This window comes from Sitodiplosis mosellana, unplaced genomic scaffold (genome assembly GCF_009176505.1).
Source record: "Sitodiplosis mosellana isolate CC-2019 unplaced genomic scaffold, AAFC_SMos_1.0 Smas_scaffold_1, whole genome shotgun sequence".
In the NCBI taxonomy this organism is placed as follows: Eukaryota; Metazoa; Arthropoda; class Insecta; order Diptera; family Cecidomyiidae; genus Sitodiplosis; species Sitodiplosis mosellana.
This window is the reverse complement of record NW_022595244.1, coordinates 6,033,546-6,172,727: the sequence shown is the minus strand read 5'-3', so window position 1 is coordinate 6,172,727 and position 139,182 is coordinate 6,033,546. Positions and strand designations below refer to the sequence as shown.

General features: G+C 36.7%; 18 protein-coding genes across 38 annotated transcripts; 7 read left to right on the top strand and 11 right to left on the bottom strand.

Moving 5' to 3' along the window:
* Positions 1–509: 509 nt before the first annotated feature.
* On the bottom strand, positions 510–2,550 carry LOC129575146 (zinc finger protein 317-like). Its single transcript, XM_055458095.1, has 3 exons — positions 1,584–2,550; positions 1,062–1,464; positions 510–964 (listed from the first exon to the last, which is right to left on the bottom strand). The coding sequence occupies exons 1-3, from the start codon at positions 2,363–2,365 to the stop codon at positions 803–805; spliced, it is 1,347 nt and encodes a 448-aa protein (XP_055314070.1). The 5' UTR covers positions 2,366–2,550; the 3' UTR covers positions 510–802.
* A 2,370-nt stretch (positions 2,551–4,920) lies between these two features.
* LOC129575078 (uncharacterized) lies at positions 4,921–9,315 on the bottom strand. Of its 3 annotated transcripts, none has more exons than XM_055457964.1 (11): positions 9,029–9,315; positions 7,889–8,969; positions 7,404–7,812; positions 6,788–6,859; positions 6,571–6,678; positions 6,357–6,466; positions 6,140–6,230; positions 5,827–6,049; positions 5,511–5,721; positions 5,406–5,445; positions 4,921–5,341 (listed from the first exon to the last, which is right to left on the bottom strand). In XM_055457964.1, exons 2-11 carry the CDS (start codon positions 8,956–8,958, stop codon positions 5,042–5,044), a joined length of 2,634 nt encoding a protein of 877 aa, XP_055313939.1. In that variant the 5' UTR covers positions 8,959–8,969; positions 9,029–9,315; the 3' UTR covers positions 4,921–5,041. The 3 variants fall into 3 exon arrangements, with proteins under 3 accessions (XP_055313939.1, XP_055313920.1, XP_055313930.1); XM_055457955.1 differs by having other exon boundaries at positions 4,975–5,341; positions 7,889–8,943; XM_055457945.1 differs by having other exon boundaries at positions 7,889–9,315.
* Positions 9,316–9,565: 250 nt separating this feature from the next.
* LOC129575153 (uncharacterized) lies at positions 9,566–13,136 on the top strand. Of its 4 annotated transcripts, XR_008688758.1 has the most exons (6): positions 9,568–9,796; positions 10,031–10,183; positions 10,304–12,096; positions 12,190–12,347; positions 12,426–12,552; positions 12,664–13,136. XR_008688758.1 is itself a non-coding variant. In XM_055458124.1 (3 exons), the coding sequence occupies exons 1-3, from the start codon at positions 9,745–9,747 to the stop codon at positions 10,483–10,485; spliced, it is 387 nt and encodes a 128-aa protein (XP_055314099.1). In that variant the 5' UTR covers positions 9,607–9,744; the 3' UTR covers positions 10,486–10,591. The 4 variants fall into 4 exon arrangements, 1 of the variants encoding a protein (XP_055314099.1); XR_008688757.1 differs by having other exon boundaries at positions 9,566–9,796; positions 12,190–12,552; XR_008688756.1 differs by having other exon boundaries at positions 9,572–9,796; positions 12,190–13,136.
* Positions 13,137–17,895: 4,759 nt separating this feature from the next.
* On the top strand, positions 17,896–18,654 carry LOC129575163 (uncharacterized). The gene is made up of 3 exons (XM_055458151.1): positions 17,896–18,049; positions 18,117–18,269; positions 18,339–18,654. The coding sequence occupies exons 1-3, from the start codon at positions 17,998–18,000 to the stop codon at positions 18,518–18,520; spliced, it is 387 nt and encodes a 128-aa protein (XP_055314126.1). The 5' UTR covers positions 17,896–17,997; the 3' UTR covers positions 18,521–18,654.
* On the bottom strand, positions 18,584–24,200 carry LOC129575028 (dihydropyrimidine dehydrogenase [NADP(+)]). The gene is made up of 11 exons (XM_055457822.1): positions 23,602–24,200; positions 22,522–22,632; positions 21,337–22,383; positions 21,133–21,265; positions 20,858–21,042; positions 20,150–20,795; positions 19,780–20,042; positions 19,493–19,681; positions 19,143–19,409; positions 18,909–19,066; positions 18,584–18,825 (listed from the first exon to the last, which is right to left on the bottom strand). Exons 1-11 carry the CDS (start codon positions 23,644–23,646, stop codon positions 18,741–18,743), a joined length of 3,129 nt encoding a protein of 1,042 aa, XP_055313797.1. The 5' UTR covers positions 23,647–24,200; the 3' UTR covers positions 18,584–18,740.
* Positions 24,201–24,814: 614 nt separating this feature from the next.
* On the bottom strand, positions 24,815–34,587 carry LOC129575004 (rapamycin-insensitive companion of mTOR). 2 transcript variants are annotated; one of them, XM_055457758.1, is made up of 13 exons: positions 33,594–34,587; positions 32,447–32,639; positions 32,155–32,341; positions 31,508–32,020; positions 31,124–31,433; positions 30,820–31,023; positions 30,410–30,705; positions 30,165–30,341; positions 29,584–29,792; positions 29,201–29,495; positions 28,696–29,022; positions 28,307–28,604; positions 24,815–28,234 (listed from the first exon to the last, which is right to left on the bottom strand). In XM_055457758.1, exons 1-13 carry the CDS (start codon positions 33,631–33,633, stop codon positions 25,839–25,841), a joined length of 5,445 nt encoding a protein of 1,814 aa, XP_055313733.1. In that variant the 5' UTR covers positions 33,634–34,587; the 3' UTR covers positions 24,815–25,838. The 2 variants fall into 2 exon arrangements, with proteins under 2 accessions (XP_055313733.1, XP_055313742.1); XM_055457767.1 differs by having other exon boundaries at positions 32,719–33,614.
* Positions 34,588–35,977: 1,390 nt separating this feature from the next.
* On the top strand, positions 35,978–43,866 carry LOC129575040 (NPC intracellular cholesterol transporter 1 homolog 1b-like). Of its 4 annotated transcripts, none has more exons than XM_055457876.1 (11): positions 36,217–36,265; positions 36,479–36,740; positions 36,861–37,227; positions 39,853–39,983; positions 40,059–40,174; positions 40,288–40,949; positions 41,015–41,444; positions 41,506–42,369; positions 42,446–42,571; positions 42,664–42,933; positions 43,054–43,866. In XM_055457876.1, exons 3-11 carry the CDS (start codon positions 37,076–37,078, stop codon positions 43,309–43,311), a joined length of 3,009 nt encoding a protein of 1,002 aa, XP_055313851.1. In that variant the 5' UTR covers positions 36,217–36,265; positions 36,479–36,740; positions 36,861–37,075; the 3' UTR covers positions 43,312–43,866. The 4 variants fall into 4 exon arrangements, with proteins under 4 accessions (XP_055313825.1, XP_055313833.1, XP_055313851.1 ...); XM_055457868.1 differs by having other exon boundaries at positions 36,217–36,408; XM_055457850.1 differs by having other exon boundaries at positions 35,978–36,408; positions 36,479–37,227.
* LOC129575012 (uncharacterized) lies at positions 43,603–49,202 on the bottom strand. Of its 4 annotated transcripts, none has more exons than XM_055457782.1 (6): positions 48,549–49,202; positions 48,366–48,461; positions 47,592–48,241; positions 45,397–47,503; positions 45,126–45,296; positions 43,603–45,037 (listed from the first exon to the last, which is right to left on the bottom strand). In XM_055457782.1, the coding sequence occupies exons 2-6, from the start codon at positions 48,420–48,422 to the stop codon at positions 43,931–43,933; spliced, it is 4,092 nt and encodes a 1,363-aa protein (XP_055313757.1). In that variant the 5' UTR covers positions 48,423–48,461; positions 48,549–49,202; the 3' UTR covers positions 43,603–43,930. The 4 variants fall into 4 exon arrangements, with proteins under 4 accessions (XP_055313757.1, XP_055313784.1, XP_055313776.1 ...); XM_055457809.1 differs by having other exon boundaries at positions 45,129–45,296; positions 48,705–49,107; XM_055457801.1 differs by having other exon boundaries at positions 45,129–45,296; positions 48,549–49,106.
* Positions 49,203–49,294: 92 nt separating this feature from the next.
* LOC129575149 (eukaryotic translation initiation factor 6) lies at positions 49,295–50,763 on the top strand. The gene is made up of 5 exons (XM_055458108.1): positions 49,295–49,429; positions 49,574–49,835; positions 49,953–50,129; positions 50,279–50,460; positions 50,545–50,763. Exons 1-5 carry the CDS (start codon positions 49,323–49,325, stop codon positions 50,552–50,554), a joined length of 738 nt encoding a protein of 245 aa, XP_055314083.1. The 5' UTR covers positions 49,295–49,322; the 3' UTR covers positions 50,555–50,763.
* Positions 50,764–50,950: 187 nt separating this feature from the next.
* Positions 50,951–54,053, bottom strand: LOC129575138 (serine protease inhibitor-like). Its single transcript, XM_055458080.1, has 5 exons — positions 53,123–54,053; positions 52,489–52,892; positions 52,191–52,426; positions 51,529–52,093; positions 50,951–51,422 (listed from the first exon to the last, which is right to left on the bottom strand). The coding sequence occupies exons 1-5, from the start codon at positions 53,145–53,147 to the stop codon at positions 51,144–51,146; spliced, it is 1,509 nt and encodes a 502-aa protein (XP_055314055.1). The 5' UTR covers positions 53,148–54,053; the 3' UTR covers positions 50,951–51,143.
* A 658-nt stretch (positions 54,054–54,711) lies between these two features.
* On the bottom strand, positions 54,712–72,079 carry LOC129575103 (calcium uptake protein 3, mitochondrial). Of its 6 annotated transcripts, XM_055458039.1 has the most exons (11): positions 71,815–72,078; positions 58,634–58,769; positions 58,412–58,570; positions 58,254–58,336; positions 57,986–58,048; positions 57,337–57,426; positions 56,822–56,878; positions 56,494–56,730; positions 56,252–56,420; positions 55,943–56,100; positions 54,712–55,310 (listed from the first exon to the last, which is right to left on the bottom strand). In XM_055458039.1, exons 1-11 carry the CDS (start codon positions 72,034–72,036, stop codon positions 55,239–55,241), a joined length of 1,446 nt encoding a protein of 481 aa, XP_055314014.1. In that variant the 5' UTR covers positions 72,037–72,078; the 3' UTR covers positions 54,712–55,238. The 6 variants fall into 6 exon arrangements, with proteins under 6 accessions (XP_055314014.1, XP_055314038.1, XP_055314046.1 ...); XM_055458063.1 differs by lacking the exon at positions 57,337–57,426; XM_055458032.1 differs by lacking the exon at positions 54,712–55,310 and having other exon boundaries at positions 55,516–56,100; positions 71,815–72,079.
* Positions 72,080–72,192: 113 nt separating this feature from the next.
* Positions 72,193–107,700, top strand: LOC129575033 (uncharacterized). The gene is made up of 9 exons (XM_055457836.1): positions 72,193–72,203; positions 102,740–102,844; positions 102,954–104,372; positions 104,494–104,674; positions 104,749–104,823; positions 104,893–104,955; positions 105,019–105,156; positions 105,243–105,622; positions 105,757–107,700. Exons 3-9 carry the CDS (start codon positions 103,044–103,046, stop codon positions 107,098–107,100), a joined length of 3,510 nt encoding a protein of 1,169 aa, XP_055313811.1. The 5' UTR covers positions 72,193–72,203; positions 102,740–102,844; positions 102,954–103,043; the 3' UTR covers positions 107,101–107,700.
* LOC129575087 (ras guanine nucleotide exchange factor Q) lies at positions 73,607–100,448 on the bottom strand. The gene is made up of 3 exons (XM_055457980.1): positions 97,388–100,448; positions 79,622–79,725; positions 73,607–75,581 (listed from the first exon to the last, which is right to left on the bottom strand). The coding sequence occupies exons 1-3, from the start codon at positions 98,481–98,483 to the stop codon at positions 74,691–74,693; spliced, it is 2,091 nt and encodes a 696-aa protein (XP_055313955.1). The 5' UTR covers positions 98,484–100,448; the 3' UTR covers positions 73,607–74,690.
* A 302-nt stretch (positions 107,701–108,002) lies between the features above and the next one.
* On the bottom strand, positions 108,003–114,112 carry LOC129575088 (5-aminolevulinate synthase, erythroid-specific, mitochondrial). 4 transcript variants are annotated; one of them, XM_055458017.1, is made up of 5 exons: positions 113,954–114,100; positions 113,794–113,866; positions 109,694–110,199; positions 108,538–109,615; positions 108,003–108,436 (listed from the first exon to the last, which is right to left on the bottom strand). In XM_055458017.1, exons 3-5 carry the CDS (start codon positions 110,146–110,148, stop codon positions 108,308–108,310), a joined length of 1,662 nt encoding a protein of 553 aa, XP_055313992.1. In that variant the 5' UTR covers positions 110,149–110,199; positions 113,794–113,866; positions 113,954–114,100; the 3' UTR covers positions 108,003–108,307. The 4 variants fall into 4 exon arrangements, with proteins under 4 accessions (XP_055313992.1, XP_055313971.1, XP_055313982.1 ...); XM_055457996.1 differs by lacking the exon at positions 113,794–113,866 and having other exon boundaries at positions 113,954–114,112; XM_055458007.1 differs by lacking the exons at positions 113,794–113,866; positions 113,954–114,100 and adding an exon at positions 112,193–112,403.
* Positions 114,113–114,965: 853 nt separating this feature from the next.
* LOC129574991 (chaoptin-like) lies at positions 114,966–117,034 on the bottom strand. Its single transcript, XM_055457732.1, has 2 exons — positions 116,883–117,034; positions 114,966–116,798 (listed from the first exon to the last, which is right to left on the bottom strand). Coding segments are annotated over exons 1-2 (1,719 nt in total). The 5' UTR covers positions 116,885–117,034; the 3' UTR covers positions 114,966–115,081.
* Positions 117,035–117,884: 850 nt separating this feature from the next.
* Positions 117,885–120,213, bottom strand: LOC129574997 (leucine-rich repeat-containing G-protein coupled receptor 4-like). Its single transcript, XM_055457745.1, has 2 exons — positions 119,993–120,213; positions 117,885–119,914 (listed from the first exon to the last, which is right to left on the bottom strand). Coding segments are annotated over exons 1-2 (1,668 nt in total). The 5' UTR covers positions 119,995–120,213; the 3' UTR covers positions 117,885–118,248.
* A 1,193-nt stretch (positions 120,214–121,406) lies between these two features.
* LOC129574983 (60S ribosome subunit biogenesis protein NIP7 homolog) lies at positions 121,407–122,400 on the top strand. The gene is made up of 3 exons (XM_055457721.1): positions 121,407–121,590; positions 121,654–121,878; positions 122,058–122,400. Exons 1-3 carry the CDS (start codon positions 121,535–121,537, stop codon positions 122,317–122,319), a joined length of 543 nt encoding a protein of 180 aa, XP_055313696.1. The 5' UTR covers positions 121,407–121,534; the 3' UTR covers positions 122,320–122,400.
* Positions 122,401–123,431: 1,031 nt separating this feature from the next.
* LOC129577975 (zinc finger protein GLI4-like) lies at positions 123,432–127,836 on the top strand. The gene is made up of 3 exons (XM_055465919.1): positions 123,432–124,551; positions 126,921–127,082; positions 127,176–127,836. The coding sequence occupies exons 1-3, from the start codon at positions 123,466–123,468 to the stop codon at positions 127,704–127,706; spliced, it is 1,779 nt and encodes a 592-aa protein (XP_055321894.1). The 5' UTR covers positions 123,432–123,465; the 3' UTR covers positions 127,707–127,836.
* Positions 127,837–139,182: the final 11,346 nt, after the last annotated feature.

Sequence of the window (139,182 nt, the reverse complement as noted above, 5' to 3'; positions counted from 1 at the left end):
GTGTGCGTTCTTTCGTGTTTCTAAAAAAACATGTTGAAACTATTTGTGAAACCAAAATTCAATACAATTTCCAATGTGAACATTGTACTCATAATCCAAAGTATTTTTAAAGATTTTCACATCGTCTTTGAATTCATCTTGTGTATGATTTTCGATTGAATCACATGACTGGAAATGAATTTCTGACTTGACTTCGACAATTTGAGCCAATAGCTGTTGTTGAGCCACAGCTACACGTTCAGCGAACGCCCAACATTTTTCCAACTGCGCCAAACAGGTACTACAGATCTTTTGTGGTAAATTTCCACATTTAATACCACCGATTAAATTCCATCGACAGCAGTCAATCAATTTCTGTACGATTCTTCAATGTTCCATCTTCAATGCTGCACATCAACTCTCTGGCTGATTTTACATTGGCACATAATCTGCAGACGTTCTCCATGATGGTTGATTTTCATTTGCCAATTTTCCTCAACGAAATAACGTTTTCAATGAAGACACCGAAGTTTTTGTTTACATTCATTTGTTTTATTTTTGTGATAACTAGACGAACTGACAGATGTCAAAACTAAGCCTATCAGGAGCGCGTTCACAGAATCACATCCAAGTCATTTATGCTTTTATCTCATTAACATCGATTTCAATATATTTGTTTTATCTTAGGTTGATTTTAAAAACCTTGAATTAATTTCAATAGCAATTTTTTGTTAACAAAATTTTTCAGATAAATATTAAGCTTGATAAATATCAAATTGAAAAAATTTTGTTGGTTCAGTCTGTGTGATAAATGCCCAAGAACTTAATGTACACTTTTTACTTGTGCAAATATCGAATGTTGCATCTCCATCTGATTCTTGTGTCTTTGCTTGATATGCTTCCCCAAGTTGGGCCCATCAGCAGAACGATATTCACAAAATGAACATGCGTAGGGGCGTTCACCTGTGTGAATTCGTTCGTGCACCTGTTCCGGCCCAAACGAAAAGGAAAAGTTATGATCAAAAAGATTGAATTATTGGAATAAGTTATTCCGAATAATCGTTTATGCACTCAAATTGTACCTTCAAGTTGAACTTGGTTCGAAATCCCTTTCCACAGTATTGACACTCGTGTGGCAATTTACCGAGATGAATGAGCGAATGTCGTTTTAATGCGTCGGTTCGAGAGAATTTCGATAAACAAACATCGCATTGATATTGTATCTTTTGTCCCCAATGAATCGGCATGTGGTGTACTAAGCTTTTTTTGTATGCAAAGTGCGATTTACAGACATAGCACTCGAAGGACCGTCGTTGTTCAATCGGCAAATGCAAACGTGTATGATGTTGTAATTTCGATTCACTCGTAAAACTTTTTCCGCATATTTCACACAGTTGGCCGAGTTGCTCTGGCTTGGCATGCGATATGGATATATGGCTCTTGAGTGCATTTTGATTCCAAAAGAATGTGCCACATTTTTTGCAACTGAAAGTGAACAAAAAAAAAATAGGTCAAACCACCTACAGTTAGTTACTTTTCATGAAAAATGACAGATTAAAAACCTCTTGTTCTAACAGAGAATGAATACACAATTCAATACATACCTTAATTTCAGATATGGCCTATGTTTCCGTACAATATGCCGTAAAACCGATCGTCTTTTGCCAAACGATGTATTACAAAATGAACACAGAATCTTTAGTGTATCCTCCGTATGTTTTTGATCGAAATGTGCTTTCAATTGACGATGATTTTCGAAAATGCCTTTGCAAACACAACATCGCCACTTAACCATTGTCCAATCATCCAAATCCAATTCTAACACTTTATCTTTATTGATTGTTCCGTCGGAATTCTTATCATTTTCAGACAAAAGGGTTAGAACATTTATATCGATTCGATCCTTTTGCTTTGCTTCAACGGCATTTAAATTCCATTTGTTATCGTCAGAAGTCGTATCTTCATAGTTACACGCTACCGGTACTGTTTCGTCAACAGTAAAATCGTGTTCATAGCTGAATGCATCACGTGGACTCAACGATACTTTAATCTCTTCAATATACTCTTCGCTCGGTACATTTTTATTGTCTACCGTGTCAACGCTTTCAATTTCCAACAATACTGTTGGTTTTGTTTCGGCCATTTGTGCAAGCAATTCCTGTTGAGCTTGAGCCACGCTTTCGGCAAACGCCCAACTTTTTTCTAAATTTTTTAAGCAGCTATTACAAATCAGTCGGGGCAAATTATAAGTTTCATATGGGTCAAACGATTTCCAGCGACAGCAGTCGATTAGCTTCTGTTCAATATTCAACGACTGGTCTTCGATACTAGATTTCAATTGCTTTGGTGTTTTTACACCCGCACACAAGCGACACACGTTCTCCATGGTCGTAATTTATTTTTCTTGATATTTTAAACGAAAAATTCGGTCGGAACACTGATTATTGTTTACATTCATATGACTTCAAAACACATGACAGATGTCAAACAAAGGCCTATATTAATTGAGAGCGTGATTTTCGGGTGCGTTCACATTTTCGTTCGGTATTTCTTCGCTTCCAGATAAATACACAAGTAAATAAATGAATCAATTTATTATGGGAGAAACATAGATGAAAATAAGATCAAATCGATTGTATTTCGTTGGAAAACAGAAAATGATGATTAGGATTGAGATTATTTCTTCACATCAAGCCAATTGAGAGGAGATGATCAACTTTTCTTTATTTTTTCTTCAATGTATGACATCAAATTGAACGGCTACATTTGAAATTCAAATTTCGAATTGAAAAATACGTTTTTTCCCTCTTTTATTATGCTTAAGATATTGTTGATAGTGTCAAAATTTTGCTCGAAATCTCAGCAGTCTTGAAGCTTTCAAACCGAAGGGCAACGTGCGGCGTGATACGTACATATTTTGAATTTTTACAAAAATTTATCGTAATTTAAATAATTCCACACATAATTATCCTCGGGATTGATTGTTGATTTCGTTCGAAAGTTAACTTGGTGTTTAATTGACGTGACCGATTGTCTGTTGCCAATGACCTTTGTGTTTCAACTTGATGTGTTTTCCTAAATTTGGTCCCTGGCCTGAGCGATAGCTACAATAGGTGCATGCATACGGTCGATCCCCTGTGTGCGTTCTTTCGTGTGTCTAAAGCCGTGCTCAAAAAAACATGTTGAAACTATTTGTGAAACCAAAATTCAATACAATTTCCATTGTGTTATTACCTTCAAGTTGAATTTGGTTCGAAATCCTTTACCGCATGTTGCACATAAATGCGGTTGTTTCCCTAGATGAATGAGCGAATGTCGTTTTAATGCATCGCCACGCGAGAACTGCAATTGGCACACATTGCATTGATGTTGAATCTTTTGTCCCCAGTGTGTCGGAATATGCTGAGTCAGGCTCTTTTTGTACGAAAAAGTCGTTTTGCAAATGTAGCACTCGTAATGCTTTCTACTTGCCAATGGCAAATGCAGTTTTGTGTGTGTGTTTAGATTTGATTTACTGTTGAAGTTTTTACCACATGTTTCGCACAGATAGCTAATCGACTTCGGCGTCGTTTCATTCTCGCCAATTAGCTGGTCACTTGGCATTTCGGTTATGGTTGGATCTAAGTCATCAAGTTTGAGGTTTTCCTTTGATTCTTCTCCAAACAACGACGAAGGAACATTGTACTCATAATCCAAAGGATTTTCAAAGATTTTTACATCGTCTTTGAATTCATCTTGTGTGTGATTTTCGATTGAATCACATGACTGGAAATGAATTTCTGACTTGACTTCGTCAATTTGAGCCAATAGCTGTTGTTGAGCCACTGCCACACGTTCAGCGAACGCCCAACAATTTTCCAACTGCGTCAAACAGGTACTACAGATCTTTTGTGGTAAATTTTCACATGAACCACCGATTAAATTCCATCGACAGCAGTCAATCAATTTCTGTACGATGTTCAATGTTTCATCTTCAATGCTGCACGTCAACTCTCTGGCTGATTTTACATTGGCACATAATCTGCAGACGTTCTCCATGATGGTTGATTTTCATTTGCCAATTTTCCTGAACGAAATAATGTTTTCAATGAAGACACCGAACTTTTTGTTTACATTCATTTGTTTTATTTTTGTGATAACTAGACAAACTGACAGATGTCAAACAAAGCATTATATTGTGAGACAGCGATTTTCGGGTGCGTTCATTTTTCGTTCGGTATTTTTTCTCCTTTAAATGAACATAGTGTAATTGTAAATCCCAATCCAAATGCCATTAGATTAGGATAAATTGTGTAAACAGCAATAAAGATTCAAAAAATCTTTGGTTTTATGATGAAGTGAAGTCTCGTATTGGTACCCAGAATGCCTGAAATTGATGAAAATAGTTGATATTTGATTATTTTCATCGGATAAGGTACCATTTCCTAGCGGCCGATTTTTGTCGCTGATTCAAGAGGGCTATTCGGAATTTTGGGTATTTCTTCTGGGTTGTCGAACCACTTGATGAATTTTAAAATAATATACATTTTTAGAAAATTGATGATTACACCATTCAGAAAATATAAAAAAAATTGAAATCGGTTCAGTGGTCCAGAAGTACCCAAAATTCCGAATAGCCCTTTTGAATCGGCGACAAAAATCGGCTGCTAGGAAATGGTACCTATAGACTCTCATTATGCTACTTTTGAATATTGAAAAAATTGTCATAAAACCTACGATGTTTCTGTTTGATATGCTTATAAATGTTCCTCATGTCCGCGGTATCGTATGTGCACAGCGAACATTGAAATGGACGCTCACCCGTATGAATTCGATGGTGTTCCTGATCCGGCCCAAACGGACTTTTAACGGTTTTTTAAAAGTTTTAAAACTTAAAACTTCAATTTTAAAATGGCACTCTCTTTTCACTTTAATCATTTTGTTGATATTATTTCAATTGCATTTTTTTTCGCAATTCTCATGGTCATGGTTTTTTATTTCAATCAATGAAAGGTTCTTAAGAAAATACATGAAAGAAATACTTCTAGTTCAGCGTGACAATTCTTTTAAAAAAAAAAACCAATCAATCGTCCGCCGGTTGTAAAATGTCCGTCAGGAGATCAATTTGTGCCTGATTTCTGACCCTTTTCTCCTGAATCCGCAGCTTTTCCCCCTGCAGGCCCTTGAGTTTCGCGAGCAAGGCATCAGCACAAGTTTGTTGTTGTCGTAAAATGTCCATCAGGAGATCAATTTGTGCCTGATTCCTGATACTTTCCTCTTGAATTCGATGCTTCTCTGCCTGTAGGCCCAGGAGTTTGGTGAACAAAGAATCAGCACCATTCCCACTTGAGCTGTTCGCCCGTTCAGTTGAAGCGGTGTCAGCCTGAAAGGTGTGCACATAAAAATATTGAACAAATCTTTGATTAATTGCAAATCATTCTGTATACTTTATTTACGCGCAACAATGACACTGGCGCCGCGACAAGTCTGAAAAAAATATGCAATGTGATTATGGATTTGATATTGTTTTCAGATTGCAAATTGTTCGTTACTTTGGCATTTTTTGACGGAACGGAAGTCGATTCGTTGAAGGATGCGAGTCAACACCTCGAACGATGATCGTTGTCGGCTCCAAAGCAAACGATTCGAGTACGTCAGATGTATCGTCGTTGCTCATCGCACACCGTTTAGGCACGCCGTTGCGTCTCTCAACTTCTGGTCGGTTGGCAGACGAAGTCGAGGGCTTCGGTTCATTCGATACCACTGCAATGAAGTCAAAAGAAAAATTCGTCAAATCAATATGAGCCAATCAGAGTGTTATTGAAGTCAATGTCATGTAAATCGAATTTTATCTGTCAAATTGCTCACGGTTTGACTGTATGAAAGAGGTCAAATTTTCATTAAAAGTCCGTTCGATGGCTTTGTCTCTATACTCGCACAGCATGTCAGAAATGATATCGGAATCGGTGCATAACATCATGTCGTATCCATTCTTATCAACGACACTTGAATCAGCGCCCTTATCCAGCAACAGCTTGACAAGATTCGCATGACCTTCAGCGACCGCGTTAAAAAGTGGCGTTCTTTTCATCTAAAACGAAAAACATCACTTATTTGTTTAGATAAAGTCCGTTATCATTTATGTATCAAGCGAAAGAATCGACGAATAACATTCAATTACGATATCCAGGTTTTCCAGCGATGCGCCACGATCAATCAGAAATTTAACAATTTCCTCGGAATTGTTCGCCACTGCCATGTGCAACGCTGACCTGCGTTTAATACACAAATTGAAAAAAAGTTAATAAAACAGAACAATGTCACGCAGAATGTAGCTCTTCAAGCGACACTATACTCCACAAAAAAACCAAAATAAAGTGAAAAAAGAACAAAATTACCGATATGCTTTTGTTCTGTTGTTGATAATCATTGGGCAAACAGTAAGCAAGCACTTGACCATCTCCAAATCGTTTTTCTTGACGGCAATGTGCAAAGGAGACTCGCCTAGCTGAAATATAGAACAAAAACCCACAAAAGAATCCGTAAATCCAATCCGTTTGGAAGAGCATGAAAATCTGGAGTCAAAAAAAACTTCGAAAAATTAAAACGTACCTCATTCACTTTGTCGGCCAAACAAACTTCACCTAGCATCGCCTTTACCGCATCAATATCGCCACTTTCAACCATTCGCATGAACGTTTTGAAGCGGCCCAGCTTCGCCTGTAAAACAGAAGCAAATCCGTAGATTTCATCATTGATTCGATTGTAAATGCATTTGTTTCCTCTTTTCAAAAGCCGACCACTGATTACATCTTGGAAAAATGTTTACCTTTTTTGATTGATTCAAAGCAAAACCACGATTCTCTTCACTAGCCATTTTTTGATTGATATTTATATTAGTCTGAAAATAGTTCTTGTGTGAATCAATTGTACACTTTCCGGAAACACGTTGTTTGTCAAAACAAAATGTATACGTCAAAATCAAACATCAATCAATCATTTGAAAACGGACATGCAAACCAATCTGACAAAATACGTAAGGGTTCAAATTCTGCATACCAACTTAACGAGAAAAAAAAATTACATTCCATTTTCGACGAAGTTCGTGTTCAAAGCGAAATGTTATTCTTTCGAAAATGATTTTTTTTATAGGCACTCGTGGTTTCAAATGCAATAAAATGAAACGGCACAAAAAATGTGAATTACACACAGAGAGAAGAAAATGAGATATTTTGTTAGTTTTTTTTCTTGTTGTTTTTTTTAAATCGTTTGATTGGCAATGTATTGTCACCAAAAAAACCTCTCCTACAATCTATGAAATATGTTGGATGAATGTTTGTGATTGTGATGTATGCAATTGTTTGATAAACACAAATTGATAATAATAATAATAAAATACATTCAACTCAAACACTTGCAAGACATTTTCAATCCACTTTACTTACATCGACTGATTTTTTGGTTTTGAACCTTTTGTCGCAATCAAGACAAGGGAATGGAAAATCCTTTGAATGTATCCGAATATGTCGTTTGAGTGCATCTTTTCGCTTAAATTCCAAGTGGCACGTTTCGCATTTGTGCTTCTCACCGCCAAAATGATCGAACATATGATAGTCCAGAGCGAGTTTCGAGGTGTATCTTTTCCCACACATGTAGCATTCGAATGACGGTTTTGCCGGGCCTGGTATATGCGAAAATGAGTGCTGTCGGAAGTGTGAGTCATCCCGACATGTTTTTCCACATTGATGACAAAGTACACCAACCAATTCCTTTAAATTTGGTAAATGTTTGTGGCCAGAAACATGCTCACGCAACTTTTTAATATCCCAGTAAAATTTATTGCATTTCCAGCAACTGTAACAGGGGAGCAGTGTCATGAGCAAAAACTTCGAAGATTTTAAAATAATTTTCTTTTCAAAAATTGTCTCACCAATATTTCAAGTGCGGGAAATGGAAAATCTTCGTGTGATCGATCATTGCTTGTTTCCGTGTCAACGTTCTCGGTTCCTTTTTCTTGCAAAATGAACATAACAATTTAAATGGACTGCCCGGATGTTCCTCCGAGACATGGTGTCTCAATGTGTAGTATTCACCTGAACAAGTTCCACAAAGATAGCATTGATATTGTAACATCAACCAGCTGCTCAATTTCAATTGCCCAATTCGATCGGGTTCGATTGTTCCATCGTCATTACGGTCTTCGTTGCGGATGAGTGCGAGAAACGTGTCATCCGGTTTTGTGGACTTTGATTGTCTTTCCGGCAATGGAAACTCCTTATACTTTAACGCCGTATATTCTTTTGGTTCTTTTTGTGCAAATTTTTTCAATTTTTGGTGCATGGTTTGTTTTGCGGTTTCTTTGGCGTTTTTCTTTATTTGCCTTTTTGAGTTGACTTTTTTAATTTTTGGACCTTTTCCCTTTCGTTGCTCTGACTTTGGAATCAAAGGAATTGCATGACATTCAATGTCTTCATTGACATTTTTCGATGGATCTCTATTTATTCTTAGAGAGAATTTGTCTTTGTTGTATGTCTGTATTGCTAGGTGTTTTATTGTTGGTTCTTCAGCGACTGAAGCATTCCCATTTACGCTTGGTAACTCAATTGTGCAAATTTCCTTTTCATAGTGTATATGTTCTAAACTTGGGTCTAACTTAATATCACATTCAAACATATCATCATCACAGTGTATGGTGTCTATTTTCATTGACAAATCGCCTTCAAATGAATCCAATTTGATATCGTCAACCATTCTCAATAGTTCCTGTTGGGCAGCAGAAACACTTTCAGCAAATTCCCAACATTGTTCAAGCTTTTGAACACATGAAATGCAGACATTCTGTGGAAGATGTTCATTGTTGCAATTTTCCAGGTCACGCCAACGACAGCAGTCAATTAGTTTTGGCTGAATTCCCAATACCAGATCATTTATTCCACCCATCATTTCGGCAGACGACTTACTTTGCGCACACAAAAGACACAGGTGCTTTAAAGCATTCATTCTAATTTGTACTGAATGTGAACACGGAAAATCAAGAAAGGCGACTTTGCATTGATAAATGCTTACTTACTTTATTGAGTGTCAGACATGGAAGAACGTATCATTGTGTTGAAATTTAATTGGTTTAGTCGATAAAAAATTGTTTCGTTTTTTTGTTTTCATTTACTCGAACTTTTACTTCAGAATTGCCGACTGACGCTTTTGGGTTTCACATCAAATTCGTAAACAAACAAATGTCATACTGAGATGTCAAATGGTGCATTTATGCTGGAGTACGTTCAACGACTAAGCGATAGTCGTTGTGGAAGAAAAAAAAATGTGGAGGGAGTATTCAAATGTATTGGAATATGGATTGGCTGGAATGTGGAAGGTGTGTTTTCTGCGCGCTTCTGTAGCTACTTTTGTTTTATTACACAAACAAAACAAATCGTTCTTGGTTCAGCGATTCTCGCGCGCGGTGATGTCATTGTAATAAAATATTTATTTTTTGGTGTTTATACTTTCAGGATGATTATCGCAGATCGCACATTTTGTCTTTTATTTTAGCGAACAAACCGGCCGATCGATGCGAAAAAAAGTCATATTTTTTGTTTGGATCTTTCCATTCGTTCCTCAGAACGTAAACAACTGTTCATTAACATACGAAACCAAATTGAGCAATACGTTGGTTTGGCGTTGTGGCGGATTATATACCAACTGGAAAGTTGAATCTAATGCTCAGTCGAAAACGAGTATTTGCGTTGGACAGACACGCGTTAAACATTTGTTTTGAAATATTTTGCAACTATGATTCGAGAGACAGTAATTGTATTGGGCATTTTGGTGCTATTGCAACCGAGTAAGTTGAATTTATGAACCGCAAATGCGGTTTTTGATGAGATTAAGAAAACGTGATATAAAATTTTGTTCTTTAATAATTAAATTAGGAGTGTTAGCAATAATGAATGCAACAAGTATTGTAACCATAGTAATATGGACAAATAAAGTATGTTGAAAAATGGAAGAAAAACAAACAAAACCGATAATAAAACAAAAATACCACTTGTGGTGCTAATTTGAATGTTATTTTCAGGTGATGCTATTAGATGCTATGAATGTTCCTCATTGATCAGCCCAAGTTGTTCTGATGGATTCAGCAACAGTTCCACCCGCTCGATCGATTGTGCGCAACAACAAGTATACGATATAACGCCCATCGAATACTGTCGAAAGATTAAATACAAAGGTAAACAAAATTACATATTTCCTGACAGCAATTACCAAGCTAAAAATAGAAACAAAAAAATGCAAACGAAAGAAAGATTAAAATAGAATAAATTCAAATAAATGATTTATTCCATTTCAGATGGTGATCGATGGGTGTACCTTCGTGGTTGTAACATCAAAGATAATTTGCAAATAAAGAATGCGCAATACCATTTCTGCAACACAAACCTGTGCAATTCGGCCGACAGTCATCGACCAGCAGCCATGCTTGTCATGCTATTGTTTACATCGTTTTTATTCATTAAATTATTGCGTTTATAAAGTTGTGCGCAACTGTGAATCAGAATATAATTTTAGTTGATAGCGTTTTGTGTTGTTACCAGGAACAAAAAAAAAAGAATCAAAAGAATTAAAGACGAAAATCAAACTTGGGCGTATTAATTTGCATAAATCCATTCTATTCGACAAACATCTCGCTCTTGTCGGACAGACCAATGCAAGTTAGCTTGATTTGATCGTGTGCGTTGACGTAATTTTGTATTCTTATGCGATCGTGCTGGTTCGCACAACACTTACGTAACATCATCTCGGTTCTCTTTCTCATTCATAACTTTGGTCTGCGTATAATTTGTTTACACGCTGCTGGAAATGTACTCTGCTGTAGCTGGACGGACAGTTCTTCAAGGTTAAAGAGAGCATTTGAACACACACACAAAAAAATACACAAAAAAAGAGAAACACAGAACCGGTCGGTAACATTTAATCGTATAGATATCTATTATACGCCGCTTTGAGATCGTTGGAAGTGTGATTTAAGAACAAGTTTCAACTTTTTTCTTTCGTAAAGTGTATTTTTTTTGCGATTCAGATTGTGGTTGTTTAAAAAGCCGAATAAGATTAATGGGTTGTTAGCATCATACTTTATTTGGAAAATATTCTGTCCGTCTTTTTAAAGTAAAGAACAGAATAATGAATGGTAGAAAATCGGTTGTGGTCGATTTTCGGTGATATTCCAAAAATTATAATGAAACAACAATAGGCGTGTGGCTAATGGATTCAAGTCGAATTCGGTGGATTATATCACTTTAGATGACATTCGATTTGGTTCGACGCGACAAATGATTTTCAGCAATTTATACACAAAGTAATAAATCAACTCACAGAACGTGATCAAACTGATTCCGAGCGTCAAATTCAAAATGCCACCAAGATTTGCTGGAACAAATCGAACAATAGCTGTCATTCATTCGTCACAAAATGAAACATAGCCAACAATTAAGATATGTATTTTGTTTCTCATCGACGCATACTTACACAGCAAATCGATCCAATTGTATCGAGCATGTCGTTCATATACCATCACCGTTTGTGAATATAATTGCTGTAAATGGGCGCTCGCTTTCGTTTATGTTCTTGCTGTAAACGAAACAACCGATAGTTTAATTGAATGATTTTTGTTTCCTAATTAACCTCTGACTAACTAAATGTCTAGAGTGCCTTTCGATGACTTGTACTCGAAAACGCTCGTAGAGCTTGTGATGCGAAACTTCAACCAATCACACATTGGCAAACAGTGATCACATGAAACATCCCATATGCCTAAATTTGGATAAATCACATTAGCATAATGATGATTTCCGTTGCTATATTTCATTTTACCTGCTTTGTATCGGATACACAAAAAATCCGTTACGGTAAAACTTCGAATTGATTTATGTTCTGGTTTGATGGTCGGTAGGTGATATGGATGGCAATTGCATTTTTCGTGCACATTTTTTGCAGCACACACAAGCAAGCAACGTGTTCGAAAGACCAGAGATGACTCACCATCGGAGACTAAAAAACAACGGCGAAGATGTACCGGGAGATTAACATAATGGGATGAGTAAATGTTATGGGTAACATAAAAACGAAAATAGTTCTCGAATCCAGGTATTAACGTAAATAGTTCAGCCAAATGAGTTATAAATGATCCAGGTTGTGTAATAATCAAAGTGACACCCCCATCTGCGGCCTCTTTTCCAGAGAAGAAAATATTCATACCACCGAATTTGCCCGCTTGATTCAACACACTGGCATTTACTTTAGCAAATGGATGATAGTTAAAGGTACAACACATCCCATGGATCGTCGCTAATCTCTCCCAACCAGGACAATTTCCAGGGCGACAATCATACATCTCTGTACCATAACGATATTTTTGCATAAAATCAGCACAATCCTAAGAAGAAAAAAAATCATTGATTTCGGTTTTTTTACAGATGTACATCTGAAATGATTTAAAGTTTCATCATTCACCATGCCTACGTGGTTTAAGATATCTGACAACGAGAAATTATTGATCTCTGAAAATTGTTCTAAGACTTGGACATTTTCAGCAGATACCGAGTAAGTGTTTCGCGTAAATCCAGTTAGCGACTTCAGTGCATCTTCGGTGTTTATTCGAGTGAATTTTGATGGAATTTTTCTAAAAAAAAATCTTATTAAATTTTAAAATAGGAAACTTATTCTGAGGAATGAATGAAAATTATGAAAATTTTATGAACAAAAACGAAATGGAAACTCTTTTGCTATGGATTGCTTACGATTTTCCAACCAGACGTGTAATTTTTGAATGAAGAACTGGATCTTTTGGACATATAGTAACCGATGGAAAGTTAGTTTGCGTTGTAAAAATTTGCTTTCCCCGTGTAATTAGTGTTGAATTATCAAAATACACGTCAGCGAGCAGAAATGGATCAATACACCAGCAAAGGCCAACAATACCAACGGAACAAAAATCCAAAACACTCTGCAATTTTAAGAAGTTCAACTAATTTTTCTTAAGAAATGTTTCAAATAGTAAATTTGTTCGCCAAAAAAACGGTAGTTATCGTTTACCTTATTTTGCCGAATGTTTTATGCTTTCGTAAGTAGTAGAATCCATTCAATTTCGTTGCTTCACAAAATGAATAAAAAAGCCGTAAGATTTTCGCCTTTTTGTTGTTTGGTTTGAATATCAAATTGGCTCGACTCATGTAAGTAATTCGCTTGTGTTTTCGACATCTTTTTCCTCGGAAATGCTTCAATGACATCATTTTATTACAAATGATATTTGAATTAAACGTGGAGAAATTATTTGACCTCGCTGAGAGAGAATCAGCACGCGAATAAGCACAATGAATTATTATTATATTCAGATATGAATTCTAGCTCATAATTCCGATAAAACGCTGTAGGCCCAATATTTTACTGCGCCTTTTGAATAACAACACATTTAGTCGTATTGATTTCAGATTAATTTAATGCAAAACCATTTTCTATTCAACTTTCCGTGTTGTAGTGCAATTTATTTTAATAATTCACCACACATTAAGCAAACAAGAGCGACTAATTAAAAATGATAGTTTCCGGAATATCCTAAATTCTTTATATGGATTTCAATTCAAATATCTTTTGTTCCATTGTAAACGTCCTATGTATTTCGATACAAGTTTTCGTTATATGTTGTAAAAATTCAAAATAATACCTACCAACACCAGCCGAAAATTGTTCTTATACACACATGAAAAATATTGTTAAAATTTTCAAATAATGATTTTCGAATTGAATTTTCAAGAGATTTTAAATATCCAATCCGTACGTTGACCTGATTACTTGAAAGTATATATTTAGTGCAAAAAAGACTGCACCTTTGTAGTAGATAATCGCTTCCCCTTTCCAATGGCCATCGAATGGCAGAGATGCTGGAAGTTTGTTTGGATCCATTGTGTAGTTTTTCAACCAATATCGACCCTGATTTTCATTGAAATTTATTACCATGTAGTATGTTGAATGTCTGAAGAAAATAAATACCTTTTTAATAGGACAAACAGGTTCAGTTGATTTATATTGTGGAAAATTGGAGATGGTCTCTATGTCTTTCATCATGTAAGGCTTATAAAATTTCTCAAAAAGTTGACATATCGTCATTTTCGGTAATTGGAACGGCATTTTAGTATACTGATTGTTTGACAAGCGGTTGTAATGATAGCTCAATAGAAAATAATAATCGTTATTCAAATCCACCATCAGTTCGAATTCTGTCTCAAATACGTATGTTGTCCGATTGAACCTAGTTATTCTGCAACGTGAAACATTGTAGCGGCCTTCAATGTAGGTTGAGTTTACAATTTCAGCTCTCTCCAGTATTATCTCTATTGTTGAAACGATGGCACAATTAGTTAGCAAACAAATCGACAGGAGGACAGATATTGGTCCCATGTTGAATTTGGTATTTGAACTCTTGACTGGAATATTTGATTTGGTTCTTTTATAGTTACATACTACCCATAAAAAACAATTTTATCGATCAAAATAACCTTCGTTTGATCCTAGTTTATGGTATAAAATAAGTGCGATATAAATGCAACTCTAATTTATTAAATTGGTTCACAAGTCCACATCCGTGAATGTTTTTATCTCATTGCTCAATTATTCATCATATAGTATTTTAGATTGTTGAAAATAGATTTTCGGTCATTTTGTTGTAAATCTCGAACTACAGATGTTGAGATAATAATTTTTCTGTTTATGATTGATTGATTGTGAGAGATTCATTGATATTGAATTATCTAAGTTGTGCATGTACTGTACATTGTACAGCGTACACTGTACACGTTCATATGTATATGCCAGAATGCTCAAAATAAACCTGAAGCATGATTGTTGTGTTGTACTTTCGGCCACATTTAAAATCAAAGCCAAATTTTGAGGAAATCGATTGAAGAGACTGAACTTTCATGATAGATAAATGCCCTTTATGCTTTCCAATGCCGAAAGTTAATTGCCATCAACTGCCATATTTTTCAACCAATATCGACCCCGACATTTTCTCAAAATCTAAATTCCAGTATATTTGAAAAACCAGTTTAATTAATTGTAAAAGAATGAAAATCGCCTTATTTATTGGCCAAAATAACCTTTATTGGCTCCTGCTTCATGATATAAAATCCAAATTAAATAATAATTGCATTTTCTACTTCAAATTGGTATATAAACCAATTTCCGTTGAATGTTTTTCAATGTCGTAGCAATGACAAACAATATCAATTATAACTATGTAGCTGAATATCTATAGTTGTATGGGATTGCGTTGAAAAGAAATTTAATTATTTTAACATCTACGACCTTCTACGGAATTCATTTTAAAATCCAAATGAAAATCCATTTTACATGAAAAAAAGGCTTTTTTACAAAGAAATATTAATATTAATATGCATATGCTTTCTAGACTTAATTGCTGATAAAATAGTTTTATTGACATTTTAGGTACTTTTTAGGGCATACAATGAACAGAAAGAGACGGTTTGACCTTCAGCACACAATTTTCAATATTTATTTCAATTAAGTAATTTTTCAAAAAGTAAAATTTAAAAAATAGTAAAACCTTTTCAAACAAAAACAAATACAATTTCTAGTGATAAAAATATGCGTGTGTGTGTGTGTGTGAATATATCAAACAAGCCCTACACCAAATTCCAGAAAAAATTCTTCTATCAAAGTTCCCCATTGAAAAATAGTTGGATCAAATTGATTGTAAGTGAAAACTTCCAGCGAAAATGATGTCGCGATTGTAATAGATATTGGCTTGTGCCTTCCAATAACCATCTGGTAGAACGACAGGAGATTTATTTGGTTCAATTGCGTAGTTTTTCAGCCAATATCGACCCTATAGATTTTATTTCATCGGAATTGAATCTATTTTTAGAGTAAATTTTTGTCGAATAATTTGAAATGGTTACCTTTTTGAGCGGGCATAACGATTCCACAGTTTCATATTGTGGTATGTTTGAGTTAGATTCAATTTCTTTCAATACGGAATTTTTAAAATATTTATCAAGAAATTCACATAATGAAATAGTTGGTAGAAATAACGGCATTCGTCTATACTGGGTATTTTTGAAGCGACTATAGTAGAGTGAAAGCTGCACATGGTAGTCATTCGTCACATCTACCATTGATTCAAATATGACTTCGACTACATAAGTTGTTCGATTGAACCTAGTTATTCTGCTTCGTGAAATATTATAGAGGCCTTCAACGTAAGTTGAGTTCAAAATTTCAACTCTTTCGGGTATTATCTCCGTTTTGGAAACGATTACATTGTTGTAAACTAAAAAACAAACGGCTAAGATGATGGAAAACGAGCTCATCTTCTTTGGGATTTCGTAATTGAACGACTGGTTAAAAAGTTCTATTTGCAGCCCCTTTTATAGTTGCTGATGTTTTTTTGGATCATGTTGATAAAGCTCCATGTGGAATGTGTTTCTATTTGAAATGAATTTACAAACCAATTTCCGTTTCGTGCTTGTCAATTTTCCTCAAATTTAATAACGTTTCAATTATTATATCGCATGCATACGAAATAAAACCAGAATATTATTCGAGATTTCATGCAACTGCAATCGAGGTTTTGGATTTTGACTGGTTTATACAGGAAATAATAAATATTCTCGCATATATTGAGATAAAAAACTAACTCCTGGGAATTCTGTTTGTGATGTGAATATCGGAATACCACGATTGATAATGAATAGAAGCATTATCTTCATACACTTCAATGAGTAAATGAATCAATATGCCAGCAAATGCCATTATCATCAATACAATTACGATTCAGAAGTTTCTACAAAAACAAAAATCGAACCGAATTTTTGGAAACAGACAATTGATAACAAATACCGTACTGTCCGGGAAGTTCCTTTTTCGCAAGTAGTAGAATCTATTTGATTTTGTGCTTTCACAAAATGCAAAGAGATATTCTTTTGAATTTAGTCAATTTTTTACAATGAACTACTCTTAATGGCGTTTTTTTCGCAAAATTTTCAAAAAGAAGGGTTAATTTTCCACAGGAACCATGGTATGACTGATTGGAATAACTAATTCGTCAATAAATGATTTTTATTTCACTTAATATGACTCCATTCATTTGAAGCAATGGCTCTGCCACAGGCTGATTCATTTTACTGTTTATACGTCGGATTTAATCTGAATATTGTTTCGCTTTAGTACGTCACAAATAATCGACTGGAGTGAACTTTTATTTCATGAAAATTATTTCGATAAAGTACATGATTGACAGTATTTTATATCCGTGTATGTGATCGTTTCAATTCAATTGACACAATTATATCAGCCAAGATTTGCTTTTTCAGCTGAAAAATATTTTCAATAAAGAAGACACCGAGCAAGCTATGATTTGAATTCGGAGATTTTATTCAATAAATACGGGTTTTCTAATTCTTTCTATAGAACAAATGACAAGAGCGAAACAATGAAAATCCAAGACACTCAAGTGAAATGTATCAATTTACCATCCCAAATTAGCCAATTGAGCGAAATGTCCGTGAGAGGCGTATGAGCTGGTATAAGCTGAGGCAGCGTATGAGTGGGACAAAGCTGGGAAACTATGCAGTGCATAGTATGAACGAGGCCATTAGAATCTCGAGAGTGTATTTTTTTGATATCACAAAATGGGCTGAAAGAAGCAATTTGCCTGAATTGTTATCGGTCAGAGTTGTGATTATTTATTCAAAGTGCACTGATGATTTATAAAACATGATCGCGACCAAATTGCACAAAAAATCCCATTCGTTACTGTCAACCAATACAATATGATTGCACTAATCGCTTCATGTGACGCACTTTCCGCCAGATAACTCCGTGATAATCTGAATACATTGCAGAATACAGCTGTAAAAATACTGCTTTCGATTAAAAATCAATTGATGTCGAATGACCGTCCCGAAAAGAACACACATTGGAGTGAAATTGTGAATAAATTATTGAAAGCGTAGTTAGAAAAAATTCCATATGATTCGTCTGCTCTTTGTTGCATTGGCCATCTTTCTCTTCATAGACGAAGGTATGCATCCAAATAAGGTAAATTAAATCAATTCAGCCATTATTTATTCAAATTTTCACGTGATTAGGAATCGCTATTAAATGTTACGTCTGCACATCAGAACATGACAAGAGATGTGAGGATAAAAATTTCAATGGGGACCCAGCATTTATGTATGATTGTTCAATGGATCCCAATCGCATCATTCCAATTTTACACTGCCGAAAAGCCAAATATCTGAGCAAGTTCACAGAAATCACTCTAATTCTATCCAATTCCAAGTGTTAATGTTTTATTGGTACATTTTTAGTAAATGACAAATGGATCTATGTTCGTAGCTGCAACAAACGGGACAACCTAACAGAAGCTAAAGATGCCGAAGCTTATCTATGCCATGCTGACTACTGTAATTCCGGAGTCAAGTACAATACGGGCACTGAGATTATGATATTTTCAGTGCTTGCTGCAGTCATGAACTTTTTGCGTGCTTGAAAACAGCTGATTACAGTTCCAAAATACAGCGATATTCCAGACACAAATGAATACAACTCAAAATTGGTGACATCATGGCCCATTTATTTGTGCAATAAATCAAAGTGTTTCGAATAAACAATTTTACAGTTTTACGCTTAAAGTGTTTAATTTTTGTTGTTGATGTCCAGTCCAGCATTTATCTCGATATGTGTGATTCCCTTTATAAAATGTGTATTTCCTACTGACTTGGAAGCAAAGCGTGAACCAGAACCGTGTCGGGTTTACCACGTTTGATGACATGTGGAATAGTCTTCGGTACCATACTGTCGAAATAGATAGAAAAAATTCGTTTGAGAAATATTGAAAAATTTGTTTTTTTTTTGTCAAATTGAGATTATGTCATTACTCAATACAGTCGATGATTGGGCAAACTGACAAACACAATGTGCAACCAGTACAGTCGTCGGTGACGTGAGCACGATGTGTTTTCGCATCAAATTCAATGGCTTGATAACCTGAGTCAGCACATGCCATGTAACATTTGCCACAGTTGATACATAAATCCTTCGGAACAAAGAAAATGCACATAAAATTAGATTAAAATGTCAAAGCAAGTGATTGGAATTAGATAAATAATTACATCATCTATCAGTGCAACGACTTGTTTTTTGTTATCAAGTTTTTTGTAGGGACCGACGTAACGTAGAGATGCTCCAATCACATCTTTCAAGGCTGGCGCTGGATTGTAGCCATTTCTCGCACCGTTCGTGCCATTCACACTGTTTGAGTCGTTTGCGGGAAGATCATCGTCATTTGCGTTCAGTTTCCAAATTGGTCCCTTTTCCTTCATCAATTGCGATATTTTCTCTTCGCGTTCTTTCTTTTGCAATCCAAAGTTAACCAAGGGCTGAAATCACGAATGAAAAAAACCTCAAATAAACGTCTGCTATTTGTCGAAATGATTTCAATTGAGAATTTGAAGATAGTTACCAGTCCATCTTCTCCAACGAGTGGAACAACCGGTTTTCCTTTTTGGTGTTTGAAAGGTGGTGGTGATTGTCCACTCCACAAATGTGGTTGATTTGGTGGTGGGTTTGATTTCAAGTATAACAATGCCTTCAAGCCAGTGATGTAATCTTGAACAACGGTAAAATCTTGATTTTGAACAGCCGAACAAACCTAAGAGGAACGATAATTAAACACAATTTTTGTTTTGTTGATTTGAATGATCGTGATTTTAGTTCAATATGGATAAATTATTATTAGCAAATACTCACTTGTAGTACAGATGCTCCTCCTTGTAAAAATTGCAGTGCAACATCAGCTGAGTCAACACCACCAATACCTAGAATGGGGAATCCTGGAAGTTGATTTCCAATGGCTGTAATGGCTTTGAGCGCCATTGGTCGTGTGGCATTTCCTGAGACTCCTCCGTAAGTTGTTCGTTTCTCATCACCGATTGCTGGCCAAGGTGTGCCATTTGCGTTCAATGACATTAAACCGCTAACAGTGTTGATAGCGGAGACTCCATCGGCTTTACCTATTTAATATACGATTTTTTTTTATCATTTATAATACGTTATCCTTTGATATTGCCAGAATATTCTATTGGTTTTTGGAATTTGTCTATTTTCAAACATTTCATACCTTTATGAGCTGCTTTGGCAATCGATACAATGTCGGTGATGTTTGGTGTGAGTTTGACGAAGAATGGAATTTTGACGGCGGCACGAACCCAAAGTGAGATGTTGTAAACGAGTTCAGGATCTTGACCGCAAGCGAGACCCATGCCCGATTCTCCCATTCCATGCGGACACGACAGATTCAATTCCAACGCATGAGCACCGGCCCGTTCGGCTTTCTGTGCCAATTCCGTCCAGTCGTCCTTGTTATACGTGCACATGATACTGGCAATGAGGATTTTCGTTGGGAAATCACGACGCAATTCAGCAATGCTTGTGAGCCAATAATCACAGCACTTTTCGGAAATCAATTCAATGTTAAGGAAAGCGCCTTGTTGTGGACCGTACAAGTGACCCGATGTAGTACCTCGAATAATTCGTGGCGATACATTTGTAACCATATCTTTGTCAAGAGCAAATGTTTTTGTGACAGCAAATCCCCAGCCTTGTTCGAACGAACGGCGAATCATAGCTGAAGCAGTTGTTGGTGGAGCGGAAGCCAAACCGTATGGATTTTCAAACTTCAAGCCACACATTTCAACTGAAATATCAACATCATCGATTGGACTGTGGAACAATGGCAACTCGACTGGTGTGTCGAATGGCAAATTCTGTGTAACAAAAGACAGTTTTAATACTCAATCAATTTCAAGAAATTAATGCTCTTGCATACCTGAAGATAGCAGTGCATATACCAAGCAGCAGTTTTACCATCGTTAACGGATTCAACGGTTGTGTTTGCAACACCAGCCAAATCTCCACCACAAAATACCTGCGGCAACGATGTTTGATACGTTGTTAAGTTAACTTTGGGCAAATTCCATTCATTCAGTTGGATTGGTGACAAAGCATCTAGAACTAAATTTTGAAAGAGGAGATTTTTCTTAGCGTCTCGTTAGCTCAAATGTTCTCTATTTTGACTTGAATTTTTCTATGGGAAATATTTACCATCTTTTTGACTCAAAACCGAACCGAAAGCAGAAATGATAAAGTTGGCTTTAAGTTTGGTGATTTGGTCGTGATCTTCAACCCATTGACCATTTTCATTTTGTTCGTTACGGCAGAGCTCGATGGACTCAATCTACATGCATAGAAAACAATAAGTTGAAGAATAGTTCGGAATTCAATTGAATCTTCAATAAAGCTACTCACGCGATCGTTTGAAACATTGACTTTGGTTGGCGTCATAAATGGAATGAATTCACATTTCTCCTCTCTGGCCAGTTCGACTTCTTCGGGAACGGCACGAATATTGGTGGTACCTCTGCGGAAAACCACAAACACTTTACGTGCTCCACAACGCAACGCTGACGTTGCACAATCGAATGCTGTATCACCAGCGCCCAGTACAATAACATTTCCGTGCAATTGTGGCAACTTGTTTACTTTACATGCGCACAATCCTGGTTTGCTGCCTTCCGAAACGATGGGCAAAAAGTCTTTGGATGTATAGAAACCGTGATCGGGTGTGAGTCCCTTGAAAATTGGGTTCACAATTGGTTGTGGCAAACCAATGCCCAAGAAAACCGCATCAGCACCATCCTTGATCAAACCGTTCAGTGTAATATCAGATGTAGACAATGCGCGTCCAGTTTCGAAGCGAACCCCAAGATCTTTCACCAAATTGATTTCAAAGTCAACGACATCCATTGGCAAACGGTATTGTGGGATTTCGAAAGAACTCAATCCACCCAAAGCGTTTCGCTTCTCGTAAACAGTGATGTTTTTGTATCCCAAACGGCCCAAGAAAGTAGCGCATGACAATGAAGCCGGTCCGCCGCCAAGGAGCACAATTTTCTTTTGATCATCCTTAAGCGGTGGTTGATTGGGTGAAACCGTTTGGCGAATGCCCATCTGCTTGAACACATCCGTGGCATATTGCTGGAGCCCACCAATATTAATAGCACCCTCTTCCGTAGCTGCTAGATTACAGCCACCAACGCACAAGTCTGAAGTCGGGCAAACCATACCGCAAGTCAAACCCAATGGATTGTCCGAAAAAATGGCCTTAGCAGCGCCATAGTAATTTTTATTGGCAATGCTGGTGATGAAACTCTTAATGTCTAATTGCGTTGGACAGGATTTTTGGCATGGTGCATCGGCACATTTCAAACAACGAGCGGCTTCACGAAGAGCGGCACGTTCCGAGAGAGTTGTATGTTTGATATCGGAAAAATCGTTTTGGAGGCTTGAGCAAGACTATTCAAGAGAAGAAAATAAGATTTTTGTCATTGTTGTTATCATTGTTGTTGTTGTTGTTGTTTCTTTTTTCAAAAGAATTTTGATGAGTTTCAACAAAGTTAAAATATTTCCGGCGTTTAAAACCGGTTTACTTACACCGCAACTACGGTCCGCGTTACGTTTCCATAGTTTTTTCTCTTTTTTCGTCACCGATGTTGGTACCAGCGATCCTTTGGTCTGAACACGCGGATTCAATGACAGAAGATTCTATGCATGGAAAGATAATCGATAAAATATGATTAACAAATTTGTTCAATACTGAATTGAATGAAGCAGTAAAACAGTCACAGTATTATGATTAAAATGTCATAATCGATTATTTTTATCTAAGCCACTTTCAATCATTTTTTAGAAAAAAAAATAATTATGGAGATATGGCTTGTGTTTTTCAAGTGTTGTTTTTTTCATCGCGATCAATGCGTTTGTAAATCATTTAATTTTGGGGTCGAAAATAATACACACATGTTATCAACACTCGAATTGATTATCTTATTATCGCTATAAGAAAACGAAAGTTGAGAAATGTTCAAGAAAACAGGCTGTCCGTGTCAATCCCTTCGTTACTAATGAGAAAATTTGATGAGATAGTCATCGAATTGATAACCGTCCATAAAAATCCAGGCTGGTGACCATCGGTGCATTAAGTCGTACGTTAAGTTCAAGTTAACTCAACGAATGTTTTTTCAATTATTTTTTAATCATTAAAATTGGCAAATGCGCTTGTGTTTCGTACGTATGGAAAGTTTCTTTCAGCTAATTGCGCATGACAGCTGATTGAAAACTGCGCACATATTCAAGTAAGCAATAGTTTGGTCAGTCATTCAAATATTCACTTTGAACAAATATAATACGTGGAACGAAACTTTTGAAGCGCTTTTGAAAGAGTTTTTTTTGTTCAAAAATCGAAACATAAACCTTGAATAAGAACTATGACCAAATAAAACATGAATGAAACCGAAAATAAACGCGGAAATGTGTTGTGCTACCGCTGTTTGGACTTGTCCCATTCGAACTTTCACTTTTGTAAACAACATTCAACGAAACCAACAAACATTTCGACGATTATCATATACGAGGTCAAAAAGTTCATCAATTTTCAAAAACTAATTGACAATCAGAGGACTTTTATTGACACAACTTGAACGATAACAAAGTATGTTGATAAAAGTGTCTTACTTCAATGTCTGGAATTTCTTTGCTGACAATCGCTGGAGGGCTCATTTTTTCTACTTCTTTGTTTCTTTCACTTGAATTGGTGTTCGATCGAAAATTCTAGTCAACACTCTCGATATATGGTGTTTATTCACGGACAAAATGCTGTACTCGCCTTGAAATGTATCTTTGAGCTCACACTGGAAACGTCAAAGACCATTCAATTGGTTTCTTCTCTTTTTTTCTGAGTTGGTTAATTTGTGTATTCACTTTACACAACCATCAACGATATTTTACGTAATTTTTGTCAAAAGAATTTATTCGTAATATTAATTCAACATTGAAATTAATTCAACTGTGGACGATTCAAGTGCGTGTAGCACGGAACGTAGTTCATCAGTTGATTGTCACTATGCAACTAACTAGGCAACAAGTGTGAACGAATCGACTACGAGTGCACGGAGATGGCGTCGGACACACGATAACATGACTTCAAACGTAACTAATTGATACACATTTAATTTTTTTTGGAGGGGGTTATCGTTCAATGAACGAGTATTGGTAGAACCGATGGTAAAATATTCTATAAATGTGTGAAAACATGATGGACGGTTCGGTTCGACTGTTTCAACTTTTTAGCAATAACACTTTATCAATATACACTCAGTGAGTACGTCGCTCACAATGTGTTGTGATAAGCTGTTTGCCCATTTAATCAAATGCGATTCATCTTTGCTTAGGATTGATTCCATTTGTTCGTTTTAATGAAAAAAAAACTATCTTGTATTCAAATACAAATCGTACTTAACCCTCCTTAATCGAATGCGAAGAAAACGCCATTTTTGTGTGGAAATGGGTCATACAGCTGAATCAATAACAGTGTTACAATACTAAATTCTTGTGAAATGAACAAGAAAATCAACTAATTGACGTCGATTTGATTTAACTGAACATTTAATCATGTTCAGAAGAACTTCGCCATTGTCTGTTGGGATTTAGATTTAAATATATATATTTATTTTCTATATACAAACGCAGAACAACAAAAGAAGAGATAGGGCATCATGAAACAAGAAAATAAGAGAAATTGAATTCCAGGGCAATTAAAAATCAGCAAAAAGTATTTTGCGGTTGATGCACTACCATCAATCAATTGTTCACATTAAAATCCTGAATTTTTTTAAAATCTGAATGATATTTTGTCGAAAAGAAGTTCATACATGCAAGAAAAGACCACTTTTAAATAATAATATGCTTTATTTACAATGTACAATTTCCATTATTTTTTTTCTCCAAACGAATTGTTTTGAACAATTGTTCCAATGAATTTTAAATTTATACCCAGAGAAAATAGGTTTTTTTTTGTTTGATTTCCCATTGAAGTTGAATTTGAAAGAAAAAACTTTACACGTTTAAAAAAATTCCTTTCTTTTTCTTTCTCAACAAAGCAAAGCACTATGAAATTCTGAAACAGAATTTACTGTTCCATTTGATGTGTGCTGATAATAATTTATTTTTCGGGACAGAGGAAGAAAAAAAAATGAAGAAATGTTGGCCCATTTAAATACTAGATTATTCCGTTGATTCGTTTAAAAAGTAATTTGTTTGATTAAATTTCACTTTATACACAACTGTCAACTCTATTCATAAATAAATCTGAAAATTCATTTTCAGTTTGCCCATTATAATTAAAATTCATACATTAAAAAACTAAAATGTTTAGAATTTAAGGAGCTAGTTTAAAAAAGAAGAGTAAAGAATAAGAAGAAAAACAGTTTTGGTTATCTATTCTGTACAAATCTTAATCGTTTTGAGCTAATTGCATTGAAAATTTTGGAATTATTTTATAGTTAACATTGGTTTCCTGTAAAAAAAATGGTTTTTGTGTAAGAACAAATCGATTTTTTTTTGCTTGGCAGTGGTGTTTTTTTTTTGCAAGAAAAATAAAAAAAAGGAAAATGCTCACGAAACTGTGTGTCACACAGTCTGCATTCATCATATAACGAATTAGGATTTGTTGGTTTTTTGTTTCATATATGTGTTAACGTGTTTTTTTCTCTCATTCTTACATATTAAAAGTCGTGTTTAAAATCATTTCTATATATATTACAAAATTACAGTCGAACATATAGAAAAAAAGGAACCCTATTTCAATGTTGTTTGTTTGTTGCTTGTTTGTTTGGTTGGTTGGTTTTCTCTTCTTCTTCATTTTTTTCTTAATTGAGGAAAATTGGGAGCGTGATTAAAAATAGGAATATATATTATTTGGCCAGATGATTGTTTTTGCTATGCGCTTCAGTTGTTGTGGTGTTGTTATGATTGTTGAAATTTAGTGAATTTCGCATGAAATTATTGTTGTTGGTTAGAATAGCCTCTGATTTAGATGTTTGTAGCCGCTTTTCGCAGTATAAGCTCATGCTGGGCGCGGATGTGATTGATGCAGACAATGATTTGGTGATGCTAGTTGGTTGCGAGTATAGGGCACTATTTGATATTGAACTGGACAAATCGAATGTTTTTCGTCGATCGGTTATTGGGAATTTGTTCTTTGTACAGCTTAAATCTATTGAATGAATTGTATTGAATCGTGGACGTGAATGGGTTGCCAATGCACGATTATCATTTCGATACAAGGTATTCCGTGCACTAAGATCGTTGCCAATGTGGAGCGAATGATCGCTATCATCGTCACCGATTGAATTCATTTTATTGTTCGATGAATATGGTATGATTTCAATATCGACTTCGGTTTGCAGGCGACTCTCTGCGATGTCATTGCCAATTGGGGTGCTATTCAATATCGATTTGGTGTGAGTGCCAAGTGAATCACTTAAATTTTCACGACTTGTTTCATAAACACTTGCTAGCGGCGGTGAACGCAGGATGTGTGTTTTTATTGGATGTGTCGTAATGTTCAGGATTTGTGGTGGATTTCGGACTTTTTCGACCAGAGCTGTTGGCGACGATGTTGCATTTTGATTAGATTCACTCGTTGGCATCACACCATCAACGGTGTCTGTATCTGTATCATTATGGTTGTTCATTTCCACGGATTTTAATTCTAAAAGTGCCTTCTTTTTCGCGATGACTTCAAAGGCGTCCGCATAGAATGTGCTGTAATCAACATCGACGAAAATCTCTTGCAAAAACTTGCGCGATGAAAAACGATAAGTGTTCTGGCTCAGTGTAACACATATGTCTGAATACAGGCACATATTTCGAAAGAAATGCGGATGCTTTTGTTTGATCTTGAACAAAGCCAATTTCGATTGTTTGCTCCACACCGGATTCGCCATGCGCTGGACGTGTCGCAAAATTGTCTCTTGGATTTTATCATTGTAATTTTCATCGCTCAAATGACTTTCGGACGAATTGTACGTTGTATCCAAGTTTCCGTTTTCAGGGAATTTTTTATTTGGTGTTGCCGTCAGGGCGCTCGAGCTCCCGGTCAAATCAATATCCGAGGAATTTGGTGCTCCACCGATGCTTGGCACAGCATTCGTCGAATTGAAACGATTGATGCCCTGGGCTGTTCGACAACACAATAAGCAAGCAGTTCGGTTATGCTTTGTTCCATTGATTTTTGATCGTTTGCTAGTCGTCGAAGAAATATCCGACAAACTGCTCACCGAATATTCATCACATTCGCTTATGAAATCGGCTATCACACCGTGCTTCAGAACCATTTCCATTGAGTCGGCATCCTTTATGCAACGTGTGACATACGTGCCATTCGATCGTGCACTCGGGAATAAATCCATAACATTTTTCGGCAAACAAATTCCAGTGTAACACGGTCCGCGTGTATAGGGCCCAGTCAGGCAATACGATCCAATATCAGACACTCTGGACACATCATGTGATCCTTCCGAATCGATCATATCGAAGCAACTATGACGATCCAAACTGCGCACTTTTAATCGTCGATGCGAGTTCTGTGGAATTGTCAATCGATTCGAATAAACTTGATTGATATCGATAATTTCGGCCAGTTCATCGGCAGCTGATTCCGATAGCTGTGGCCGTGTATATCGTCGAATTGATCGGAGTTTAGCATAACCCTGTGCATCTTGCGGGCTTATGGTTGTTTCACGGAAATGTGCACCGGTCAATGAAATCCGACGAAAATGTTCGTTTGGCTTTTTCACTTCGAGCAAATTGGATGAGCTCGGAATGGGGCTCAATGTTTTGTTACACAAATCACCCATTACAATTCCAAACACTGATTCATAACTGCTCACACCGGACGTATTCGAATCGGATGTTCCAGAATTGAAGCGTGTTCGACTAACATAATGATTCGCATTCGAAGCTAAACTAATTCCGTCGGTTGTTTTCGATTCCGATAGCGATCGTTTGTGTTTGATCATTGCATATTTGCATGCATATTCTGGAAGTGTTTTCGATTTGGCTGCAATCGGGACGGCACCATCCACTTCGCTGGTTGTATCGGTTTTGCCGACATCGACCGATTCAGGGAGAAATGAACTGGCCGACTCATCGAAGATTCCACTGATTTTTTCATCAATTCCTGTATAATTGTACGGAGGCACACTATCCAAATGATGTCGAATCGGTGTCAAATGTTTCGATAGCCAGTCCTCAGTTTCACACACCGGCCACAATGTGTCGCGATTATGTCGTACACAGAGCCAATCTAAAGCCGAAAATACAGAAAATTGTAAACAGATCTTACTTAAGAGAAATTCAATTGTGTGCTTCTATTTACCATATTTGAATAGAGTATCAGCGCCGGCTTTGGTAGTTCCAACCAATCCCAGTGCATGTAAGGCAACAGCTCGTACCGAATACACTTCACAGTGTTTCACTAGAAAGATAAACTTCTCATATACTTGTGGTGCCGTTTCGATTAGGTATTCAATTCCATCGGTGCTGGTTGATGTATGGCCCAAAGCCCAAACGGCTGCTTTTAGCAACAATATTTCCGTTTCATTGCTGCATTTTCCCTGGATCAGTGTGTCCACCAATTGTGGCAATTGTCCGTACTTCAGAAGGTTTTCTAATCCCTATTTTTTGTGTTGGAAAAGCAAACATTTCGTTAAACCAAAAACGTTTTCATTCAAAAACTTTTCAATAATAAAAAAATGATCGGCTCACCTGAGTTGTTTGAACTAACTGCCCGTATAAATGCGGTAGAATATTTGGCGGTGCTATGTATACTTCACGCGATGAACACGCTCGACGACTATACGTTCCGTCTTCGCTGCGTGTGTGCAATGTTAAATGGGCATGTGCATCGGCCTCAACCAGCAGAACATACCGTTTGTTATAAACATTGAGCCAAATTTCGATTTCCTGTTGGATTCGTGCTTTCATGTGATTCAAACCGCGTGGTATTGAATAATATCGTGACATAAGGAGTTTTCCGTTATCTCCTCTGGAAGCAAAGTCAGGCCACAAACTAACCAGCTCTTCTAAATACGTCTGTAATGAAAGGAACACGGTTAAGTCAACCCTTTGTAAATCATTCAAAATTATGTGCGAGATTAAATTTTCAATTTCTGATTACGTCATAATCACAATTGCGAATATCAGCGTTTTTGCACACAGTGTTGAGTATTAAAAATATTCATAAAACAAACGAGAAAAACAAATGACTCACTCTATCATGACACGCTTCGTCGAGAATTTCCAATGCGGCCAAAACGACTTTGCGCTCCTTATCTCTGGTTTGTTTGACCAACAATGGCAAGCCCCACACTTCGAAATTGGGAATTTTCGCACGAAGCAATACCAACAAAAATTGCGTTGCATACAAACGACCGGCACTACGTTCCGATGCGGTTAAAGCTTTTTCCAATACTTGACGTGGCAATGCGTCCACTGTATAGTCCAAACCAGACACAATCAACTTAATGTAACACGGATGATTCGTCGTGGTTACGATTTGAATTAAACTGCAACGAAATCAACGATTCATTTGGGTTAAATCCAATTTGATTTGAAGTTCTTTTGTTCTACCTAAAATTTAAAAATACAACTTACTGCTTAAAGATATGTGTGTTGATTAGAATTTGGATTCCAACTTTTGATCGGCACATTCGGCCGATGTACAAGAAATACAGTTGGCACATTGTACTGGTCATATGCTGTGGACTGAATAGGCAATCGTGAGCACTTTTTGCCGTGCAAATTGCCAGCAATTGTGCATCGATATCCGAAAAGTAATCGGTCAACAGGCGAATGGATTCCATCTGAAACGAGAGAAATGTGTCAATTACCCATGTGAACCATTTGCGGAGAAATTGAGTGCACAGCGGAGCTGTGCGGAGTTCGGCGGAGATGCCATACATACACTATATCTAAAGCAGTGCGCTCATGGCTACTTAGATGTGTATTGAACAATAGAAATGTAAATACAGCAAAGAGTGCTGTTTCGCTCACACGTATAGCGTATGTACGGTATCTCCGCCGAACTCCGCACAGCTCCACTGTACACTGGATATCTCCGCAAATGGTTCATTTGGGTGGGTAGTCAGACAGATATTGAGTGGGCTTAAGTTTGTTTTCAAAACAAGAACGCCACTGATTTGTTGCAAATACTAAAATACTACTAAAATACTCACTTCGGCATTCTTTAAAAGCCAATCAATCATTTTAATCCCGGCTGTAACGTAAGATGGTATGTATCTGTTGAGGCCAATGTCTTGATGGGAAAATCGATTACTGCTTGGTTTATAGAAATGCATCAAACGTCGTAAAAATCGAGTGAATTTAATATCCAGTTTATTGCTTGTATTGGTCTAAAGAAAAGAAAAAAACAAAGAATTAGCATACGGTGCATTTCCAATTTTAAATAATCAAAACAAACCTTTGTGAAAATAGTCGTAATAATATCCCAATCCCATGTCATTCCATCATCGTTGGCAAACACATTAGATTCTTTCATTAAATTCTCACTTTGACGCAGACCATCGATGAATTGAAGGAACTTTTTCTTTTTCATACTGCCTCGTCGATTCAGTGTCTGTGTACTGGGCTCTTCACCGCTCGTCGACGAACCAACCGAATCATATCGCGAACGCTCTAATATACCGTACATTGGCGGGTTAATGTTGATCTCAGTGGACTCAATTTCCCTTTTGAATACCGGTGAATTTATTATCGCTGCAATGTAAACAGTTTGGATTAATAAAAATTCGATTGATCGAACCAACGACTTTGTTTATCTGCTTTTTTTTTCTTTTTTCTTTGTGAAAATAAAATGTATAGAAAAATTACCTCCGCTTTGGATAATTGCATCTAAAAATAAACTACACGATGCTGGTCGATTTTGTAACACTTTGTGTAAATGTTGTAGCGCTGATACGGCAGCCGTTGCTTGTGGATTCCCTTGGGATGCGTACGTTATTAAGGCAGGCAATGCTGACGATGCATTACATATGTCGGCAGGAAGGTGTGTATGCATTAATTGAAGTAGTTTGCCTGCGGATGAAATGGATGAAAAATCAAATTAGCTTTGAATGATGACTGATTGCACGGGGAGAGATTTGGTTGGAAATTGAGTGAGTTGCGTTGACTATACCAATTAGAATTGTCGCTCGAACTGATATAAAAGCCGCACTGGACACAATTACACCGATAAGCGCGTTCAATAGACCAGTTTCAAGGAAACAGTACAGTAGCACGGATGTATGAATCTCCGAAATATTTGACACACGATTTGCAAGGCTTGGTAAAATATGTCGTCCTTCCATTGCCACAAAACCCTCACCCAGACGCCATGCATCTTGATAATCAGCTGGATCAATGGCAGCTATAGCCACCGAATATTCATCGGTCCAAACTGGTTGCGGAAGCCACAATAATTCATATAACAAGTCTAAAATTGCTTTCTGTTTGCACCGAAAAAAGAAACAAAATTAGCAATTGCATTCGTTTGCAAGGGTGGTTTCCAAGCAATACTCACTCTAACTTCTAACTGATTTAAATACAAAACATCGACGATTGCTTTTAAGCCCGATGGTTTATTTGGATCGCAAAATTCTAATGTTCCCGGCCAACTACGCAGCACGGACAACAAAGCCAAACGGCTGCAAGTGAATCGTAGATCACGTGCATGCTTATTTTTATCCATGATGCCTAGTCGATAGGTGAAATCACAGTATGGAGCTGCTAAACAGTCTAAGCGTACACCGGCGATATTCCGTGTGTGTGGCCATTCTAATAAATGCAACAGAACACCGCACAAACTTTCAGCAATGCGTGGACTGTGACATTCTAGAACGGTTCGTGTTATTGCATTTACTCCGCCGCACAAAATCATCAAAACGGGATTTAGAACGCCTATTTCGCACAGTATCGCCAAACAGGCACGCAACATACGATCACCATCTTCAATCCCACATTCGCTTGACGATACCAATGACCTTGTTATCAGCGGGCTCATTATATCTGGCGCTATTGACAGAATTTTTCGTATCTAGTAACAACGGAAAGAAAATCGGACATCATTAGTCAAATAATCCAAATTTTATTTACGATGCAAAATCGCTAATCTTCGCTCAGAAGAAGAAGGGAAGATAAACCGATTTCGCAACACAAAAATAAACCAACCAATTTGAATGCCTGAACACGTTCCTCCTCATTATCCACACCAATCTCTATGCTACGGCACAGCAATTGCGGTAGCTGCAATTCGTTGAATATTTGAATATCACGTGATGTTTTCAATGTGTAACGCAATGTACGCAATACGCCCGCCCTCACTTGTGTGAATTCGTGAATCATCGATGTCCTTAAACTGTTTTTTTTTTCAACGAAATTCAAACAAACAACTGGTTATTTTCCGCTATTCAAAATTGAAATCGCAATGTGATGTGATGAAATTCACTATCAGTAGGCTTACCTTATCAGTATATCCTCGGTGGTGTATGCACTGAACACATCGCCATCCTTGGATGGTGTATTGATCGTTTTTACGAAACCATTCAGAAGCACCAAACGTCTAGCTGCACTTGTTGGCTTTGAATTTAATTCTGTGAAGATTTCCTCAGCAGTCTCTTGTTTTTTTGGCACCAACGCCTCATTTTTGCTATGGCCTAAAAAAACAAAACATCAAACCAACCCATTTACTATTTTGTTCGAGCAACAACTACAAAAATGCAACGCAATATTCACTTTTGTGCATGCCTTCCTCGAACAGCACAAAATATTTACTATTATTATTATCTGTCACAGTGTCTCTCGCGTGTGTGAACACTGGCTGAATATTTTTATGAATGGAACCGCACTGACAATACACGAACTGTGTTGCAATTGACCTTTTTGATACGAGCAAAACAGACAGCGACGACAACGACAACGACAACGACAACGACGACGACAAGAAGAAATAATAAAAGGGTCAATTTCGATGAAACAGCTAATGTTTGAGAAACAACGCAATTTTTTTTCTTCTGCTTCTTCGTTCTTTGCGCAAGTAAAAATGATTGAAAGTAGTTTTATGTCGTTTATTTTTGCCATCCACTCAATTCAAACACAACAGCATATGGCAAAATGGTTTGAATCACAAGTTTATACGTTAATGTTTTTGTTTTCGATTTTAGCCCATCGTCCATAAGGTGTTGTGTGTGTGTGCGCGAAACAGTGTAAAAAATGTTTTGTTGTTGTTATTGCTCGCACAGTGGATCGCTCCTTCTCTCCCCCTCTCTCTCTTACCCCCTCGATCTCTCTATGTCGCGCTGTATGTTATTCAAAAATAGTTCAATGTTTTTCGATGAGCGAGCTGCTGGTGCTGCTGCTGCTGTTGTTTGTTGTTTTTAATTCGTTGTCGTTTTATCGATTAATTGTAAGACTGAAGGGAATATCGTATTGACCACGCAAATCAAGCGACCGAATAAGAAGAGAATAATATTTTGCATCGTGCCTCGCCAGCCAAGTGTGTGCGGAGACACAGAGGCACAGTGACAGAGAAAAAGATACAAAAAGTGTGAAGAGCTCAACAAAAAACTAACGAAGGAAATGCATTTTATAAGAAAATCGTCTGTGTTTACCTTTTCGCCAACTACGACTCCGCATCATTCGCGATGCCATTATTTTTCATGTGCTGTATTTTTCGTTCATCAATTCAATGTGTATATTGTACATTCGGTCCGCTCATACATACACACACGCATACACACACATAGAAACACGTTCACACTCGATACGAATCAATGGGTCGTCGGTGTATGTGTACCCAGCACATAAAACGCATACCAACAAACACATTCACAACACCGATACACACACGCACTCCACATAAATAGGCTAGTGGCTATACTTTTTTTTTTCTATCTCGTTTCTCTCAAATGAACAAATTCAAAACAAAACACACCAAAGGAATCGAACAAAAAAAAAGTTTGCGATTTTATTTTATTTCTTCTACCGAGAATTTATTTCGAAAACAAATGCAAAACAAAATGACGATGATAAATTACACGCATCCCAAATGAATTGAAAATGAATAAGAATTTTGGTATATTTTGCTGAAAATGCGTGTGACGACCGAAACCAAATGTTTTTTTTCTCCTTTTCTTCTATTCCTTCACCACACTAACTCACAACTATGTGTGTTTGCACAATTTCAATTCAATTTCCAAATATTTTTCTCGCTTTATCTCACTCTTTATGCACATGTTGGCCGAATAAAATTTTCACTTGCATTCAATCACAAACGTACTGTTCTCCAATCGTAGTTACAATTCAATCGAAAGTTATGCATAATATTTTCGTTTTTTTATCACTTATTTGTAGTTTTCGTTTGCTTTTCGCTTTGCGTTTGCTGAACACACACCAAAATTTTTTTCTTACTACTACCCTGCTTCTTCTTCTTCGCTCTCTTGCGTTTTTTTTTATTATTTTTCCTAGAATTTTGACGTTTGGCTTTTTATTTTGTGAGGTTTTTCATTTTGTTAGGTTTTTTTCACTCGGATGACGCTGCGGTAAAATTCCGAACGATAGCGATACGAAGCGCTTGCGATAGTTAGCGACAACAATAAACGACCCGTCGCTACACCGATGCGCTTCAGTTGGAATACGCTTGGAATTCTGGTTACGTCGATGTGGTTATGTGTGTGATTCGGCTGTCGCTTCGATTGTGTTGCATGCGTTATTGTTTATTTTTCAGCGGACATCCGACGCGCGTGTACGAACCAAGCGCCTTAAAATCCAAAACATCGTGCACGATGGTGACATTTCAGCCATTTTAATACTCAGGCATGCGCTAGCTTGGCTTTTCAAATCGCATGGGTAGAGCTCACAAATTACCGAAAACATTACAATTGTTGCACGAAACACGCGCACCATTCGAATGCCTCAAATGAAAACAATATCATTTTTGTTTTGCAAATAATTTCGATTTTTAAACGGTAAACACATTTGTATTTTTTTTCTTGTTTTTAAATTGAAAATTTTCTATTTTTCAAGTAAAAAAATCGATTAGCTCAAATAAATCAGTGCCAAGACACTAAATTTTCCATAGGATTTACATTGAACCAGTGTTCTAATTGGATTGTATGCTTGAGTATGCGCTTGTGATATTGACAATTTTGTATGTGTAAGTAAAAACTAAAAACAAAGTGTTTTTACTTCACCATTCTGAGATTGCATGCTCACGCTCAGGCTAAGGTCGAATAATTTTCAGTTATTTGTTTATCTGATGTATTTCAAAAAGTACACACAGCAATCATGGCAGCATTTTATCGGGTGTTCATATCTCTATCGTATAATTGAAATGTTCGTAAAATGAAATTGAGACTGAACTATTCCACAAAGAATGAAAATATTTGTTGATTGTATGGCCGAACGGAAAATATTCACTTATTTTCAGAGGAAAAAGTTTGCAGTATTGTAAGGAAGAGTGTATAAGATAGCTTTATTGAGTGAGAATTCACAGTTGAGATACTCAATATGTTTCTGCTCGGAAAAAGAATGTTTGGAATGTTAATATCGAGATGGTAGGAATGAGAGAATTTTTATACTGTCCACTGCTCCAATGTATTGCCCATTCACTGTGTTCAAATGCGACATGTACCATCACAAACTCCTGAAGGAATACTATTCGCTGCGTCGCCGAAACGTAGGTACGATATTTCAAATCGCCAAAGACTCAATAGATAAGAGCAGAAAAAAAAACTTTGTCGGCCAATTTCAATGGACAAGGAAAACTGGTTCTATGAATTACGTTTGCATCATCAGGTTAATCACATCTATGGCTATTAGTTCAGGTCCAAAAGTCGACGCCGTCACGATACATCCATCGATTTGTGTTATCGAACCTAGCGATGCCGTTAAATGTATGTAAATAGCGTGGAACAAATCCGTATGCGACCCGCTCAATAGTCAACATTTAACGTAGCGTTATAGTAATGGTGTGAGACGTGTACGCTAACATACCAGTTTGATGGTGTGTATATACTATACATATATATGGAGACGGCATATGCGACCACAACACAAGGCATATATACAAAATACTGCATTTTACTATCGGATACGATGAAAAACATAACAGATGTGTGCTTCGAGTTATGTGTGAGTATGAGTTTGGCTGTGTATAAAAAAAATTAAGTGTATGTATGGAAAAACAAAGCCGAATGACAATATGTGTCATTGGGAGACAGTAACTCATTCGTCAGTTGAGTTTAGAATTTTCGTTAAGGTAGACGTGAAAGCCTCGCTAAAGGTGCATATAATTGTCAAACTATGTTTATATCACAGCAAACGCGTTCGAAAACCACACAGAAATCGAACGATTCTATTGTTTCAACAACTTTGTTTGAATGAAATTACTCAGAAAATACATTCACCAAGCAATTTAATTGAAATGTAAATAAAATTGAGTAACTACGATTCAAAAAAGAAATTATAATACAAAGTTTCATATATTGCATTGCAGTGGCCAGTCACGAGATCAATAGAATTGCAGAGATTTCGCACAAAAATGCAACTAACCAGAATCTAATGAGTTGATTTAGTTGAATCAATCAGTGATATTCAATTGAAGGAGCTAAGAATAACAAAAAAAAATAAAATATAATCATCATCATCATCAAATGACGTGATTGTGACAACCGTTCAACCGAACATACTTGACATCGACCAGTTATTTGTGTTGTTTTCCTTTGTAATGAAATGAATAGTGCGAAACACTTTTGACAGTAAATACATTTGATTCTTGTCTACGTTGAAACATATCTGGTTAAACGTTGAATTTTGGCAACAATCATATTACCGTTTTGTTTTTATTGTGCAAGTTCATGTCATTTGTTGTCGTTTAGTTGTGTTGTTCATCGTAAAATGTCCAATTGATTGCATTGTCAATTATTATAGTTTGAACAATTTTTTGGTTTGTTGTTGTTCGAGAAATGAGAAAAGTGTATCGTCAATTAGCCCCAACAAATTGACCGATAAAAGAAGATTTGCGTGTCAATTCAAGTGCAACGTTGATTGGGATTCATTTGTTGTTTGCATTAGATAAAACTAGGAAGAGAAAATGAGTGCAAAAGCCGCAAATGAAAAGAACATAACAATAGAGAATGACGATGACACAGACAAATCGCAAAAATCCGATTCGATTGGCTTATTGAAAACGTGCAGTAATATCTCATCGAAATTCTCACATGGAATCGACCGTATGTTTTATCGGTAAGTAACGAACGACTTTCTGTCTTTTTTTTCTATTTTTCATCGCTTCCATGGGGCCTCAATTCGAGACGAACGTCATTTATAGTTGGCATATATATTTTGGTGACACTCAACGCTGAAAAGATGTGGCAATTTCTCTGTTATCTATCGAGTATCGTTTGGAATCGTTCCATAAACGAACAATAAGCCACTTCAGACAAATCATGGACACTATTCATGGTGTGAACCTTGAACAAATGGACTCCTGGCCACTGGCCAACTGAACAAAGTTTCGAGAACAGTTGCTATCGATTGTGAAATAGCATTTTTCTCAAAAAAAATTCGCAATCCTCCAATTAGAGTAATAAATTTTCGTAGAATCAGTGAACCAGTTTTGTGTGACGTGCAGCAAAAATATATCAGGTTTATTTACGGCTAGCGGTACAGAATGATGGCAACAACGATGAATTATTATTATCTACAATGAGTCTAACTTGCCTCAGCAAAAAAAATAGAAAATAAACATGCTAATTATAATTTAATATTAATAATGAACAATACAGAGGTCCAAGAGGTTATTTGAAAGCATTGAATTTCTATCTATTCCGTTTGTACAACAAAACAGAATAAAAGTGACATGTTTGAATTATTCGCAATGAAAAACAAGACCACAGATCGTCGCTTCGCTCCGCTCTGCGTTCTTGAAGCTTGTAAATTTAAGGAGTTTAATTAATTTGATGTTTCTCATCAAATTATTATCGTGGAATGTAGTTTTAGTCGTAGTATACTTTTTGTATCCAAATCATTTTAATATTGTCAAAAATAATTGAATAAATTTATATGATGATATTGTATTCTTCACTTATGTGATTTATGTATGTACATTCAATGTGAATGATCATCGTACATCATTTCACATTGGTAACGAAAAAAGTGTAATTTTTTTTGTTGAGTTATCTCAAAAGTGAACTACAAGAACATGATTTTATTTCATTTTTGAAATTAGGCGTAATTGCTTCATTTCAAATAAAAAAATATGGACATTAAAATGAATTAATTTACGGTCCAAAAAAATGGCCTAAAGACTCTTAAAATTTTCTTGGGAAAAAAATAACAACTACACCATGTAGTGCTAAAAATATTCCACCAAAGAATGATAGGACAGTTACGATGAAAACTGTTGATAAAATTGCAATCATCTAACGTTATCGTTGTCATTATCACTGGCAGGCGATAATTTCATTATATCGCTGTCAATGTCCGAAATTGTCTGAAATTAGCAATTTTATCAAAGCTCGCATTATGTTTGCATAACCTCATATATATTTATATCACCAAATTAAATAATGAGATAAGAAAATGTAGAAAAAAATATAATTTCAAACCGTTTTTGAGATCTGCGTGCAACCAATCAACGTTTGTCACCAATCAGTGTCAGTCAAAGGCCACAAATCATCAAAATGAGAATCTAGAATCGTATTAACTTCAAACTATTTTAGCATTTGCTGATTTACTTATTTGTTTACTTGAGGAGTGGGTGCAAACTCCGTCTTCTGCTAGTCAATCCAAACGATTAAGTAATTTTTTTGCTCAAGTTTCTTTGGCTTAGACGCATTTCGTTGTTTTGTTTATTGTTATTTCCCTTTCTCAATTTCATTATTCGTTATCGTACTTCAGCTGAGCTGAAATCGGAAATGGAACGTCGACCAAAGTGATTGTACTCAAATAAACTATGGAGCTATCATGGAAAATGTAAACAAATTAGTATATGCGTTGTTTTGCACTAACAAACTACATTAAATTTGGTTGCCATTTTTATCTCTCCATCGCAAATGCACTTTTTTCCATTGTTCTAGCCAATATGAATATTCATCGAGTGGTGTAGAAGAAGAACTGGGTTATGCAAGTAATCTCAGAGTTTGGAAACTAATGAATGCCATGAATAGTAACTTATGTTCAATAATCCGATGATTCAGGATTTTTTTGTTCACATTCACAAAGCGGGTTTCATTTGATAATAATTGAAATTTACACCGTTTTGTAAAAAAAAAGTAGCTGTTGCGCGTATCGTATACAAAAAGTCGATCATATGTCGACGACTCAATTGCATGAGATAATAAACTTATCGTTCGTTTAACCCTCTACTGCACCATTTTTCTACAGAGCTGGGGAGCTCACTTTAAACTGATTTTGGGGCGTAGATTACGAAAAAAATAATTAAAATGCCAAATTCCCCATAGTTTACTAGAAAAATGCTATTGACAAATAGCCGAGAACAATCGAATCCATTGTTTAGGTAAAAGTGTCAAAAATGTGTCTAATTTTGAAATAAAAAATAATCAATTCTGTCAATTTTGTTTTCCGCGTAAATTCTTGTTGATAACTAATGAACCGCTTGACGTAGACTAAAAGTGTAAGTGACAAAAATGAAGAAGACAGGTTTACGGATAAAAAAGTAGCTGTGAACATTTTGATCTGACGTATCGTTTACTGTATATAGCGTTTTTTTTGTTGTCCGCCTAAAGGCGGTCTTACGAACTAGAGGGTTAATAGCACAAAGAATAATGACAAATTATATTGACTTTTGAATTGAATGCATTTTTCATCACAAATCTAAAAGAAATCTTTTTCGATAATTCATTTCAGACTGGGTTATACCGTTGCAACGCATCCTGTGAAAACAATTCTTCTGTCATTTCTTCTAACTCTCATATGTAGCTCGGGTTATTTTAAATTTCATAGTGAAAAGAATCCACTCAAATTATGGATCCCTCCAGGTATTGATGAATATAATGATTTCTAATCGAAATCACTCAAACAGATTTACTTACATTTTTCTGGGCTCATTTCAGAATCAAAATTTCTCAGGGATACAGAATGGCTGATGAAGTCATTCGAAGAAGGTTTTCGGTTACAAAGTGTACTAATCACAGCACCAGATGTACTTCAACCGCATGTTCTGAAAAAGGTACCAATGTCTGGTCAAAATTGAACTTTTTTATGAGCAAAACTCTTTTCAATTCATCATTGTCTATCAGTATAAATCAAATTTTAATCACAAATTACATTTCCCTCTTGCAGCTCTTGGAAATCAGTAAAGAAGTCATGAATTTTAATGCGAACCTAGAGAATGGAACGTCAATCGGATGGAATGATGTGTGTTTTCATATTCCAAATATAGCGGATTTCAATGAAAATGATCAGAAACGTCGTAGAAAACGAAGCACACGAGATTCGAATTTGATCTTATCAAGCTTTGCCCAACAATTGCACCGAATGACGCGAAGTGAACGCCCATTCGATCCAAGCGTGGATTTGGCGCCAATAATTTTCTGCAGCATTGTAGAATCATTGCCCATTGGTTGTATGCTACAGAACTTTTTGGAAATGTGGAATTTCACTGATGTAAATCACATGACCAAACAAGATATTTTGAATGCACTGCACACGACCAGTACCAGCCAAACAACGGGTCATGAAGCGAATTTTGAGCGCTTGTTGGGAGGTGTTACGCGTAATGAAACTGGTCATATCGTTGCCGCAACGGGATTGATGACGAATTGGATGGTTTATGTTAACTTTTTGAAAGTGAATCATGACAAAGTTGGAAACTCGGCTGGTACAGAGGATTGGGCTTCGGAAGAAGCACTTGCATGGGAACAAGAATTTTTGAATACAATGAAAATAATGAAGGAGGATCTGGAAGATGATGAAACAAAAATCTATTACTCAGCTGGCAGAAGGTGAGAGAAATGCAACAAATAAAAAGTAAAACTGATTTTAAAATGGAAAAATTGTACATTTTTAGTTACGGTGACATCAGTTCGGCAACCATGTTCCAAGACATGAATAAAATAGTGTTCGGTAGCGCGATGATGTTTATGTTCATGATTATGGTTCTGTCCAAATTCGGATGGGTTGAATTGAGAGTGTTACTCTGCAGCATGGGTTTGATGAGTGTCGGAATGGCATTTGCATCAGCCATTGGCTTGTGTTCGTATCTCGGCATTTCGTATGGTCCTGTGCATACATCGTTACCCTTCCTACTGATGGGTCTGGGTATTGATGATATGTTTGTAATAATGGCGTGTTGGCAGAAGGTGCAAAGAGAGCACATATCGCCTCGAGATCCATCAACGCTTCCCGAACGCATCGGAATGATGCTTCAAATGGCCGGCAGCTCCATTACAATCACATCATTCACTGATGTCGTTGCATTCGTCATCGGATCTATTACTGTAAGTATCAGCAGTTTTCCCATTTCTTAAAGTCTCAACCCAAAATTATATTCGTTTACAGATTCTTCCTTCCTTGGAATCATTCTGCTTATACGCTGGCATGGGTGTCGTTCTGATATTCATCTATGTCAACACATTTGTGGTGGCAATTTTTGTAATTGACGAAAAACGTATTTTGGGCAATCGCAACGCATTCGCGCCGTGTATCACACATAAATCTAACACACTATGGTGTGATGCACATTTGATGGATCGAATCGTGAAATACATGTACACCAATTTCATTATGACAAAATCGGGAAAAATTATTGTCCTGATGACAACAGTGGCTGTGACGTCGTACTCTTTCACCGGTCTATTGCGGCTCGAGCAAAAATTCGATCCAAATTGGTTTATCCCACAACGTACTTATCTCAGTAAATTTACGGCTGTTAAAAACGATCTCTTCCCCGACCAAGGCTACGAAGCGATGATTTTGATGGGAAGCCTCAATTACACTGAAGAACTAAATCATATTGCAAATATGGTTGAAACGATTGAAAATCGAACCGATTTAGTACACGAAATAACGTCATGGGTAAATCCATTCCATCAGTTTGTTCAAACTTATTATGAGGTTGATTTCTTCAATCAGACAATGAGCGATTACGATTTTCGGTTTTACCTTTCGAAATTCTTGCACACTCGTAAAGGTGGCAAATATCGAGCAAATTTCCGATTCAAATCACTGCTTGTTTGTGGTGAACCAGTGCCAGAAATCACCGTTTCCACCATCAATTTCAGTTACAAACGATTTGATGGACGCAATAACTATCTGCCCGCTATGCACGCAATTGAAAAAATCGTAGAAGAAGCGGAACTACATAGTGGAGATGCATTTGCAACCGTATGGGGGAGAATATATGGGAACTGGGTGACAGATGAGGTAAGTGAATATTGACTCGAAGAACGATTCCATGACGGAGATATTGAAAGCAATTCTGACTCATTTCTGTTCCTAGGTAATCGATGAGGAGGTCAGCAGAAACATTATGTTGGCATTGGGTTGTGTTATGTTCTGTACAACAATTTTAATATTAAATCCGAATATTTGCTTTTGGATATTTATGTGCGTCGTGTTGACACTGGTGAGTTTTTTTTTTGAAAATATTATGCTTGCAGTCGAAATGAATTTCGAATTTTCAACCTTTCATCATTCATTCCCTCTTATTAACTTCAGATAAATGTATGCGGCCTAATGGAAGCGTGGGGATTGACAATTGATTTGGTGTCGTGCATTGGACTGGAATTGGCGGTTGGTTTGTGCGTTGACTATGCGGCTCATATAGGCCATACATTTTTAGTTACCGGACCTGGAACAAAACATGAACGAGCTTTGCATACAGTTACGCATATTGTGCCGGCTGTTTTTTATGGTGGTCTGTCCACTTTGCTTGCCGTTTCAATGTTGGCTAATTCCGAAGCGTACACCTTCCAAGCCTTTTTCAAGGTACCTTTGATTTTGTGGTTTTTCAACAAATATATGAATGATCATTGATCCTCGTAGACTTGATATGATTCAACATTTTCAAATTTGAGATTTTAACCTCATTTGAAATTTTGATTGCAGATTTTCCTTCTAGTGATCATATTCGGATTGTTCTTCGGCCTTATATTTTTGCCTGTGATTCTGAGTTTCTTTGGACCGGCCGAATTCCATTCCCATTCAGCAAATGAATACCAAGCTACACCGACCAATGACAACGACAGACGAAAACGCCGTCTCAATCATCCGGACGGTTCAAACAACAGAGAAATGGTATCGTTCATTCAGCCAAATGAAAATGTTGATGTGGACGAAAAAACTCAAAAGGATATTGCACAATAGGATACGGGAAAATACTTCAAGCGAATGACTTGACTTCACACATGTTACCATTTTAAGTGATGGTTAATTCTAAGGAGTGCCAATAAGTTATTCAAACCATTGTGTCTGCACAAATTTGTGGAAATTGATTTTATCATGATGTTAAATGGTTATAGATCGACGTCAGCATTAATTACAACACCTTTCTAGATAGTAGAATGTATTATTAGGAATAACATCGATTCATTTTTGATACGTATATTTTTTGCTGAAATGCCAAAATCTAGCCTTAGAGTAAAGAACGAAAGAATGTTTTGGTTCAAGTGTCACACTTTGCACTGTATCGTGACAACATTTATTGATTCATTTTGGAAGAAAAAAATTAGATAATTAAAATTTAGTTAAACAAACAGTCTATTTGGAATGCCATTTGTACATATTGTATTAGTCAGATCAAATAGAAATGTTTTGTTATGCGAACACCAATTCCATTCGAAATGTACACAGGTCTGATAAAACATGTTGGAATTATGGACATTTTATATTAAAAACTAAATGAAAGAAAAAATCATGGAATCGCTTTTGTTTTCATTTTCACTTTTGGTTTAATCTAATTTGGCTTCTCGAACTCTCCAACTGTTCATTGTTTCGGTAGATAGGTTTCATTGACCACCACTTTACGTGCATCCTTTTTTGGTGGACATTTTGGTTTTTTGGGTCCGCTTATTTGTGGCGGTTTTGACGTGATTGGTGTTTCCGGTGTTGACTTCTCATTGTTTTCAGCATTCTTTTCTGGTGGTGAAGTTAAGTCTATGTGAATGGTTGGCAGATTACGTTTGAAATTTATTTTCGGCGGTGGTAAGTCGGATGCTAAATCAATATAATCGGTTGGTGCTGCATTTGATTTTGGAACACGTTTCGGTCGTTCAGAGGTTTTGGCAACGTTATTTTCGTCATCATCCAAAATCTCCCAAACCGATGCCTTACGAACCGGTGTCTCGTCCACTTTTTTTCTCTGACTTCGCGTTGATCGCTTCAAGCTGGGTGTGATTTCTGCACCTCCTACAGCCCCGTCGTCGTGTATCTGGAAATTGGCGAATTTCGGTGTTGGCTCTTTGTTTATCATGTCAAGTAGGTTGACTCGTGGTTTTGGTGTACTGACTACAAGGGCAGGCGTTCGTGATTTTGCCGCAGTCTTCGTAGCTGGTTGCGCTTTTTTCTTTGGTTGAGCTTCCACTTGATCAACGAACCCTTTGTTACGAATGATATAGTTTGGGCCCGCATATCTTTCCTCTCTGGTCATCTCTTTGGAACGGATTGTTTCATTCATTCGATCAACCTGGTGTTGGAGGTCGTATTTTAGTGTATTTGCACCATTTTTAACTCTTTCCAATCCTTTCAAACCTCGAAGTAATTGATCTACAGCGTTTGAATAGTCTTTTTCAAATTTCCATTTGAAATGAGCATCATATGATAGCATACGAGCACTAACAATATAATACCAATCATTTTTGGGCAGCGTTTTCTCTTTTCGACACTTCTCCCAGTACTTGAGCAGCTCGGTGAATACAGCACGTTTCGTTCTTGCATCGAATTCTTCATCGTTCACATAGACGTAACGAGCGTAGGCCACAGCCACACAAAAGATGAAAAATTTGTTCTGCGGACTGAAACAAATCCCACACTCACAGCCATTCGCGTGATTCGGCAAATATCTAATCGATTGAGTTGTTAGGCTACCGACACTCTGTGAATGAAATGAATTTTAAACATGAATTTAGGAGGAAAATAATTGTTTTCAATTGAATAATGATTTATATGACCAATTTACTAACAACCTGTTTCGGTGATAGGCACTTCATTGGACTGGTAGCGGTAGCTTGCTTTCGAATTGGTTCACACAGTTTATTGTTATCTATTGCGTACACAGGACTCTCCGATTTTTTATATTCGGTTGATGTTGGGGCTTCTGACAGCATCACATATTCCAATGCCTTCAATTTGGTCTGTTAAGAGAATGAAATCGTTGTTTAAATGAACTCGAATCCTTTTTTTTCGTTCACTCTTAGAATTCAGATGAATTTTCACTTTTTTGGCGATAATTACCTTGCACGGTGTCAATTTCTCTCCTAATAAATCCATTTGCAGCAGAACGATCATCAAATTAACCGAACGGTTTGCATAGCCCGATTTCAATGATAATTTTAGCAACGTTAGCACAAGCGCCGGAATATCGACATTCAATTGATAGTGGCCTTCAAGCCACATCACCATTTCCGGTATCACATTGTACAGTAATATCGGAACTGCGGCTGTGTTGTCGTAATACACACTCAAATACGTTTTAATGTGATTCATGACGAACTGAATAAATTTGGTCGGATGAAAAGCGCTCGGTGCTCCGTATTTTGTGATTATGGTGAACAATACCGAATAGAATTTGATGCGAATCGCTTCCGAGAAACTTTTCCTTATTTCGTTATTCGTTTTGGCTTTTTCTATGGACCCAATCAAAGCTTCCATTGTCTTTTCCATCTTTTCATCGCCAGTGCCGCCGATGGTTTTAAAAATAAACGCCAAAATCAAATGGATTTCTTTTTCATATTTACCGCTGTCCTCGTAGTAGTATAATACTAGATTCAAAATGCAGAAGCATACTTGAGTTTGCTTGCGAGTCGACAAATGGTTTAAATACTTGAGTTTTTCTACACAGGCAGCAAAGCATTCTTCGATGATTGACTGTAGGTTTTCTTTTGAGAATTTTTGCTTGAAATCTGACGAGTTTTCAGCAAAGAATGAGCATGCATCGATCAGTCCAAATTCATCCTGAATTTCTTTTGACAGCTTAAACAGCGCCATGTACAATTCAAACCCATCTTCCATATAACCACGAACAACAAACTGATTTGCAACTACCTTGAGCTCCCGCAATAATAGTTCCTTTTCATCATTGAATTTCTGTCGTTCTTCATCCGTTTTACTTAGATAAAATTGCACAAATCCAATGAATTTATCTTTCACGTAGCGCAACGTTTCGATTTGAGTTTTCTCTTGATCGAACGTAATATCACGAAAAATGCTGGTCTGCGATGCAATTTGCGCTTCTGATAGTGCTTCTGAGATGCTTAGATTGGAATATTTGTCTTGTATTTGTGTGCCTTCAAAATTCAATCTCAGGTATTTGATGGCGGCAAGCTGCAGTGCAATTGACAAATCCTTTTTACTTTTGGCATGGAACAAACTCACCAGCTTATCCACTCGTTCACTGGTCTCTTTGTCGAATTTCATTGATTGGACGGACAATGCGAATCGTAATGAATCGGAATTCTTCATTGATGCCTCCAGTAGCTGATTTATAACTCGGTTACTCAGGTCAGGTGTTAGAATACCGTATTTGAAACCAACTCTCAACAAATCGAGTGAAAGTTTATTAATATTCAAATTATCGGGTAGCTTAAGTCCGTACAATGATTCCTCTGTGGGCTTGCTGAAGTTGTCGTACGGGGTTTTCGTTGCTTTGTTATCTTTTTGCTTTTTGGCCAATGTCCAAACAATGTGCTCGAAATTTCCTGACGGATGATTCGGAACCGACGAATGGAACGCCATGTACAAATAGCCGACATCGACCACTTCCTCCCATCGATCCGTTGCATTGAGAATAGTGAATAAATGGTTAAGCATATACACCACATCGAAGCTATTCACCAACAGTTGTTCTTCCATCAGTTTGAATTTATTGTAGCGCTTCAAGAGCGACTTTATGACTGGTATCATGAATTTGGCGTTTTCTTTTGATTCGCATTTTCTTGCCAAATTTCGAACCTTGGAAACGGCATCGCGTTGTGTATCCAGCATTTTGGCGCACTTTAGCTTACAAACGGCATCAAAATCGTACTGGATAATATTGGCAAATTCTTCAATCGGCTCACCGGTCTCTTTTTCAATCAACGTTGAATACATTTCCGATGCTAAAACCGCCAGTTCGTGTGTGCAATGTTCGCCGATGCTATTGCAGTCCGTGCAAAATGGTTTGGTTGATTTCACTTGTTTCACCACGCGACCAACGTATTCAATGACTTTGAAGCAGCCAGCCACGTTCTTTGGGTCTACAGTTTGGACAAACTGCGGTGTGTACGCTTTCAAAATTTTGGCCAATGTCACGTAATTGTCTTGAGTGAGTGTTGCACGTACCTCATTTGACTTTGTCAACGATCTGAAAGGAAGAGCATTGAATTATAATAGCATCCAAGTTGCGAAATTTGATGTGAATCGAAAATTTGTTAATAAAATCGATATCTTACTTTAAATGTTTCAAAAATGTCTCAATGGCTTGTCCCAATTTCCCATTGCCAGCTTCTGAACTGAGAGCAACAAGAAACTTGTCCAACATTTCGAAGCATAAACTGTATTGCCGGATGCTTTCCCCTTCTTGGAACAAATTGAACTGTTGACAACTACTCAAGAAGCTCCGGCTTTCATCGAATTTCCAACTGCTCTTTGACAAACTAGCCTGTTTTACTTCGGCGTACACAAATATCAACAACGCTTGTGTGAGTTGTAAATAGATTTCCTTACGCTTGATATGAGCCACATCGTCGACAATATTTGCATTCTTGAGCACTTGAAATATGTATTTGTTCGTTGCTCGCAGCCAATCACTCGTTGCCGATGATGACAATCCCGAGATCAACGCAAGGTATCGATCCGAATTGGTCAGGAAATAACTCAATATCGATAAGAATTTTTCATAATCAGAACCATTTGCTGCTTCGGACAGAACGTTTTTATAACCATTTGCAATCGAAACGTTGTACCTTTCGTTTGGATTTTTTAATGAGAACAAACAGTAGCATGCTGATCGTAGCAGAAAATTCACTTGTTCACTGTAGTTGGCGTAGCTGCTCTTCAAATCGAATCGAGCGAAAACTTCCAGGCATTGGGCATGATTTTTCTGAAAGAAACAATAATACATTGAAATTGCCATCATGAATCGAATGTTTGTCAATTTGTAAAAATATATGAAAATGCATTTACAACCAATGAAAGCATAACCTAAAGACATTTTTTTTGCATACCTCGCCATAGAACTTCGTATATTCTGAATAAATGCTGGAAAATGACTTTTTGCTCATCTTGAGATTCTGTTGAAATTTTCCGAATTGCTTGAAAATCTGAAATTCAATAGATACGCAATCAATATCTCTGATTTTAAAAGGAGATTCGATCCAAATTCAATGAAAAAATTGAGCGCACATCACCTAAATTGATGTGTGCGCGCGCCAATCTAACTGTTAAACTGCATTTGATGTGCTGATCATATCAGTAGCAGCCGACCAAAATCGTTTTGATGAATTTCCCTTTCAATATTTCTAAAAAATCTTTTTTATTCTACAATCACAAGAACATTTACATACACTTTTCTTAAAATTTAACTACACTTTTTACTCAAACAATTACAAAAACTGGAATATATGGTGTTCTGTTTTTTTCTTTTAAACCATTAAAAAATTGTTGTTGAACAGATGAATGCGTCGTTGCGCTGGTTGTTGTTCAAATTTTCAAGTGAATTGACAGTTCGACACGAACCGAATTCTCTTCACACAATTGATGCTGCATACAGCGCCACAGCAAGGGAGGGTGTCGGACAAATGAAATTCAAAATTCTCCACACCATCGTTATTGTTGCAATTCAATTTGAGTGAAAATAATACTAATTTCCAGAAGATTTTTCTTTATTATTTTTTCATCATTTTTTTCATAATATTTTAAAAGAAAAATTCAACTTCTTCGCAACGAAAAACAATTCGAAATTGCAACATTGAACAATGCATAATGTTATGAAATTCAATTGGTCATACAACAAGGTACCGTCGAACCAACTTCACTCCAATGTCATTGATTAGAAATTCTATTAAAAGCGTGTGACTGAAACCGAGTTAAACATTATTTTTTGACAAGTACCCAAAGAGTCAAGTCAGAGGATATTTGATATCAAGTAAAACGGAATAAGTGATATTTGTGCGAGAAGAAAAATGGCATTGCGTGTACAGTTTGAAAACAATGATGACATCGGTGTCTTCACAAAATTAACAAATTCATATTGCCTGGTGGCTATCGGTGGTGCTGAGACATTTTACAGGTAAAATTTCGAGTTTTTCGTACAAAGGTTATGTTACAATGTTGTTTCCTTGTCAACACACCATCTGCTCAATTCACACGTGGATGCCGTGGTGTATCAGGATAATGATTTTGCTAATAAAAATTTCGTTTCGCATGATTTCAGTGTGTTTGAAGCCGAATTAGCCGAAACAATACCAGTTATTCACACAAGCATTAATGGTTGTCGAATCATCGGACGATTAACGGTCGGCAACAAGAATGGTTTGCTTGTACCAAGCGGCACCAGTGACGTCGAATTGCAACACATACGAAATAGCTTGCCAGACAATGTAAAGATACAGCGCGTTGAAGAACGGCTATCTGCTCTTGGGAATGTTATTGCTTGCAATGACTACGTCGCATTGGTTCATCCAGACTTAGATAAGGTGCACTTTTTTTAGTGATGATATATTTGTTTCATACGCTTTTTTAGAGTCAATATCAATGAGTCACTTCAATGGCTTGATATTCGAAATTACTAACCGAATGTCTTTCAATCGTAGGAAACAGAAGAAATCATCGGAGATGTATTGAATGTGGAAGTTTTCCGTCAAACTGTAGCTAATAACGTTTTAGTTGGTTCATACACAGTGCTCAGCAATCAAGGTGGCCTCGTTCATCCAAAAACTTCAATAGAAGATCAAGACGAATTGTCGTCATTGCTTCAAGTTCCGCTTGTTGTAAGTTATCGAGTTTTCATGCTGACATTTGTCATTTTAAAAGATTCAAATTGGCATTCTTAAGGGTGACAGAAAAATTCCTTTATGAATATTACAAAATGTTTCGAAATATTCATCATTTTATTGATTGTAAATCACCTCTTGGCCAGGCGGGTACAGTGAACCGTGGTAGCGAAGTGCTTGGAGCCGGTTGCGTTGTCAACGACTGGAGTGCATTTGTTGGAATGAGCTCAACATCCACAGAAATTTCCGTAATCGAAAGTGTATTCAAACTCAATGATGCACATCCGACGAGCGTGTCGAGCTCATTGCGAGCATCGCTTATTGAAGCGTAAGTAACAATTTCGCAACGTTGCTTTGATACTCAAAACGAATTTGCTCTAATTGATCATACTTTTGTTGTTTTTCCTCACAGGATGTCATAAACAAATTACGAGTTTACACGAATTGGTTCAAAAATCCGGTCAATTTCTTCTATTTTACAAATATCGAACATCGAGGAATGTTCAATGGGAAATTCAACTATTTTATATGCACACATTTGAAAAATATACAAGAGATTGTTTTCAAATCGTTATTGTTTAACAGAAAAAAAAATATCTAATTACAAAAGAATGTGTAAACAAACATGCAATCCGAGTGTTTTAAATAGTGTTTCACTGATTGAGTGTGGGTGAGTCATCGATGGTGTGATTAACTTCGACACCTTTACTGATGTACGATATGCGATTTGCTATTCCAATTCATTTGTATCAGTAAACTTGAATACGCAAAACAACATTGCGGTTTTGATTGAAAAGACCTCGGCTCGCGATTATAAATGCTGAGTATTTCGAATAAATGTTTTATTTCATTATAAAAAAAATGTCAATCAAGTTCATGATTTCGTCATAAGATTGTTGGTTCTCTCTCTCTCTCTCTCTTCCACACAAAGATATTTTACATTATTCGAAGGGATTTCCATGGATTAGTCTGGCTATTTATTTGTCAAACGTCATAGCGTTTGGTTATTATTTATGGATCGAATATTTTTGAAATGAAAACTGGAACTTGGTTGCGTTTATCGACGATAATTGACAAGAATGGTTGATCAACGTTGAAGAACACTTCTTCGGGGGCGCTATTCAGACTCAATGTGACCACATGCGAAATGGTTGCGACAGCAGCAATCGTTCCTTTTTCATCGACACAGAGAAAACCATTTTGTATTATGTCCTGCACACGCAATGGACTACCGTTGTCGGTTACGTATGGCAAACGGCTGGTTTGAGCGAATAAATCCACCACTCCCATCTGGAAAAAGAGATATTTCATTTTTTTTTAGGTCACAATATTCAAATATTTACTCTAATAGTCGCAAAAAAAACCTCATGAAATAGTCAACCCATGGAAATTTTACCTTCAACAAAACGTTGACCAATGAGAATGATGAGGTGACGGTGAATTTTGGCATCGATAAATGCACCAACTTCTTGAAACCGTTTGACAGTTGCTTTATTATGTCGCTGAAATCATTTGTACGCATTGATCGGATGAATTCATCCAAATAGTGTCTCTGTGTCGGAACGATAATAACCATTGAAAATTCATCGCCACGATAAGGCAATTCGACCCATTGGCCGGAGAATCCGTTTCGAAGTGTGATGTGACCGGTTCGCAATGACACAAGATTCTTCATCATTTGAACATTCTTTGACAGTTTTTCAGTGGTATAAAATGGTTCCGATTTTACTTCGTTAAATCCATACTTCCATTCACCGTTGAAATAGATTGAATTGGTTAGAATCACTTGTGCGCCCGAGTTGATTGCATCGCCAGGCTTGAAGAAGTCTCTGATACGGTTATTTGTAGCATTGGCCACCCAATTGTTGATGATATATTTGGTTTCTTCTTGTGACTCAAAATTAACCGGCACAATGTTCACATCACGATCGTGAGCTGCTTGGATGAATGAATTGTTCAATCTACAAATTGAATGAATGAAAAGGCGATTCCAATTAATAAAATCAATAAACTTCAAATAAAAAGTTCATTTCGAAATGCGAAAAAAACGTAACATACTTGAGACTGTTCTTAGTAAACATAGCGCTGGCGACACCCAAATTCGTAGAAACACTGTTTACCAGTTTCAATTGGCCAATTAAATCTCTGGTCACGCCGGGATTCACTTCACGAATGGCATGAGCAATCTCTTCCTGCGTAAGGTCAGCCGCACCCGTTCTGAGTAGCGATAACTGTAATTGTGGCTGGATTGGAGACAACACCAGATTTCCAATTGATGATGGCAACTTTGAACCCTGAAAAACCGATTAATTTTCATATGTTCTTCAATATAATTTTGCAATGCCAAATTGCCTACCTGGAACATTGTCCATGCAAAATCTCGCACATAATCCAACTGATCAACGGTGTACCGATTTGTGATGGCCGCCGAACTGGTAGCCGCAACGGCCACCCTGGTTGGCCGTGTCAGTTTGACAAGTGGACCATGCGCTGGCAAATTCTGTTCAACATTTTGCTGTATTAAATTGGCATTTTGATTGGCTGGGATGGCATTCACAGCCTGTGCCGACGGTGGTGGAAATTTGGGACCATCTTCATCGCTGGTCGGAAATGTGATCGGATCACTGGGTTTGATTTCTTGCGGCTCTACTTGCACATTTGCATCTTTGTTCGATTTGTTTGGTGTGTACAATTCATTTAATTTCTTCTGCAGGTTTTGTTGTTGTTGTTGACCTTTGCTAATTACTGCAATCGTTAAAACTAGTTTCATCGGCACCGAGTTGAAAATTATCATTAATTTTCCATGCCACCACGTTCGATGTGCATATGTATAGACGAGCAAATGGACGATGAAGTAAAATACATGCAAAACAGGAGGTAAAAAAGAGTATAAAACAAAAATTAAAAACAACATTAAACATTCTCACAAAGATTCACTGATAAGAGCTTGACCTCTGGAAACATTTTTATTTCTAGAATAAAGTACTTACGCAAAATTATGGACGTTTTAATCATTTTTCTTCTTTTTTGAACACAGTCTTTGTTGGAAAGATTTCTTTTTCAATATTCACTAGTTTTGCGTTGAAATATCCAATTTGTTGAACATTTGTTCGACAGCAGAGGAAACAAAAACGTCGTCGTGATAATAAATTATCACTGGTTCCAAATTACAATTGATTTGACTGAACAAACTAACACTCTTGGACTTTATTTGCGACTTGATGCGACGCAAACTAAATTTTATGTGTGCTTCACCTCTCAATCACAAAAATTGTCGTTGAGTGAGTAAGTGACAAGACAGCTTATCGGTTTGTGTTCTCGATGTTGACTGACCGCTTCAACTTGAAGTCAACCGAAGTGGAAAAAAAACAACAGAGAAAAAAAACAAGTATACGTCTTTCTCACACACGACAGTGATACGAGAGAGGTAAATACGTTGTTAGTGTTAAACACACAACGCCGTACACGCTCACACTCGAAAACAAAAATCAAGAAACACATAATTCGAACAGTGGAAGAAGAAGAAAAAAAAATCCCATCAGCTAGAGCACCAGCCACAGACAAGATCAATAAAATAGCTTTTCGAGAAGAAGAAGTAAAACCGCAGTTAAATACGGACGTGTGTATTGATTAATGATTTTGTTTGTGTGTGGGAATTTTTGAGACGCAATGCAATCGGTGTGTGAATTAAGCGTAGATCAATATCCGTTGTCCGGTGATTTGACGAATAAAAACAAAATTCCACCCTGATTCACAGCATTACAACGAACTTGACCTGATCCTGAGAATTTGCATGTCAATGCAATTTGATCGCATTTCCATTGACTGATAACAAAGCGTGCGACGGGATTTCCTTAACTTCACATCTTTTCGTACAGAAACTACTGCACTGCACGTACACAAACAATAAATGTAGAACCAATTCTAATACAAGCGCATGCTAATTAGCCATTTGGAGATTCCGATTTTCGTCACAAACCGGTTGCTAGTGTCTCTCTATTATCGCACACACAATGCTACTTTTCAACCGTGTAGTTTCTTTTGTCTCGTTGCAATGGGGTCTGTTAATGCGGCATTGTCAATTGAAACACATCTTTAGCACTGACGACGTCAAACCGTCCATTATATTTGCATAGTCATATGAAATATCACTGTGTAAATATCGCACATGATGCGGAAAGACTATTTTTAAATGAGTACAAACCAAAAATACTGGAATCTTGATAATGATCATAAAAAATGTGCAGCGAATTTCCTGTGCTTTTTTAAGAAATAGAACTATGAAACAGGTCAATCGTTGTTTACATTTCAACCACAATTTTAAATTAGACTTTTTGTGATTCACCTATCACAGGAGGTATGGCATTGAGTAGAGAACAAACGTGTGTCAAATTTATTGACTACTCTCTATCCACCGACGTTCACACGTATCTCGTTTGTGTGTGTGTGTGATTGAATAGAGCAAAACCTGAAATAAAAAACTACAAAAAATCTCGTTTTCGTTTGCTAATTCTTTGATCACAGTTTTTATTAGCCACTGCTGAAAATAACCGACGTAATCAATAGAATCCCAAACACATTTATGAGAGAGATTTTTTTTATTATTTCATTCGCATTTTTACTACATTTCGATTATTTAGTTTTTAACCGAGATAAAATTCTTTCATTTTCAAGGCAAGCGCTTTCTAGACTGAATAAATTAACTATGATATACGTAAATAGAATAAAATATTATTCCTCAGGGGTATTCCTCAGTTTTATGGTAATTCAAAGTAGATAACATGATATAACAATCTCATTTGTAGCGAAAAATTGGGTTAAAGCGTAAAAGAGTAGAAAAGTGTTTTGCGCGAAATGAGGTGATTTTTTTTCTTTCCAAAGGTGATTTTTTTAAAAACTACGATACAACTTTGTGCTAATAATTTAAAATCGTGAATCGTACGAACTCTTCATTTGATTGCACCGACTCTTCTTTCAAATTATAAAATAAGACTTCGATTCCACGTTTTTTCTTTAAATAACTTGTTAATTGAACGCCTTTTAATTAAAATGAGTAAAAAAGTGGCTTGCAATTGCTGATAGATAAAGTGATTTGAGAAAATTCGTTTAAAATTTTGCTTTCATTTCTTGTTTAAGACAATGCTTAAAGGCCTCCCATCCTTCGGATTTGGCGACAGACTAAAAAGAAAAAGATTCAGATTGAATGGTCATGATTAACATTAGCTCATTTTACCAGGTTTTTTGGTCAATTAGTCAAATTATCACACAAACACAGCAACAAATCAAACCAAAAAAAAATGAAGAAAAAAAGATCTGGCAAAACTTACCATAAACCAGAAAAGTGCACACTAACTTAACAAAAAAATAAAGAACTAAAAAAAACTAGAAATTATAATCGATTTTATTTTCTTCAAAAATTTCGTCCAAAAATATCTGGCTTCAGTTGAACTGAGAACCAAGTCAGTTTTTTAATGTAAAAAATTGACCACGATTTCTATCACAAAATTTGTGACCATGCAAATTGTGTGTTAAAACACACCAAAAAAAAATCATATATAAAAATTTATATAAAATGACTTAAAATGCAAGAGTATTAAAATAAACAGAAGCAACAACAACAAAATTGTATCATACAATTGAACACGGTAAATAAAAATGTTTTTAAAAAACGACTAAAGCTGTAAAATTCTAAATTGGCGTCTTAGTTTTCGGCAGGCTCTACTGCGCATGAAGGTGGGGAAAGCAAGAACACCGTCCTCATATTCATCGGTTAGCTCTTCGTTGTACTCGATACTGCCATCGTTACTTACTTTGAAGCCACGATGCAAACGATCCTTCATTATGGCAATGAACTCTTTGTAAGATAACATGCCGTCACCGTCTTCGTCAAAAATAGCAAAAACGGTGTCAACCAAATGCTCCGATAAGGTCAGTCCAGTGCATATCTTCACTGCTCGAGCAAATTCTCCTGGAATAAAAAATAACAAATCAATGAAACAATGAAATGAAAAAAATCAAACAAATTTAGAATTAAAATGAACGGAAATCAATGGACACCGATTTTTCTATGAGAAATTAAAAAAAAAAATCTCAAAAAAAAAACGGTGATGATACCCAACCTTTTGAAATAGCTTGATCGCTGAGTGTATACATTCGCATAGCAATGCTAAAATCTTCGAGATTGTTCAAAAATTGGCAAAAGTCTTTGAATTCCTTGAAAGTCACTCCTTTTTCGTGTTTAACACGGTCCAATAAACGGTCCAAATACATGTCGTATTCGTCAGTATCCTATAAAATGGCGAGTATATCGTTTTATTATGACGTTTCACACATTCACTCAACATGATTATCGAAAACAAACCAAATAAGTGTATCTGAGAAGGATTTTTGCGAAATCGACTTCGGTAATTGCAATGTTTCCCTTTGAGAATTCATAAAACTCCAGCTCAAGCACCTCCGTTTGCAAATTGTCCATGAACTTATAAAATCCTTCGTAGTGTAAGTCTTGATTTCCTTTCTTGCCAAAGAAGTGCACTTGCAATGTCGTGTCAACTTTGTGGCGTCGTTGTAATCCTTCTTCATCTTCAACATACGTATCCTGGCGGGATAATATATTGCAAAGTAATATTAATGAATGAATCCATCATTCCAGTTTGATAGTGTGAAAGAATTCATTGTCCAAAACTTACATCATTGGCCGCAATGCCACGTTTATCTCTCCAAGCACCAATGAAGATGTTTTCCATCTGAAAATATTGCAATGATTCGAAAAAATGATTCAGCCGCAACAAAGACGTTCGCCACATTCTATGCAGTGTCACAAGTGTTGCTATTGATAATCTGTTCTACACGAGTTGCATTTCATTTAAATGTTTAAATCCAGAGATTGCATATTTGCTGCTGAGTAGGCCTTAGCTGAGCTGAATTTGCTAACTCAGGCGCCTGAAGCGGTATTTTAGCGCACTTGCGGTGCAAAATTTTTGTGGATCGCTGGTATCCACGCAAATATAGTTGATAAACAGCGTGAATTCCAGCGATTCACAACAATTTTGCACCGTAAGTGCGCTAAAATACCGCTTCAGGCGCCTGAGTTAGCAAATTCAGCTCAGCTAAGGCCTACTCAGCAGCAAATATGCAATCTCTGTTTAAATCACAATATGTTTTTAGGTTCAATTTTCCATCGAATACTGTCTATCGAACTTACAAAACCTTGTCTATTTTCATCATTCTCTTTATCACGCGAACGGAGTCTGAGCAACGCAGTTGCTTCTTCCGTCGGTAACAGCGATATAACCTACAGGTTTACAAAAGAAAATCCGCATCATTTTTGAAATCATTCAATAATTGTTTGTCTCTCAATCGGACGCCAAAGCGTAGGAAGCTGAATCTATTCGTATCCTCTTCTAGGCCCAAGCGAATCAAACCAACGACGATCGAGGAAATTAATCAATGATCGACACACTTTCGTTTGGTTATTCTTAAAACACGTCGATACAAAATGACAAGGGCAATGCGAATTTGGGCATTTTTTTGGGTCGAAAGTAAACGCTTGGTTTTGTTCTATTCAATCGCTAAATATGTGGGGTTGCCTAGCTAATATGACCACTTTGTTTGTGGAAACATAACTTAACACGATCTAAATGGTCACAGCTATATATGAAACTACAAACCACAACATCGAATGGCGAATTCTGATTTGTTTTTAGATTGGTCAGTTGCATTGCACACGTGAACTACATCTAATAACACGGATTAGTGGAAGCTATTGGATTTGTTATTGGTTGATTGATTTCAAAGGCATTTATATCCACATTCTAACACGGACAACAAACAGTCATGCGGAAACTTCTCACGATTCGCTGCGTTTTTCTATCCAAATGCTGCTGACGAAGTGATCCACCGAGGATGCGCGTTATCTATTTGTTTCAAATGCCAATAAAATTAACCATTTTTTTGTGTGCCAATTACTCGAGGGACAAAAATCGTTCATTTCTCAAGAAGAAGTTCAAAAACAAATTTTATTCTTATTGTTCCAAAATCGAGTATTTGTTGAGATTTCAACGATGTTGAAAAAAAACCCATTGATGATGGAAATGAATTTCTTTGTCTTGGTATACTTACGACTAGAAACTCATTTTTATCGACACGCTGATTGCCATCAGTATCAAACATGTTGAATGCAATTTTGAAACCGGATTTTGGCTCTGAAAAAGATTTTTTTTGGAAATTTCATCAAAAAGTTGCTAAATTTTTTTTTTCAAATAAATACATTCACTCACTGGTTAAAATCGAGAGCAAAAACAGATATTCGGTGTAGGAAATGATGCCTTTGTCGCGTAGAGTGCGAAACATTTGTGTGGATCCCTTTTTAAGCGGTGGCGTTGCGTCTTTCATTTTATTTATATCATCTAATGTGAGTGTGCGCCTCTTGAGCCGAGCTGAAAAATATGAAATTCAAATGAGTTGATACATTCCAAAAGCAAAGATGTGTAAAAACGTACGTCTTGCCTCCTGTTCAACCACCGAATCCAAGAAGTCTTGCGGTGTCATATACAATTGACCGTCAAATTCAACCGAAGCGAATTTTATGAACCGTCTCTCACGTGACGTTAATTTAACTCCCTTATCCGTGTCATCCTGGAATAGAAAGGGAGCGAAAGAGGAAAAAATGTGAAAACGTGAGAAAAAGACACACGTTAATGTGCTTATCGATGGAATATAAAAGGTTTGGAAAGATTTATAACTTATTTTATGAATACAGAGAGGATCCTGCGACAAGGATCTGTCTTCTGGCATGGCACCACTACTACCTGCTGTTTGTTTACACCATAAAATAACCGCTAACTGCGCACGATTCCCATTCGCTCAAGTAGAAAAGCATCAGATAATTTGCTGCAATGTTTGTGTTTCTTTTTTTTCATTTTCGAGCGGAAAGTCATTAAAAATTTGTAGGACGAGGTAGAAGAAAGTCACCGAAACTAATGCTCGAATTTTATTTTTCGGTGATCGGCAAGGTATCGGATGCATCTTGTGCAGGTATTCTAAATAATGTTATAAATCTTTCCGTTTACTGATGTGACATCCATTCCACGCAATATTGATTTCGATCGCAAAGAAGGCGGTTCCCAATTTTATTTATTGCCCCCAAAACTCAACTTTCTACACAAACACACGAAATTTGCCGATTGAAGTACGGTATTTTGTTAGAACAAATGTTATTTTAATGTGTTTCTTTGCCTCTCTTCTCTCGGCAATAAAACAAAATACTGACAAAATAGATGAAATAAAACAAAATAGACATTAAATCTATCACAATTGTGGAGATTTATGGAAAACGGATTGAACGACATTTCAGTGTGTTACGGGCCGTAATCGGTCAACTCTCCCATCCAAATCAAGTGTGATCAATGATAAACGTACGAAGCAACCTTTGCATCGCGTACAAACCGAATGTGTGTCGAAAATTAATTGGTCGAGTGATGTATGGCTTCTGCACAAACACCGAACACGAACCGATAAAAGAACAAACGTTTTACATAGAATTATTGTTGGGCTGTTTGTTGTTTGTATATTGAAAACACGATTTGGTGATGTTTCGTTTGAATTTGATCTTCGCTCCGGAATGCGAATCATTCGTCTCGAAATTCATGTTTAGCACCTTTTCTATGGAACGTGTTTTTGATTCTTGGCCAATTCTACTTTTTTTGCGAGTAAAATGACTATTTTTGATTCAAAAATTCCCTGTATTAAAATGTGAAGTGTGTTCATGTTCAACCACATTCGTTTCAAGTCAATTTGCTAGTTTGGTTTGTTCGTATAGAAACCGTTTGAAATTTTAATGAATTGATTGTATTCGTAATGGCGAAGGTCAATAGAGTTTGTTGGCCAAAAGGCGATAAAAACCGAAAATGGTCGATCAGTAATGCTGGTGACAGTTGTCTATCATCCAGTTTCGAAAATAGAGAAAGCGCACCAATGTCAAGCGAACCGATACATCATTCATTATGAATCGTATGATACCAAAAATAAAGACATACAAATCGATATAAACAGCTGCTGCTGCTACTACTGCTTTTGAAAAGTTCGCATAATATATCACCGAAAATCAAAAGGTCGCAAAACATCGAAGTGAAACATTGTTAACTTCTGGTTGTGAAATTGCCACAGCATGAATTGCCATTAAAAGCGGACACAAAAAATACACACACACTCGAACAATTGAATAAAAATCAGAATTCGAACATTCCGACGATAATGTGCAAAAAAATGTACGGTTTTTGTTCATGTTCATGGTTCCTTCTACTTGTACTGAGTCATGATTGCGTTCCGGAAAGTGTACGCGAAAGCGGGTGAAGAGGAGCGTGAGTTAATTTAGTGCAAGCACGTCAGGCGGTTTGCAATTTTATTTAAAGTTGGGGCGAAAAAAAGAGGCACAATATCTGTCAAATTTACGTCGATTGAAATATCCAATGGATTTTCAATCTGGAACCAAAAAAAAAATGTGAAAGAATGCTTTGTCCGTACCCTTTCGCTGTCGACGGTTGCACACAAACACAGAATAACACATAAATGAATTATTTGATTTGAGAATGCAGCGCATGACGAAAATAATGATGTAATTGATTTCGTGCAGTTTGACAGGTGGTTCTCCGATCAAGGTCTACAGCAGACGCAAAAATACACACCGAATCGAAAAACGAAACGAAATGAAGAGAGAGAGAGAGATAGAGAAAAAATCACGCAGCAATACAACAGTCCTTGAATTCCGACGATGCAACTCTTACGTGCGCCCAGTGTATGAATTTGCAAATACTCTGCTGTGGCTTGCGTGTAGAGTTAATTCATCTTTTAAACGATGATACCAAAGTGCAACAACATACACGAGAGAAGATGTACAAAATTCTTTGTTGAAAAAAAGCAAGACGCGAAAACCGAAAACTTTCTTCGATTTGCTCGGCCAATTCACCGTAGTTTTGTTATTGTTGCTATCCCGCCGAGCGAAACCCGTTCACGGAAACGAGGTGAAAAGTAATTGTGATTTTTGATTCGGTAATGATAATGCAACCCAATCGAAAATCCTTATTATCGCAGGTTATTATAATTGAATCTCGTTTCGGGATTCGAAACGGTACATTCGATTATACTGTGAACCAAATTTCGAACATTGGCCAAAAATTGTTCGGAGGCGATAAACAAAACGAGTAATTTTCTGGTGATGGATTGGCAGTTGTATTTCGTAACAAAGTTTGAAAAATGTTTTGCATCAAAATGGATTGTCGGTGAATTGATTCTTTTTCTTTGAACAAAAAACCGTTAGTGTAGAATATTTCATTAGAAGAAAGAAAAACTTATGATAATTTACGGCCGAAGTAGAGCAATAACATGTAATCGGAATCGAAGCCGTGATTTATTTTTAGACTCTGCGAGCGAATGTGTCAACACATGCGACCGTTGACATTATCCATTTGGGTCTTGTTCTTAATGTATTCAACCTGTAAAAAGGCAAATTTATTATACGTACACGGCACAACATTTTAGCGCTATTGATAACGCGAAAATGTTCATGAAATGACTATGAAAAATAAAAACTTTAAAAGATGTGTATATTCTTTTTGTTATCAACATGAAGTATGACTAACATGCAAAATTGCGATAAAAGCGATGTACGTATGCGGAATCGCGATCGATTGCTATCTGTGTGCATTTCAAAACGAAGTGTGTATGTTATTTATTAGAGAGAAGCTGCTCTCACGTGCGAGCGAACAACAGCGGGCAAGTAAGAGTTTACTATCTGCCGCGCGCCACTGGATTAAATATGAAGAAAAGAAAATTCGTTAAGTAAATAAGACGAAGTAACAATGAGTTGTGGCGCCAAAACGATGCGTTTTCAAAATGTGCCCATGGCGATATTTATCTTTGCATCTGCATTCATTGATACCTTTGTGTTAACATTTCACTCGCCGCGCGACATTAACTAGGAAATCTAATTAGCCAAGTCGAAATCTGACTCCATGATAAGCGAGCTAAGATCAACCTAGTTGCTGGAGTAGCTGCTGTTTAGAATAGAAAATAAAAACAGTTGCACATACACACGATATGATATTTCAATTGAATACCAAGACAAAAAAAGAGACCGGCACACACAAAACAGAACACTAGATTATGCTGGCACTATGGTGATAGAGCAAATAAAATAAACAACAACAAAATATACCAGACATATATATCGTGTGCGCATAAATCGAAAAAAATAAAGATGAAATGAAATAATATCGGCGGTGTGTGTTTGCTGGCGGGAGTGCAGTTGGTGTTTATCCAATGAATTTATGTTGCAATATTTATACTAAACAAACGACTTAATTCGAATTTTATCAGCTCGCTTCTCTCGGCTGAAAAAAAAACGCTCGGCCTGATAGCATAGCATAGTTCAAGCGATGAGCCGCTTTTGTAATCAAAACTCACGTTGTTTGGCTCCCAGCAGACTCCAACTTCGGCAGGAATTGAACATGGTATGAAGAACGTTCTTTTTTCTCCTCTTCGGGAAGAATTATTGTTCGAACGCATATTTTATGATGCAACGGATTTTATTTATGTTTTAGAAAAATATATACGAATATCCTATTCTATTCTATGGTCGATCATGAACCAATGGTCACATCTCATGTTTGTGTGACCAAACAAAACCTTCTATTGAATGCAAGCAAATTCAATAATAAAATTATTTCGAAACTGTGCGATACATGAATTTAATCATATAGAGAATTCAACGAAATTTATTATTGTGAAGGTTAGTGTTTTGGTTGTAAGTGAGATCGCTGTAGGTGTTTTATTTCGGTTACACATCGAACGTGTGCATTGAATTGCCTTCCATTTCCTTCTAAGGGAACGACTAGAAGAACAACAAAAAATCAAACGAAACAAATAAAAAAGCAGCGTCAATTTCCACTAAACAAAGTCATGTGAACGTGCCATTGCGCATCATGTGTACGTGCCATTGGGAATCTATCCCAATTTCATCTGTTAATAATTTTTATGACGCACAGCGATTTTTATAGCTTTTTAAAAGAATTCATCAAGAACACTTAAACAAATCGGAGAGTCAATGAACTCATCTACGCATGTGTGTGCTACACAAAACCGACTTATAGTGATCATGAACTTCAAATACGCAACACATTTTCACTCAAATCAATAAACAAAGGACAATTTTGCAAAGATCAGAATAATAGAAATTTTATGGCCTAAAATTGAAAAATTATTCCAATTCAAAATGTTACTGTGTTCGCCACGAGAATAGATTCATCGAGAAATAGACTCATCAACTTCATTTTTTTGTTCATCCATTTAACTGATATTAGCTTCTTAATTAAAGTAAAAACAAAGACTTCTTCAAAAGTGTTGCTTCTTTGAACTGAATGATAATTTGTTTTATAGGCGTTATGATTTATGGCCGTTAAATAAGGGTGATTTAGAATTGGTTTTTTTATTGGTCCTTTGGTGTATGTGTTAATTATGTAACCATTTATTAAACGTTTTTTTTTCTTCTTGTTAGTGCGATGAAGCGAAAAAGCGGCATTTCACCAAAGGAACCGATCGGCTCTGCGATGTGCGCTACTAAAATGATCGCCTCTAGTTGAATAGTGGCGATTATAACGAAGTGGATTTGTTGTAGTAGAGAGTGTTAGACACCCCAAAGCATGATCAAAATTAATTTGCCCAATTTATTTGGTGCATTTCGATTAATTTGTTACAATAAATTGGTGTGGAATTTGATTCACGCCATTGAGCATGATAGTTAGTACCATACTATGGTACAAGCAAAGTTCCACCATGCTACATTGAAAGGAGTGCACATGAAAAACGAAATGAATTTCCGTTGGACGACAAACGAGTATGGGATCAACAAACTCCGTTGAAAATACGGCCCGAAACATTCCGACCGTTGTTCCTGGTCCAAAATGATCAATTGGTCCAAAATGTGCGAACATTAAAATCTAATTTGAAAATTGTGGCCAAAGCACCAAACAAACTCTGTGTTTGAATGTGTAATACAATTTGAAAGTGGACTCACACAGCTCACGGGCAGAATTGCTTGGTGTGCAAACACAAGTGACGATAATAAGACCATTTGATTTAAAATTCCTAAATTGTTTCGCTTTTTTCCTCTGTTCCTCGTTGTTTTGTTGCTGAATCGTTTAATGGTTGACGGTTCGTGCGAAAAAGCGCGCTCACTGCACAGTGCGATAATGCGTATATGTTTCCGTGCGCGCGAAGATTCAATAAACCGAAAATAAAACCTGTACCATATCATTATGGGCAACCGTTTTATCGACATTTCAATTCGTTGCACTTCGAATGTGCGCCCATTTCTGTGAGCATTTTTTTTGTTCTCTCTCTCGCCTCGGCGTAATTTGCCGGTGACCATCTTAACTACTTTACGCACGGCATAAAACAGCACATCAAATATGGAAAATTCCCGTCGGTGAAGAGAGGAGAAAAAATCATTCTGTGAGCTCTGCACGCTCAGAAATTATCGGTAATTACACAGTGCGTTTATAGTTGCCCGGTCGAAAATTGAATATTTGCATTGCGATGGTCACTCTTTTTTCCCGCCTGCTTATATTGATGTTTTTCTTCGCAGCCAATAATTTCAATTCGCAATTTTATTCACTTTGTTTGGTCCTTCGCAGTGAGCATCGTATGAGTTTTACATTGGAGAAGTGAACAGATACTAGAAATAGTTTGAAAATGAATTTCTCGTCGAGATTTCAGTTTTTTTTTCTTTCAAAGGATTCCATGTGGAATGTGTTGGTCGAGTCATGCGGCCTGTTTATGCTCATGCAGGCGCTTGAAATCGGACTTCAAACAATTTGTCGGCACTTAATTAATGAAAACCATGCAGGAATTTTAGGAAAAGACAACAAAAATCGATGCTTATGATCACAATTAGTGTCGATTGCGGGGAACGAACACGAAGGCATCCGAATTCGAGTCGGTTATGGGTAAAAGTCTCATTTGCATTTTTCATTTGTTATTCTTGGGCCGTGTCTTCGACTCGTTCACTCGATTTTGGTTTGTGTCAATCGATATTCCAGAGAAAATGAAACGCGATGGTCCCAAGACAAATGAATTGAACGACTAATTTGGTTACCGAATCGATGATTCCATGCTGCCCACGAAACGCGGTCACAGGGGGTAACAAACAAACTAACAATACAAATGGCACGATAAACAGGATTCTTGTTGATGCTTTTTCTCTAATCTATTCGTTAATTCGTTTGCATGTAATCTATTGTTTGGTTTAGAACTTTGAATGAAAGAGAAATGAAAATGAACTCATAACAATTCATTGGCAATGCATTGTTTTCTTTTTCTGTAGCGCCCATCAGAAAAGTCGAATGTGTATTTAAGAGACGAATGGGAAAAAATGAAAAGAAACCAAATGTATACCGACAACCAAATGACCCAAACACCACGTACTCAAATCAAATAAATTTAACGCTGTTGGTGTGTCTAGTGATAACCAATGGTCTAATCCCTTTGACCTTCTTCCACGCGGACTGAATCGATTCAAAATCGATATACACAACAACCGATCGATGACGAAAATGATAGTGAGTGAATGTGTCGTCTGCAACTCTGCTCGGCCGCTGCTCTTTAATGAAAAACGAAGCCCACAGAAACAACTACGACATTCTTGATACGAGAAGAGGAAAAAAGCACATGTAATTTTTGAACGCAGCACAGATAAAGCCTCAAACCATAAGAGGGAAAAAACCGTCCGAAGACGATTTTAAGATGATGTAAATTGCTGATAAATAAACAACAGCACAAGGTGATTGTTTTCATTGTTTTTTTTTCCTCTTGCTCACACATTCGCCTCCTTCTTTTAAGGTTTTATTTCTGTGAACGAGAGAGTTGTGTTTTGGTTTGCATCAAGTAACAAAAGTGCCCCGAACCAGAGTAGCCTTCTCGGTGAAATGGACGTAACAAGCAGCCGAGTGACTCGATCTCAAACACTTTCGGTGATGAAAAAGGTATATTTTCACATTGCATTTGATCAGCACGATACTCGACGAGAAAACAAAAACCGAACCATAAGATAATTCATTTTTAAAGTGACGCTCATCGACCAAAAAGTAGAATATGAACTGGGCTCCTCTTCGCGCTTATCCGCATTCATATTAATGTAATATCAATATTTTGTCCGATTCAAATGAATTGGAATGGTCATTTCTTGCTGTGTTCTCCTTTTTCTCAACCAGTGTCCAACATGTTTATAATTCGAATATCTCGAAATAAAAAGGAATATTTACTTTGTGCTTTCCCACTACGGCAGCTTGTCTGGTCTCTTTTTTTAAGTGCTACTCAAATGCCAAAAAAGTTAATTGAAAATGAATTTCGTCTGTCAAACTCACTTCATTTTCGCACCATGCAAACCACACGCCATTGACTTTCGGCATTTCTTATTCACTCACTTCAGAGCTGTTGGTTGAATGCGGTAAATTCTTTTGGAATTGAATACATATGTCCGAATGCCGGCTTACATCGTGCACACCGAAAATTGAAATCAATTTCATGATTCGTTTTGATTAGTAAAATTCAGGTTAAGAATGGCTGATCGTTAAATATGACCACGACACGAATCTGCCTAAGACTGAAATTGTATTTTCCAAAAATAATGTAAAAAGAAGGAGAAACCAGTGTATTAGCCCAAAGGCAAATTCAAAAATTGTAATCATTTAAATGCTGTGTGCGTAAGACTTGAAAACGAATTTGTTATTTTCGGAGGATTTCAAATTCCCGTTTCCAAGAATCAATCACAGGATTATGGAATCGATGCCGATCGGTCGAATCCTTTTTCGGTGTTTCGCTGCCGATATTTTATTTGTATAACGAGACTCCAATTACACATTTAGTGCCTAAAATTGACGCTAATTCCGTGTAATTGAGTGCTCATGCTGGATTTAAGGCATACCATAAAATAATTGAGTGCCTTTTCTTTAATCTGCAGACGCATCATCTTCTTCTGTTGTATGCCACGTTTCGGTCCATTGTGGTTCGAATGAAAAATCGCTTCCACTCAAAAAAAAAACCGGTGATTAAAATCGCTGAATTCACACCTTGTTTGTGAATTTTTGCGGCTTTTTTTTCTCGTGCTACACCGAACCGTCATGCCATGCAATTTGTAGCTGGCCGCATGGAAATGTCTTAATTTACGCCAATAAATCTATATTTAATCGATTTGCGGTGCATAATTTTTCACGTTCATTGGGTTATGAGTGCCGCTGCGGTGTCGATGTTACGTTTACTGCTCAATATTCAACGGATCGAATCTCGCAGCAGTCGGTATGATCAATGGCGGTTACATGAGTGTAACCATTCATCGTATACGCAGAAAAAAAGAAACAACGACGCTGCCACGTATTTTGTTTCAGGACAATGAAATGCGATCAAAAATGTTAGATAAGTCTTTTAATTTTAAACGAAATAAAAAAATCACATAAAGAATAATCGAATGTTAAGCGTGCTCTGTTTAGCCCTGTTAAATCATAATAATTAGCCTTTGTGAGAAGCGTTCGTTCGAATTTTATCTGGGGAATTTATTAAAGGATCAAGCATTCATTACAATGCAATTTCTTGGCTACAAAAGGGCGCTACAACAGAGTTTGCTTCGTTTCGTAAAGGCAAAAAATGACTGGCAAAAATAAATGGTCTGGTTCAAAAGGCAAACGAGTAAGAAGAAACTGGATTAAAAGACGGGAAATATTAGAATAACATGCCAATGATGAACTCTCGGTTCCGATTGATTAACAGAAAATGTACACATGGTGAATTGGGCTTGATAAACGCAATCCCAGCTCGTCAAATGCTGAAGAGATGCTTTAACGAGCATTTCATGCACAATCGAGTTGTATTCAAATTCTCGGCTCATTTGTATTCATGTTTTTCTTATTCTCTTCCAGCAAACTGCGGGCCTCGCGTTAAAATCAATCATAAAATTAGCCAATCAAAAAGCAATTAATTCAAAACTGTCGGAGAATGTTTGTTTGAGTCTGATATCAAATTACTGTGTGATGAGTGACGATGACGATGGCATGGGAAGCCGTTTGCATTTGCCGAACGAACCAGTGTGGCAAAGCAAGTTTCATCAGTCATCAGAGCCATTTCAGTTAAAGTGTTTAACATGCTTTGATGTTTGCCCATTCAATGTCAAGTGCAGTAATTTAATTGACTGACACATTTGCCGGTTTGATACATTTAATCCGCCAGTCCAAATTCCAATTTGCAACGCCATTCATTCCCGACCTCTTTTCGCGTGTACACACGCACGAACACACCAATGGTTTTGGAAGCGACTTTAAATAAACCCGCAGCTGTGAAATGCATGAAATCAATTCACTCGTCGTTATGTTAAGTGGGTGCTAAACCGAAATTGCAGCACCAAATCTCTTTCGACTTTCTCATTCTCTTGTTCATCAAATCTGCACCGTTTACTTAATGATTGTGTGATGCTAATTCCTCTTTTCTGCCGCTTTTATTTAAATGTATCTCTAGTGACATTTTGCTGGTGCGCAAATGTCATGTGGATGCAGACAAAAGCCATGTGTGACATGGAAACAAATGAAATTGTTTGCAGTGTGGCGCGCAATCGCGAGTGCGAATACAAAACCGTATTCAAATACTATTGTCAAGCCCACATCGGATTAGTGTCAGCTAAAAAATGTGTGCGATATTTTGTTTGAATTTGCGTATTTGATCTCCAATCCAAAATTCCATTCCGGCTTTTGTGATGTCATTCGAAACGGCGAGGAATTTAGAGAAAAAAAGCATCGCGATTTCAAACGAGGCGGATAGAACGACACCGTAATCAAACCTCTGCCCATGGTGGTCTTGATATTCGCTTTGATGCAATCAGCTCATATTATGATAACCACTAAAATTTACTATTGATTATCATTTACTGTCCAAAATTCCCCTTTCGACCAGCACCCAACATAAACATGGTAGAACATTTTGAGAAAACACACTGTGCAATTGATTTGAAAAGGCCTGAGCATAAAAACCAAAATTCCAACCCAGTTTAATGAGCTCTTCGAACACAAATTTATAATCTGTTTTAGTATTAATTCGAGTAATTTAATTTCCCATTTGTACCGTTTCGATCGAAATTAAAATTCGATAAAACTCCTACCTTTTCAAAGACAATATGCGCCGGTTTTATCGGCCGATTAACGTAAATGAAATATCAAAACATTTCAACAAAAACGAATTCATGAGGTTGGTTTTCGATTTTATTGAACGTTATTTCGTTCTCCAATTTGTTTCGAAAATTATTGATATTTTTCTAAGTCAGCAGTTATGATTAAACGGAGTTAACGACATTTTCACTTTGAATGTGAGCTTGCTTTGTTGGACGAGCGAGAGAGAGAGAGTGAGGTGGAGAAAGAAAGAGAAGAAAAAAAATGCCGACAACCGTAAATGATGCGTGCGTGTGCATTTGGTGAATACGTCTACCAAAGCGATGCATATATTAATGAAATGTCTAAAACGCATGCAGATAAACAAATTAATTGAATCTTTGGCGTTGTTATTTTATTTGGTTTTTCTCTCGTCGTGTGGATGAGAACGAACGGGCATTTAAAATGACATCAAATTTTCAAATCATTTGTGTCAAAGGGAGAATAGAGCATCAAATCAACAGAAGAAAAAAAATTATCAACGATTTGTCATTCATCGCTTTGTCGTCGTTGTCGTTATGATTAAGGCTTTGCTTTTTGGGCAAAGAGAAACCGCTTTCGGTACACCACATGTTTGGGTAACGCATTTTGAATGTTAACCATCCATTCGCATTTATCATCAGCAAAATTAGTTTTTCCAACAGTCGAATTTCGTGAGAATATTTAACAAGTTCCATCGAAAAACACAAATGAGCCCAAATTGTGTGCGATGACAAAATCGACGAATTTTAATGTTGCACGAAGGACGTTTCGGTCAAACACTTCTTTATATTCGTATTTTATCTTATCATTTTTGTGAGCATGAACCTTGCTATACGTTCCTTCTTTTCACATTCAATAGAATTTGTCGCGCGATTGCAACGTGCCATAGTAATTCATGCTGTTGCTGCGAACGATGGAAGATCGCGTTGGAGCCATTCATTTAAATCACCATAGACATGGTGACAGAATGCAGTGCACGAGCTATATAAGCTACATGTAAAGTGTCAATTGATCGATTTTACATTTTCAACTAGAAGAGCCTCGAATAATTCCAAGGAAAACGCATAAAATCAACACTTAGATCACATTAAACACGGAATATTTTGTGCACAACGTTTCGAATTACGTCGAGAATAAATACTTCAAATGGTCGTACGATCGATAAGAACAACACCAAAGCGCAAAATTCGTATTCCATTACATGTGTGCAGACGAAGAGCTCATTTTAACAGTTGATTTACATCGGAATGAACGTAATTCAAATACCAAACAATGATTAATTGCTGACCAAAAACCAACGAGACAACAAAAACTCACATGACCATTCGAAACTGTGCGGAAAAACGATACAAAGCGAAAAAAAAAACTGCATTTTTACCGATGCAACATTTCCCTGAATTTGAATATACGTATTTAAAATGCGAAAATAAATTGTATCCGATTTGCATATGTTTAAAAGCAGTAATTGACTTGTTTAGTGGTCATTTCAATTGTGATTGTATGGGTTGAGTCAAATGTTATGCTGTACGATGGCACATCTCGATATAATTGAATTAGATTACAGCGATTACAAAGTATTAAACATGAGATTTTAACGATGTTCCATGCTGAATACTGAACGAACCACGACAAATACTGTATCAACTTGTCCTTATACTCAATGTCGGTTCTTGAACGTTTTTTTTCTTCCTCGAGCGACTTTTTTCAACTCGAGTAATTTGATGCGGAGGAAGTGAAAAATGAAAGAAGACTGCCGAATATTTTCAAGTGCACGATAGCTGATCTAGAAAATAACACACACGGTCTATTGTTATGATAAGCTAAAATACACACATATCAGATAGAAAGATAGAGATACTTTCTACAGTTAAATATAATCTCGTGTTGTCATCAATTTCAATTGTTTTGAAGTCGTTGAACTTTGGATCGTTTGACGATAAACAAACTCTAACTTTTTTTTGTTTTGAATCCTTAACTCATTGATGAAGAAGGGAGCGAAGAAGAAGGCGGCTCAAAATGAAAGGGTTCGAGTGTGAGTGTGTTTTTTTTCATTCGTTCACAACTGTCATTCAACTAATCTCAATTGAACATGAACATATGTTTTCATACGCATTTATTTGTGCAAGTGCTATACATTCACGCGTAGCACGCAATCATATGTTTCTATTTTGGCAGTCGAGCTAAGTCAATGCGGAATGTCACGAACCACTTTTGAAGGTGTTTTTTCGCTCAATTTCCTAATGTCAATTTCACTTATACGCTTATAGCTAAAGAGTTTAATTTTCAACGTAGAAAAAAAGACCAACAATACAAAGTAAAGTAATGCTGATTTCCCGTTTCGTCTTCAATTGATTCAATGAACGCAGAACAACCTGAGAGACATCGGTGATTTGCACAATAGATACCGAATGAATTTTAAAATAAATCACTGTGTTCACTATTGATAGGAATCAACTTACTTTCATCTTTTTCGGATTGAATGCAGTCACCGCAGACGAATGTTGCCATTTAAAATAAGCTCCGGCACAAACACTACCGCCCAACAAATACCACCAATATGTCTGTCCATTGTTTAACTTTCGATTGATTTGCTGATTTGTACTGAAATTCCGTGGAAATTGTCGAAAATTTTCAATTTTCAAACGAGACCAGCGAACAGGCAAACCTTTGACAGAAGCCATTGCGTTTTTCACTCAACACAAATTCGTCGTCGTCTATCCACGTTCAGTCCAAGTGACAGCTGACAGTTCACAGTCTCTCTGTATTGGTACACGTACGTGTGTGGCAACAGAGTATTTGAGCGTTTTTTCTGACTTCACTCAAGACTGTGGTGAGATTTGAGTATTTGGTGAGTTTTTTTTTAATTCGTTCGTTTAAGATCTAACGTACTTTTCAGAAGGAAGAAAAACTATTGTGCAAAATTTATAGAAGAAAAGTTGAACGTTTTTGTTCAAGAGTTTCAAAGAAAAATCTGGTGAAATCTATGCAAGCCAATCCATAATTAATGTGCACCACTGACAGACGAATGACCTGAAAACGCGGAATAATTTATAAAATGAATTCTGTGGAATTTATCGTTGCAGTTATTGCATAAATTCATCAAAATCAATTGATTGAAGACACAAAAAAAATAGTGCTCCATGCCATCCTTCATTTGACTTGGCTAGCCGGGGAACAAACCGGCAAACTGTATTTGCATATAAATTAAAATTGAAGAGAGAAATTATTTGCAAAAGTTTAACTGGAGCAAACGGCATTTCCAATTATCAATTTGTTGGCTGCATTGCAGCAGCCTTTAAGTCGCAGCATGATGAATGTGCTGCTGTATGCATAATAATGAAGTGTGTGCTTTTCTTTCAGTTCTTTTTCACGCTCTGCGTGTGTGCGCCATCAATTGAATGAATTCATTAAAGCCAATTGAAAATGAACAAAAATTAGAAATTATTTGTGATAGAAAAGGAAGAGAGAAAAAATGAAAAAAAAAATCACCGAACTCATTCGAATCGGGGAGTGAAAGAGGAAGAGAAAGAAATGAGAGAAGAAGAGACAGGCAGAGACAGATAGAGAGAATGAGAAAGATAAAAGTGACAAATTCGGGTCATTTTTATCAAGATGTGTAAATTATCAAAAAAATTGTGCTTCACTAAATTCCTTTCCAAGCGAACATGCGTGCGCTTCAATGCTGCGGTCGACGTGAGCATTGCCGAAAATTTCGGTGTCAATTCGCAAGCACGCAAGTATTTCGCATGATTAAATTCATCACCTCACAACAACCGGAAACTTTATCTCTCTTTACGTCACTTTCTCGCTCATAGCGAACATTTCTGCGCCGTCTATACCGGCGAATCTGTTCAAAACTCCTCTTTGTTGGTTATCGCCATGAATTTGCATATGACTGAAAAGAGTATTTTGTTGTCAACTTTTCAACGATGAGATAACCAATAGAAATGCGTATCATTTAATTTTAATAACAAAACTATTTTATGCGATGGAATTGATTAATTCAGTCATTCACATCATATGCTGTTGTGCGTACTGCAAGTCTGTTTTATCCAACGCTAACAAGAAGTCACTTCCAACTGAGTTATCAAGATAAACGAATACTTACGCCAATCCATTGAGGTCAACCCATGGAAAAACTACGGCAAATTTGCCAGTTCGTAAATATAGTTGTTTGGACAACCAATCAAACTAGATTCAAACACATGGATCACTCTCATTAAATTTGTCATTTATTTATTGATTTTGCATGTAATTTATAAATTGAATGATAAATGAGCAACGATTTTGAATTATTTTTCTTTCTGCGGTGCGTGTGTCAGCTTAAAATGCTATTTATCAAAATAAGTAGAAAAGAAGTCAAGAAGAAAAAATGGCAAGAAAATTCACGAAGAGAAAAATATACACAAGAAAGAAGAAGAAAAAGCAGTAGTTGCCTTAAACTCGGACACATTTTTATCGTAAATCGAATGATGGATAGAAACAAAATGATGATTGGCTTCTAGTGATAAAATAATTTAGTTCACACAAATAAAATACACAAGAGTATAACATAAAAAAAATCTTTGTAAATGTATCTAAATAAAAGAAGAACACTTTCTCCGCCTCAGTTAGACTAGTCACTCTAAATCGAAATGAGCAAAACATTGATTTGATGCAATTTATAAACAATTTCGACCGATTTATCAATCCGAGGATAAATGTCGAAACTCTAACCATTTTCTTTCTTGTTCACATCAACTCAAAATCTAAAGTAAATGTTGCAATTTCTTATTTAGTTTAGCTTGAATTTTGGTCACGACAATATGGAAATATGAATAAACATGTGGTTAAATGAAGATTATCGGTGAAGTACAATGGATGCGTGTCTCTATGCGAATACAAATACTTTTTACATGCTAATTGTTGTTGCGAGTATGGTTTCATAGTTGTGTGTGAAAATTTGTGCTATTTTCGTCTCGTGCGATATATATATATATATAACTTTTTGCATGGCTCTGTGTAATGGTTTACTTATTTGATGATGGCTAATTGCCACAATTGTGTATTATTAAAACAAAGTCTCGTATCAAATCAATTGAAACGCGCGCTACTCACTAGATCCAAACTTATGAAACAGAAAAAAATACGTAGATAAAATAACCTGAGATTTTTGATGCTACGCTTAAATGCTAGATTTAAAAAAAAGCTTTTATAATTTAATATTTGAATGAACGCAGTTTGTGGTTAAGTATTCTGAAGAGAAATTGTTATTGTTGTGTGGCTATGTTGAATGCTGGAGCTATATACAATTGTTACATTTTTTGATACGGGATAGGGGAGAGGGTGTGAAGGTTTATTTGTCACCTTCATAGTCTTCGTCGCTGGCGAGGCCGGTCTGACTGTTTGACGATATCTGAACGGATCCAGAGTAATCCAGTTCATCGTCGTAGTTATCAGGAACATTATCGAGTCCAGCTGTTGGACCGTATAAAATGGCACTTTCAGTGGTAGTCGTTGTTGTCGTTGTTGTTGTCGTCATTTTTGTCGTGGCTTTTTTATTCGGTCGAGTTTTTGTGCTTTTCGCATTCAACTTTTTCATGTTATTTCTCTTATTGCTACTGTTGCTATTATTGCTATTGTTGTTCCCGCCACTGCGGCTTCCGTTATTGCCGTTGGCTTTCTTCTTCTTGAGACATTGTTCTGTGTTACAAGCGACGGCTTTCGTGACAGTGGTGCCGCTGCCGGCATTTTTCCGGTTCGATCCTCGATCGGTCAGTGATGCAGGAGCTGGACGGCGATGATGCTGATGCGTCATCGCGTGTCGAATATGATGATGATTTGGCTGTGGTTGTTGTTGTTGTTTTTTACTTAAGCTACTATTTATGCTACCATTACTACTACCGCTCTGGCATTCCGGATAGACTAATTGTTTTTGAGTGAGTTCCATAAGCTGTTTTCCCGACTCACATAAATGCTTGATACCGTGCGTAACATGATTGAAACCAAAGCGTTTACCAATTACAGCCTCTGAACGATGCTCTGGCACGGTCAAAGTAAATGCTTTTACATATGTCGATAATTTACCCAATGGCTTGTTAGATGGCAAATGGGTTTTACGCGGTACACCCAGACGATTCAAGGCCATATAATATGTTCGCCAAGCACTCGAATGATGTGTCGATGTGTAGTAGTTGTAATTGTCTTCCAGTCGCTCATTAAATATGCAATCGTTTGTAAATTCACGCTGCAATGAGAAAATGAATAAAATTTAAAAAAATGAAGCAGGGAATCTTTTTTATGATGGCTAATAATTAAACACAGCGTTCAGAATATCGCGAAGCGAACACAAAAAAAACGAAATGCGAGCAACGAAAAGAAATATAACAATTAAAAAATATTGATTGACGGATTATCATAGAAAAATTTATCGCATATCTAATTAATTCGTCTATTTTCATAACACCATCATTAGACTGAAAGGAATGATGGGCTAAGGTTTGGTTCTCATCATAAAGTCGGACATTGCTTCTGCCAAGCAGCAAAAAAAAAAATCGATGCCAAAGCAGATTGAGCTGTCAGATTGAGCTGCTCGTGTGAGACCAGTAGTCACGATGTGTGAACTTTTTATGGCTTTACGGCTTGTCTTTGAAATGGGACAATTTGCATTCAAATTTTGTTTAGTTAAATCGCTAATCATTTTGCCAATCGAATTTCAGTTTGAATGGCCCATTCCGTTGATATGGACTTCGAAATTCACCGTTTCACTATTGACATTTACTTCTGCAGATTAACATCAATGTTGTAAAACCAAATTGAGACAAATATTTAAACGATTTTAAGTTCGCCCACATAATTAGTTCAACAAAGCTAAATTGGCATGTTCTCGCACCTTTTATGGCCGATGATGATGCCGTTTTATGGTTTTTTCTAAAACTTGTCCGACGAATCAATGGCTCAACAGAGACAGAAATGCGATCATTTTCATTTTGCGACGATCATTCCGAGCGATAATTTGCGCTTAGACCATCCGTCTATAGTCATAAACGCTTAGCGATAAAAGTACTTTCTTTCCGACTCAAAAAATCTGGACTCTTTTCATCCAAACAAAAATCCTGCCTCTCTAATGCTGAATCATATTTTGTCGGTAATAAAATCATGCGCCTGACATTTGTTTCGAATTTCTCCGAAATGAAATTGTGGCGCACGAGCATTGTGCGCATTCATAAATACTAAACGCGTCAAATTAATAAAAGTCAAGCGGTATGATATGTTGTTGTGGTTCACATGGCGCCTCTATGAGATAAGATACACCCATCAAAATGGTACATTTTACTCAGGTTAGACGCAACGCGTTGCTCCATTAAACGACGACGACCACCAATTCACCGAGCCCCAGAGAGGTGATCGACTGTTAATTGTTGCGCGCATTTCAAGTGCCCAGATCTTTTGAAACTTTATCATAATCACACACAAACGGCAACTGACGCCATCAATTTGAAATGAAATTTATTGCTCTCAACTGGAAGAAAAATTATTCAAGTGATCTCCGTGAATGTTGAAACTTCACCAATAAAAAAAAACGAACGAATCAACCGAAGTTGTATGATAAGCGAAAATAATGTGAAGTGTAAATAAACGGCGGTAATATTCTTTCATCACATCGTGAATACAGATTTTCGTTTCTCTCGTCGATGGCGGGTGAATGGTGCTCGTGGTTCGTTCTTAAAGCGCGATTAAAAAATAAATAAAAATTATTGATTTAGGTGCATGTTTCAGTTGTCATACGGCTTTTTTCCATACTTATAATTGACATTCTCTTTCGGAAAAGAATTTTTCTTTAAATGGCCAGACGCTTCTTATTCGATAGATGCCGAATGGGATTTGAATTGTGAGAATGATTCATAGTGACGGTAAAACATGTTGACCCATTTGAATTCGGCTTGACTATTGATCGAACGTTTAACTTATCGTTTTCAATTCTTCCTGAATTACGAAGCATTTATCGCCAGATTTTCATTTGAATGCACGCATTCAAATCAAGCGGCTGTCCAAAAGAGTGAAAAATGAACCGAATGTAGAAGAAAAGACATGACATATTTAGAGGCAAAAGGCAGACATTGAAAGAAAATGAAAAAAAGTGAATCAAATTTCAGAACATTTATCGTTTTATGGCCGTTTTCGCATGAATTCAAATTGTGCCGTAAAATTTGACACTTTTACTTCCATTAGCACGGATATGATTTTTTTTCGTTCGATTCTCGTTCATCGCCATTTAGTTCCAGTCATAAACCAGTCCTGCTTGCATTCAATGATTTAGGGCGGCGGCTGGCAAAAGCGATCATTTAAATGTCGTGTAATTAAATTTTATGCGAAACATATGAAATGCATGCCGCTTGAAAATATTGGAACTGGAACAGTTATCAATTGATTTTGGTGCGCCCGCACATATTGACACGTTAAGGCGTGCAGCTGATTTTGGATTCGACACATTGCATCGCATTATGACCGGTGTCAATGTTTTATCTATTGACTTTTGAGTTTATGTGTGCGAGTGTGAGCACATTAGATACCAAACAATAGACGAACCAATGCACAAAATGAAGAAAAGAAATCGATTTTCGACAACGACGAGCGTCGACAATATTCATGTAATTGAGACAGAGGTCCTTCATCCTTTGCTGCGCCGATTGGGTGTGTATGTGCGTGTATATCGCATCTCAAATGGTGTAAATTGATATGATTGGCTTTCTAGCTGTCGCATGATTGAGTGTAAGCCTCATAAAATTGTTATGTTTATTTGACACCATTGACAGCATTCAGGAACCAATTACATTTTCTTCATCTTGAGTTTCTTTCGAGCCGACGACAACGAAGAAAGAAAGAACGAATTTTTCCCATTCAATCAAATGCTGTATTGCTGTCGTAGTTCTCTTTCACCTTTGTGCATCGTGTTTTCGGTGCGGGCTATCACTGCGCTACGGCACGAAGAAAGCAATTGAGACGAAATACGAGAAGGATGCACTGCCGAAGAGAGAGAAAAACAATAAAAAGGGTGATAAATTCGAATAGATGCGAACAGATAAGCATCGCACGGAGAACGCTCAATGAACAACGTTTCAATGGTGCACATGAATAGAAGGCGCATTCGGTTTGTTCGTTTCTTAACGCATTGGAAATGCGTGTGTGTGTGTGCGTATGTATAGCTTCATTGAGGGTTGTAATTACTATTGCTAACAACAATTCGATGCTGTTTGCCATCATTCGGGTGCAAGCAACATTTATTACACAGTCTGTAATACAGACAAGTTTTGCGCGTTACATCGATTCTCGTTCTCGTAAATACGTGCATCTCGAGTGTTTATCAACTCGGTTATGGTTGTTTTAATGGTAGCGTTTTTGAGTCCTTTGTCGAAGATAGACGGTTTTAATTAGTACTTGAAGTTGAAAAATGAACGGGATCAGTATGGCGAAGCCTACATAATCGAATAGCTGCTATACGATTGATGTTTTATAGCCTTTGTTTGAACGGCTGCACTTCCAAATGATTGTTTTTCGATGAGATTTTCGGAAAAAATCAATTCAAATCGGTTTAACACTACCGACTCTTCGATGACGACGCAAAATAGACGATTTTTTTCCCTTCAAATAGACGCGATTGAAGAGCAGCCAATCAATTTTAGATTTGTTTGTAAACAAACCTAATTGCTGACACACTTTCACTACATTGGAATGCTTGCATACAAATTTTTGTGTCAAAATCAGTCAAATGCTGGCCCATTTTACGCGGCGCAGTGACACTGTTCCAAATTTAACACCAATTTTCATACTCATCCAGGAACCTTTGATCATTAGTTGCAAAGTAGATGCAGGAAAAGAGAAATTTCAGCTGATGAGATATTTATGGCATTTTAAGTGACAGTTTCCTTACATTTCAATTTGTCGGATGAATTTCGGCGCACACGTTTTTACGACTGTGAAGTCGTTTTTTTTTAAAGAGAAGACAAAACTCAATAAAAGCATCCATTCCTTTGAATAAACTATCACTTCCTTGACTATCTTAGAAAGGTTGAAGTGTTAGAACGCATTTTCTTTATGAAGATTCAATTCATTTAGGTTTGAACAAAGACTAAAACCACTTTGAGTCAAACATTTTACTTTCGTTGTAAATGTGCGCCGTGTTTAGGAAAAAAAACCTTCATTTCAACCGTTTCCATCTTGTTTCGTCAGTTTCGTTAAAAATTGCCCGCTGTATTCATTATGAAAAAGACAATCGAAAATACATACCGAACTGTACAAATTTCCGCACGAATCCATGCAAAGGTACAGACAAGTTGCGATCCCAATCAATCGTATTTGTCCCACATCGACAGTGTTTCGCTGCAGAATTGCTGAAAATAAATTTTTAAAAAAAAGCGAATTAAACGTCGTGAACATGCACATACATATTGTTTGGAATTATCCTTAAAGTTAAAAGCCAATGACCAGACGGGCGAAGAGCAAAAATACTAAATGCAAAAATGGCATCCATTTGATTTGATTATTGAGTTTTTGTTTGCCATCGATAGTGAGCAACCAAGAAAACAGAGCCAAATGTTTCTTCGTTTCTGTTATTTTTTGTGTGTGCGGCGGCAACAATTCTTGGTGGTCCGTATGACATGCGAGATAGTTGTACGGTTGTGTTTCGTTTTCGACTTTGGTGACACTTTCTCGTTTTGTTGCACTTTTATTGAATTTTAGCATCATGTAAACCGCCGCATCGATAACACCAACTCTCTCGTTGTTCATTTTGGGTAGAATGAACGAACATTTGTTGTTACATTTTCATTGTTAGAATATACATTCGTTGTGTGCATTCTGTTTTCGTCAATTGATTCTGGATCGTTTCTTTTTGTCTGTTCGCTGTTCAATGTAAGCGATACTTTTGATTTCATGAAATATGCGCGCTGTAGATCATTGACCACATTGCCGAGGACACAATTTGATGCTATTTTGTAATGTATAGATTTTCGATGTGCAAACACAACAGCAATAGACACGAGACCGGGCCATTGTTCGTCGACGATTACAATCGCATCGGAATCATGTTGATTTTTTTCATCCTCTGTTGTGTGTACATAGAAAATCTATTCAAAACCAATTGTTGTCTCAATAGTTAGTGTCTGCGATCGAATGTCTCGGCAGCGGCGATGACGGTGGTGGCTACAAAACGACAAAATTGGCTTGACTACGCACATTCAATTACTTTAAATAGAATCCTCGCGAAAACACTGAAATGGTGTCACTTGATCGCATCGATGTAATTAATCATACTATTCTCGCCGCCGTTTTTCTCTTGTTGCATTTGGATTTCGCACACCCGTCATTCCCGTTACACCGATTTTTATCGAGCTGCTGCTATTTTCGATCGTTTCCATTTTTAAAGCGTGCCGTGTGCAATTTTCCGCATAATTTTAATGGACCGGCTAAATAGGTTTGCGACTAAATTGCAACAAATCGCCATTGTGAATCAAAACTAAACAGAAAGACGACAGCGCGTGGGCTGACAAATAGTCACATTCAATTGATTGGACCACGCAACACACGTAGAAACAATTTTCAATAGAATTCGTTCACGAATTGTGCGAATGAAATATTTGATAGAGAAACTTTCTACGTTTTTTTTCGACTGCCTGATGATCATCACGTTGATAAGTTTTATCGCGTAACAACCTTATCATAGCGCCTATACAAAATGTATTATGAATTGCCTAAAAATTGCTTTATCATTAGTATCGCTACTATCATTCTTTCATCAGATATTAAACTTGTTTTTTTTTGCGCGAGTGGAATATCCATTAACACGATAAAAATTTCGATTCAGCGTGCGAATGACATTCATTTCAAATTAGACTTTTCAGGTTCAATCAAAATACCATTTTTTTTCACCGAATTTTTTTTATCACGCACTTTTTCCCGATTTGTCTGATCGGCATTTTATTTTTAACAAAAAGCTGTTATTTTTAAAACGACCATCGAAAAAGAAAATAACCCAAAACTTTAAACTCTCACCACGAATGAAAAAAAAACACACACTTCTAATGACTGTGCGAACACGAGCGGTATTTTTTGTAAGTTAATTCATCATTTCTGCTGACGATTTATATGAAGCGAAGCTAGTTTGTCGAACAAATATTTGCTTCTTTAATCGTTTTTCCTTTGTGTCTCATGCGTTGTTGTTGTTCTTTTTTTTCGCTCGTTCTCTTGTCGTGAAGAGATACCACACGCTTTTATACGCACAAAATATCCGTTCTGCGAGGTGTACGTGGTTTTTAAAAGCATTTAAACGAGTGAAAAACAACCTACGTAACTGCTACCGCAATAGCCACACTGCTCTCGGCTTGTTCAGCAACGAAAAAAATTAAGTCATTATCTCAAGTCCTCAACTTTGTTTTAACAACAAGTCATTCGTCTTTGATTTTTAGCTCAGTCAGTGTCTCGTAGTCTCTCATGTCTCAATATATTTTAGTGTTTTTTTATTCGTTGTTGTTCGTTCGTACGAGACGAGGCCTGTACCTTTAGGTGAATGTGTAAGCAAATTTATCGACGACTTTATTAGTCGTACGCAATCATGTCAACATAGAATAATTTAATGTTCTCTTGTTTCCATATTTTTTTTGTTCTCCTTTAGTAATTTATTTCTCTCGACTTTTTTTTCGCTTTTATTGTCCACTCGTCGACTTAAAACGAGACCTGTCACTTATTTACATATGCACCAAACATTTTTTTCGACGTTTTTTCTTCTTCTTTCGAGAAATAATCGATTATAAAGTTATGTGTACAGATTGGCATTGTTACAAGATCGCGCCTGATAGATACATGACAAATGAGTGATGGGAACAATTCACCGTTTATATGCACAGGCACACATTGACTCTTTCGTCTCATAGTATCTCATACGCACCTAATACTCAATCTCCGCGTTCGTTTGTTTGTGTTAAAATTATTTATGATATAAACATGTCGAATTTGGCTGCAAGCACCTTCCATTTTCGTTCAGATCAAACGATTCGACCTGAGATTGCGGAATTCGGACAGCGAATAAAAAAAATACACATTCACGTTTTTTCTTCAGCTAATCAATCGTACGCTTAATTATGTAAAATCAAATAAACAGAGAGTGAGTAAAAAATTTCGCTAAATACGGCTCGCTTTTAATCCAATAAAATTCGACTATTTTTCTTAAAGGAAAACGGAAATACAAGTCAACGACCATCTAAACGCAATCGTAAGCAATCAACACCGAAATGTGCACAACAAATTTCAAAAGAAATCCATCTTTCAACGTTTATCGTTAGAATCATCTATGCGCGGAGTTGTGAATGAATTCCGATTCTTGATGAGTTCGGGACTAGTTTGATAGTTATCTCATTCGACTCAGAAGCACGAGTTCTTGTACAAAAAGACACGGTTTATTTGGTGAAATTCACGATTCGTGTTGTGAAAAACATAAAAAAAAATATTTTTCTGCTAATTCACCAATATTAAAAGTTTATGTTGGGTCAAATGGTTCCATAATAGAATGAATTTAGCATTTTTAATGTCGCTCGCTGTAGTAATCGAATTTTGTATCAGAGGGCAAAAAACAGTTTCGGAAATGAACATATTTGGAGGAGAAAAGACGATGAAGGTTCAGAGCATGTTTGGCTGAGTAAAGTAAGCAGTTATACTCGTACAATATGCGAACTCAACCGCATCAATGTAAATGCAATTACAATGCAATCAGTTGGATTGGCTTCATTCGCTTTCACCCTACTCAAAATCGAATGAGAAAAAAAAATTGAATTTTCCAGTCATTGATTTCATGTGGTTGTGACAGCGAAACCGAACCGATTTGATGGAATCAGTGTTTGTTTCCGTTCGATTATTCATAAAAGATGAAACGAGCCAACAACACAAAACCTGAATAATTTATTGAATTTCAAATATTGGTGGCGGCGCACAAACAACAACAGCAATAGCAACAACAGAAAAAACGATGAAGTTGAAATGAGCATGAACAGTAACCATGGATGAAGACGAAGAAGAAAAAAATCTGTTCAAATGAAGTGATTAAAATGCACTCGATCGAAGAATGAGCACGTATGGCGCAACAAACGCGTTCCCAATGTGCACACAATAACCAGCAATTCAATCGCATACGATTTATGGCATTTGGTCCTTTTTTCTCTCTCTCTCTCTCTCTCTCGATTTTTTTTCGCTCCGATTTCACGACAGCGCTTTCATCTTAGGTTTCAAGTGCAATAACATGAAATGATTGCCATATTCGCACTTCTCTCGCACAGTATGTGCCGATTATTTGGTTTCTCTCAAGAATGGCCATGTGGATGGAATAAAACAGTATCTCCGGCGAAAACAAAAGGAACTCAAGAATAATATAAAACGCAACAATTGTCTATACGTTTGAAATGCGAACAGAAGAAAAAAAGGAAGAGTGTTTGTGAATGAAAGCGAAAAGCCATGAGCCACAAACACATGAATGAGAGCGAATGCACCCTCTGGAACGGCGAATGGAATAACAACAAAAACGGGCGAACGTATGCAACAAGTAAACAAATGCGGATAAAAAAGCATAAATAAAATATTTATGATATTTATATTTGAGGCTGCTCGGTTGTTTCCCGCTCCTTGCGGCAATTCCTCTTTATGCAGAGTTTCATCGCCGCGAGTGAGAGAGAGAGAAAAAGGCGAAGTAAAAAAATCTGTGTTGACTGCAATTCGATGCCAATTAAAATAAATAATTCAGAAAAATCTGTTTTTAAATGCAATAAATTTTCGGGCCATTTGCAAGATGTCGATTATGACGACTATGGAGAAGAAGAAGCTGCTGTGGCCGCTGCTTAATGAAATTATGTTCTCGAACTAGAAATCTCGTTCTGTGAATAAAAAGTTCTTTTTTGATGTCATGATAACAGCAATTATAATGCATTTATCGTTGGCTTATCGCGTCGAGCTTAGCAAATAAACCGCATCTTTATCGTTCATAATCTTAGAAGCAGTCTAAAATGCAACAATGTACACACGGTATTTTCTATAAATATGACCTCGATTTTCATATTTGTCACATTCAATTCTTTTGTCTAATGCATGCCGGGGCAATGCACTTAGAAGCAATAATGCCGCTCGATGTTGTTTTTTCATTGCAAGCATCAGAGGGGTTCGTAAACATTCCGGCACAACCATCAAGACTCGGTTTAGAGAATGAATGGTGAAAAAAAGAGCATTACCATCGTAATAACATTTACTTCCGCCTCAGTAACCGATCTCAATTCAATTACACTAATAATAATGAACTTAAAATCGAGTTGTGATAAAAAAAATTATGTATATTTTCAGGAGCTCATTTTCCTGCCTTCAAATTGATTATCTTTTCAGAGCATCGAAACTTTTTTCTTTGCTATCTCGATTTTTTTGTCCATATTTAATAGCTGGTTCAGTGATTTCGCTTTCACTTCAGTTGATTTATGTTTTTGATGCTTTTACCATTATGCTAATTTGTGTGTCGAGGGACGTGATTTTTACGACAAAAAAAAATTCTAATTCCGCGGTAATAAAACATAACGAGGCGATACATAAAACACATCATAACATTTATGTCAGTAAAAATATGTTTGGATTCGTGGTTGGGCACAATTTTACATTCTTGTTTGTTATTTGAGCTCCATTTTAACGAAAATTTGAGGTCTCACAATTCCGGCACCACAAAGTTGATTGATTTTATGCGACAAAGTCAGCAGTTTTTCTGGCCAAATTCCGATTTGCGGCCAAAATTCAAGAAATCAGTTGAAAAAACACTCTTTGACATAAAAAGAGTGCGATGATACACGACATTCGTTTGATAAACTGAAAACTTTAGTCAAAATGAATGTAAATCCGACCTGTTTTCGATAAGAAGCAATCAATTGCTGAGGGAACGGAGAAGAAGAAAAAAAAACGCTTTTTTTTAGTGAAATTTCCAGTTTGAAATACACATTTATTTTTTTTGTCGTTGTTGTTGCTTTCTTTCATGCGAGTTTAATTGAATGTGCCATTTAGTAACTGACGGTTCGTTTGCCGACTGAGCAGTAAATTGAACATGACTTCACGTCGATATGGTTTTTTTTTAAAATTACATTTATTTCAATGCGTTCCATTAAAACAGCGAAAAGTGAATTCTTGGCGAGTTGGAGAGTCACACATAAATGAGGATAATATCGAAAGACACAAAGAAAAATCCGGAACAATGATCATATTTATTTTTTTTATTTTTCGTTCGTTTAATTCACATTATAAAAAATGTCATTTAATTAGTTCGGGACGTGCATTCGTCGCGCGCGTTCACCATGGACTTTGTGACAATCTTCGGGTTTCAATGAAAAAAAAATTGTATATCTGCAAAGAATCGAGATGCCGTTCATGTGATAGGTATGAACATAATATCGACAACCAGTTTGCATTAGCTCCTCCTCTCTCATGGCTTCTTGGCCAATTTGCTGATTTTATTATACATAAGCCAAAATTTGCATAAATTATCACCGTTGTACACTACTTCACTTGTTGATTCTACTGAACCAGATTATACTTATGATTATAATCGCGACGAATGTGCAACGTGTATTAAATCACACAGACAGCAACTCGCAGCTCCAGCCACTTGTTTTCGATACTTGTTCAATAAAATCATTAATTATATTATGACAGTATGACTTTTTTGTTGATTCATTCAGTGCATGTGTGTGCATGGCAATGGATTGTGTGATCGAATCGATTCAATGTTGCTTCGCTGATTCGAAAGCATAACTTTTAATCTGATTTATTTGCGTTGATTTCATTTCGACCAATGTTTTATGCTCTCGCTTCGATATACGGCAATCATTGGATCAGTGTGCCCACTGAACATTGCTCATTCACGGAAAACACAGCAATTTATCTGTTTTCACTTGAGTTTTGAGCCAAAGATTCAATTTCAAGGAAATATTGATGGGGAAAATTCAGTAAAGCAATCAATTCGGCTCATGGTTTTTTTTCATTTTTTTATTTTTATATTGCTCTTTAGTTTGTAATCTCTGAAATCTTCAATGACAACATAATTCGACAATATCTCTTGAAACAGGTATTTAAAACCAAGCGAATTGAATTGAATTCTTTTTCGAACTGTATAAGATTTTGTTTAATTCACAAATTTCACACTAACGAGGCTTAAAGACCGTAGCGCCACTTCACTTGTTGAAAAATTGTTTTTTCCCATCTCTCAAAGCGGCTTTCGACAAAACAACAAATAAATCCACTGAAATCCGAACTTTATCCTAATCTACCAAATAGGCTCTTTTACACCTGTTGGCGACGTAATCGTTTAAACCGTAAAATTATCCCTCAATTTATCAGAATGTGTCGTATAGAAGTAAAAAAATGTAATTCTTATTACTTTATTACATACTTATTGCTTTAATAAGATGACCTATTACTTATTACTCATCTTATTACAGCAATAAGATTGTAATTATAATAAGATTGTAATAAGTATCTTATTACTTTTGGTGCAAAAAAAAATCGATAAAAAAGTTTCATGTGAAAAACATGTCAATTTTTGTCAGACAAAAAAATGTTGAAAAAAAATGTGTCTTGCAAAATTTGACATGATTTTTGTATGAAACTTTTGAAGAAAAGAAACTTTTTTTGCAATTTTATTTTGCACCAAAAGTAATAAGATACTAACTTACAATCTTATTACAATTACAATCTTATTACAGTAATAAAATGAAAGTAATAAGTAATAAGTTTCTTATTACTTTACTTCTATAATGTGTCGAGCGTTACACGGTGGATTATGGTTGTTGGCAAACGAGTCGTTAGGTCACGGACACAAAATTCTACGCGTTCCAAATTATGCTAATTGCGCCTTTATCGATCGCTGTCTCAAATGTTCTCTCGATTTCTCTGTATGTTTCATCTTTTGACTCATGCTGTTTCTTTCTTCTGAAAAAAAAACTAAAACGTCGACATTTAAATAAATTCCTGTTAGAATCCTCTCGAGTGTTTCATTAGCTCCGTTTTGATCGAATCTTATCTAAAATCCAAAACTGATCCAAACGATCAAAACTGCGGAATGAGTTAGTTTATTCAAACGTATGTGGTTGTGTATTATCGAAATGAGAAAACAAAATCATCATTTGGAATTTCTATTCAAGTGGCTTCGTGATAATCTCTATAATCATCACAATTGCTTCGGTTATGACATAATTTTTCGTTGACTGTCGATCGGTCGATTTGAGCATCGTTTACGTCAACATAAATGCCTACAATGGCTTTATAAATGGTTTTGTAAACTGAAGAGAAAAATTGTACCACAATAAATATGCAGGAATCGATACTTTGTTTTATTTACTATGGGAATTGTTTTCTCTCCAAACAAAATTCTTTGCATCGAAAGTATCATTTCATTTCAAGCGGTCACATTTTTATTCAAATTTTATGGTTATGCATCGATTTAACCAGTCATAAGTTTTCGTAGTTACCAATTGATGCAAATTAAGTGGATTTTTCTCAAAGTTTAATACGAAGAAAGTGTGGATGTGACTTGGTTTGACTGCAATTTTAGGTTAATGCTGCATTAATCGCAGGTCAATGAATCCAATGAATATTTGATATGAAATGCACGAAACCAGCCGAAAGTCATCTTAAATTTGAGTGTGACACGTCATTGTACGGCTAATATACATAATACAGCTGACTTCGTTCGTCTTTTTCTTACTCAAACAAAAGAACCCGATATGCTACGTAATAAGATCATCGTCTCAGAATGCGGAACCGAAAAATTATACAAGCTCGTTCCTCTTCGAATGAGCTCATTTCGTGCAAATGTAATTTTTGTCCAGAGTCATATTGCGAATTAAGTCTTTCGTTGTCATATTTTCTGCAAAAATGAACTTTCTACGCTTGATTTACATAACAGGCATATCCTCTTTGAATGAGACCGTGCGCTTCTTGAATTTTGAACACCATTTCATTCGGAATCGGCCGTTTTGTCTCAATCACATTAGCGTCAAACCGAATTATGTAATCGGATTTTTAGCAGGCTGATTTTAACAGTCCGGTGTCAGATCCCATTAGCACATCGTACCATGAAATTAATGTTATCTTTATCGATGCTGAAATGTTTTTTCTTGTTAAAAATACACATTTTGCACGGTTCTGTTGGTCGGTTCTATAGTTCAAGCCTCCACGCACAACCGAACCGAACTCATACAAAATACAGATTGTAAATTGTTTGCCGCTTCCGCTAGAAGCAGCTGCAATTATCGATGCATTTGAGATGCTGCTAATGTGTTGTATGAAGTCATCAAAAGCGATATCATTCATCATAAAACAATTGCTTTGGCCTTTGTGAGTACATAAAACGACGTCATTGCATATGCAGTCCATAAATAATTTTATTTTCATGGATTGAGCGCGCGTTTTGGAAATACACACGAACACACATCGCACCAATCACAAAATGCATATGCGTTCATCAAATTGATCAATCTCAATAAGCTCACGCTCTTTGATGTAATCAAATCAAAATATTTCAATTTCATCGGAGATTTATGCGTCGTTTTGTTCAGTTTCTGGTTGGTTTGATGTTTTCTTTTGGTTGACATGACAAATCAACGCGACTTCTTCTTTCTTTTCTACGCATTCACATGACTGTGTTTTTGTTTACAGTTCTCGGTGTTGTTTTTATTGACACTTTTTCTTTTAATTCGGAGTGCAGCGAGTAGAGAAAGAGGGATATTTTCAACTCTGTATGTTGTTCTCTGGCGCATCCGAGTAGCTGTGCGTATCGAATTCGATTGCTTGTTCAGCGCCAGATAATTTCATTTGACTTTTGACATCGGAACAATATATTCAATTAGACGTTGTCGTGCCCAAAGACGGGAAAAAATCAACACTTCGAAGAGATTAATGCCTTGTGGCACTGAAGATTATTTTCGTGTTTTTTTTTCATCTCAAATTGACTCATACGAAGATGTGTGACGTTTGATATAGAATATGGTTTTATGACCGAATCTATTGGGTGTGTGCCAGATTAGTCGTACTATGAGTGATTTCAACGTTGGCGCTCTGCTTGGATAACGGAACAAAAAACATAGATACCATCTGATGAGTTACTAATTTATCAAAACCAATTCATAACAATCAATATAACGACGCGTGAGAGTGTCGCACTTACCGGTTTATCGGGGAGCAGACCTCTTTAGAAACCGTTAAAATATTTCAAAATTGAATTTATTTCGATACGTACGATGAGCAAATGAGGCCCATAACGAAGTTTTATAAATTAGATTCCGACACAGTGTTTATCATCGTCCAATGTGATATGGAAAGTTATTTCTCTCCCTCTCAATAAATATTCAAGCGAGAGATAAAACGAGATAGATTTGATTTTTAGATTGAAGCTAAAAGCAGCACACAAATTTAAATAAACAAAACCCAATTTTTTGGTTTATTGACGGGTAATAAAACAATCTAGCTTCATAAACAGTCTCGTCAGAAGAATGGTGTTCTAGAAATATGGTATCATTCTACTGCTTGCTACTTTGTGCAATCAGTTTTAATAAAAAACTGATTCACTGCATAATTGATGACGATTTTTTGTGAAATGCGACTAATGAACAGAATGTTATTTAAATTAGTTGTATTGTTTTCGAATATTCTCTAATGAATGAGTTGAAATGGACGAGCAAAAAAAAGTGTCACAGTACCAAACAAATTATTATCACTGAATCACGTAGCTATTTGTGTGTTTTTTTAACGTGGTCCTTTCATGCGAATGCTTGATAATCAAACACCCCATACATAGAGAGAGTGAGAAAGAAAAAATAACGACGACAAATTGAATGAATTCGCACGCGCGTTTTTTTCTCTCTGTACTCTGTCAATTTAGCCGTTGTGAAATCAAGTTCAACGAACCATAAATGCGTAATTTAAATTTATGCACACGCAAATGGATCAGTTTGCCGGTTGTTCGGTTTGAAATGTGTTTTGTCGAAGAAAAAAAAACAACACTACAAGCTTTTCACGATCGAATTGCGGCTTCATGTTAAAAGTCAATTCATTGAATTGGTTTATTTTATAAATCAGTTCAATAAAAATTTATAACGTTTTAATGTGGATTCTCTGTCATGGGCGAGAGAGAGAAATTTGACAGGGTTCATCTATCTCGGTTCTGCTTTAAAAAAATCATTTCAATCGAATGAATAATGACGGTAATTCGGATCAAAATTCGGTCCAAGTCACTTTGGCCGCATTGCGTATACATCTTACTCAATTGGTTATGGTGATTTAAAGTTGCATTTGAATGCATAATATAGTAATTCTCGAAATGCGTTCATTTTATAAGAAAAATGCTTTTTTTCTCAATCAAAATGGCATTTTGGCTCAATCAAATTCAATAGAAAGAAACTTCTTTCCGTTGCTCTTCTTCCTCTTGTCTTCAATCTTGTTGCTTTCAATCTATCTCCACCAAGCCCATCTGCTCATATAAATATTTGATAAATATTTATTCGATTTTGACAGCTTTCTTTTGTTCCTATTCATATTCCAATTTTTTTTTTGATGAATAAATCAGTTTGAGCCGAAGAGGTTAGGAAATTGAATCATATTTGCTTCTGTTTGGAAATGTCGCATATAATTGAATTGTTGGGAGTTTGCCGCACACAAAAAACTCACGCGTTTTATTCCCTCCGGTTTGCATCACAATTTATCATTTCTTTTTGAATATTGGAACGATGACAAAATGCCATATTTTCATCAGCATAAATTGAAATTTACAATCATTCTGACCTTATGCTACAAAGACCAAACTTGTTGAACATGATTCTGTCTTTTTCACTGTTTCTTTTGAAGAAAAAAATGATTGCTAACCATTTATCGATGGGTGTTTACTCAGCACGCTGCACTTAATTGACATTTCTAGACTGAATTTAGAAGCGCTTGCACCATTTTTTTTTCATACTATCAAATTCATTGTTCAAACAAAGAGAACCGTTTAACATTTTATTGCTGTTTAAATTGTGCTTCAAAAATAACAAAACTGCCGCTTCATATGATTGTTTTTTATGGCGACGTCAAATGCGCACACAGTTTTTGAATACGTTTTTGATTTAATGGAGAAAGAGAAAAAAAAAATAGAAAACAAATTTGACGCCATCCATTGTATACAAAATAAATAAATTTTTGAAATTTGCATTTGTCGAGAAATTTGATTTATAAAGTGCATTAAAGTTTATGATAGCCGATAAAATTGGTGCATGCATCTCTGGGGTGTAATAACACACATTTGGACGTCCGTAATGAGACGAGAAAGTTCGAAAATAGAGTAAGAAATGTTGCATTCGAGACGATATATAATCGATTGCATTGCACAACACTAAAAATAGCGCGCATTGAAGTCGAATCTCAAAAATAAAATCAATCTGGTGTCACTAGATTGATCATTTCTCATATAAACGCGAATGCGTTGATTGTACTGGCATTCGACTGTGTGTGTGTGTGCGTGTGTGTGCTTCAAAAATCGACGATTTTCACAAAAATAGCACACAACTGATATATGTACACTACTTTCGATCTGATATACGGCAGCATTCTTGCTGCACCAACAAATGCATATCCAATTTCACAAAATGCGTTCTTCCAACAATGGATGCATAAACATATTTAACCTTTTCCAATTCTGAAAATTCCTCCAATCGAAATGTTAACGATGTTTCGTTTCGATATTCCCGACAATCGTTTAAAAATTGATATTTGGAGGTAGAAATCATGTGAAATGTGATATCGGTCTTCTTACCGCGCTTTAGTATCCCATTAGTGCTGTAAATGTGTTGTTATTATTGAAAAACGTCCACAGAAAAATATTCAACCGTACATGCATAAATTCGGCTGACAATAGACAATAAATTGACCGTTCAATGCTTACATCGAGAATGCACACATACATGTATTCCCAAGCATATTTGGAATTGCTTGTATAAATATGACGCCGCAGGCGTGTATAATCGTTTGAATCGAACACGAATTTGCATTTCGTTTTCAATTTAAAGACCATAAAAATGTCATAATCGTAATGATCTCTCTTGCCCGTGCTGCACTTCGATTACATGGAAATGCATCATTTAATCGTTTGGCGCCATCGTTCGTTAGCCCACTAACAAAATCAGAACTCACACACCGAAAAAAGCACACAGTACACAGCCTTTTCTCAGCTAGGTTATATTTCGTGCAATTAATGTTGAATGGTTGATAGATTTACGTGTGCAGTCTCTGTGATCATTGATTTGACAGAAAAAAGAGCGTCACCTGAGGATTGGGGCGATGTGCCATACTTCTAATGTTCTGCAAGTAGTCCTAAGGCGACGCTTTTTTTTCTTGTTCGACGTTTTCTATCTGTCGTATATACAGAGGCTCATGGAGAGTATACGTGTGTCATGCCAATTAACCTTGCGCGCATTATACATAGCCTGCAGTACAATCAACATATCAATTCATTTGATCAAGATAAACGATCTATCCATTCAATCCAATTTCAAGTAAACGAATTCGCTATTGACTCTGCCGATGTTCTCAAGTCAATTTAGCCCGGTTAATTTCATTCTGATTTTTGTAATGAACATCGAAGGAATGGATTGAAATGACGGCGTAGCATCCATTCACACGAGGGAAAAACTCGACAAGTCCAAAAAAATGACAGCAGGAAATGTTGATTGTGGCAACTTGGTTAATCTCTATCAAAGTGACCCAAAATCGCCGTAAATTATACAGTATAATTAAATAATTGATAGAACCAGTGCAATATTCTAATGAAATAATGACAGAAAGAGAGAGTTCGATGAAATCACGATTTTCAAACGTTTCATTCATGTTATTTAACGTGTCGATGCAGAAATAAAGAGCGAATCGAAAATAACTTATTATCTGTGACTTGGGTGTGGACGAACATTTGACGCGAAACAAATATGCATGACGATTGTGTTGTTCTTTGCCACATTTACGCTCCGGTTAATCGATACAGCGTGTTACGAGGCTTCGTTTTCACGACAATCATCTGAATGGCATCTTCTCTCAAATACACATTTCCGAGAAGCATCTCTGGCGAGCCACCGGGAAAGAGAGAGCGGGCGATCCATGGGGGAGAAAGAGAGAGAGAGAGAGAGAGAGAGAAGGAGAGAGAGCAGGCGAGTGCACAGACAAAGTGTAAGAAAAAAAGTAATATGCAAAAAAGGAATTACTTTGAATCGTTAGCTGTAATTTGCCACACGAACCAGTATTCAATACCTATAGATCAGTGTTTTTTTTCTTTCTTATCTTCAAAGCCACATTTGTGCTTCGAATTCATGCTTGCAATAGATATCGTCATGCTAATTGAATATTATTCATCTGTGATATGAATAGCACATCGTAGCAGGATAAATTTTGTGCTTATTATGTCTGTTAAAAAACTGTAAATATTGCAATTGAAATGTGGCTAATTCTTGGTCGCCGTCGTCATATCCAGTGCCGGAGGTCATTTTGGAACACACACTTTCAATCGCGAAATTTGCGTTAACGAATCGAATATTGTATTTATTCACTTTTTTTAGTGCCTGAAACTGTAAAACACCATGAACACTAATCGCAGAATATTTTATCATAAATTGCAATTATCCAAAAATGGTCATTGAGATTTTCAAACAATGTTGTTGTTTTCTTTTTCGCACCAAATAACAAGGAAGAGAAACGAAAAATCCATTAACCGTTAAAAATAATCCCGTGTAAAACAGCCGTGGCTGCATGTGTTTGCTGCGCGGAGCAAAAAATATAATCCAATATCAGGAATCTGAAGAATATGCATAGAAAAGAAGAAAAAAAACCGTATCGAACACGGAAAATAAATGTTCAATATCTCCGAGAGAGAGAGAGAGAGAGAGAGAGAAAGAATGGCGGAGAGATTTCAATTGAATTTCGCCATTTTCACCACTTCATCGCGTTACACTTCCACTGCAAATGCTCAAATCACTTTATTGAGTTATAAAACGGCAACAGTTTTCAGTCAAACAAACTTCATCAGCATTAATAATAAACACAATTGGCTTGCCCCGTCAAACGCATATTCAAACACTTTCAATATTCCAAAAGCGCTGCGTGTTATTCACAATTTCATTTTCATTTCCCACACACAAAAAAACTCCGCACACAACGCTCGAAATGGTTTAAATATAGCGATAGAATTGATGTGTTCTTTTTTCGTTCGTTTGTAAAACTTACATGGTGCTTCTTGGATTCCGAAAGCGAGAATTTCCAAAACAAACGCCAAAACAGTGTAAACAATATCTGTTACATTGTTAACGATCTCACATGATTTGTGATAATATTGAACGGGTTCGGTGCAGTGCAACGCTAGGCCGTTGAGCTCGCCCGATCGTTTTTTTTTCTTCAATATTTTCCATTGCGTCTTATCTCGATCAATCTATCTTGCGTCGATTGATCAATTGGAATTGCCTATTAAATAGAATTTGACATGTAGAGGTGATACTCTTTTTTCCCTTTTCCTTTCCAATGTGTGTGGTCGTGATTGATAATAATAATCGTGGGTACAGAAAAAAAGAAAGAAAAATGAAGAAGAAATTGTGACGGCTCATCACGCAATGAATAATTATGTGGAAAATGGGAAACTAGATCACGATACACTTGATAAACAAGGAAAGAAAAAAGCCAAACGACCGACGAACTGTAAATATATCAACCATTTTACCGTTAGCTCTGGCCGCGTCGACGTCAAAAACCGGGTATTTTTACATGCATTTCAGGATGACTGGTGCAGATTTGTTGTTTCTCATTTTTCGGTGACCATTATCCACATCCCACTTGCTACTTGGGTAATTAGCAACTTTAAAGTACTCATAAAAATGATTTTGATGCACCGAAACCCATGTAAACAACACATAAAATTGAAATTGTCCGATGAAAATTCTTATTACCACAATGATTTTACGAATTTTAATGACGAAATTTATTGGACTTTTAGCATCGAAGAAAGACCTTTGACATGATGTAATCGGTTCGGCTCGCGCACATTCGTTTGTATTCTACAATTATCGCCACTTCGGTTGTTCAGCTATTTCATCTGTCGTTCTTTTTCTCCGTGTAGAAATGCGAAACACCATTCTTTATCACCATTCGTGCTTTATCACCATTCGCCAATGCGCCGAGGCCTACTCTTTTTTTCTACTTTCGTATGGACAATTGAAATCGTGCTAACGATTTGATTAGCGAAAAATTATATACTTTGTCGCGCGTATCAAATGTGAACTGACCACAAAAACAATCGATATCGCTGACAGTGCGGCAAACAAAGGCAAACACACAGAATGAAAATCACCACTGTAATAAATAACGAATTGATGACATCGGTCGTTGGAATCGACTCGATTTCGATGTGAGCATATGTTTAATTTTAGATGAATATTTCGAAAATAATCAATTTCCTATGTAAATATATACGTGCCGCTACTTTGAACCCGTTTTCTTCTGTCCACATGAGAAAATCGAATAAATTTTCATACATTTTCGAATAAAAGCCCAAGTTTCAAAAATCATACTTGGAATATTTAATAAAACAAAAATTCAAATTGAAATCTAATTTGCATCGAACAACAAGTGTTATTGCAATAATTCGTTCGATTTGATCTAAATCGATAGCAAATGACATGAAGAAAAAATTGATGAATTTAAATGGCTTATTCACCACTCGTAGGGGGTCTTGTCGCTAGAAACACTCTTACTAGTTGCCAAAGATGTTTTGGACTTTGTCAGGAATTTGAAGACGAAAAATATACGCAATTTTTAAACTAAAATCCATTTTACTCGCGGTCATCGAACGATGGCCTTGATTTGGTTCATTTTTTAATTAACAGCCAATTTTATCGCTTTGTTTCTGCTCGCAACTCTTTGTGACAACTCTGGTATGACGGCCATTTTTATCTGTTCTCAAAACTCGCTTCGATTTATGCACGAAATATGATTCAAGGAAAAGGAGAGAGAGGGAAAAAACAACAACATTAATGAAATTAATAAAGTCGGCCGTATCAACTTATGTGTGTCACACGCATTATAGTGATAAAAGCGATTTGAGCCGGTTTTTTTTGGCAAAATTACTTTAAAAATGCCCAAAATGTTCAATCTAAATTCCACCATTTGAATGTCTAAAAAAACATTAGGATTGAAGCACGCATCGATGGAATAATACCATCGAACATAAACCAAGAATCTAGCTATAGCTAGAGAATTGGAGATTGTTTCAGCAAAGAATGAGCAATAAAATCCACCAAATACGGTATCGTTCTGCGATGAATACAACGCAAATCGATACTCACAATAAAAATAAAGGTAATTCGAATTCGATAGCTTATTCAAAAATTGAATAAATTCAAAGAAAGTTTTTAATTTGATGACAAGAACATTTTAGACTATTCTATGATCATCAAAATTATTCAAATCATTGCGATTGAATTCAAAAGTTTTGTGAAGAGTTAAATTCAAGAGTTCTGGCTTGGTTGAGATCGAGTCGAGTAGAGTTGAGCCAAGTCGCATTAAGTCAGTAAGATATTTTCTCAACGATTTATTATAACGGAACAGATGCGAAGAACACACACTTCGCACAGCGACACACGCGAAAAATATGTTTTTAGCGCTTGTTTACATACATGGATCGTTTCAGGCATAGTTTCCGGCATAGTTTCAAGTGAGATCATTGCGTGTACTTGTCACTTTCAAACTGAAACACAATAAGTTGTTTTGAACGAGTGAAAAAAAGAAACGATAAAGTGCTTTGGCAAACGTGAAAGTGTTTTTTTTAAATTTAGTTTTGCATTAAGAATTCGACGGCCGCAAAAATCCATTCAGGCTAATTTATTGCTGAGATTGTGATTTTCATCAACTTGGGTACAAACTTCAAAAGTTTTATATGTTTTTATGCACAATTGAAACCAGTAGAAAAAAGTATCTGTGTCTACTTACTGTATTCGCTTTGATCGTCTTGTGTTCCGTTGACAGTGCCATCGGGCAGCATTTGCAGGAAACGTCCTTTAATCAGTAGTTGGATACGTTTGGTGGCTTTGCTTAATGAAAAATTGGCGGATCTTTCAATGCGTTCCGCATTGTTCGAATCATTATGTAATCGTTTGCGTTTATTTGCCGCAATTTGAACACTTCGTTCCGTTCGTGATAAAATCTCTGCGTCCACCATATCTTGAGTTTGCGTATTTGGATTTATGTTATCATTACTAATGCTATCAATGTTCGGCGATTTAGTGTCGTTAAAATTATTTAGATGATCTAGAAATACTGATTGAATAGTTGCTTTCGTTGTGATGGTTGATTGATGTATTGTGGTGGTTTGCTTGGTTGGCAATTCGGTTGTAAAATTGCCGTCACTTGGGCGAGTCGGTGATTTTTTGCCAACCAATTTGAATACATTGAATTTGGTCGCACTGAAATGTCGAGTGGCATTTTGTTCGTTCGTTGATGTTTTTGTTGTGTCCACCGGTTGATCGTTTGATTTAATGTTCGGTTGAGTTCTGGCTAGTACTTTGAGCTGTTCAAAATTGTTTGGTTGCTGGTTGCCATCACCGCTAAGTGCAGCTAAATTTAATTCATTTGATGCATCGGACGAATGATTTGTAATAGCCACCTTTGGTGTCGTCGTCGTTGTTGAAATCGAGCCATGACGGATATTTTTCGATGGATTCACTGCCGACGTCGACGTCGACTTTGTCGTTCGAGCCGGCTGTGTTGCATTTACGTGCCATTTCACAACGGACGTATCATTTTTCACCGTATCCAATCCGAATGGATTATGACTCAGTGATATATTCAATGGCATTGCATCGTTTGATGGTGTGGTGAGCATCAAGCGATTTTCACTTTCAATGGCATTTCGCTTGAGTAATTGCGTACGATTTGCCGGTGTAAAATCGTTGGTGCTCAGGCCGCCGCCGCCGCCAACAATTGCAACGGGCTTTGCCGTGCACATTATGAATGAAATGGCCAAAAGGAGTGAGCATACGATGGCCACTAGGGCCTTACTCCAATCTAACAATAGTTGGATCGGCATTAACCTCAGAAACGCCGTGCGCTAAGTCACCATTATACGCAACACCGTCCACTTATTGGTATTGGTTTTGTGATAAAATCCAACGCAAATCGCACACTTCATACATTGGAATTTAGCAAGCGGGCTATCTGGTACTCTATCTATGTGCCTTAGCTTTGTCCACCTTTCCAATTCACACACATAATTTGCAAAATTTACGTCTCATTCACAAGCCGCGCGCGAAAAAAAAGTCAAGTTCAAAATTCCACTTGGCACAAAAACGTGAGTAAGAGTCTTTTTTTCGGCCGCTCTTCTTCTCTTTTGGTTCGTTGTTTGTACTTTTTTTTAATCAGCGTTGATCAAATATGATTTATTCAAATTTTTTTGCTGTTTCCTCCCTCAAACACTGATTGCATAATACTTGCTTGTGAATCACACTCGCGTAAAATAATTTAGCATTCGAAAATGTTAGATAACAATTCATTCACCACCATGAAAATAACATGATTTATTTATTTTTGCGACTGATAAAATTTATGAACTGTTTGTTATCTGATGGCAGTCACATTCATTAATCTAATACGTCGGTAGTATTTTTGGGATCCAAACAGTTCGTTGGCTTTTTCGAGGGGTTTCAATTGTCCACAACGAAATAGTTCGGTCGTTCTTTTATGACTTGTTAGAATTCACGTATTTATGGCGTTCAAGGTGATTTACGTAATCAGAAAAAATGTCGTCGTCGTCGTGAGTAAATCTTCTATCAAATTCACAGAAAGACAATTTCTCATACACGATTTTTTTACCTGTTTTTTTTTTGCCTTCATTATCTTTGAACGCGCTAAAAGTTCATAACTGAATTTGAACTCATGTTGAAAATGAATCACACTGTGGTATTATTTCACCGTGTCAAAAACCTTCTTCCTTTTATCCCGATAGATGAAAGAACAGCAGCTCTGTTTTACATAACACATTCATCGAGTAAAAACGCGTTTGAATGAATCGAAAGTCGGCTGTGTGGCTTTTGGCCAAGGAAAATGGGTGAAAGTAAAAAAATCACTGTATGCTTGTCCTCGTCATGAGTATCACCGCATCGCATTCGCTCGAAATGAATGTTTTGCGAAGAAAAATGTGTGTCTCGCTAAATTGTTCAAGCCGGCGTATGTATCAATTGTTCTGTAGTGTACATTTTCTTGTGTGACTTTCGGCTTTTCGGGCAGTCGAACACAGAAAAAAGCTTCCTCATCTGATCACGTAGCACACAACACGTACGGTTAAATGTTCGAAACGCGTGTTTCATATGTGTGCACAATTAATGGGCTGCTTGCCGCAAAATGAGAATAAATCAAACGGTAAAAACAAAATCAGCGACTCTGTTCATTTATCGGCACAAGTAATTTTCTTCGGTTTTACTTTTGTAAAATGTTTTGTTTCCGGATTGAAAAGAATGCACCATGCAGATTGACCACTTTACAAAATGAATAATGCCAAAAGACTAAAACAGAATCCAATTTGAATTTTCAACACACACCGTTAACTCAGTTTCGATGATACGTTAAAATTTATTTGCGATTGGGCTTTTTTGTTTCTCTCACGAATTTTTGTTCGGTTCTTTTTTTCCACTTTGGCTCACTGATGAAGATTGCATAAATTATTCGAAATTAATCAGCATTTTTTCGAAGCTAATTTTGTCGTCGAGAGGGACCTATAACGGTCAACATTTCACTAAAAAAATGAAAGGTCCTTTTTTTGAATAAAAATAAACACTAAAACTTTTTTTTTCGATAAAAACCATCCAATAATTGTGTTAATCACATTTGTGATGTGCAGTCACAACGGAACTGAACATGTTGATGCAGAGATGCAATATCGAAAATTTCGTATGCTTTCGAGGCAGAAATCTTTGCGATGAATTTCGGTTTTCCGATGATGATGATGATGAAGAAAACAACAACGCGCTGGTATCTCGTCGGATGTCGAGCACAGACTGAACTCAGAATTGAGTTCGGCGGACGAAAAAAAAATTGGTTAATTTCTAATGATACCGATCACACTCTCTCGTGTATATACATAGTCCATGTAGCGCATACACACACACACACTGGCACGGTTCTCTCCTGTGAGAGCAACCCGACGCATGCAGTGGTGTATCTATACGAATGGAGACGAGAGCAAAAGCGAGAGACCGAGATGTTGTGTGTGATACGCGTACGGCATTTGATGACGGAACCGAAAAAAGCCGGCTACTAAACTCATTCGTTCAACGAAACACACGAATTTTGTTTTCATTCCTTCTTTTCTTTTTTCATTCTCTAACATTTCACTCAATCACACATTTCGCTCGCATTCGGTTCATCTCGAATTGATAATGCATTGCGTATTGTTGTGCGGTGTTTCGACTCAGCCGTGTATCAACAGCACACACGTTCCAACACATAAAACATGCATGAGTTTACTTTTTTCTCAATTTGTAGCATACATTGTGGCGCATATCTTGTATGGTTTGAGTGAGATATTTATTCATCTCATGAGATGAAACGGAAAAAAAGTGATTTGAATATACCGTTCGAATACGATTGGTTTGTGTTTATGCAGTTGAATGTGGGGCGCAGAAAAAAATACAACAGGACGATAAACAAACAGCGGAATACATGCATAATTTTTAATTGTACAATTCGTGTACAGTGTACACCCGCTCCGCTATGTGCCTCTCGTTATTCAATTTTATAAATTGATATTGCATTTTGAACGAGATGCTACATGCATTCGAACGCTAATAAATTATTTTTGTTTCCGAACATGTTTTGCCTACGAAGCGTGACTCAATGACATTTTTCCGCAACGCACGCAGATGACTGAAACCAATGTTAGGATGTCATAAATATTTACTCGAAAATTACTCTTGCATCCACTTCTCAGTCTGAATTTTCCTTTGCTTAACCGTCATATTTCTTGTGATTGACTTTGGGTGATTGGTCCAATGAAGACATTGACATGTTGACATCATGCAAATGAAAATACACATTGACGACGACCGTGTCAAAGTGAAACAGTTTAGAGGTTCATTTCAAATGCATGTTTATTGATTTTAAAGCGTGTTTAACGCACTGAGAGCTTGAAATGTGACAGTCTTGTGCTAGAATTCTATTTATCAAGGGCACGTTTGTTAAAATATGTCAAGTTTATTCTTTCAGTTGATAACAGGAGTTATACATAAAACAGTGAAACGATTCGTTGAAACATCGAAATATATGGAAAAAAGGGAGAAAAAAATTAATTTGAATGAGTGCCTTTAAGCTACATTGTGCCATATATGTCATATGATTTCAGTTTTCCTTTTACTTTCCACGATATTCCTGATTTTCCGGAATCATTTGGGTACTTTTAAAAATATACCATTCATTTGACTTTAAATCATGCATGAAATCGATGCCTTTTTCGGTCTACAAAAAAAAAAATTCATTCAAAAAATTCAGAATGCGCCAAATCAGAGGTATGGAAAGAAGTTGAATTCGAAAAAATCATAAAAGAGCTTCATTTTAAACTGAATGCTCAATGGTTGCCATACAAAAAATTTGATATAGTCCATAAAAATAGCATTAAATGGTGTAATGTTGCAATCGGATATGATTGAATTGCATATGCTACATAAAATATTCGCGACGTCAAACACCGCACTTCAAGCGCTATTGCTTTATCAAGCAATTGTTTTGCACATATATAGTACACATGAGGTTCAAAAGACACAAATCCCAAAATAACAAACAGCAACGATAACAATGACTTCAAAAATTGTTTGTATTTTTTCATTTTGTTTGTGTATTTTGATGTTCGTCAGCATTTTGCGGCATTTTTTCATTCACCTGTTTTTCTTTCAAAATAGTTTTTGTTGCAATTGAAAATGTCTTCGATGCACTTTTTCACCAATAACATATTTTACTTCGTGGCGATAATGTGACCAGCCGATCATTTCCAAGTAACACGTCGAGTAGTTTGGACGTTTAAAAACCTTTGTTCAAACTGAATTAGTGGTTGAAGTTACTTTTCCAACAAATTGTTGTGAATTTTTCTGTGAGAAGTGTTTCAAAATCACCCACAAAATGGTATTTTTTCGTTCTTTTTTTCTAAGTGTTCAAAAGAAAAAGTGATTGGTGTTTTGTTCAGTGAACGATTTTCTGTTTGATTATATTGATTTGCATTTTCATTGTGAAATCGAAAAGAAAAAACCGAACTGAATCCAAGTGAAATATTAATGAATTTCTTTTAATCCATTTTATTAGATCATCAAGATCATTACGCTTTTGTGCATCGAATCGGTGCTGTGTACTCCACTTTATTGGCAATTCGTACCCGCATATGATGTCCAACATCAATCAGATCTTACTGTAAGTGTAGTGAGTTTTTTTTTTTTTCAAATCGATTGTTTGTTCTGTGTATTTTTTCTTTGTTAAAATGTGAAAACTAATTGAATAAATTGTGCATATTTTTGTTTAGGCAACCCCGTCTGAAGTGTTTGGTGTTGATTTACTAAGAGATAAAAGACAAGAATGGTCGCACAACCCAAAGCATTTGGACGAAGAATCAATGGGAGTCAATCATTTGGAGCAAGCAAATCCAATGCCACAAATCGAAGAGCAGCAAGTCGGCGAAGCATGGCAACAACAAAGTGGACTCCATCATCTTGAATCGACGCAAAATTTCCCCGTGTCAACGATTGAAGAGCAACAAGTTGGTGCTGGAAATCCATTGCCAAATCCATTACCACTCTTGATGTTAGATGATCAAGTCGGACAAAGAATTCCAAGGGTACAAATTGAAGAGCAACAAGTCGGTGAGGCATGGACTCATGCACAAACACATTTAGAGCAACAGAATATGCCAATGCCAATGCCAATGCCAATGCCAATGCCAACAATCGAGGAACAGCATCTTGGTCAAGAAAATCCAATGATTCACTTAGCTGAGGCAAACCATCCGCTCATGCTGTTCGCCGATCCAGCAGCCCCATCGATCGAAGAGCAACAAGTTGGTGGAGAATGGAACCATGATCAAGCCCACCTTGGTCAACAAAATCCAATGCCACAATTGGACGAATCGGAAAGAGAAAAACGACAATGTTCGTGTTTGGGAGCTGCTTTATCCGAATTGGACACGCAAAACCCGTCATTGCGGTCAATTGAGGAGCAACAAGTCGGTGAAGTCTGGAACCAAGCTCAAACTCATTTAGAGCAACAAATGCCTATGGCGCATTTTGATGGAAGTGAAAGTCAGTTGGGTGAAGAATGGCATCAACAAAGCAGGCAACATCATCTTGAGGCCGCACAAAATTTCCCAATGCCAAGTATTGAAGAGCAACAAGTTGGTGGAGAATGGAACCATGATCAAGCCCACCTTGGCCAACAAAATCCAATGCCACAATTGGACGAATCGAGAAGAGAAAGACGTCAATTTCCATTCCCATTTCCAAGAGTTGAAGAACAACAACTCGGCCAACAAAACCCAATGTCTGAGTTAAGTGCACAGAATTCACCAATGCCATCGTTCGAGGAGCAACAAGTCGGTGAATCCTGGAACCAAGCTCAAACTCATTTAGAGCAACAAATGCCTATGGCACATTTCGATGGAAGTGAAAGTCAGTTGGGTGAAGAATGGCATCAACAAAGCGGGCAACATCATCTTGAAGCCGCCCAAATTTTCACACTGCCAAGTATTGAAGAGCAACAAGTTGGCGAAGAATGGAACCATGGTCAAGCCCACCTTGGCCAACAAAACCCAATGCCATCGATTGAAGAACAACAAACCGCACATTTGGATGAGGGAAGCAGTTCACAAACGCTTGGTGCACCATGGTCATTTGATGCCATGTCAGCCGGAATCGATCAAATTTTGCATCCAGCACAATTTAACGAAAATGTAAGTGAATTTTTTTTCTCTGTTCACATTCACTTTTCACCGGATTCATCTTTTTATTTCTGTCAAATTGTAAATCATAAGTTTTATTTTAAAAAAAAATTCAAATATTTTTCTTTAACAGGAAAACTCACAACACATGAGATCATCTGATGACGAGAGCGAATTTGAGGAACCGGACGGTGCTAGATCGGATAAGGGAGACAAATTTCTCTCTCCAGCTTACGGCTACCCAGAATACGCACCACCGGCGTATCAACCCAGCTACGATGACAGCTATGCTTCACCAAGCTACGGCGGATACGGTATGGTTGAACACACTTCGCAAGTGTAAGTTGCATCAATTTAAAATCGTTTTTTCTATTACCGGGCAATAAAGGAGATGACTACAGTTACAAACCAGTTGCACCAGTTGTACCAGTTTTCAAATTGAAACCATTCAAAGTGTTCAAACGTAAGTCGTTTAGTTTGATTCAAAAATGACAGAGCATTCCAAATGACTAAGATTTTTTGTTCGATTTAGCGAAACTCTTCAAATTCCCAAAATTGCTGCCTGCTAAGTATGGATATGCTTACAACTCATATGGTAAGCGAATTGTGTGTTATTTTAACGATTGAAATTCTGATGAATCTTTTTTAAATTCGCCAGCATACGCTCCTGCTCCTTATGCTCCTGCTCCAGCTGCGTATTCCCCTGCTCCGTATGCCCCTGCTCCGTATGCCCCTGCTCCGTACGCCCCTGCTCCGTACGCTCCTGCGAAATTTGCTCCAAAGAAATTTTTCGCAGGTAAAATGAATTGCCAACAAATTTCCATAAGATCGTTGAATTGAACATTTTGAACGTTTCAAAATAACCAACATTTTCATTCATAGCTCCACCAACAGCTGCCTATGGTGGTTATCGAGAAGCTGAAGAGCCATTGCCAATGCAATTTGAACGTCGACAACAACAACAACAACAACAACAGCCAATGAGTTTCACCTCTGTCGATGTGGCAAGACCAAATGCCGAACAAATGAAGCAGCTTGTTGAAAACCTCCAAAATATGCAAGCACAAAATACTCAGCCGCAAAATCCACAACAGGGCCAACAACAAGATGTAGCAGCAAGCTTGCTCGATGTCGATGCACCCAAATCAATTCCGGAAGAGAAAAATGCAAAGGAAACGAAAGAGCAAGTGAAAAACTTCCAACAAGAACAACCATCTCAGGCTCAACAAACTCCGATGAACCTACAGCAACAACCACCCATGGTAAATTTACTCAATTCACCAAGTATTACACGTCAAAAGTGAACTAAACACATTCTAAATATTTCATCCGACGATTTTCATCCCAACTAACAAAATGCATAAAAATTCTTAATTAACAGGCGACGCCTTTCTAGAATCTAGGTGAAAGACATCTGCAGATGAATGAAAATGCCGCTCAACAACTGGACGCATCATTATTTCCAAGGTATGCATACTACTCGTTAGGTTGCCTCCGAAGGCATTCCGTTGTTCGAAATATAAACGATAAGCCGAATGATTTTGCGTCGCATTTTGGTAATGGTAACTTTTTGACTCACGACAAATCGATGGTGAAGCCTAGGGTGAAGCGACAAACTCAGAATAAGTATCCATACGGCGTTTTTTACTTGTCTCCGCAAAAATCCAATCAAGTTACTACTGTGTATCAAGCACCACATCCTGATCAAGTACGAGCAATTTACCCATACGGATCCGGCCATTCGGTCAATGCATCTTGTGTTCCGACAAATGTTCAGGCAATTAATTCATTAGCCAAATTGAGCCCAATTCAGTACGTAATCTATCCAACATCAGTTCAGCGACCGCAGTCACACCAGATGCCAGCAGCACCACCACAACCGCAACAAGTACTTGCAAGACCAATTTGTAAACCGAATCCAACTTATGTAAAACCTCCATCGATTCATCCCGTACCTCCAGCAATTTCCATTCCGCTTCTCCCAACAACAACTTCAGCTCCAGCTCAGACGCCTCCAAAAATTTGTCACTGTCCTTTGATTCCTGCACCTCCACCCACTAAACAACCATATGTTGTTACTACCACTGTACCAACGATATCCATTCCTCCAAATCCACCGACATTACCAACCCTTCCGACGCCTGTAACACTTCCGACAATTAAAACCACCGAAGAATGCACAATAATACCAACAACGACTATAGCTTCGGGAACCACAACCACAACGCCCCATATCAATTCCACTTGCACCGATAAAAGATGTGCATTTTGTGTTAAAAATGCTTTCTTTTTCTTGGGATTCAAACCAAAAAGTATTGCAGCGATCAAAGATGCATTGAAGAATGATGAAGACAAGGAAGATTTTCTGCGCGAAGTTGGTGGTGTGCAAAATGACAACGACAACGGAACAAATGCGCAAGAGAACCTTGAATTTGATATTGAAAAAGCGGTTGTGAATGTCGAAAAAGAGTCATCCGATCAATCCAAACTCATAAAAGTGATTGAAGATTTGGTTATTGAGCTGCGCAAACCGAAGAAAGACTATGACTTTGCCGATGAAGACGACAATGATGATAATCCAGATGACTTTGAAGATTGCCATGACGAGTATGAAGACTACGATGACAATAAAGATGATGCGCCTGACGTCAAAATGCCGTGCCAAACTAACTCTGATTTAGTTAAAGCATGTCAACATCTCTCTACAACTCTCTCATCATATGGCAAAAAAGATTGCTAATTTAATTTTTAATTTTTAAAAATTTTCTACGTGTTTTCTTTTGTTTTGTTTTTTTTTAATCAATTCCAAATCCATTTTTCCATATTTCATACCGAAATTCGCAATTTTATCCATTCACAAAATTTCAGCTTAATCACACATTGTTTTTTTTTTCTTTTTTCACACACAGTAATCCCATATTAAATCATCCATTGACATTGAAATCGATACCATTAGCCACCCCATCTACATTACCCATATCAGACGCATCAGAAACCGTCGGAGCCACACTCCTCGACAAAGTCAACGTTGGTGTTGACAAATTGATGGACAAATTCCTCTCACCATATCTAGGAAACGAAGATGTTGTTGACTTCTTCAATCCAAAATATTATTACCTACCACCACAAAAAGATCCATCGAATACATACGATTATCTGAATTAGAGGTCATTCACAACAATTTTCATTTTATCTACATACATTGAGCCCGATCATTTCAGTTTACATCAGGTGTCATTTCCTTTCCCTGTCATCAACATTTATTGTTCATTCGTTAAATTTTGAATCTGTTAAATTTTTTTTTGATACATTTTATAAATAAAACTGATTGAAATTAAAACGTTTGGCGTTTTCTTTCTTTGATTTTGAATATCATTGTCTATTTCTTTTTGAGAGAGCGATAGCTTGTTGGTAGCGTCATAGGTAAGATTGTCATTTCATTGTAAAAACTCATATTTTCCCGACAAAGTGAGGTCCATTGATAAATTCTACAAGACTTGTTGATATTTTCGACCAGGTTTTCGAAAACAAAGCATTTACTGCTTTAGAAAATATTATGATATTCTGACGAATAACACACATTGTTTTCCCGAAAATCTGTTATGAAAACAGAGTGACAAAAATAAAACAAAGTTGATAAAATTTCTTTGCTTTGCATTTAAACATCAATATTTATTTATTAATTTCTTTCTTGAAATTATCCCATTCACCATTTTGGAGAAAAAAACTAAGAAACATAAGATAAGATAAGAACATGTAATAGAAATTGGTAATGCTTTGAAAAAAATATATCACAAAACCAATTGAATAACAAAAATGTTTATTTATGCACGATTAAAAGCAATATTCATAACCGATATTCCGCACCACCAATTAAAAAAAAAATTGAAGAAAAAATTCAATTCGTGATCCATTTTGAGCCGATTCGTTTTTGATTTGAGAAGAATTTAATTGGCAGCAACAACCATTTGTGGGCAGTTTGGAATGGCACAGTTGACTTCAATGCCACAGCCACCGCTGCGAGTGCGTTGTTCAAAGTGTTCAAATAAGATTGGCTTGCGGCAGAAAGCACATTCCTGTAAGAGAAAGACACAAAATGGCATTAAATTTCAGTTCAACAATTGAGAGTTGGAATATTCAACACAACCGTATAAAAAAAACTACTGAATATATGTACCTCAGTGCATTGTGGTCCGTTCATCGGCAATTCGAGTTTTTTCCACACTTTTTTCATGTCAGCCACGAGAACGTCCATCATTGCGCGTGTATGATATGGTGTTGGTGCCAAACGGAGTTTTTCTTGTCCACGAGCGACCGTTGGATAGTTGATTGCCTGAACGTAGTGGCCGTGCTCTTGTATCATCAAATCCGAAACTTGTGTGCATTTCAATGGATCACCAATTTTAATAGGAATGATATGCGACGGAGTGTGCTCAACTGGGAATCCTTCATTTTGCAAGGCCGTGCGCAAATAACGTACATTATCTTGATGTTTTGCGCGTAATGCGCGACCCTCGTCCGAAGCGAGGATTTCAATTGCCTTCATTGCACCGGATAGCACAGTGGGTGGCAATGAGGTCGTAAATATGAAACCAGCTCCATACGACCGAATAACATCGACCAAATTTGACGTCGATGCGATGTAGCCACCGATATTGCCAAATGCTTTACCTAATGTACCACTTATGATGTCCATTTTATGTAGTTGTCCGTCACGTTCACCGATGCCTGCACCATGCTCGCCATACAAACCGACAGCATGCACCTCATCGATAAAGGTTAACGCCCCATGTTCATGAGCAATGTCACACAACGTCCCCAAAGGGCATACGGCACCAGTCATCGAATGCACCGTCTCAAATGCAACAATCTTAGGTATCGACTTGTCAACCTTACTCAACAACTCATCCAGATGCTTGGGGTCGTTGTGTCGGAAAATATGCTTGGGCGCCTGACTGTTTCGTATCCCTTGAATCATCGACGCATGGTTGCCCGCATCCGAAAAGATGTGACACCCAGGTAATTGCTTGGCGAGCGTAAATAGCGTGGTATCATTGGCGACATAACAACTTGTGAATACCAAAGCAGCCTCCTTCTGGTGTAGTTTGGCTAAGGTTTTCTCCAGATTCTCATGATACAACGTATTGCCTGAGATATTACGCGTTCCTCCAGCTCCAGCTCCATTTTCCTCAAGCGCCTTTCTAACTGCTCTCTTCACTTCCGGATGAGCCGACATGCCCAGATAGTCGTTTGAACTATAACAAATGATTACACATGAGATGATTGGTATACAATGAAAATTGTTGATGATGAAAAACCAGCATTTAACTCACCACCAAACGGTAATCGGTTTTTCGCCCCATGAATATTCGAATGCCTTCGGGAATTCACCAACGCCAGCCAACCGGCTCACCTTCTTGAAGATACGGTACGAATGATCCTTCTTCTTGCGTTGGATTTGCTCATGGAAGAAATTCTCATAAGCAAAGCTACGTTCCATCGGAATGTCTTCGACGGAGTCGCTCACATCGCGAACAATATTAGCGGCCGATGTCGATGACAAAAAGGGACACTTTGTATCCACATTCGATTCGGTCTTGGCTGATTGAATGGCTGGCTCAGCCGAGTTGGCATTGGTCGATGTCGACACATTGGCAATCGGTGGATTTTGCAACGACGAAATTGATCGCGATACAACTGGGCATTGATTACCATAGGTTTTCAACAATAGTGGTGCATAGTTGCGCACATAGCTAGTGCTGAGGCGAGTTAAAAATGGGCAAGGCATCTTCTTAATGCGGCTCACCGTACGACACAAAGAGTAAAATGTTTTTGAAAGCTGAAAAATAAACGACAAAGAGAAAAATGTATTCGATTAGAACGACGGTCTCAAACGGTCTGACATTCAAATAAATAATTTATCAACCTAGTTTATTAATACAATCTATTATTATAAGCGTAAGCAAATGAACTTCCTTTTGAATATAAAATGAAGGAAAAAACGGTTGACATGAAATATACATCGCGTGGATATCAAAGGTCAAGAAACTTTTTCATACGCCAGCGACAGAAATGAATTATTTCCAAGAACTCAGTGCGATATCCGAAAATTATGATTGTCACTTTTGGGTAAGAGCTAAGCAATCAATAATAAAAATGGAACGTGCCACACGCAAATATTAGTTTATCGCCAGGTCAGGCATATTGAACACGACCACTTTATGACATTCTTCAATGCAAATGAAGTGTCGTCAAATTTAATTACCCTCTTGGTTTTACTATCGCTAATTGCACGACAAACCCATCAAATTGAAAAAGAAAAGAAAAAAACACGATGGAAATTCAATTTCGATTGACTTTGCAATATTTCGTGTTATTGATACTATTGTTTATTTAAGTGGCGACATGTTTTGTGCCCAAGTCCAGTAATTGATACTTTGTGGTCGGATTGTAGTTTGCAATCTAACTACTCCAACCTTATGGCATTTTAAATTTATTTATTCATTTATTATTATACATGGCAAACTTCATTGTTCATTTCTAGTAGACATCTCCTACTAAAATTGAAGTTTGCCACAAATCTTTACGTCGGAAAAATTGAAAAATCTAATGATCGTTTTTTTCCATATTTGAATACAAAAACCGCATAATTTACACTATTAGTTACAATTGATGCTAAAGCATATCGTTTGACCTAAGGCAAAAATATATTTTTAGCAGTTGCATAGCAACACATTGATTTCAGAGTTTTCGTGATTCGACTTGAATGAAATCGATTTTAATTTTTTTTTATTTTTTAAACCACTTTTCTGACTACTTTATTCGCTGAATTCAGTCGATTGTATAATCAACATTTAAATACGTAGAATTTATTCAATTTGATAATCCATTCAACCGTATTTAAATGTGAAAAGCTGAATCAACTTACGATTTCAACGAAAAAAAATAAATCAATATTAAATTGAAACACCAATGAATCCGTCAAAATTTATTCCAATTTTTCGCAAAGACGGTTTTGCAAAGCGTTTTTTCTTCTTCTTCTTGTTTAATTTAGTGTTGCTGTTGATTTTTTTATTTATTATTTTCAATAATGACACAGAAACTGTAAGTGTTGACACAGTTTAATTTTTTTTAAAAAAGGTCGCGATTTTTTCCAGAAAAAATAATATTTGAATAGTTTACTTGAAATGAAATGTTGGATTTTTAATCACAATTTTCTAACCACATCATTCGTATAAAACACTTCTTCACTCGCACCAAATGTGCGGTCTAATAAAAATGAAAGTTTATGGAGGAATGAATGTGCATAAGCTGCGTCGGCAAAGTATCTACATAACTGGATTTCAGTTTCCTGTATTTAATTGCTATTACATGAAGTGGCCAGGAAAAAGATCACATAAATCAATCAACCGATTCCAGTGAATAGGCACAGGTGGTTGATAAATAAGTTGATTGCTTTTGATTAGTTGATAGATATTAAATGGTATCTTTGAAGTGGTCAATTTCTGTCACAATGATTCAGCACAAACAAACAAAAATGATAACTGGTTTTGATATGTAATTGTGTATCACATCGCGGCTCTTTATGGTTTGATATTGATGTAAAATGATTGGATAGAAAAAAATAGTCAAATCATGTGCTACTTCAAGGCTAAAAACTGTTATGTCAGCCGAAAATTTTGAGGTAAAACAATGCGAACATCTTATCTATCCGCATGATAGAATCTAAGCCATATTGTATTTAAAATGTGATGGCACTCGACAAAATACCACAAAATCACATCGAAATAGAAAGAAATATGTGTACGGAAAAGTAAAATAGAATCACTTACATATGATTTGTTATAAAATGGAAATTATTTCGAGTAGAAAGCGACGATGATATTCAAATGCGTCAATGCTTGTGAGAGAATGACTTTTAATTTTCAAACAACGACTCGTGTAACAGTCACTCCCATTGATGTTGTTTATTAAACGCTTAAACGGATACTGAATACGTTTGATGTGCTGTGCGTGTCTCGTTGTGCCAATCGAATAGAAACTCAAAACAAACAGAAAAAAAAAAGAAAAAAAAAATAGAAACTCCAATAATTTATTACCATCGACGGGACGGGCCACTTAAAGCAAAAGAGACACTCGCGAATACATGTCAACCGTTGGAATTAAATATCGTATCAAATCGTTATGAGCATTTGCTTCTTGCAATTTTCCAATCATGTTACGTCTGATTCGCAATCGTTGTGTTTCTTGGCACGACAACCAAACGCAGATAAATACACCGAGTGAACTGATGTAATAAAAGCAACAACACAAATGCAATCGAGCGTGAGTCGAAATTGATTTCACGAATATCATGTAAGCATGTGAATGGTTCAATAGATGAATAATGTGAGTAATTCCATGTATAAAGTTATCGACATTTAAGTTGAACTGGTCGAATCGAAAATTCCAAATTATTTCAAGTTTCAATCAACATTTTGACCATTCTATAATTGACAAGTGTGAGTGTGTGGCTATGACGTTGTATGCAATTAAAGTGAATAAACCCGTTTTTCGGGTACCACTTGGAAGAGACAGAAAAAATGAATGAAATGAAACGTCATCTTTCAACATTGGACACCTCGAATCCGCGAGTTCAATTTTACTGAAATTAATGACTGAGTCGTTGTGTGCATAAAAAAGGATTTGTTCATTCAGTTGTGTACGTTTTTTTGTACACTCTCGTCGCGTTTAAATTCGTTCGCTTTATCGTTCTCTCTCACACAAATTTTGCTCACATATTTTTTGTCGCCACTTCTGCTTGAATGAGTATTCTATTTAGGTCATCATCGTAAATTTGCTTTAATTAAATGCGCTAGCCTCGTGAACGTATCGATATAAGAAAAAAAAAACAAATACTTTGTATTACAAAAATATTATACCCCACGAAGTCGCTTTCGATGATTGTGCCGAAAAAATACTATTAATAGCAAATGCTCATGATAACATAGTTAGAGATAAGATTTTGCACACATGCTTTGCTCAACAAGTGCTAAGCGCGAATTTTATGACCTTGCTTCAACGAAAACCTCTGCCCTTGACTCGATCCCTCAACGGATATTTGAACATAAAATTCATTGAGATACATTGTCATTGAATCTGCACAGTTCAATCCACGAGCAGCGAGCAAATTGAAAGGGAGCCTCGTAACTGTCTAAGCACACTTTGACCTTTTCAGTGACATTTCAATATTTTATGAGCCTAAGAACTGTCATCTTTTCGAAATTCTTTCGGATCAGATGCAGAAAAAATGATTTTGTTGAATGAAAATCCGTTGATTTGTATTTTCACTGAGGTTTTAGGTGGACTTTTTTCTGGCCACTGCAACATTGAAGTTAAAATATTCAATTTCATAACAATCTTAATATGTTGCCTTATGTAACATTTCACGCACCGTACATTTGCAGTTAAACTCAATTGTTCAGGCTATTCCATCAGTTTTTTTCCTCTTATTTTTAGCGCATAAGCTGAAAACACGAATCACACTTGTATGCACAAAATTTCACTTTTACAAAGAGGCGAAAATGTTCCAACTTTACACAATTTTCACTTACCTGTTTTCGTTTGGAAGGGTGCTCAACACTGTGGTTGTTGCATTCGGCACTTCTGTTTTCAAAATGTAATACAAGACGAGCTATCTTAATAGTTTTGATGGCCACAGAAAAGTCTATCTATTAGACCCCTACAATGTGTTATCGCTGTATATAACGTTGAGTAATCGTGTGCGTGTGTATGTGAAATATATAAGAGAAGAAGAAAAAAGTGACATTGCAACACATGGCATATGTCAAAAGTTGCTCAATTGCAGCGACATCTGTACGAAATCGGACGAAATGGACCTGTAAACAAAAATAATTGCTACGAGTTTTTGTTTTGTCGAGGGAAAGAAAATTAGTATTTTGTATGAAATGTTGTCGGTATGTGACAAAACCGAACGAGACATCATCTAAACAAACCAAATATTATTGAAAAATAGCTAGAAATTTAGTTTTTTTTTAAACGATCAACTAATCATGACGATGTGGCTTTGACTGAAGTTTTACGGTTGAATTGATGAGGTTGATGGAACTGGTGCATTTCGCTTTCATCACAACACAAGACGAAAAAAGTCAGCGTTTGAATAGCAATGTCATTCGAACGATAATAAATGTTGTTTGGCCCAAACCACTAATCATTTGATAAGTTCGTATTTTGTTTTTACGCTAGGAAACATAATGTGCAATTAAGATAAATTTCATATCGCAGTTTTTGTGTTATTTGAGTTCCAGATGGGCTGTTGTCGAATTTGTGCCGAATTTGGTGCTTTTTTCATATCTTCTACACTCTTTTCTTTCAATTCTTTGACTTTAATTATAATTCGAGCTTTGTGTTCTTCTTCGCAGATTTAATTTTTATTTCTATCCCTTGATACGTTGCAACCAATTAGAGTATTCTGATTACATTGAAATTCGCAATGTTGATAAGGGAAATTCCAAAAAAAATCAAAAGCCGATTCAACGCATGGAGAATTATCGGGAATTACGTAATGTTTATGATAAACACTGGACATAATAACAAATTGCACAATTTATAACGAAAATCATTTATTGGCACCTAGTCGTCATACATTTTGGATCAAAAGCATTTTTTCCGTTACCATATTCGCTTGTTGATAAAACTACATCGTCATTTTTTCCTTCAAACTAAAAAACATCCTCAATAATGGGATCCATGGTGGTATCGACACTGGTTTGGCGACGTCGATTGTTCGAATTTTCATTCTGTGAAGCAGCAATGACATTTGGGATGGAGATATTGATTGGAATATTCCACTTTTTGTAGTTTTGATAAACAAACAATCCAATTTGGAGAGAAATAAATAGTGAAAATGTGATCATCGTAAAAACAACCAAAAATCGAACATCTGACACATTTCGCTCGGTTAGACTATGTCTTTCAGACAAACTTTCCAGCTTTGACTCCAGCTGATGGATGCGTTCCAATAGTTTTACGCCATGATTTAAAGAGAGTAGGTCAGGCTTTATGTCATTTTCTGTAGCTGGCTTAAAAGAGGTGGAAATGGTTGCAATTGACGTTGTTTTAACAGTTATCATGTTTTTACCCGCCTTAGTTTTATCATTTGTAGCTTCAGTCGTGCTTGGAGTTTCAGTTGGAGTTTCAGTCGTATTTTCATTCGACGATTCTGTGCTTGGCGCATATGTAGACTCGGTTATGTCGACAACATTGCGTCGCTCCGGTATTTTATTTGACCTTCGTACTGAATTATACAGCAAAGTTGTTCCATCTTCCAAAGCAGTTAGCGTTTCTTTATCAAGTGAGTCGGTGGAAATTTCGACGGTTTGAAGAAGTGGTAATTCAATCAAGGTACTCACATTGAACTTTCGAATTGGATTTCCCAGAATTACGAGCCGTTGTATTTGTGTTGTCCACAAGGGTGTGAAATCGACATCTCTGATGTTGTTATAGGAAATGTCCAATGCAGTTAGTTGATCTGCTATTGATAAATTCTTTAGATTTGCAAGGGAATTATTTCGCAAATATAACTCTTCCAAGATGCCATTTGGTTCAATGAACAGTTTCGTAATTTTATTGAAATTAGCGCCAATCGTCACCACACTATCCGGTATATTCAATTGCTCCAACGAAGCACTATCAATGTTCACATATTGTAATCGATCCATTCGCGTTAAATCCAGCGTACTCAAATCTGGATTGTGAGACATATCCAGTGTGACCAATTTCCTTAAATTCCAAAATGAACCCTCTTCAATTGTTTGGATTGAATTGTAACTCAGGTCTAATGTTTCTAGCTTCACTGTGATATCGAAATTTTCGTTGCTTATCGCTTGAATTTTGTTGTTATTCAAACGCAGCGTTTTCAACGAGATTAATGATATGAAAACGTTGTCATCGAGTGATTCAATTTGATTGCTCGACAGGTCCAGCTCTGTCAAAAATGGCAGATTTCGGAATGCATTTTCGTCAATTTGACTGATGCTATTTTTGGACAGCAATAAACTGTTGAGCGTACGACAATTGGCAAGCAGATCAGATGGTAACGCTAGTATGTTGTTCCGTCCAGCATTGAGGGTTGTGAGTTTTGGCCACGCACAAAATCCAATTTCGTCGATTATCTCAAGGGATCGATTATTCACATCAATCGTAGTTATCGATCGAGTTTGATTGACCAAATCCTGTGGAATCGGTTCCCATTTGATTACGTTGAATGTGAGAGTTTTCACCAAATCACAGTCTTTGATAAAAGCTGTATAACTTTGAAAATCGTTTATTCGACAGTCAGGGCCAGCATCAACAGCAGCAACAGTAGCAGCAGCAGCGGCAGTATGAATCATGAATATTGATAGGACAATATACATCATTGTTTTCGATTGAGCTCCCCTAGAAACCGACAAAATTTATTCAACGTACATATTTGAATATGATAAAATATTTACCATCCAAATTTTACTAAACAATACTTACATTTTTACTAAATATCCTCATTAACATCTAGTTGAAAAATCAAAAAATTTCCTCTTTCAAACGTCAGTAATTAAAATTCAACTTAATTAACAGGCTTCAAAATAGACTGTAATCAAATGTGATGTATCAAACGCAAAATACTTTGTTCGACTAATTAAACAGTACCAAAATTACAAGTTAGACTACAGAAATGGTGCATTTGATATGCTGAAATCAAACACCTTATCAAGGCGACCGATGAAAAAGGTCGTGGAAAGTTCAACCGACTAGATTTTGGTGTGTTACAGTTTTTTGCCTACTCTGTGTCATAGATAGATTTAGTGAATGTTATTGGGTGTTGTTTGAGATCTCCTGCATGTTGAAGAAAACACAACAACAAATATGTTTAAAAATAAAAACGACGCGTCAAGTGTGTATTTTCCTTTTCTACTTACGCTTTCGATTTGTTCAATACAAGCCTTGACCTTGATTCATTGAATCGAAATACACAGAGTTGAGTTTAGTAACATTTTAAGTTACAAATGTTGATCATCTCCTTTTGTTTTATGCCTATGGTCATATCGATGAAGCTTATCATTATGACCGATAAGGAATAGAAAGCTAAAAAAAGGAATGTCCACTAAGCATACGAAGATTTAATCAATATTTTCAACCATCAGTACACAGTTTGTGTCACAAACAAATTCCATTTTTCAGAAATTCATTTAAATCATATGGAGAACACGTATTACTATGCTTGTTATATATCGCTTGAATGACGAGCATGAACTGAAATGAGAACGTTTGTATCGTATATAAAAATAGAATCGAGTTACTTGAATGTTCAAACAAAAGATGAATGAAATTAGGAAATTCGGTTTCGCTGCAAAAGCAAATTACAGTGATTAAACTGTTTTTTTTTTGTCGACCGGAAATTTAAAAAGACGCAAGACTGATGTCTTATCGAATAGACCGTCTACCAAATTAGCTATTGTTAATGAGAGTTACACAAGTCAAGTACGATTTGTTATTGTTGGCACAAAACGGCTAATTTTATTTCTAACTTTTTTTGGTTATTTTTGAATAACATTCATTTGTTGATTTATTTTTATTCATTCGCTTGCATTCACTTGTATTATCATTGAACGATTTGCTGTTTACAAAATATTATCACAAAATATATGAACGAGAAGAAGGCATTTCATTAATTATTTAGCTTTGGTTGAAAAATACCCGAAATATGTGTCCAATCCAAATGTATTGGCTTCAAATCTGACTGAACTTAAAATATAGACTTTTTAAAATGTATGAACTGGCATTAAGTGCATGCATGTTTGGAGCAAAAATATGATTTTTCGTTTGTTTCGATGAAACGTTTGCGACTAAATTAAAGTACATCTTCAACCATTGGGTCCATACTGCCATTCAACTGGGTGCGTCGATTATTTGCTAAACCATTGTGGCGGATGGGAAAGAAATTTGGCATTAAAATTCTCCAGCGCCTATAGTTGGAATTTACGAAAACCGCTAATTGACAAGAAACAAACATGGTAAATGCAACCATCGTACAGATGATTAATACTCGTAGATTTGCCACACTTTCGGCCATTTCAGTGTGTTGATTGGGTGCGCTGCTTTCATTTGGCTCGGTTTTGATGTGACTTTCAATGGTTGATTCGAGATTTTGGATGCGCCGTAACATATCGTTGTTCATTCCATCTTTGGAATTAGTTGGTGCGGAAGGTGTCGGTGCATGAGTTGGCGTTGGCTTCTGAATTGATGGAACGGCGGTTGTCTTTGGCGCTAAAGTTGGAGCTGGTGTTAACTTAGCAGTGGTTGTGCTAATGGTTGTTGGAGTAGAAAGTGTAACAGGCCCAACGGGTGTCACTGGTGGCATGGTCATGCTGGTTTTCCGTTCTTTATCCCGATTCGGATCACGCAAACGAATATTCAATCGATTGGTTTCCGTTATCAAAACGGTTAGAGTTCGGTTATCCAAATTACTCGTGGTGATTTCTATGGATTTAATGGCAGGCAACGAAGTCAATGCTTGTACATTGAATGTTTTAATTGGATTTTCAAGTACGTCAATTCGTTGTATTTGTGTCGACATCAAGTATGAGAAATCAATATCCGTGATGTTATTATATGAAATATCCAAATTGGTCAACTGCGTCGCCGGCGACAAATCGCTAATATTCCGTAATGCATTGTAACTCAGGCACAGCTCTTCCAAGGATCCATTCGGATCGATTTTCAATTGCGTGATGTTATTGTTATTTGCAAAGACATTCACCACATAAGTTGGAATACGTAAATACGTCAATGAAGCACCGTTAACAATCACATCATGCAAACGATCCATTTCACTTAAATCCAACGAATTCAAACCCGGATTGTAGGATAGGTCTAGTGTAAGCAATTTTTTCAGTTTCCAAAATGAACCATGATCAATGGCTATTATTTGATTATAGCTCAGGTCCAATATTTCCAGCTTTCTATTATTCTCAAAATGATCCGTATCAATCGCTTGCATTTGGTTGTTGTTCAAACGCAGTGTTTTCAACGAGGTTAACGGTTTAAACACATTCCCACTCAATGATGTAATTTGATTGTTTGATAAGTTTAGATTGGTGAGCAATGACAGTCCATGAAATGCATCATCGTAAATCTCTGAAATGTTGTTTTTCGATAAAGATAGTGTATTGAGTAAATGACAACCGGCAAGTGCCTGCGATGGTAACGATGTTATGTTGTTTTCTTCCGCAAAGATGAATTTTATGTATGGCCAATCACATAACCCTTTGTTGTCAATCGCCTTTAATGATTGACCGCTGACATCAATTGAGTGAATGTTTCGCGTTTGATTGAGCAAATCTTTCGGAGGTGTGCTCCATAACTTCACATTGAACGTGAGAACTTTTGCATCGTCACAGCCTTTTATTGAATCGGTATAGTTTTGAAAATCTCGAACCTCACATTCAAAGCCACTGGCAACATGAATCACGAACATTGATAACAATATAGAAATCAGTGTTTTCTGTCGTGCTCCCCTGAAAAATGTTCGAAAAAAAAAACAAATCAAAAATCAATAACAAAGTGTCTCATAAACACAAACAAATCACGCTTACATTTTTAACAATTATCACATGTACTGGCAACTAAATCACTGATTTGTTATTAAAATTGATATTCAAAACAAAAAGTCTAATGATTCGAATACACAGGAGATCAAAACTTGTTTGCAGCTACGATCTATCACACTCAAAATACTTTGTTCGACTAAACTGACAATTGGCAAACAACAACACACTACTATTTCATGGACAGTAGAACGAAAGACCGTGCTGTGTATATACATGTAAATATATGCCCTATGCAGACGAATGCGAAAGAGAGAATGAGAGACATATTGAAATTCAAATATGTAGGCGAATACTGTCAACCACATTCAATATGCATATCAAACATTGTACATGTGATGTATTCGGTCTCCTTATCTCCTCGTCAAAAAAACATTAAAGGTCAAAAGGATTCGTATTAAAACAGTTGCCGCAATTTAAATTGTTTCATTTTTTTTTGTATCAAGTCGCATGATTTAAATGAGCTAGTGGTGATGTTGGTTTGTGTGCTGATATTACCTATCGCTGCTGTCCATAGGTTGCTTTGGATATGGAGTTTCGGAACCAAATTTGATGGTTGCATAGTTGAAGGCGTTAAATGTGTGGTGAAGGCAATAACTTTGCTTGACTTTTCTATGTAAAAGATTCAACTTTAACCAAAATACTTGAATAATGTGTATCGCACACAGTCATTGATTTCAAAAATATTAGATATTTTCCTCTGAATTCAATGACCTATTCTAGTCATCTCTTTTGCCATTTCGGTAGCAATGATTCATCTGTTGCCATTTTCAATATGAAAAAAAAAACGCATAACAAGTAAATAATAAAGCACCAAACACGATCTATACTATGTCAGAATTTTCATTCCGTTCACTCATACTCATACTGAACTGATCACAGCAACAGCAGAACATGTTTAACCTTATGGACTTAAAAATGCTTGTTATTCTAAATCTGAATTCAATTGATGTTCACCGAAACTGCGGCATAATGATAAATTATCTCTAATTAGAGTGAAAACTTTAGACACCTTTTTATGGCATTTAATTACAGTTGTTGTCATTTCGGTGTTTCCCCAACGTGCTAGAACTAGAATCGCATTTTTTTTTCTCGCTGCAATTATGCACCGTGCCTAACGGAAAATTTGGTTTTTTACACGAAAAAAATGGTCGTTTAAAATAATTAATCGTAAAAAGCTGTTATTAAATTCAAGCTTGGGTGTCATTTGAAGTGTGCAATTTTATTCATGTTCTTATTTGCATAATTTTTTTTCTAATAAATTGAAAGTTGCGCTGTAACTCGTTTTTTCTTTCTTTCTCTCTTCAGTAATTCATTGGAAAAGACTTTCTTGACAGTTCATTCGAAACCGAACTCAATTTGACAGATTGAATGTTGCTCAATATGGAACATAACCTCAATCCCATGTGTCCACAGTTCATTGTGTCAATCCGAACGAGTGCGTGCACGTTTTTGTTTGTTTTGCATTCCATTGATAAATTGTGAGAAGATTTGTATAAAAGTTGGATATTTCTCGGAATAAACATCAAAATGAAGCGTTTGGACGAAGAGAGAGCAAAAGTTTTCTTCGAAAAATTGGCTAAGTAGTAAGGAATTGGATTATTTTACACAAAAAAACGTGTTGTGAAAACATTGTGTTCTTCTTTCAGCATTGGTGAGAATGTAAAGCATTTGATCGACCGGTCCGATGGAACATATTGCTTCCGTGAGCAAAACAACAAAGTTTATTACGTGTCGGAGAAAATTCTGAAATTGGCCGAAAATGTTGGACGAGACAGATTGATCAGTTTGGGCTGTTGCATGGGAAAATTTTCCAAAACCAACAAATTCAAATTCAATATCACCGCACTCACCTATTTGGCACCATACGCACAGTAAGTGTTTTGGATGGATTTTGTTTTCAGCTTTGATATTCAATTTTTTTAGGGTTTTATCAATTTTCATGAGTTAAATTGCTAAACAATTTTGGATCAGCATCTTTTTTTTTTTATATTGAGAACTGTAATCTTTTTAACTAACATTACCATAACTAATTTTTCTTCTGTGTCGCCAGGTACAAAGTTTGGTTAAAATCATCGGCCGAACAGCAGTTTTTGTATGGAAATCATATTACCAAATCCGGATTAGGACGCATCTCTGAAAACACACCCAAACATCAAGGTGTCGTTGTGTACTCAATGAACGATTTACCATTAGGCTTTGGTGTCACAGCACGGTCAACGGCCGATTGCAAAACCACCGATCCACTCACCACCGTTTGTTTCCATCAGGCCGATATCGGCGAATACATTCGTAGTGAAGACACTCTATTTTGATTACTGTAATTCGAATTTAATTTTAATAAATGAAAATTAATGTAAATACGAATATGGGTTTGGATTTGTCGTATCACTCAGTTCAATTTTGTTTCAGTATTTCTCACTCTGAATGTTGATTTTTCAATGTGGAAATGCCTCTAAAATTCAATATTTCTGTAAATTAATACAAAATGCTATTTAAAGAGATGCACTTGATTTCGTCGATATTTCAAAGCCGTAATTTAAAAATAGTTCATTTTCGAATGACGGAATGAAAAAAAAACAACCGAAGACGAGAGAGAAAAAAAAATCGTTGAAAAGGGACAAAAAGGCGTACCTCTGTGCATGGGGTCAGATTTATTTATGGAAGCCGATCAAAACATAATTTTTACTTTGATTTATATTTTCTTGACTATTTTTAAGAAGACAGCCATTCGGATTCTGCCAATCGTCGAAAATCGCCGCACTTTGCGACTCATAATTTACGAGGTTTTAGTCTCGTGCATCGGAATCATGTTCGAGTGCTATTTTAAGTCAAGCGGGAATTGATTTTTTCTTCTGTGTTTCGGTACAAGTGTATGATACTGGAATCCTTTTTTTTTATCAATATCAATGTTGTACTCACATGCACTCGTACGTTATGTTGCATGTGCGTTGATGTTGATCATAGTACGATGAGCTACGGTGAGTGCGCGACACATGTGCACTATGGAATTTTGAAAGAGCGTGAAAACGAAGGAAAGAAAAACACATTTTTTTCTTCTTCAATTTTCATCTCCTGACATGCTGGAAGGCGAATGAAAGACACAATAAACACACATATATGAAATATGATGAGACAAATTTTAAGGGTAAACAACGCATATCTCAAACATATTTGGTTTATTTGATTTGTAAGTGTGATCGCGTAAGGACGCATCTCTCCGGTTACAGTTACGTGATCAAGTTTTCCATTCCGTTTGCTGTGTATTAATACGAAGTTGTTAATTGTTCGGTTTCGCTGTGGTGTTATGAAAAATTACGTTATAATTTGTTTGCGGGCATAATTCACGTTATAAAATTCTTTGATTTTAACACGAAATTCCGAAGATTACCTTCGCGAAATTCTGATACAAACGAAAAATTTAAAAGGACTCTTTAAATATTTGTTCTAAATTACGTGAAATGTTTTCACCGGACGTATTCCAATCGAATAAACCGGTCGATTTTTACTTTGAACCAAAGAAAATGGATAGTTCAATGGGTTATTCGAATTATATTATGATGAATTCCACGGCTGTGCTGACACCAACATCGCCACAAACATTTTGTTTTCCAACGAAATCCTTCGATACCACTGATTACATGGCGACAGACACATTCAACGTATCAACGCAATCGACTAATTACAACAATGATTGTTTTAATTGGTTTGATATGGGCTCGGTGGCCGACACACCGAATTCGGCTCAATCGGCAATTTCAACCTCAACCAAAGCTATTAAAGAGGAGATTTTCAACTTTGAACCCGAATACATTGAGCTCTTCCAGCGTAATTGTGACAATCCAGGTACAAACACTGATAGTTTTGAGCAGCCAGACAATGATTACATGAATTTCAACGAAAGCAATTGCCAATCAAAGTCGATATGCACTTCACCGAATATTGAGTCTCTATTGGAATCTGGTGACTCGATTCCATCAACCACAGGCAATTGTCTTCCACCGATATCCACCTTTTCGGAACAATTTCAAAACAATTACTTGGATCGAGATGACTTCGGTTTGATTGAACACGATTCGCCAATGATTCAAAATGATATCGACTTCGAAACCATGAACAATTTCAACTTCAATCAAATCGCCGAGGACAAATGCGATCGCAACGAGAAAAACATTTGGGAAATGTTAAACATTGACACCAGTCAACCAGAATCACCAACCGATAACATTTTTGTCGATGAAATTCCGGACTGCAAAAATGACATATCCACCGAAACCGAGAAAGTATCAAACATTATCGACGTTGAAGTTGACCTGAAAACCAATGCAAAAGATTGGATTTGTCAATGGGAAAATTGCTTCGAGATTTATCGCAATCAAAGTGAATTGGTGAAACACATTGAAAAGACGCACATTGAGGCGAAGAAAGGTGATGCCTTTTCATGCTACTGGTTGAATTGTGCTCGACAACACAAGCCATTCAACGCTCGTTACAAGCTATTGATTCATATGCGTGTGCACAGCGGAGAAAAGCCGAATAAGTGCCAGGTAAGTTCAATCGATTGCTTTTTGAAAAATGTTCGTATTGCCTCCATTAAAAACGATACACTGTGTGATGAGCCTCATAAAAGTTGAAAGTTTTCAATATAAATAAAAGAGCGTGTATCTGTAGTTGTTTACATCATCATTGCCGCCAATGTGCGATGCGTATAAATTATGTGAAAAAGAAGAGAAAAACCAACGCGCCACTTAAACTGCATTGCACTTGACTGGTGAATGCGTGCGTTATGAAAATGCATAAATATTATTTTACGACATAGGACATCGCTAGTTTTATGTTTATTGAAAGAGATTGAATAAAAAAAAACAAGAACCGAGAAAAAAAACGGCTTTGAAATGGGCAGCAGAAAAAAACGCATGAAAATGTTGCATAAAAGAAAGGCGACGGTGAACCGAAAACAAATAACACATGTGGTAATTGTGTTGTGGTTTCAATTTCAATGCTTGACGATATCATTTGATATGCATACATTCAATCCATTGGAATTGTTCACGCGGTATATCTGTTAACGGGTTGAGATCCCATAGGGAAATGCACTTGCACTTGCGAGGATCGTGCACCGATCGCGCGGCACTGGAAAAACAGGGACAGTTCTCGATTTATGCTCAACGACGCATATTTATGGTAAATCGATGAAAATTCCTTTTTAAATTGAAATAAAGTTTTTTTCTTCGTCTTAGTCGTTGCCGTCGTCGTCGTCGTCGTTGTAGTCCTTCGAGCCAACATCAATCCCATAAATTATTTGATTTTGTCTCTTCTACTTCGTAGTAACATCTATTTGTTTCGTGTGTACACGACAAACAATCTTCATACACATAATTTTACTGGTTGTTTTTTTTCTCCATCGTTCGTCCTCTCTCTCTCTCTCTCTCTCTCTCTCTCTCTCTCCTTGTCATTATTACTCAGTATGTGGCAGAGCAGATGAATGAAGGAGCAAAGAATTGAATTTTTATTTTCATGCGTGAACATAAATTCTTAATTACATTACTTTTATCTGTTTCACTTTTTTTATCCACTCACTTTAGCCCTTCATCGCATAAACTGTTATTATTCACTGTGGTTCAGGTTTTTTTCTGTTGCCTTTCTTGTTAGCATTTTTTTTCTTCTTTGTATGTGTCGTCGTCGTCGTCGTCGTCGTCGTTGTCGTCTTACGTTTGTTTGTTTAGTGGCAAAGGCCAACTAAAAACTATACAACGCATGCACATGTGTTGTCTATTATTTACATCACCGTTTTTCATTATTCGATTTGTTCCAAGTTGTACATTCCGTTTGTTGTTTGTTACACACTTAACAAGGGGTATGTCATAATTCACAGCACGAAAATCCACGCAACGAAACAAAGTAGACGAGAAAGAGAGAGAGAGAGAGAGAGAGAGAGAGAGAGAGATGATGATGAAGGAGAACAAAAAAACAATTTTAACCCTCTAATCGGCAAGACCCCCCCTCTGACTTTTTGGTTTTTGTATAAAAAGTGAACAGTTAGAAACGCGATGGAAAAAAAAGTGAAGACGCGAAGAGTGAAGACTCCATACGCGAGTTTTTTTTCTTCGTTTGTAACCGCGACGTGCGTAATGACTCATTTGCTCTAAAATCTAAAACTAAGATTAAGTCATTTAAATAGAGAAGGCATATGGTGTTAGACTGCACTTGTCTTAATGTTGCACCCCGAATTGGTCGATTTTCGTTATATAAGCTGAAATATGGATTCGAATTGCCGACGATGTCAACTTTTTCTACGTTCAAGTCAATGACCGAAGTGAAAAGAACAATTTACTGTTTCCAATTATCCTTCTTCCACATTCCGAAGCCATTTTTTTCTCTCTCTCTCAATAGACAGAGTGTGAAAAAGGACTTTTTAAAAGGAGATGAGTTTTTTTTGACAAAATGACATCTGATGGATTTAGGAATGCTGGGCGTAAATCCTCTCTCTCTCGCTCTCGTTCTCTGCCACCAAAATAAATGTGTTCTTAATGAATCGAAAAATGAAGCGGGTGAGAAAAAGGTCGTGGCGGCTTAATGATATTATGATCGATATTCAGTTCACTGTCTCTCTCTGTTGCCTTGGCGTAGTGTGTGACGGTGGTGCACATTTTTCCATCAGTCAACAGCGGCACAAAACTAATAAATGACCGTGAGAAAATCACGGCTCGATTTTCGATTGAAAATTCCGTTAGAACGAACGCACTCACTGAGCTGATTGATTTACTTGAAATGCATTCGGATTAAGTGACTGTTTCCAAAGTTTATATCCTTTTGAATGAACATAACTACCGGCATTGCTGTCGATGATGATTTTTATTATGATTTAACGAACATTTTAGATGATTGGAAGTGTTAATGTTGTGTTTTTCCCCAGTTTAAGGGCTGCGATAAATCATTCTCTCGACTGGAAAATTTGAAAATTCATCGAAGATCCCACACTGGCGAAAGGCCATATGGTTGTTCCTACGTTGGATGCACCAAAGTGTTTAGCAACAGTTCGGATCGGGCAAAACACCAACGAACACACTTTGATGCGGTAAGTTTTGTTGAAATTTGACCTCAACTCATGACGCGGTAGCTGTTTCAATTTAAACCAAATTTTTCTCGTGGTTGTTTGTTTTTCTTCCAGAAACCATATGCTTGTCAGTTGCCCGGTTGCACCAAACGCTATACGGATCCTAGTTCATTGAGGAAGCACGTGAAAAATCATGCCATCAAAAGTCAAATGAATCCAAAGAAGAAAACAGCCAAAGAACTTGAATCGGTACAGAAACGACTGAGTTTGGTGTTGAGAGAACGATCCAGCGATAGTATTCAGAAGAGAGCCAATGATTTTTTGAATGAAAAGGAAGTTCACATCAAACAAGAGTTCAACGTTCACACGAATTTCTTTTTCAACGATTCAAATGATGATGGCAATCAAATGGAAGAAAGTACAAATTCAATTGATCTCATGGATATCTCCAGATGCATACTGGGTATTGAGGGTGAAGAAATCCAATACCAGTACAAGGACAGCATGATCGTCAAAACGGAAAACTCTGCTTCGGACGAGGATAATATTGAAGCCATAAAAAAGTACTTAATCGAACAGCCGACTGAATACATTGATCTCAATGCCCTACAATCCACAAAACATAACTACTTCAACAATTTTTAAAAGCATTTTACTCGTTCAACTCTTTAGTTTTTAGTGTTTTGTTCTCTCACATTTTTTTATTAGATCTTAAATTCAATCATGCATTTTATTAGTTTTTAAGAAGAAAATGTGTTATGTTAAGTGCTTCCTGGTGCAATTTCGGCGCTAAAAATGACTTTGATTTGAAATCTCGTTTGCATTTAAATGACATTTAGATTTATGATTCCAAAGACTCGATGTTCATTCGGTAAAATCGTGAGAAATATCATTTGAAAATAAATGAAATAATTTTTTTTCCTTTTCGTTCTAATCAAATCGCTTCATTTGTTTTATTTTTTTTTTGTTCTTGCGCCACCGACAAATGCTGACCACTTAAGATTTAAGTTTGAACATGATTTCTTTGTTGATAAATCAAAGAGGCGAGAAAAGCGCCGCTTCTCATTGATGGAGTGCTACTGGTCAGTTGTCCAATGTAAAAAACCGTTGATATGGTTGTGTTCGTGATGAGCGCACGCATCCGAAAATCTAATTTCGGTTTCCGATTCTTCTCTGAACTTTGCCGCCAGCACACTCATTTGCTCGTCACATTACTCAAGTGGACATGGAGAGACTGACGAAGCGAGAGCCTCTTTCAATGTTTCTATTATTAATCGAAATCGTGTTCAAGAAGTGTGTCTCTGTGTGTTTCTTTTTTCTATCATTTTTTAAATTATTATTCTGACGCCATGGCACGCACAATCGATAAAATTATTGAAATTTTTTCCAAATGAAATCGTAAAAACCAACACATTCGTCGTTCGTGCTCAATAAATGCGGCACCTTTTTATCGATGTGGGAAAATCTTGAGCTGAAAAAAGTCCCCATTCGATTGAAATTAAAAAAGTGAATGCGTGTACGGCCTTTGACTGTGCGACCCTGACTGGAAGGAAAAATCGATTGTTTTTTTGGTAAACTCTCGATCCAAAAAAGAGCGTCGAAAAATTGTTGTTTAGCAAATTGAAAATGCATTCCGATACTGTTTGATCCTTGATCTTTTCGTGTTGCATGTTCGATGCCAATAATTTTCACTGAACCGAACGACATTTTTTTTCGTTGGCGACATTCAACTATTTTTCATGCGTATGAAATGATTCTATTTGCTGGCAAGTTTATCTCTTATCATTTATCAGCATCAGCGTTAAGCCCCCACATCGTAGCAGTAAGCAGCACGTAAGTGGAAATGATCATCGAGGTGTAACCTTACCAATAATTTACCGCGGTTAGTAATGGAATTCTTGAATCAGCGATAAATGCTGAACGCAATTCGTTTTAATGCGGTATGAATTTTAAGCCATCAACAAAAACGAAATGGCGAAAGGTTTATCGTTATCGCGATCCATGCAATTTTGCACCACAGCAAAGAGATCATCATGTTTTCGAGTTCATATTAGTAAATTGGATTTGCGTTTCAACAAACGTTTTTTTTTGTATCTATGAAATGAATCACCGAAGTATTCAACCCACCGAAAAAACGACTGCATTAGGTGACAACCGAAAAATTTATCGTATGCAAATTACGCGACTAACGCGTTTTGTTCATGAAATGCGGTCAAATAAACAAACTTGAGGCGAACGATAACTATCGGTCGTTTGGTTAAATCAGATCACTTTTTCGTATGTGTGTATAAGCCCATGCAGCACACCGTGGTTATAATTTCGTATGATGACTTTCTTGTGCGCCACGAGTTGTTATCAAGACACGCAAGCAGTATGCATTCATTGCCAAAGCAGAGAAAAAACGTTTCAGAACGAATTTTTTTTTCTGCTATTGGATTCACGAGAGAGCAATTTCTGTGGTTGAAGTTGCGTGTGACCAAATGCAAGTGCACACCGAAACACCCAATTCACCATAATCACGCTTAATTATCAGCTCGTTTATTTTATAGGTTTGTATTTTACGCCAAAACTGCACCATTCCGCTGCGTTGTCTGGGTGTGTGTGTGAACTGTTTCTGGGTGACGCGTTACCCAGCCACAAAAACACTTGACATTTTGAATCAATTTGTTTTCAAGATTGCTGCAAATGCATAATTTGTATCCTTTATTTCGATCCCAATTCGAAAATAACTGACTGCAAGCGATTCCACGCGCAGCGCACCCAAATTCGACAATGAGACAGAATTGAATCGATTTTTTTTTCTCTGTTCAGACGGAAGAGCAACAACTTATAATTTTAGATCAATAAACACTCTTTTACCGTTTTGTTTCGTCTTTTTATTCCACTTGTTCTCTTTCACTTCGGTCGGGTTAATGGTTGAAAATCGATTATATTTTATGTATATGTGCAAATCGGACACGACTGTCTCAATTGGAAATCATTTCATTCGGCGGAAGACAAGAAAAAAGGAACAGAAAGAGAAAAAGAGCAAGAGTGAAAGAAAAACCTAGTTGGCTGGGCCATTGAGTCGTATTGAGATACCGACAATTTCGGTTATAAAGAAGCGCGATACATCAAAATCCAATCGATACAAAAGTCGAAATGGGAATGAATATGAAAATGATTAATATCGCGAGTAACGCCTTGTCGTCCAACATTCGTTTCTCCGAAATATGCCACTATCTCTGCGGTATGATCGTTTCATTTCATTTTTTACGATGCCATTTCACCGTGCCGGTTGTTGTATCAATGCTCGCTTTTGCCAAATGCAAATTCTCTGTAGACGGTCGATATTCGATTTGGTCGATATTCGATCGATTTCGATACTTTTTCGGATCGGGACTATGGCTGGCAAAGGGGAAGCGTACATAAATAAATGTTTCATAGTGTTGCTTATTGATAAATTATATAAGCGATTCCAAATCAGATTTCCAGATGAGGCGAACAGCGGAATAAAGGTAAATTAAATGGAAAGACGGCTGACGCTATGCATGGCATTTTTTTTGGTTCGTTTGGTTTGTCTTTTCCCCCCTCAAGATGAGTATCAAAATGGTCAAGTGGCCGAGATACTGTGGGATTTCAAAGAATTTTCTTGCACCAATGAACCAACCGATCGATCGATCGCACCATTTTTAAAAACTCAGACAACGGGCACACTCGCTTATGTTTTTTTCCGTCTTCTTCTTCTTCTTCTTGGCGAGCGAAACAATGTAAAATGTATTTTAAATATATATTCGTGATAAAAATGTACGGCCTGAGGAAATTTGTCAAATAAACGAAACATGATACTCACTGCTGAACCATTTGCTTAATTTCAACGCGAAAAGCGGTGAACAATATATATCCGTTTTGTTCGCGGGCCGTAAGAGTTAACAGCAACATTAATACATCGGTCAACATGAAGCTGAGAATGAATCGAACCGAAACCCATACACGAAAAAGACAATTACAGTACTAAAGACAAATGGTGTGATAATTCGGTATGAAGTGAGAGGAGAAAATTGGCCATACAACTGTTTGAATTTATCACACACACATTTTATACGTATGCCAATGGACAAAAGACACAATGATTATAACCTTTGTGTATGCAAAGAGTGGCCACTTTATTTATTTGTTTGCCGGAGAGATCGAAATGAATGCATCATCAGTTGCAGCGTGTTAATTCGATTTCGATGCGACGATGCGACGATACACCACTGGTTAAATTAGTTTGTGTGTGAAACACAAAGTGAACGTAAGAAGACGAGGGATCGGTTTCCATTCTCATTATGCATAATAATCAAGTGAGCCATGTGTCATGTTTGATTCCATTCAGGAGATATACCGGGGCCAGCCGAAAACACAACCAAATGAAATAAAGTGTTGACAGCCAAAGTATAGTTAATAAAGCGTTCTGTTTTTCTTCTCGCAGTTATCGAACATTTCTGTAGGTCCAGCGATGCCGTCATCATTACGGTTCGCTTTTGATTTATCCCAACCGATTTTGGGTTTTTCGGTTGAATTCAGCGAATGAAATACCAAAACTACTTTCGCAAAATGAGGATGAGAGAATATCGACTTTCAAAATGTCCACAATAAAATGCGCTAAAATAATACATAAATTTTATGGTCAGACGATTGAAGCATATTCTTGTTTGTAATCATCCCGATGGATTTACGCTTTATTTTCTCCTTCTTTTTCTACTTTTTCCCATAAAACATTGGATATGCATGGAAAACATGTCGAAAAGGCGTGTTCAAATCACACAAATCCATTACGTATTAATAAACAATTATTACAATTTTAATGCACGTTATAATGACACTTTATGGAAACAATTACCCGTTAGCTCAATCGTTTTCTACATCCATATCGATAATCCATGCAGCTTAGAAGTTCGTGTTCGTATGTTCGAGCGGAAACGAAAGCGGTGGCCTTTTAATTCTGGTCATTATGCATTTATATCGCATTAGCAGATGCATACCCACGGATTTTGCACACGAGATTCGCCGATGATTGCATTTTAATTTCAACTCTATCCGACACTTGACGATAATCTATATACGTACAACGATAGACTGTGTTGACGATAATCCATCATCATCTTAACTGATTTCTAATGAATATTTGTCGTTTTAATTCCATTCCCACTTCACCGCACCGAGAACTGTCAATAAATCGGCACGATCGTTATTTTTAAAAATCAATCGTGACGAGCCGTCAACACAGAATTCAAACAAATCATCGCCATGAAATTGACTGTATATGAACAACGCATCGTTATCTGTCGATCGCCCAGCCAAATGCCACTCTCCGTGCAATGATGCGCTTTTATTATTATTAAACATAATGATAGGTGCAGTTGTGAACGTTGTTGTTTATCACACATAATTTTCGCACATTATTTTTTCACATCTCTTGGCTGCGATGAAAACAAGTGCTCCGGTTACGTTTTCTGCATTTTGTAATGCTGAAATGTGTTTAATGCATGCCGACATCAACTGTACATTTACAATTGGGAAGCTTGAAATCAATTTTTCGTACCCACAGACACAATTTTGATTGGTGTTATAATTGGTTGAGTGACGCTTCGAACAAAACAGATAAAAGGAGAAAAAACATGAAATTGCGATGCAATTTAACATGATATTTTAAAAATCCGAGCATATATTAAACGACGGGCGACTTGCTATAACAAGAAGTTGCTCACACTTTTGCTTGCCACCGCGAACGAAACAAAACAATTAAAGATGCAATGATCGACTAATGGATTTTATAAGTTTTTATTAAACATCTTGGTCGTTTTATTCGAGAGCGAACTGAGTGTAAGTGTTTTGTTCAAGTCTTGGTTTTGTTAAGACGGGAAATTGCTTTAAGTGAATAATGGGTTGCGATTTTGATTGAAAAAACAATTTAACGAACGGGAATATCGACGGAGAAAGAAACATTCCACAGTGAAAAGGCCACTTTTGATATGAATAACCCGAAAATAAGTAGAACAGTCAAGTGGTTGTAAAATTTGAAACAAAACGATTGCTTTTTCTAGTTGTTTTGTTAGAAATCAATGAACTTCACCAAGACTTTTCTGTCGCTGTGGAGCACACTCAAGAACCGAAATAAATGCTTGAATGGTGCTTAGTTCTATTATTTACATTTCAAATCATTAAAAGAATGTTGGCATGTGCGAGCGCAGCAGCAGCAGCAACGCGGCGCGGCGGTGGTCAAAGTGCTTTTGTCTGTCAGGTAATTATGCGCCGTGGAACACCTTGGAGTATGTGCTGGTGTGCTGCGAGTGAGCTTCTTATTGGATAGACAACGATGAGGGAAAATGGTGAATATTGAATCAACAAAAAGAATACTGTAAATCTGCCAATTCACCAATTATAGACACTCGACCGCACCACGTACGCACATTGAAAGACTCGTTGCCTTTTTGTAGATAATCATCATCGCATTTATTTTTCTTGTCCATCACTTTGAAAACGCATACACATTTATTCGCTTTTCAGCGGGCAGCCGCACGCGAGTCTTGTTTGTGTGATTTAATGAACACGTTAGAAGACATGTCGAAAGAATATCGGAGGCAAAAGAACCGATCAAACTTAGATTATGCTACTTGAAAATGTTACGGTAATCCACCGAAGATCAAATCGAGCGCACACTCAAATGAATAAAACAAATAAACGAACGAAACGGTTGTCGGTTGTCGGTTGCGGCATGTAAATTTTCATCCGCTTGGCAATGTACTTGAGAGAGCGAGTTTTAGTGCCGATCTGAGAGCAAGTGCTAGTACAAATCGAGTTGATTTTGTATTCGAATGCGTTCGATACACAGGGACTTGAAAAAGTGCTTTATTGATTTGTGAATTAAATGCGATCAAACAAATCCATTTGCATTGCAATGGTCTCGACGATGTACGTGATTCCGTTCAAAGATACGTGTGCTGGCAGCGGTATTGATCGCTAATGTGGTGCTCATAAGTAACCACGAATCGCTTACGTTCGAGGTTTGAATATTAAATTTTCGGAAAATCTAATACAACGTCAACTAATTGGTTTTATCCAGAGAATTCAACGAAAAGAGGCGAAAAAAAGTGTAATCAAGACGAAGGTCTGTTGCGGCTGCTGTTGACCGTAAACAAGTAAACAGCATTTAACGGCGGCATTCATTAAACAAATGCACTCGTTTCAGAGGTGCAAAGTCATTAATAAGCAAATGTTTAGAATTTTCTCTTTTTTTCTCTCGTCGATACGCGATCGTAGTCGTTGTCATCGTTGTTGTTTTTGTGAGCTGTTGCTCCATTCCATTATATTCATTTGACAGTGGATATTGACGCTTGAACCAATCTAAATTATTGTAATTTTTCTATAAATTGTTTGAAAATCAATGGAATTGGTTTTATGACCCACACCTGAATCCGCTTCACACTTCGATATCCTTCGATAATCATCTGAATACCATTGAATTAGCCTTGTAATTTCAATGGCTAGCAACCAATATATACAAAACTACTTCAATTACTAATTATTTTACAACGTAAGCAATAATAATTTGCCAACTAATGGATACGTCGTGGTCCTTATCAATACCAGCCAATCGAGATACAGGCACAACATCTCTCTGTCTCTGTGAACCGATTGCACTAAAAATCAAATTAGTTCTGTACATTCAATAAATTACAGCGGCCATTAAATATTATAAAGTTATTGACTGTGAACTCCTGTTCACTCCAGCTACTTCTTTATTAATAAGCGATTCGATTTGAGTGGGTTTTTTTTTTGCTTCTCGCTTATATGATTCGCTTATCTCGATTACAATAATTTCAGCAACAATGTTTTCATATCGCGGCAACTAGAAACCGCGTCTCGAGTTAAATCGATTTCAATTTTCAGTTTGTGCAAACTGATTAAAATAAGATCGTCACAGTGGTTGCCAATTTAATCAGGCAAACGATTTCTAAAGAACGATGCACAAAGAGTTGCGGAGCCGCATACAGAACAAATAGGTAAAATATTGCATTGAGAACGGCATAAAGATGAAATTGAATTAAACGAAAAAAGAAATGTATTCAGTGAGACTTGAGAATTTAGCGCAAGATTTATTTCGCAAAGCCAACTGGAATTCATTTTTATCAGCAACGACAATCACTTGGCCTTACTCTGTCGAGTGTGCGCAACGCGCATTCGCAAATGCTATCATTTGTCGGCTTAAAATACTTTGAGAAAATAGTCAACGGATTGGATTTTAACAGCATTTTATGCAGCATTTAACGACATTGAATATAGAAATGGAATGGTGTAAAAATTGGATGTTCCGCGGTTTAATGTGATTGAGAGTATATCTGACGATCGGAAAGATTGGGTGTCGATTCAACACGTTATCCACGGTCTATTTGTGTGTGTGGAATAATAAAGTCGGTTTTATTGTTGCTGTCAAAAAGAATCTTAATTGCTGATTTTATGAAGGAAAATCCTTTCGACAAACACCGAATGAAATTGAACACTTTTTGCACCGTCAAACTCAATGATTATAAATATTCACATGGATTTGTTATCTTCTTAAAGTTTCCTTCGACAGAAGGAATTTCCATGATAGAAATAAAGAAAATTGAGCAAAACTTGAAATGCAATCGTCCTCCATTGAGTAGCATTAATCAGTTCAACATTTTAATTGGTTTTTGTGTTTTTTTTATTTTGTTTACTTTTTCGATCGAATTGAAGATGCCCGGTTCAAAGCGATAAAAGATTGAACTTTTTCTACCGATGTCTTTTTATCTGGAGCAATAATTGATTGGCAACCTGCCAACCGGTTGAGAAATATAAGTCTTTCCAATTCCCATGCCAATAATTAAACGAAACATCGTTCGACTCAGAGGAAAAACGTTTTTTGAGAAAAGAAGCTGCGACGTAGACATTTGAAAAGTGTCAGTGTTTTATGGATTTGAAAAGTGGAATTTTTTTTTTGCTCAAGTGGATTCATTCATTCTCATCGGTTGTTGTGTTCAATGTGTTGTTGGTTAGGCCAAATTAAATTATCGACGATTTTGCAATGCGTTGTTAAGCGAAAAAAGATGAAAGATGTGGGCATTATCATGTTGAATTTGTTGAGTATGACTCGTTACACTACTGCCCGATAGCGATATTAATCCACCCACATCAGATCGCTTAAACTGTTTGTAACACAATCCTAGCCCGCTGTTTTCAATTCGCACAGTCGTTCTCGCTTATGACATATAGGAAGAGAGATCTTTTTTCGCTTTTTAATTGATGTGTTAACTCATTCGTTCGTACGCTTGAAATGGCAATCGGCAAAACGATGGCAAATAAATTGCAATCAAAGCCACAAACATTGTTCCTCGATATGAAAAGAGCGAAAAAAAAAATTGGCTTGGGCGAACAGTTCAATCGAAGCAGGAGGGAAATGTGCAAAAATGATTGTTACCTATTGTAATATCAGCTGACGGCATAATTGTGGATGAATATGTGTACGGGGCGTGTGTGCACTATGTTCGAATGGTAAATTATCGGTTGTGTTTCTGTTCACTTTCATTTAGCGAAACTAAACAAAAATATCATCAACGTGATTTTCAATATGTATGTACATCCTAGACACGGCGAGTTTTGTGTCGGCTTAATTGAAAACGGCCGATATGAATGATTATGCGAATAGGAGTGGTGTTGTGCTTGGCTTTCACCATTTTGTGTGATTTAATTGCAGTCTCTGCTAACAAGATTCGCTCTCTCTGCTGCTCCGACAGCCAATTGAACGATTGATAATGGAACGTCACTAGATACACCGACACCAAAGCGGTAATTAAGCGTTGAGTCTTCTTATCGTAAATCGATGTTAATTTCAACCTTTACCCATCAACGTGTCAACCATTTCACCGGCCAAAAATGATCATGTGAATGTTATTTTGTTAAATTACTTTTCGGGAAACCTGATTTCGGATAAAATAAAGGGATTTTTATGGAAGTGTGAACGAAACTAGAAACAACAACAAAAACAACGAAAAATCCAATCTCCGTAAAGGTTTATCACTGCCGAACAAAAAAAAAACAACGTACAAAATTTCGACACTTCAACTTGACTTCACTTGATTAATTTTTTTTTTCAGTTTCTCGTGTGTCGAACGAAAAATGCGCTTTGCGCGAATTGCTGCAACGGAGGGAAAAAAGGCACATTCTTTTGCAAAACAGCACATATGGAAAATTCGACAATTACTTCATTATCGCCCCGCTAAAGTAACATTTTCAAATTTATTCGAATAAATCAATCGGTGGACGCTGTTGATCTTTTTTGTTTTTAAGCAGCAATTTGTTATTTTCACCGCAAGTTCCTCCAGTTGTTGTTGTTGTTGTTCTTTTTGGCAACATTTTCCCGTGCTCCAACCACACCGAGGTAATTTATTTTGTATACCAATATTCGATTTCTGATTGAAGCAGATAACATACGCAGTTGAGTTGTTGTTTTTTCTTCTTCTTCGATTGGGCTTGTTTACACTTGAGCCAATCGGGTATTTTTGCGAGTCGGTGGAATGCGATGTGGACACAGAACAAGCGAACCAGTGCAAATAAATCAAAATGCACACGTCTCACCGGCGAAACGAAGACACGGAATCGATAAAATTGCATTTAGCATTGTTTTACATATGATAACATGCCTTTTAAATGTCAATCCGGTGTGTACGTATGCGAATGAAGTGAGAGTACTCTGTACGTTTGTCAAAATGAAATGGCCAATCGATAATTTGTGGTGTCCGACAGCCAGCACCACTTTGGCTGGCTGCTGATGGCTTTTTGGTACCGTTACATTCAAATTTATTCGTATTTAGCGAAACGATTTGACGTACGTCTGACATTCAACGATGAATTGACATATTCGGCTTATCTGTATGACATATCATCGTCATTTAATTACGGTACGACAGACGTTGGGCCCCGACAAGGAGTGAAACTTCGATTTCGATGAGAAAAATATCAAGCGAATGGTATAACACATCGGAGCACAATCTTTATTATTTATTAATACTGAACTAATGGCTAATGAGCGACAATTTCTGTTTAATTAATATAGTTTCAGTTCATTCGCATTTCTTAATTATTTGTTTCTTTGTTAAACCGAATCGAATTGGAAACGGCCCACGATCATTGAGTTCCTCATAGTTCATTCCATTCAACTAATCGATTTGAAATTGAGCAGCCCGTGTGAACATTTCTTTCATTTCTATTCACTACTGCATTTTATCTTTCCACACGCTAAATTCACTGCAATGCTTTTTTGTCTGTCCTTGTTGTTCAACTGGAATTATGCATTTTATGTTCAATCGAATCAATGAAAAGAAAAAGCAAAAGGGAATTTTTTTTTTTTTAAAACAGTTTCTCCGTATCGCTTTTTTTGTCGTAGCGTTTCAATGTACTAATAAATATTTATTTCATTCACTTTACGCACTTCAAACTCGCTGAATCCATATTTATAAAGTAATTTATTTGTTGGACTTGGCTGAGTCGTACAGCCAGTTTCATTATTTATTTATTTATCTGTGGCAACTTTGGTTTTTTTTTCCTCTCTTCGTTCGCCGTTTGTCTCTCTGATCGATGCAAGTCAATAAATAAGAACGTGAGAAAATATATGAAAATGTGATGATTAATTAGTTGTTTTTTTGTTTCTCGATCGATCGAATCGCTTACATGCAATAAAGTGCACTTTTTTTCGCTTTCAGTTTGCTAAAACAAATTCTACAGAAGCACATTTTCTAAGCCTAAGTGCGTTCGATGCAGTGTTGGTTCGACGAATGCACAGTTTAACGCGATTAAGTGCGCATTGACATTGTTGACGGATGTGTGTTGGGTTCAATTGAATCGATACACAAATGACAGTAGATAAATTGCGTCTGTCATACGCGTGGAAATGGCCAACAAAACTTGTAAACAATGTGTTACGCACGTTCAACCGATTACGGTCATTTGTACCTCACTGCAATTGCTTCGAATGAACGCGTTTTTTTCTTCATCAAGAAGAAATTAATTTTTTCGTTTCGGTTTTAAAATGAAGAAATAAGTCTTCTCATAAAAAAAATACGATTCAAAATTTTGATTC

What these genes read in the sequence shown, in the direction of transcription:
- LOC129575033 (XM_055457836.1), top strand. Translation starts at nt 103,044, where the DNA reads ATGGGAGTCAATCATTTGGAGCAAGCAAATCCAATGCCACAAATCGAA. An exon ending in CAGCACAATTTAACGAAAAT is followed by an intron (nt 104,373 to 104,493) that starts GTAAGTGAATTT and finishes TTTCTTTAACAG; the next exon opens with GAAAACTCACAACACATGAG. An exon ending in TCCAAAGAAATTTTTCGCAG is followed by an intron (nt 105,157 to 105,242) that starts GTAAAATGAATT and finishes TTTCATTCATAG; the next exon opens with CTCCACCAACAGCTGCCTAT.
- LOC129577975 (XM_055465919.1), top strand. Translation starts at nt 123,466, where the DNA reads ATGTTTTCACCGGACGTATTCCAATCGAATAAACCGGTCGATTTTTAC. An exon ending in AAAAGCCGAATAAGTGCCAG is followed by an intron (nt 124,552 to 126,920) that starts GTAAGTTCAATC and finishes GTTTTTCCCCAG; the next exon opens with TTTAAGGGCTGCGATAAATC. An exon ending in AACGAACACACTTTGATGCG is followed by an intron (nt 127,083 to 127,175) that starts GTAAGTTTTGTT and finishes TTTTTCTTCCAG; the next exon opens with AAACCATATGCTTGTCAGTT.
- LOC129575078 (XM_055457945.1), bottom strand. Translation starts at nt 8,958, where the DNA reads ATGAATGCTTTAAAGCACCTGTGTCTTTTGTGTGCGCAAAGTAAGTCG. An exon ending in CGCTGGAAAACCTGGATATC is followed by an intron (nt 6,050 to 6,139) that starts GTAATTGAATGT and finishes TTTTCGTTTTAG; the next exon opens with ATGAAAAGAACGCCACTTTT. An exon ending in CATTGTTGCGCGTAAATAAA is followed by an intron (nt 5,342 to 5,405) that starts GTATACAGAATG and finishes CACACCTTTCAG; the next exon opens with GCTGACACCGCTTCAACTGA.
- LOC129575146 (XM_055458095.1), bottom strand. Translation starts at nt 2,365, where the DNA reads ATGGAGAACGTGTGTCGCTTGTGTGCGGGTGTAAAAACACCAAAGCAA. An exon ending in AGGCCATATCTGAAATTAAG is followed by an intron (nt 1,465 to 1,583) that starts GTATGTATTGAA and finishes GTTCACTTTCAG; the next exon opens with TTGCAAAAAATGTGGCACAT. An exon ending in GAACCAAGTTCAACTTGAAG is followed by an intron (nt 965 to 1,061) that starts GTACAATTTGAG and finishes GGGCCGGAACAG; the next exon opens with GTGCACGAACGAATTCACAC.
- LOC129575163 (XM_055458151.1), top strand. Translation starts at nt 17,998, where the DNA reads ATGATTCGTCTGCTCTTTGTTGCATTGGCCATCTTTCTCTTCATAGAC. An exon ending in CTTTCTCTTCATAGACGAAG is followed by an intron (nt 18,050 to 18,116) that starts GTATGCATCCAA and finishes TCACGTGATTAG; the next exon opens with GAATCGCTATTAAATGTTAC. An exon ending in CCGAAAAGCCAAATATCTGA is followed by an intron (nt 18,270 to 18,338) that starts GCAAGTTCACAG and finishes GTACATTTTTAG; the next exon opens with TAAATGACAAATGGATCTAT.
- LOC129575103 (XM_055458032.1), bottom strand. Translation starts at nt 72,036, where the DNA reads ATGGCTTCTGTCAAAGGTTTGCCTGTTCGCTGGTCTCGTTTGAAAATT. An exon ending in GGTTGAACAGGAGGCAAGAC is followed by an intron (nt 58,571 to 58,633) that starts GTACGTTTTTAC and finishes CATATTTTTCAG; the next exon opens with CTCGGCTCAAGAGGCGCACA. An exon ending in ATAGAAAAACGCAGCGAATC is followed by an intron (nt 57,427 to 57,985) that starts GTGAGAAGTTTC and finishes GTAAACCTGTAG; the next exon opens with GTTATATCGCTGTTACCGAC.
- LOC129575153 (XM_055458124.1), top strand. Translation starts at nt 9,745, where the DNA reads ATGATTCGAGAGACAGTAATTGTATTGGGCATTTTGGTGCTATTGCAA. An exon ending in TTTGGTGCTATTGCAACCGA is followed by an intron (nt 9,797 to 10,030) that starts GTAAGTTGAATT and finishes TGTTATTTTCAG; the next exon opens with GTGATGCTATTAGATGCTAT. An exon ending in TCGAAAGATTAAATACAAAG is followed by an intron (nt 10,184 to 10,303) that starts GTAAACAAAATT and finishes ATTCCATTTCAG; the next exon opens with ATGGTGATCGATGGGTGTAC.
- LOC129575088 (XM_055457996.1), bottom strand. Translation starts at nt 110,148, where the DNA reads ATGCCTTGCCCATTTTTAACTCGCCTCAGCACTAGCTATGTGCGCAAC. An exon ending in AAACCGATTACCGTTTGGTG is followed by an intron (nt 109,616 to 109,693) that starts GTGAGTTAAATG and finishes CATTTGTTATAG; the next exon opens with TTCAAACGACTATCTGGGCA. An exon ending in ACGGACCACAATGCACTGAG is followed by an intron (nt 108,437 to 108,537) that starts GTACATATATTC and finishes TTTCTCTTACAG; the next exon opens with GAATGTGCTTTCTGCCGCAA.
- LOC129575012 (XM_055457782.1), bottom strand. Translation starts at nt 48,422, where the DNA reads ATGAGCAAAAAGTCATTTTCCAGCATTTATTCAGAATATACGAAGTTC. An exon ending in ACATTTTTGAAACATTTAAA is followed by an intron (nt 47,504 to 47,591) that starts GTAAGATATCGA and finishes TCTTCCTTTCAG; the next exon opens with ATCGTTGACAAAGTCAAATG. An exon ending in AGAAATTGACACCGTGCAAG is followed by an intron (nt 45,297 to 45,396) that starts GTAATTATCGCC and finishes TTCTCTTAACAG; the next exon opens with ACCAAATTGAAGGCATTGGA.
- LOC129574983 (XM_055457721.1), top strand. Translation starts at nt 121,535, where the DNA reads ATGAAGCGTTTGGACGAAGAGAGAGCAAAAGTTTTCTTCGAAAAATTG. An exon ending in TTCGAAAAATTGGCTAAGTA is followed by an intron (nt 121,591 to 121,653) that starts GTAAGGAATTGG and finishes TTCTTCTTTCAG; the next exon opens with CATTGGTGAGAATGTAAAGC. An exon ending in TATTTGGCACCATACGCACA is followed by an intron (nt 121,879 to 122,057) that starts GTAAGTGTTTTG and finishes CTGTGTCGCCAG; the next exon opens with GTACAAAGTTTGGTTAAAAT.
- LOC129575087 (XM_055457980.1), bottom strand. Translation starts at nt 98,483, where the DNA reads ATGCCGATCCAACTATTGTTAGATTGGAGTAAGGCCCTAGTGGCCATC. An exon ending in AGACGATCAAAGCGAATACA is followed by an intron (nt 79,726 to 97,387) that starts GTAAGTAGACAC and finishes ATTTATTTTCAG; the next exon opens with CAATTCTGCAGCGAAACACT. An exon ending in GCGGAAATTTGTACAGTTCG is followed by an intron (nt 75,582 to 79,621) that starts GTATGTATTTTC and finishes TTCTCATTGCAG; the next exon opens with CGTGAATTTACAAACGATTG.
- LOC129575028 (XM_055457822.1), bottom strand. Translation starts at nt 23,646, where the DNA reads ATGAGCCCTCCAGCGATTGTCAGCAAAGAAATTCCAGACATTGAA. An exon ending in TCAATGTTTCAAACGATCGC is followed by an intron (nt 21,266 to 21,336) that starts GTGAGTAGCTTT and finishes CTATGCATGTAG; the next exon opens with ATTGAGTCCATCGAGCTCTG. An exon ending in TGCCAAAGCAGCTCATAAAG is followed by an intron (nt 20,043 to 20,149) that starts GTATGAAATGTT and finishes TATATTAAATAG; the next exon opens with GTAAAGCCGATGGAGTCTCC.
- LOC129575149 (XM_055458108.1), top strand. Translation starts at nt 49,323, where the DNA reads ATGGCATTGCGTGTACAGTTTGAAAACAATGATGACATCGGTGTCTTC. An exon ending in GGTGCTGAGACATTTTACAG is followed by an intron (nt 49,430 to 49,573) that starts GTAAAATTTCGA and finishes GCATGATTTCAG; the next exon opens with TGTGTTTGAAGCCGAATTAG. An exon ending in TTCATCCAGACTTAGATAAG is followed by an intron (nt 49,836 to 49,952) that starts GTGCACTTTTTT and finishes TTTCAATCGTAG; the next exon opens with GAAACAGAAGAAATCATCGG.
- LOC129575040 (XM_055457850.1), top strand. Translation starts at nt 37,076, where the DNA reads ATGAGTGCAAAAGCCGCAAATGAAAAGAACATAACAATAGAGAATGAC. An exon ending in TCGTCATCGGATCTATTACT is followed by an intron (nt 41,445 to 41,505) that starts GTAAGTATCAGC and finishes ATTCGTTTACAG; the next exon opens with ATTCTTCCTTCCTTGGAATC. An exon ending in GGAACTGGGTGACAGATGAG is followed by an intron (nt 42,370 to 42,445) that starts GTAAGTGAATAT and finishes TTCTGTTCCTAG; the next exon opens with GTAATCGATGAGGAGGTCAG.
- LOC129575138 (XM_055458080.1), bottom strand. Translation starts at nt 53,147, where the DNA reads ATGATTAAAACGTCCATAATTTTGC. An exon ending in TTGCATGGACAATGTTCCAG is followed by an intron (nt 52,427 to 52,488) that starts GTAGGCAATTTG and finishes TCGGTTTTTCAG; the next exon opens with GGTTCAAAGTTGCCATCATC. An exon ending in TGGTCAACGTTTTGTTGAAG is followed by an intron (nt 51,423 to 51,528) that starts GTAAAATTTCCA and finishes CTCTTTTTCCAG; the next exon opens with ATGGGAGTGGTGGATTTATT.
- LOC129575004 (XM_055457758.1), bottom strand. Translation starts at nt 33,633, where the DNA reads ATGGCATCGCGAATGATGCGGAGTCGTAGTTGGCGAAAAG. An exon ending in ACCGAGGATATACTGATAAG is followed by an intron (nt 32,342 to 32,446) that starts GTAAGCCTACTG and finishes AAAAAAAAACAG; the next exon opens with TTTAAGGACATCGATGATTC. An exon ending in AACACACATATCTTTAAGCA is followed by an intron (nt 29,496 to 29,583) that starts GTAAGTTGTATT and finishes ATTTCGTTGCAG; the next exon opens with TTTAATTCAAATCGTAACCA.